At 35.5% G+C, this 144,179-nt stretch overlaps 6 protein-coding genes and 1 long non-coding RNA gene across 8 annotated transcripts; 3 read left to right on the top strand and 4 right to left on the bottom strand.

Annotated features, from left to right (window-relative positions):
- Window positions 1-24,725: 24,725 nt before the first annotated feature.
- Window positions 24,726-26,261, bottom strand: LOC137388195 (serine/threonine-protein phosphatase 6 regulatory ankyrin repeat subunit A-like). Its single transcript, XM_068074700.1, has 2 exons — window positions 25,648-26,261; window positions 24,726-25,371 (listed from the first exon to the last, which is right to left on the bottom strand). The coding sequence occupies exons 1-2, from the start codon at window positions 26,259-26,261 to the stop codon at window positions 24,726-24,728; spliced, it is 1,260 nt and encodes a 419-aa protein (XP_067930801.1).
- Window positions 26,262-52,859: 26,598 nt separating this feature from the next.
- LOC137387614 (galactoside alpha-(1,2)-fucosyltransferase 2-like) lies at window positions 52,860-56,904 on the bottom strand. Its single transcript, XM_068074085.1, has 2 exons — window positions 56,784-56,904; window positions 52,860-54,399 (listed from the first exon to the last, which is right to left on the bottom strand). The coding sequence occupies exon 2, from the start codon at window positions 54,392-54,394 to the stop codon at window positions 53,102-53,104; it is 1,293 nt and encodes a 430-aa protein (XP_067930186.1). The 5' UTR covers window positions 54,395-54,399; window positions 56,784-56,904; the 3' UTR covers window positions 52,860-53,101.
- Window positions 56,905-60,814: 3,910 nt separating this feature from the next.
- LOC137386743 (coiled-coil domain-containing protein 42 homolog) lies at window positions 60,815-82,404 on the top strand. The gene is made up of 9 exons (XM_068072867.1): window positions 60,815-60,962; window positions 61,930-62,035; window positions 63,273-63,377; window positions 68,167-68,252; window positions 70,552-70,723; window positions 76,199-76,309; window positions 78,201-78,322; window positions 79,798-79,888; window positions 81,352-82,404. Exons 1-9 carry the CDS (start codon window positions 60,907-60,909, stop codon window positions 81,445-81,447), a joined length of 945 nt encoding a protein of 314 aa, XP_067928968.1. The 5' UTR covers window positions 60,815-60,906; the 3' UTR covers window positions 81,448-82,404.
- Window positions 65,252-67,778, bottom strand: LOC137388657 (uncharacterized). The gene is made up of 3 exons (XR_010977985.1): window positions 67,402-67,778; window positions 66,768-66,876; window positions 65,252-66,014 (listed from the first exon to the last, which is right to left on the bottom strand). It is a non-coding gene; the product is annotated as an uncharacterized lncRNA (long non-coding RNA).
- A 106-nt stretch (window positions 82,405-82,510) lies between the features above and the next one.
- LOC137386742 (WD repeat, SAM and U-box domain-containing protein 1-like) lies at window positions 82,511-105,539 on the bottom strand. 2 transcript variants are annotated; one of them, XM_068072865.1, is made up of 12 exons: window positions 105,458-105,539; window positions 102,142-102,269; window positions 101,238-101,372; window positions 99,653-99,819; window positions 97,842-98,050; window positions 95,476-95,571; window positions 92,795-92,922; window positions 88,859-88,899; window positions 88,495-88,601; window positions 86,395-86,649; window positions 84,791-84,949; window positions 82,511-82,974 (listed from the first exon to the last, which is right to left on the bottom strand). In XM_068072865.1, the coding sequence occupies exons 2-12, from the start codon at window positions 102,253-102,255 to the stop codon at window positions 82,826-82,828; spliced, it is 1,560 nt and encodes a 519-aa protein (XP_067928966.1). In that variant the 5' UTR covers window positions 102,256-102,269; window positions 105,458-105,539; the 3' UTR covers window positions 82,511-82,825. The 2 variants fall into 2 exon arrangements, with proteins under 2 accessions (XP_067928966.1, XP_067928967.1); XM_068072866.1 differs by having other exon boundaries at window positions 97,851-98,050.
- Window positions 105,540-105,790: 251 nt separating this feature from the next.
- On the top strand, window positions 105,791-117,543 carry LOC137387650 (glycine cleavage system H protein-like). The gene is made up of 5 exons (XM_068074131.1): window positions 105,791-105,970; window positions 112,051-112,133; window positions 112,859-112,925; window positions 114,546-114,677; window positions 117,287-117,543. Exons 1-5 carry the CDS (start codon window positions 105,859-105,861, stop codon window positions 117,379-117,381), a joined length of 489 nt encoding a protein of 162 aa, XP_067930232.1. The 5' UTR covers window positions 105,791-105,858; the 3' UTR covers window positions 117,382-117,543.
- Window positions 117,544-118,348: 805 nt separating this feature from the next.
- Window positions 118,349-133,832, top strand: LOC137387697 (uncharacterized). The gene is made up of 4 exons (XM_068074185.1): window positions 118,349-118,451; window positions 127,794-128,141; window positions 128,853-128,939; window positions 132,568-133,832. Exons 1-4 carry the CDS (start codon window positions 118,403-118,405, stop codon window positions 133,431-133,433), a joined length of 1,350 nt encoding a protein of 449 aa, XP_067930286.1. The 5' UTR covers window positions 118,349-118,402; the 3' UTR covers window positions 133,434-133,832.
- Window positions 133,833-144,179: the final 10,347 nt, after the last annotated feature.

Below are 144,179 nucleotides of genomic sequence, written 5' to 3'. Positions count from 1 at the left end.
TAATGAAGTGAATAGCAATCGAAAAATTGACTACACAACATATATGAGAGGAGTCAGCAACATGAACATCAGTTTTGCATTTCTTGGTCAAGAAGAGTGTGAGTTGTGCGCTAAAATTAAGCTGAAAGTTCATGAGAGTCAGGAGCGGAGTGTATGCCAACCTGTGAAGTCAAAAGAAAACTCCATATGGAACTTGTAGATGAAGCGAGGAGTGTATATAAGAAAGAACGTGAAACCATTACTCCTAATACCACTGTTCGTAGTGTTGACTTGCAAAAAGTTATTATGCTCCCGAGACTTCCTGGTTACAAGTCAGCTTGTTTCATGAGGCATCTAGTTGCTTTTCATTTAACCTTTGCACTAGTTGGAGAATATACAAAAAGTACCATCACAACGTCCAAGATTTGGAATGAAGGTATATCAGGAAGAAGATATAAAGATATTACGTCAGCATTTTATGCTGCACTCAGAGAAGACCGTGACGCCCAACACATTGTCTATTTTACGGATAATTGTGATGGTCAGAACAAAAATTACACTTTATATACATTTCTTATAAGAGTAGTAAATAGCAGAGAAATTGAAGCTAAGACAATTACTTTAAAATATCTGGAAGCTGGCCACACTTTCATGAGCGCTGATAGCTGTCATGCTGCTGTTGAAAGACAGATGAGAAAGAGAAAAAATGTGTTTGACTTGAAAGATTTTGAAAGTTGTGTCAGTGGGGATGAAGCAAAAGTGATCTCCCTCAAGTATTCTGATTTTTGTCAGTACGAGAGACAACAAAGTCAGTCTAAGCTAAAACGGGCTGATATACCGATGCTATCTGACATCAAAGTTGCTCAGTTTTGTCGTCACCATAAAGTAGTATTTTATAAGCTGCGACATACAGACGAAGATTTCTCTACATTTAATTACCTGAAGTCAAGACCTGACCTATCAAAGCAGGTCGCACTGAAAGCACCACGTGGCATTTCGTTAGCAAAGAAGACCGATATTGTAAAAAATTTGATCGAATTTATGCCTGAATCCCGACGAGCATTCTGGCAGGGATTACCTGTTGAATCTATTAACTATCTTATAGATAACTTTGACTAAAATTTAATTGGGACATACACAGCTAAATATAACAGCATATACAGTTTTAATTTTTTTTGCTGTTCTCTGTTTGTCATAATTATTAATTTGTGCTTAGTTTTGTGTAGAAATACCAAAATATATGTTTATCAAAATAAAGTGGTTTCGGCAACTCTTGCATAGTTTTGAAAATTTTGTCGTAAAAATATTGGTTTTTGATAATGGATATTATTAAATTTACTTTAATCAAAACGATAGATATATTTGCGAAATTCATAAATAGTTTAAGCAGCAGCCTTGCATAAATAAGATACAATCAACTGCACATAAAACTACTTAACAGCTGATAAGTAGTTTTATCTGCAGAATTCTCGCACTTTGTGCAAGCTGCAGATAAAACAGAGCGGGAGCTGCAGATAAAACTACTCATAATAGATTAACATAGGAATTAATAATCCCTCATTGATGAAATTAAATTACATAATAGTTGAAAAAATTATGTAACAAAATTTTGCTCAAACTAACTTATTAGAGCAAAATTGACCACCTGCATAGCAAAAAATCATTTTTAAAGGAGATAAGTGGTTTTAGCAGCAGAGGGCAGTCCTGTAACCTATAGTATTAATATTCCTGTCACTTATAGTATTAATACTCCTGTCACTTATAGCATTAATACTCCTGTCACTTATAGCATTAATACTCCTGTCACCTATAGCATTAATACTCCTGTCACCTGTAGCATTAATACTCCTGTCACTTATAGCATTAATACTCCTGTCACTTATAGAATTAATACTCCTGTCACCTATAGTATTAATACTCCTGTCACCTATAGTATTAATATTCCTGTCACCTATAACATTGATACTCCTGTCACCTATAGCATTAATAATCCTGTCACCTAAAACATTAATACTCCTGTCACTTATAGCATTAATACTCCTGTCACATATAGTATTAATATTCCTGTCACTTATAGCATTAATACTCCTGTCACATATAGTATTAATACTCCTGTCACTTATAGCATTAATACTCCTGTCGCCTATAGCATTAATATTCCTGTCACATATAGTATTAATATTCCTGTCACTTATAGCATTAATACTCCTGTCACCTATAATATTAATACTCCTGTCACTTATAGTATTATTACTCCTGTCACCTATAGTATTAATATTCCTGTCACTTATAGTATTAATACTCCTGTCACTTATAGCATTAATACTCCTGTCACCTATAGTATTAATATTCCTGTCACATATAGTATTAATATTCCTGTCACTTATAGCATTAATACTCCTGTCACTTATAGCATTAATACTCCTGTAACCTATAGCATTAATATTCCTGTCACCTATAACATTGATACTCCTGTCACCTATAGCATTAATAATCCTGTCACCTAAAACATTAATACTCCTGTCACTTATAGCATTAATACTCCTGTCACCTATAGTATTAATATTCCTGTCACTTATAGTATTAATACTCCTGTCACTTATAGCATTAATACTCCTGTCACCTATAGTATTAATATTCCTGTCACATATAGTATTAATATTCCTGTCACTTATAGCATTAATACTCCTGTCACTTATAGCATTAATACTCCTGTAACCTATAGTATTAATACTCCTGTCACCTATAGTATTAATATTCCTGTCACATATAGTATTAATATTCCTGTCACTTATAGCATTAATACTCCTGTCACTTATAGCATTAATACTCCTGTCACTTATAGCATTACTACTCCTGTCACCTATAGTATTAATACTCCTGTCACCTATAGTATTAATATTCCTGTCACCTATAACATTGATACTCCTGTCACCTATAGCATTAATAATCCTGTCACCTAAAACATTAATACTCCTGTCACTTATAGCATTAATACTCCTGTCACCTATAGTATTAATATTCCTGTCACTTATAGTATTAATACTCCTGTCACTTATAGCATTAATACTCCTGTCACCTATAGTATTAATATTCCTGTCACATATAGTATTAATATTCCTGTCACTTATAGCATTAATACTCCTGTCACTTATAGCATTAATACTCCTGTAACCTATAGTATTAATACTCCTGTCACCTATAGTATTAATATTCCTGTCACATATAGTATTAATATTCCTGTCACTTATAGCATTAATACTCCTGTCACTTATAGCATTAATACTCCTGTCACTTATAGCATTACTACTCCTGTCACCTATAGCATTAATACTCCTGTCATCTATAGCATTAATACTCCTGTAACTTATAGTATTAACATTCCTGTCACCTATAACATTAATACTCCTGTCACCTATAGTATTAATACTCCTGTCAACTATAGTATTATTACTCTTGTAACTTATAGTATTAATACTCCTGTCACCTATAACATTAATACTCCTGTCACTTATAGCATTAATACTCCTGTCACCTATAGTATTAATATTCCTGTCACCTATAGTATTAATACTCCTGTCACCTATAACATTAATACTCCTGTCACTTATAGCATTAATACTCCTGCCACATGGAGTATTAATACTCCTGTCACTTATAGCATTAATACTACCGTCACCTATAGTATTAATATTCCTGTCACTTATAGTATTAATACTCCTGTCACCTATAGTATTAAAACTCCTGTCACCTATAGTATTAATATTCCTGTCACATATAGTATTAATATTCCTGTCACTTATAGCATTAATATTCCTGTCACTTATAACATTAATACTCCTGTCACCTATAGTATTAATACTCCTGTCACCTATAGTATTAATACTCCTGTCACATATAGTATTAATATTCCTGTCACTTATAGTATTAATACTCCTGTCACCTATAGTATTAATACTCCTGTCACCTATAGTATTAATATTCCTGTCACATATAGTATTAATATTCCTGTCACTTATAGCATTAATATTCCTGTCACTTATAACATTAATACTCCTGTCACTTATAGCATTAATACTCCTGTCACCTGTAGCATTAATACTCCTGTCATCTATAGCATTAATACTCCTGTAACTTATAGTATTAATATTCCTGTCACTTATAGCATTAATACTCCTGTCACCTATAACATTAATACTCCTGTCACCTATAGTATTAATACTCCTGTCACTTATAGTATTAATACTCCTGTCATCTATAGTATTAATACTCCTGTCACTTATAGTATTAGTACTCCTGTCACCTATAGTATTAATACTCCTGTCACCTATAGTATTAATATTCCTGTCACATATAGTATTAATATTCCTGTCACTTATAGCATTAATATTCCTGTCACTTATAACATTAATACTCCTGTCACCTATAGTATTAATACTCCTGTCGCCTATAGCATTAATACTCCTGTCACTTATAGTATTAATACTCCTGTCACTTATAGCATTAATACTCCTGTCACTTATAGCATTAATACTCCTGTCACTTATAGTATTAATACTCCTGTCACTTATAGCATTAATACTCCTGTCACTTATAGCAATAATACTCCTGTCACTTATAGCAATAATACTCCTGTCACTTATAGTATTAATACTCCTGTCACCTATAGTAATAATATTCCTGTCACTTATAGCATTAATACTCATGTCACCTATAGTATTAATATTCCTGTCACTTATAGTATTAATACTCCTGTCACCTATAGTATTAATATTCCTGTCACTTATAGCATTAATACTCCTGTCACCTATAGTATTAATATTCCTGTCACTTATAGTATTAATACTCCTGTCACCTATAGGATTAATATTCCTGTCACATATAGTATTAATATTCCTGTCGCTTATAGTATTAATACTCCTGTCACTTATAACATTAATACTCCTGTCACTTATAGCATTAATACTCCTGTCACTTATAGCAATAATACTCCTGTCACTTATAGCAATAATACTCCTGTCACTTAAAGTATTAATACTCCTGTCACCTATAGTAATAATATTCCTGTCACTTATAGCATTAATACTCATGTCACCTATAGTATTAATATTCCTGTCACTTATAGTATTAATACTCCTGTCACCTATAGTATTAATATTCCTGTCACTTATAGCATTAATACTCTTGTCACCTATAGTATTAATATTCCTGTCACTTATAGTATTAATACTCCTGTCACCTATAGGATTAATATTCCTGTCACATATAGTATTAATATTCCTGTCGCTTATAGTATTAATACTCCTGTCACTTATAGCATTAATACTCCTGTAACCTATAGTATTAATACTCCTGTCACCTATAGTATTAATATTCCTGTCACATATAGTATTAATATTCCTGTCACTTATAGCATTAATACTCCTGTCACTTATAGCATTAATACTCCTGTCACTTATAGCATTAATACTCCTGTCACCTGTAGCATTAATACTCCTGTCACCTGTAGCATTAATACTCTTGTCACATATAGTATTAATACTCCTGTCACCTATAGCATTAATACTCTTGTCACCTATAGTATTAATACTCCTGCCACTTATAGTATTAATACTCCTGTCACCTATAGTATTAATACTCCTGTCACCTATAGTATTAATACTCCTGTCACTTATAATATTAATACTCCTGTCACCTATAGCATTAATACTCTTGTCACCTATAGTATTAATACTCCTGTCACTTATAGTATTAATACTCCTGTCACTTATAGTATTAATACTCCTGTCACCTATAGTATTAATACTCCTGTCCCTTATAACATTAATACTCCTGTCACTTATAACATTAATACTCCTGTCACTTATAGCAATAATACTCTTGTCACTTATAGTATTAATACTCCTGTCACTTATAGTATTAATACGCCTGTAACTTATAGCATTAATACTCCTGTCACCTATAGCATTAATATTCCTGTCACATATAGTATTAATATTCCTGTCACTTATGGCATTAATATTCCTGTCACTTATAACATTAATACTCCTGTCACTTATAGTATTAATATTCCTGTCACTTATGGCATTAATATTCCTGTCACTTATAACATTAATACTCCTGTCACTTATAGTATTAATATTCCTGTCCCTTATAACATTAATACGCCTGTCACTTATAGCATTAATACTCCTGTCACTTATAGCATTAATATTCCTGTCACTTATAGTATTAATATTCCTGTCACTTATAGCATTAATACTCCTGTCACCTGTAGCATTAATACTCCTGTCACTTATAGCATTAATACTCCAGTCACTTATAACATTAATACTCCTGTCACTTATAACATTCATACTCCAGTCACTTATAACATTAATACTCCTGTCATTTATAACATTAATACTCCTGTCACTTATAGCATTAATATTCCTGTCACATATAGTATTAATATTCCTGTCACTTATAGCATTAATACTCCAGTCACTTATAACATTAATACTCCTGTCACTTATAACATTCATACTCCAGTCACTTATAACATTAATACTCCTGTCATTTATAACATTAATACTCCTGTCACTTATAGTATTAATATTCCTGTCACATATAACATTAATACTCCTGTCACTTATAGCATTAATACTCCTGTAACTTATAGCATTAATACTCCTGTCACCTATAGCATTAATATTCCTGTCACATATAGTATTAATATTCCTGTCACTTATGGCATTAATATTCCTGTCACTTATAACATTAATACTCCTGTCACTTATAGCATTAATACTCCTGTAACTTATAGCATTAATACTCCTGTCACCTATAGCATTAATATTCCTGTCACATATAGTATTAATATTCCTGTCACTTATGGCATTAATATTCCTGTCACTTATAACATTAATACTCCTGTCACTTATAGTATTAATACTCCTGTCACTTATAGCATTAATACTCCTGTCACTTATAGCATTAATATTCCTGTCACTTATAGTATTAATATTCCTGTCACTTATAGCATTAATACTCCTGTCACCTGTAGCATTAATACTCCTGTCACTTATAGCATTAATACTCCAGTCACTTATAACATTAATACTCCTGTCACTTATAACATTCATACTCCAGTCACTTATAACATTAATACTCCTGTCATTTATAACATTAATACTCCTGTCACTTATAGCATTAATATTCCTGTCACCTATAACATTAATACTCCTGTCACTTATAGCATTAATACTCCAGTCACTTATAACATTAATACTCCTGTCACTTATAACATTCATACTCCTGTAACTTATAGCAATAATACTCCTGTCACTTATAGTATTAATACTCCTGTCACTTATAACATTAATACTCCTGTCACCTATAACATTAATACTCCTGTCACCTATAGTATTAATACTCCTGTCACTTATAATATTAATACTCCTGTCACTTATAACATTAATACTCCTGTCACTTATAACATTAATACTCCTGTCACTTATAACATTCATGCTCCTGTAATTTATAACATTAATACTCCTGTCACTTATAGCAATAATACTCCTGTCACTTATAGCAATAATACTCCTGTCACTTATAGTATTAATACTCCTGTCACTTATAGAATTAATACTCCTGTCACTTATAGCAATAATACTCCTGTCACTTATAGCAATAATACTCCTGTCACTTATAGTATTAATACTCCTGTCACCTATAGTATTAATATTCCTGTCACATATAGTATTAATATTCCTGTCACTTATAGCATTAATACTCCTGTAACTTATAGCATTAATACTCCTGTCACTTATAGTATTAATACTCCTGTCACTTATAGCATTAATACTCTTGTCACTTATAGTATTAATACTCCTGTAACTTATAGTATTAATATTCCTGTCGCTTATAGTATTAATATTCCTGTCACTTATAGTATTAATACTCCTGTAACTTATAGTATTAATATTCCTGTCACTTATAGTATTAATATTCCTGTAACTTATAACATTAATACTCCTGTCACTTATAGTATTAATATTCCTGTCACTTATAGTATTAATATTCCTGTCACTTATAACATTAATACTCCTGTCACTTATAGTATTAATACTCCTGTCACCTATAGCATTAATACTCCTGTCACCTATAGTATTAATACTCCTGTCACTTATAGTATTAATACTCCTGTCACTTATAGTATTAATCTTCCTGTCACCTATAGCATTAATACTCCTGTCACCTATAGCATTAATACTCCTGTCACCTATAGCATTAATACTCCTGTCACTTATAGTATTAATACTCCTGTCACTTATAGTATTAATATTCCTGTCACCTATAGCATTAATACTCCTGTCACCTATAGTATTAATACTCCTGTCACTTATAGGATTAATACTCCTGTCACTTATAGTATTAATATTCCTGTCACCTATAGCATTAATTTTCCTGTCACCTATAGCATTAATACTCCTGTCACCTATAGCATTAATACTCCTGTCACCTATAGCATTAATATTCCTGTCACTTATAGTATTAATACTTCTGTCACTTATAGTATTAATATTCCTGTCACCTATAGCATTAATACTCCTGTCACCTATAGTATTAATACTCCTGTCACTTATAGCATTAATACTCCTGTCACCTATAACATTAATACTCCTGTCACTTATAGCATTAATACTCCTGTCACCTATAGTATTAATATTCCTGTCACCTATAGTATTAATACTCCTGTCACCTATAACATTAATACTCCTGTCACTTACAGCATTAATACTCCTGCCACATGTAGTATTAATACTCCTGTCACTTATAGCAACAATACTCCTGTCACCTATAGTATTAATATTCCTGTCACTTATAGTATTAATACTCCTGTCACCTATAGTATTAATACTCCTGTCACCTATAGTATTAATATTCCTGTCACATATAGTATTAATATTCCTGTCACTTATAGTATTAATATTCCTGTCACTTATAACATTAATACTCCTGTCACTTATAGTATTAATATTCCTGTCACTTATAGTATTAATATTCCTGTCACTTATAACATTAATACTCCTGTCACTTATAGTATTAATACTCCTGTCACCTATAGCATTAATACTCCTGTCACCTATAGTATTAATACTCCTGTCACTTATAGTATTAATACTCCTGCCACTTATAGTATTAATCTTCCTGTCACCTATAGCATTAATACTCCTGTCACCTATAGCATTAATACTCCTGTTACCTATAGCATTAATACTCCTGTCACTTATAGTATTAATACTCCTGTCACTTATAGTATTAATATTCCTGTCACCTATAGCATTAATACTCCTGTCACTTATAGTATTAATACTCCTGTCGCTTATAGGATTAATACTCCTGTCACTTATAGTATTAATATTCCTGTCACCTATAGCATTAATTTTCCTGTCACCTATAGCATTAATACTCCTGTCACCTATAGCATTAATACTCCGGTCACCTATAGCATTAATATTCCTGTCACTTATAGTATTAATACTCCTGTCACTTATAGTATTAATATTCCTGTCACCTATAGCATTAATACTCCTGTCACCTATAGTATTAATACTCCTGTCACTTATAGTATTAATACTCCTGTCACTTATAGTATTAATCTTCCTGTCACCTATAGCATTAATACTCCTGTCACCTATAGCATTAATACTCCTGTCACCTATAGCATTAATACTCCTGTCACTTATAGTATTAATACTCCTGTCATTTATAGTATTAATATTCCTGTCACCTATAGCATTAATACTCCTGTCACCTATAGTATTAATATTCGTGTCACTTATAGGATTAATACTCCTGTCACTTATAGTATTAATATTCCTGTCACCTATAGCATTAATACTCCTGTCACCTATAGCATTAATACTCCTGTCACCTATAGCATTAATACTCCTGTCACTTATAGTATTAATACTCCTGTCATTTATAGTATTAATATTCCTGTCACCTATAGCATTAATACTCCTGTCACCTATAGTATTAATACTCGTGTCACTTATAGGATTAATACTCCTGTCACTTATAGCATTAATACTCCTGTCACCTATAGCATTAATACTCCGGTCACCTATAGCATTAATATTCCTGTCACTTATAGTATTAATACTCCTGTCACTTATAGTATTGATATTCCTGTCACTTATAGTATTAATATTCCTGTCACTTATAGTATTAATACTCCTGTAACTTATAGTATTAATATTCCTGTCACTTATAGTATTAATATTCCTGTCACTTATAACATTAATACTCCTATCACCTATAGTATTAATACTCCTGTCACCTATAGTATTATTATTCTTGTAACTTATAGTATTAATACTCCTGTCACCTATAACATTAATACTCCTGTCACCTATAGTATTAATACTCCTGTCACCTATAACATTAATACTCTTGTCACCTATAGCATTAATACTGCTGTCACCTATAGCAATAATACTCCTGTCACTTATAGCAATCATACTCCTGTCACTTATAGTATTAATACTCCTGTCACCTATAGTATTAATATTCCTGTCACATATAGTATTAATATTCCTGTCACTTATAGCATTAATACTCCTGTAACTTATAGCATTAATACTCCTGTCACTTATAGTATTAATACTCCTGTCACTTATAGCATTAATACTCTTGTCACTTATAGTATTAATACTCCTGTAACTTATAGTATTAATATTCCTGTCGCTTATAGTATTAATATTCCTGTCACTTATAGTATTAATACTCCTGTAACTTATAGTCTTAATATTCCTGTCACTTATAGTATTAATATTCCTGTCACTTATAACATTAATACTCCTGTCACTTATAGTATTAATATTCCTGTCACTTATAGTATTAATATTCCTGTCACTTATAACATTAATACTCCTGTCACTTATAGTATTAATACTCCTGTCACCTATAGCATTAATACTCCTGTCACCTATAGTATTAATACTGCTGTCACTTATAGTATTAATACTCCTGTCACTTATAGTATTAATCTTCCTGTCACCTATAGCATTAATACTCCTGTCACCTATAGCATTAATACTCCTGTCACCTATAGCATTAATACTCCTGTCACTTATAGTATTAATACTCCTGTCACTTATAGTATTAATATTCCTGTCACCTATAGCATTAATACTCCTGTCACCTATAGTATTAATACTCCTGTCACTTATAGGATTAATACTCCTGTCACTTATAGTATCAATATTCCTGTCACCTATAGCATTAATTTTCCTGTCACCTATAGCATTAATACTCCTGTCACCTATAGCATTAATACTCCTGTCACCTATAGCATTAATATTCCTGTCACTTATAGTATTAATACTCCTGTCACTTATAGTATTAATATTCCTGTCACCTATAGCATTAATACTCCTGTCACCTATAGTATTAATACTCCTGTCACTTATAGTATTAATACTCCTGTCACTTATAGTATTAATCTTCCTGTCACCTATAGCATTAATACTCCTGTCACCTATAGCATTAATACTCCTGTCACCTATAGCATTAATACTCCTGTCACTTATAGTATTAATACTCCTGTCACTTATAGTATTAATATTCCTGTCACCTATAGCATTAATACTCCTGTCACCTATAGTATTAATACTCCTGTCACTTATAGGATTAATACTCCTGTCACTTATAGTATTAATATTCCTGTCACCTATAGCATTAATTTTCCTGTCACCTATAGCATTAATACTCCTGTCACCTATAGCATTAATACTCCTGTCACCTATAGCATTAATACTCCTGTCACTTATAGTATTAATGCTCCTGTCACTTATAGTATTAATACTCCTGTCACTTATAGTTGTAATATTCCTGTCACTTATAGTAGTAATATTTCTGTCACTTATAGTATTAATACTCCTGTAACTTATAGTATTAATATTCCTGTCACTTATAGTATTAATATTCCTGTCACTTATAACATTAATACTCCTGTCACCTATAGTATTAATACTCCTGTCACCTATAGTATTATTACTCTTGTAACTTATAGTATTAATACTCCTGTCACCTATAACATTAATACTCCTGTCACCTATAGTATTAATACTCCTGTCACCTATAACATTAATACTCTTGTCACTTATAGCATTAATACTCCTGTCACCTATAACATTAATACTCCTGTCACTTATAGCATTAATACTCCTGCCACATGTAGTATTAATACTCCTGTCACTTATAGCATCAATACTCCTGTCACCTATAGTATTAATATTCCTGTCACTTATAGTATTAATACTCCTGTCACCTATAGTATTAATACTCTTGTCACCTATAGTATTAATATTCCTGTCACATATAGTATTAATATTCCTGTCACTTATAGTATTAATATTCCTGTCACTTATAACATTAATACTCCTGTCACTTATAGTATTAATATTCCTGTCACTTATAGTATTAATATTCCTGTCACTTATAACATTAATACTCCTGTCACTTATAGTATTAATACTCCTGTCACCTATAGCATTAATACTCCTGTCACCTATAGTATTAATACTCCTGTCACTTATAGTATTAATACTCCTGTCACTTATAGTATTAATCTTCCTGTCACCTATAGCATTAATACTCCTGTCACCTATAGCATTAATACTCCTGTCACCTATAGCATTAATACTCCTGTCACTTATAGTATTAATACTCCTGTCACTTATAGTATTAATATTCCTGTCACCTATAGCATTAATACTCCTGTCACCTATAGTATTAATACTCCTGTCGCTTATAGGATTAATACTCCTGTCACTTATAGTATTAATATTCCTGTCACCTATAGCATTAATTTTCCTGTCACCTATAGCATTAATACTCCTGTCACCTATAGCATTAATACTCCTGTCACCTATAGCATTAATATTCCTGTCACTTATAGTATTAATACTCCTGTCACTTATAGTATTAATATTCCTGTCACCTATAGCATTAATACTCCTGTCACCTATAGTATTAATACTCCTGTCACTTATAGTATTAATACTCCTGTCACTTATAGTATTAATCTTCCCGTCACCTATAGCATTAATACTCCTGTCACCTATAGCATTAATACTCCTGTCACCTATAGCATTAATACTCCTGTCACTTATAGTATTAATACTCCTGTCATTTATAGTATTAATATTCCTGTCACCTATAGCATTAATACTCCTGTCACCTATAGTACTAATACTCCTGTCACTTATAGGATTAATACTCCTGTCACTTATAGTATTAATATTCCTGTCACCTATAACATTAATACTCCTGTCACCTATAGCATTAATACTCCTGTCACCTATAGTACTAATACTCCTGTCACTTATAGGATTAATACTCCTGTCACTTATAGTATTAATATTCCTGTCACCTATAGCATTAATACTCCTGTCACCTATAGTATTAATACTCCTGTCACTTATAGTATTAATACTCCTATCACTTATAGTATTAATATTCCTGTCACTTATAGTATTAATATTCCTGTCACTTATAGTATTAATACTCCTGTAACTTATAGTATTAATATTCCTGTCACTTATAGTATTAATATTCCTGTCACTTATAACATTAATACTCCTATCACCTATAGTATTAATACTCCTGTCACCTATAGTATTATTACTCTTGTAACTTATAGTATTAATACTCCTGTCACCTATAACATTAATACTCCTGTCACCTATAGTATTAATACTCCTGTCACCTATAACATTAATACTCTTGTCACTTATAGCATTAATACTCCTGTCACCTATAACATTAATACTCCTGTCACTTATAGCATTAATACTCCTGTCACCTATAGTATTAATATTCCTGTCACCTATAGTATTAATACTCCTGTCACCTATAACATTAATACTCCTGTCACTTATAGCATTAATACTCCTGCCACATGTAGTATTAATACTCCTGTCACTTATAGCATTAAAACTCCTGTCACCTATAGTATTAATATTCCTGTCACTTATAGTATTAATACTCCTGCCACATGTAGTATTAATACTCCTGTCACTTATAGCATTAATACTCCTGTCACCTATAGTATTAATATTCCTGTCACTGATAGTATTAATACTCCTGTCACCTATAGCATTAATACTCCTGTCACCTATAGCATTAATACTCCTGTCACCTATAGCATTAATACTACTGTCACTTATAGTATTAATACTCCTGTCACTTATAGAATTAATACTCCTGTCACTTATAGTATTAATATTCCTGTCACTTATAGTATTAATATTCCTGTCACTTATAGTATTAATACTCCTGTAACTTATAGTATTAATATTCCTGTCACTTATAGTATTAATATTCCTGTCACTTATAACATTAATTCTTCTATCACCTATAGTATTAATACTCCTGTCACCTATAGTATTATTACTCTTGTAACTTATAGTATTAATACTCCTGTCACCTATAACATTAATACTCCTGTCACCTATAGTATTAATACTCCTGTCACCTATAACATTAATACTCTTGTCACTTATAGCATTAATACTCCTGTCACCTATAACATTAATACTCCTGTCACTTATAGCATTAATACTCCTGTCACCTATAGTATTAATATTCCTGTCACCTATAGTATTAATACTCTTGTCACCTATAACATTAATACTCCTGTCACTTATAGCATTAATACTCCTGCCACATGTAGTATTAATACTCCTGTCACTTATAGCATTAAAACTCCTGTCACCTATAGTATTAATATTCCTGTCACTTATAGTATTAATACTCCTGTCACCTATAGTATTAATATTCCTGTCACTTATAGTATTAATACTCCTGTCACCTATAGCATTAATACTCCTGTCACCTATAGCATTAATACTCCTGTCACCTATAGCATTAATACTACTGTCACTTATAGTATTAATACTCCTGTCACTTATAGTATTAATACTCCTGTCACTTATAGTATTAATATTCCTGTCACTTATAGTATTAATATTCCTGTCACTTATAGTATTAATACTCCTGTAACTTATAGTATTAATATTCCTGTCACTTATAGTATTAATATTCCTGTCACTTATAACATTAATTCTTCTATCACCTATAGTATTAATACTCCTGTCACCTATAGTATTATTACTCTTGTAACTTATAGTATTAATACTCCTGTCACCTATAACATTAATACTCCTGTCACCTATAGTATTAATACTCCTGTCACCTATAACATTAATACTCTTGTCACTTATAGCATTAATACTCCTGTCACCTATAACATTAATACTCCTGTCACTTATAGCATTAATACTCCTGTCACCTATAGTATTAATATTCCTGTCACCTATAGTATTAATACTCTTGTCACCTATAACATTAATACTCCTGTCACTTATAGCATTAATACTCCTGCCACATGTAGTATTAATACTCCTGTCACTTATAGCATTAAAACTCCTGTCACCTATAGTATTAATATTCCTGTCACTTATAGTATTAATACTCCTGTCACCTATAGTATTAATATTCCTGTCACCTATAGTATTAATTTCCCTGTCACATATAGTATTAATATTCCTGTCACTTATAGCATTAATATTCCTGTCACTTATAACATTAATACTCCTGTCACCTATAGTATTAATACTCCTGTCACCTATAGTATTAATACTCCTGTCACATATAGTATTAATATTCCTGTCACTTATAACATTAATTCTTCTATCACCTATAGTATTAGTACTCCTGTCACCTATAGTATTATTACTCTTGTAACTTATAGTATTAATACTCCTGTCACCTATAACATTAATACTCCTGTCACCTATAGTATTAATACTCCTGTCACCTATAACATTAATACTCTTGTCACTTATAGCATTAATACTCCTGTCACCTATAACATTAATACTCCTGTCACTTATAGCATTAATACTCCTGTCACCTATAGTATTAATATTCCTGTCACCTATAGTATTAATACTCTTGTCACCTATAACATTAATACTCCTGTCACTTATAGCATTAATACTGCTGCCACCTATAGTATTAATACTCCTGTCACTTGTAGTATTAATACTCCTGTCACTTATAGCATTAAAACTCCTGTCACCTATAGTATTAATATTCCTGTCACATATAGTATTAATATTCCTGTCACTTATAGCATTAATATTCCTGTCACTTATAACATTAATATTCCTGTCACTTATAGTATTAATACTCCTGTCACTTATAGCATTAATACTCCTGTCACCTATAACATTAATACTCCGGTCACTTATAGTGTTAATACTCCTGTCACTTATAGTATTAATACTCCTGTCACTTATAGTATTAATACTCCTGTCACCTATAGTATTAATACTCCTGTCACTTATAGTATTAATACTCCTGTCGCCTATAGTATTAATACTCCTGTCACCTATAGTATTAATATTCCTGTCACATATAGTATTCATATTCCTGTCACTTATAGCATTAATATTCCTGTCACTTATAACATTAATACTCCTGTCACCTATAGTATTAATACTCCTGTCGCCTATAGCATTAATACTCCTGTCACTTATAGTATTAATACTCCTGTCACTTATAGCATTAATACTCCTGTCACTTATAGCATTAATACTCCTGCCACATGTAGTATTAATACTCCTGTCACTTATAGCATTAAAACTCCTGTCACCTATAGTATTAATATTCCTGTCACTTATAGTATTAATACTCCTGTCACCTATAGTATTAATATTCCTGTCACCTATAGTATTAATTTCCCTGTCACATATAGTATTAATATTCCTGTCACTTATAGCATTAATATTCCTGTCACTTATAACATTAATACTCCTGTCACCTATAGTATTAATACTCCTGTCACCTATAGTATTAATACTCCTGTCACATATAGTATTAATATTCCTGTCACTTATAACATTAATTCTTCTATCACCTATAGTATTAATACTCCTGTCACCTATAGTATTATTACTCTTGTAACTTATAGTATTAATACTCCTGTCACCTATAACATTAATACTCCTGTCACCTATAGTATTAATACTCCTGTCACCTATAACATTAATACTCTTGTCACTTATAGCATTAATACTCCTGTCACCTATAACATTAATACTCCTGTCACTTATAGCATTAATACTCCTGTCACCTATAGTATTAATATTCCTGTCACCTATAGTATTAATACTCTTGTCACCTATAACATTAATACTCCTGTCACTTATAGCATTAAAACTCCTGTCACCTATAGTATTAATATTCCTGTCACATATAGTATTAATATTCCTGTCACTTATAGCATTAATATTCCTGTCACTTATAACATTAATATTCCTGTCACTTATAGTATTAATACTCCTGTCACTTATAGCATTAATACTCCTGTCACCTATAACATTAATACTCCGGTCACTTATAGTGTTAATACTCCTGTCACTTATAGTATTAATACTCCTGTCACTTATAGTATTAATACTCCTGTCACCTTTAGTATTAATACTCCTGTCACTTATAGTATTAATACTCCTGTCGCCTATAGTATTAATACTCCTGTCACCTATAGTATTAATATTCCTGTCACATATAGTATTCATATTCCTGTCACTTATAGCATTAATATTCCTGTCACTTATAACATTAATACTCCTGTCACCTATAGTATTAATACTCCTGTCGCCTATAGCATTAATACTCCTGTCACTTATAGTATTAATACTCCTGTCACTTATAGCATTAATACTCCTGTCACTTATAGCATTAATACTCCTGTCACTTATAGTATTAATACTCCTGTCACTTATAGCATTAATACTCCTGTCACTTATAGTATTAATATTCCTGTCACTTATAACATTAATACTCCTGTAACTTATAGCATTATTACTCCTGTCACTTATAGCAATAATACTCCTGTCACTTATAGCAATAATACTCCTGTCACTTATAGTATTAATACTCCTGTCACCTATAGTATTAATATTCCTGTCACTTATAGCATTAATACTCCTGTCACCTATAGTATTAATATTCCTGTCACTTATAGTATTAATACTCCTGTCACCTATAGTATTAATATTCCTGTCACTTATAGCATTAATACTCCTGTCACCTATAGTATTAATATTCCTGTCACTTATAGTATTAATACTCCTGTCACCTATAGTATTAATATTCCTGTCACATATAGTATTAATATTCCTGTCACTTATAGCATTAATACTCCTGTCACTTATAGCATTAATACTCCTGTAACCTATAGTATTAATACTCCTGTCACCTATAGTATTAATATTCCTGTCACCTATAGTATTAATATAAAATTTCTTATTTAAATTTTATTAATAAAGTTTCTACTGATACAATAGTCATTTCTAAACTTTTGAAAGTAAAACTCTAGCAGACCTGAATGGCAACTTTAAGAACTTACCAGCTGTCAGGTAGTGTAGAGTAGCAGAAGTAGCAGTTGACTGGTACATCTACTGAAGGAAAAGGGTGTTCAGCTCGTACCCTCTTTAGGTCATCTTCAAACACACCTCTTTTAATAGGATTGAAGTCTGGCAGCATAGCGAGAGGTTTCAGAGTCGTCATCTCCCAACCATGATTTGTTCTGTTACATTTAGTACCCTTGCTACCAATGAATCCTCGACAGAATGTCAGAAAGACCAACTAAAATTATACACATCAAATCAGACATAGGTTAAATTAATAAGCCTAAGATTTGGGTGCTACCCTTATTGTAAACAGGAACCCAAGGCTTTAGGCTACTTCTCTTAAACATTAATTGTCAACTAAATGTTAATTAGTTATCGTCAACATTAACATTAATGTTAACACTTCAGGGTGGTCAGCATCAGATAGAATTATATACAATAGTAACTATTTATTAATGTTGACACTTCTGGGTGGTCAGCATCAGATAGAATTATATACAATAGTAACTATTTATTAATGTTGACACTTCTGGGTGGTCAGCATCAGATAGAATTATATACAATAGTAACTATTTATTAATGTTGACACTTCTGGGTGGTCAGCATCAGATAGAATTATATACAATAGTAACTAGTCATTAATGTTGACACTTCAGGGTGGTCAGCATAAGATAGAATTATATACAATAGTAACTAGTCATTAATGTTGACACTTCTGAGTGGTCAGCATCAGATAGAATTATATACAATAGTAACTAGTCATTAATGTTGACACTTCTGGGTGATCAGCATCAGATAGAATTATATACAATAGTAACTAGTTATTAATGTTGACACTTCTGAGTGGTCAGCATCAGATAGAATTATATACAATAGTAACTAGTTATTAATGTTGACACTTCTGGATGGTCAGCATCAGATAGAATTTTATACAATAGTAACTAGTTATTAATGTTGACACTTCTGAGTGGTCAGCATCAGATAGAATTATATACAATAGTAACTAGTTATTAATGTTGACACTTCTGAGTGGTCAGCATAAGATAGAATTATATACAATAGTAACTAGTTATTAATGTTGACACTTCAGGGTGGTCAGCATAAGATAGAATTATATACAATAGTAACTAACCATTAATGTTGACACTTCAGGGTGGTCAGCATAAGATAGAATTATATACAATAGTAACTAACCATTAATGTTGACACTTTTGGGTGGCCAGCATCAAATAGAATTAGATACAATAGCAGCTGATCATTAATATTGACACTTCTGGGTGGTCAGCATCAGATAGAATTAGATACAATAGTCTTACGGCCAAACACGAGCGAACCGAGTGTTTGGGAGATTTATGATAAATGCATATGGGCACACAACTCCCGAAAAGTATTCACCAATAGCAATAGCAAACCCTTGTACCGAAATCCATTTAAAAAATTTTGAAAAAATTTAACCATTTTTCAGTGGAGTCGTTTAAGTATAATAATGATACAAAACACATATAAACCTATTTAAATATGTTACCAAGTCTTTTGAAAAGTGCAGGCAATATCTTAAAACTTACCCATCTGATCAGATAATACATAACTAGCAAGATTAATTTGGCCTAAAATCGCAATTAAAATCTGACGAGCCTTTTTTAATCAAAATTAAGACCCGCCAACAAAACATCCACAAAGCCAGATAGTAGAACCATAAAGCCGTGTGCATTTCACGAGAAAAATGTGCCCTTAGCTACAGTCTATGACAATGTCCATTTGCCGAAGGTTTCTGTAATAAACATAACACCGTACTAGTAAAAAGTACTGAAAAATGGCGTCCTTTTTGGCATTTATTTTTTGCCGATTCTAATTCTGACATTTTGGACACTTATAATGAGTACTTTGATATTCCAACTGCTATCAAATGCAGTGAAAGTAAAGGGAATGACGATGATATTTTCCTAATGATTCTTATAAGATTATTACAATATTTAATTATAAGAATAATTATTCGATTTTATAAGATTATTATAAGATTTAATTATAAGAATAATCATTCAAATTTACAAGATCAAAGTATATAGTGACCGATGGTGTGCAATATGTTACTGTTATTATTTTTCTAAAGATTTTGTTGATGATACTATGGCTGTGCCCAATATCGCGGTACTGCCAAGCCGTTTTTAATATCTGCAAAATTAAGTACATTCCTGCCAACTCTCACGCATTGGGTGTGAGACTCACGTAATCATCCCAAAGAAAAAATGAAAATGCATGAGAAATGCGTGAGATTTTTGCCCCAATTTCCACAATTTTATATATACTATCATTGATACATCAATTGCCCCAAAACCAAATCTCACGCATTGCCCCACTCTTGGGTTGGCAGGTCTGATTAAGTAATACATTTTCTTATAGATATACAGCTATTTCTATGACAACCAGCTAAAATCTGTTTAGATTTTTAAATTCAGTATTATTTTTTGGATATAAATACAGAAATCTAGATAAATATCACAACTTTGTGATATTGGTTGCTATGACGTTTTGAAATGTAAACAAAATTGTGCATTGGTTTTCATTTCTCAAACTTTAACACCAGTTTTCTCAGAACTATGTTTTCGCACTAATGGTAAACGTGCATTCAGTTTATTGACCATAAAATCTGCTGTAATTAAGTTAGAATCGAATTTTATTTGCAAATAAATTGTGGGAATTTTCTCCTTCTGTTGGTGTAGATAACTCTAAATCTCACACACCCGACTTAACCATGGTTTCTGTGATCATGACCCATTTCTTTATTTTGCTCCAGTTTGCAGAAAACTTTCAGACACAGGTGAATGCTAATGCTTGCTTTCTGTTACAGATCGCTGTCAAAATCATTCTAAATTCAACACAACCAACTTTTTAACTGTGTATATTACACAGCAACTTGCCATTTTACTTTTAATATTGCATTTCTCCTATTGCAGGGAGAGATATAAACATATAATCTTTTCTTTCATTATTGCTGTTTGTTGTACATAATAACACCCAGTACATTACAGCTACCATTGCAGTTCTCCTATTGCGCTGCAGTGCCATTTGACTGCGAATGTTGCATTTCTCAACCAGCAGTACCCTTTCTTTTCTCCATTATCACTTTGGTTGTGGGCTGTGTGACAGGGGAATTTCTAGAAATTCCCCTGGAAATAGGAAAAAATGTAAAAAAATAGGAAAAAATGTAAAAAACTAGTATTCTATTCACTACCTTGGTAAAAGACTTCAGCTCAGGTTGACATAGCGCATCTACCACTTCCTGTACAGAGCAGTGGCTTCTATCATTACCAGAGATGTTTCCCTTCTTATCTCCATGAGACATAATGACTAGAGCCACCATAGAGCCATGACCAGGTTGTTGAGAGAAATCTTTAATCTCTCTCAGCATCTCGTCTGCTGACTTGTCAAACAAACATTCAACCTAAAGACACAATTTTGTCACAATAACTTGTAGAATCTTGTGAAAATTAAAAGTAATTAGCTGGTCATCATTTTTACCTTTTTAGTGCATCCAACCAAACAAATGTAATGTGAGATAAATATCAATAGTTTAGGAAATATTGATAAATATTACCTTCTCAGTAAATTCAACCAAACAAATAAATTGGGTGATGAATATCAGTAGTACAATGAACAAGCTTTAGTGAGAGCTTCGATGAACAAACAGGAAGTGAGGTCAAATGATGAAGTATTCTGTCTTTTCAAGCTATCTAAGCTGGCTAATACAGTTTATAAAATATTGTGAAATAAACAGAAGGCATGTAACCATTTTAGAGGCTTTCATATGACATCTTACTTTCGTGAACCCACTGAGTGAGAGACAAGGAATCAGTCTTACAAACTACTGGTAATCTTTCCTTGATTACAAGTAGTTAGTAATCAAGGAAAGACAAATTGTTATATTCTACTCAGCTGTTTTTGGTCTACTTAAATTACTCTCATGCAAAAGCATTTTCAAAAGTAGTTCAATTATAGGTATTGTAATCCCACTTTGATTGGCTATGACGTCCATGGTTTGACAGCTGAATCAGCTATAAGCATGGCTAGCTGATACAATGATACATTGGTAAGACAACAGTCCAACTAGATAATTAAGGTGTGCAAAAGATTTAAGCTCTAAAACATACCTTCAACCCAAGTTGTTTTTTTTAAATTTCACAAGCGTTATCACGATCTTTTTCCCAGCCATCTCTGCCTTTTCTGTTACAAATAATTAGAGCTTTCTCCCCAGTTAGGAAAATCTCATCATCTGTAGGGTTATAAATAGATGTTCCAAAATGCTTTCCCATAGTAAAGTTGATGTTAACATACTTTGTTAGCTCATGGTTCTTCAAGAAGCCCAAGAGAGATCTGATACCAACAAATGTTTCCTTCCGAAGGTCCGAGTATCTGTAATACAAAACTCTTATAAGAATTCAAATTAATATGTTACTGCTGAGCACCCCTTGGGCCTGCGCATGAAATAGAGCTAATAGAGAGAGAAAAGTCACTACTTTTCTAGGTTCAATTAGTGTCTTAATTAAAAATGAGACCGAAATCTAAGATACTTGCATAACAGAACCTGAGTGTAGAGGCACTACAGATATGATGATGAAATCTGGCCCTGGAGGAGATGCATACTGAATCTGGTCCACCATTGGATGTATGACCACGATCACCTGTGAAAAAGAAAAACTCGTACAATATGCTACATTTTTATTTTAGTTAATGAGATGCTCTGCATGATCATGAGTCAAAAATATGTAGATAGGATAACCTTTGGTATGCTGTGGTAATCTGGAGTGTCCAGATCATAAAGTTTTCTCTGTATAGCTTGTAGAGCGATTTTCTCACCATCAAAGTAGAGAGGAGGAAGAGAATGTTGGGGTGATGAAATTTGCAGATCTGTCAAGGGATACTCATTTAATGCGTATTTGATTACCTTCCACATAATCTCCCCGTCTATTTTCAATTTTTTTGGATTTGCTAGAGGTGACAGTTTGTCAAATCCTATAAGAGTATATTAAATCTATCAAAGTACTCAACACCATCAATGCATAGAACACGCGTCATGTACTCTGCTGTACCATAGTGTTGCAGTGAAGCAAGAGACAGACAGCTTGTTTTCTTTTTGTTAGGCTTACTTAGGAGTTCTCTTCTCTCAGATAGTGGATATTTGAGAATGAGTTCAGCGAGTATGGGAGTTGACAATCTTGCAGCCAAATATATAAAAGGATTGTTGTTGAATATATCCTGTGTCATTATATCCTTCAGATCAATATCTTCTAAGTAGTCCTTAAGCACTTCATACAACTGTTCGGCATATGGTGATATGCAAGCCAGGTGAAATATAGTCTGCTGGTTTTTGTTTTTTATCAGCCAAACCTCTTTCATGTCGCAAGGCTGAAGCTCATTGCTCACTTTCTCTAGAGTGTGTTGTAGCAGTTTTTCAGATTGAAAAGCATTTACCTGCTCTACCATAGACATCAGCGCTGTATTACCTTCATTGTCAGTCATGCTGGCGTAAGCTAGTTTATCATCTGCTGTGTCAATAAGCAAGCGAGCTATCTCCACTGTTTGAGCACAGTGTAGAGCTGTTTGACCATCACTGTCAGTGAGGGTAACATATGCAGATTTATCCTCTGCTGTATCAATAAGCAAGCGAGCTATCTCCACTGTTTGAGCATAGTGTAGTGCTGTTTGACCATCGTTGTCAGTGAGGTTAACATATGCAGATTTATCTTCTGCTGTGTCAATAAGCAAGCGAGCTATCTCCACTGTTTCAGCACAACGTAGTACTGTTTGACCATCGCTGTCAGTAAGGTTAACATATGCAGATTTATCATCTGTTGTGTCAATAAGCAATCGAACTATCTCCACTGTTTGAGCACGGTGTAGAGCTGTTTGACCATCACTGTCAGTGAGGGTAACATATGCAGATTTATCATCTGCTGTGTCAATAAGCAATCGAACTATCTCCACTGTTTGAGCACAGTGTAGAGCTGTTTGACCAAGTCTGTCAGTGAGATTAACATATGTAGATTTATCCTCTGCTGTATCAATAAGGCAGCAAACTATCTCTGCTGCTTTAACACAGTGTAGAGCTGTTTGACTATATCCGTCAGTGAGGTTAAAATATGCAGATTCATCTTCTGTTGGATCAATAAGCAAGAGGGCCATCCCCACTGTTTGAGCACACTGTAGAGCTGTTTGACCATTGCTGTCAGTGAGGTTAACATATGCAGATTTATCTTCTGTTGTGTCAATAAGCAATCAAACTATCTCCACTGTTTGAGCACGGTGTAGAGCTGTTTGACCATCAATGTCAGTGAGGGTAACATATGCAGATTTATCATCTGCTGTGTCAATAAGCAATCGAACTATCTCCACTGTTTGAGCACGGTGTAGAGCTGTTTGACTATTGCTGTCAGTGAGGTTGACATATGCAGATTTATCCTCTGCTGAGTCAATAAGCAAGTGAGCCATCTCCACTGTTTGAGCACAGTATAATGCTGTTAGAGCACAGTGTAATGCTGTTTGACCATCGCTGTCAGTGAGATTAACGTATGCAGATTTATCCTCTACTGTATCAATAAGCAAGTGAGCTATCTCCATTGCTGTAGCACAATGTAATGGTGTTTGACCATTGCTGTCAGTGAAATTAACATATTCAGATTTATTGTCTGCTATATCAATAAGCAAGCGAGCTATCTCCACTGTTTTAGCACAGTGTAGAGCTGTTTGACCATCACTGTCAGCTAGGGTAACATATGCAGATGTATCCTCTACTGTGTCAATAAGCAATCGAGCTATCTCCACTGTTTTAGCACAGTGTAGAGCTGTTTGACCATCACTGTCAGCAAGGGTAACGTATGCAGATTTATCCTCTACTGTGTCAATAGCAATCGAGCTATCTCCACTGTTTTAGCACAGTGTAGAGCAGTTTGACCATCACTGTCAGCAAGGGTAACGTATGCAGATTTATCCTCTACTGTGTCAATAGCAATCGAGCTATCTCCACTGTTTTAGCACAGTGTAGAGCAGTTTGACCATCACTGTCAGCAAGGGTAACGTATGCAGATTTATCCTCTACTGTGTCAATAAGCAAGCGAGCTATCTCCACTGTTTTAGCACAGTGTAGAGCTGTTTGACTATTACTGTCAGCAAGGGTAACATATGCAGATTTATCCTCTACTGTGTCAATAGCAATCGAGCTATCTCCACTGTTTTAGCACAGTGTAGAGCAGTTTGACCATCACTGTCAGCAAGGGTAACATATGCAGATTTATCCTCTACTGTGTCAATAAGCAAGCGAGCTATCTCCACTGTTTTAGCACAGTGTAGAGCTGTTTGACTATTACTGTCAGCAAGGGTAACATATGCAGATTTATCCTCTACTGTGTCAATAAGCAATCGAGCTATCTCCACTGTTTTAGCACAGTGTAGAGCTGTTTGACCATCACTGTCAGCTAGGGTAACATATGCAGATTTATCCTCTACTGTGTCAATAAGCAATCGAGCTATCTCCACTGTTTTAGCACAGTGTAGAGCTTTTTGACCTTCGCTGTCATTGAGATTAACATATGTAGATTTATCCTCTGCTGTGTCAATTAGGAAGCAAGCTATCTCCACCGTTTGAACACAGTGTAGTGCTGTTTGACCTCTGATGTCAGTGTGGTTAACATATGCAGATTTATCCTCTGCTGTGTCAATAAGCATGTGAGCTATCTCCACTGTTTGAGCCAAGTGTAATGGATCTGGATTATAATCTTCTACGATGGAGGTCTGCGTTACGAATGATTTTAACATCTTCTACTTCTGCGATATGGAAGTAGAAATGAATCAAGTGAAGAGCAAGGGAAGATCCTCAAGTTCATTGCTACTAAACTCTCTGGTTTCATCGCAGTCATTTCCAAAAACAATCTGAGTTGGAGTCTTTAGAATGTTTAAGCAAATCTGCCATATAGGTTGTAGCAGGCAATGAAGTTGTCTATTTCTCCAAAGCTGGTATCTGCTGCAAAATATTTATGGAGTGATCAAAACTTGGCCATAATTCTCTTTCTAATACAAATACAGCTCTTACCATTTTTTATAATATTGGGTGACTGAATGGAAGTACTTCAAATAGAAACAGCTGAGTAGCATATAACAACCTGCCTTTTAGGAATCCGCTAGCATCATCAGGAAATTATTACCTGTCTTAGTTTAAGAAACTTGGATCAAGAGGAAAATTGGACAAATACAGACACGTCTTTATATTTGCGCTAATTCCACCACCACCATAAAATGAGGGACATATCACTTGTTCAGATAGTACAGTAGATATTCACAATAGCTCTCGTATAAAGGAGAAAGCTAGCAGAAGATATTACTATCATGCATATGTAGTTGTATGTACATGCGTGTTTAGGTACATTGTAAGTAAAGGCTAACAGGCTATAGACCAAAATTAGCATTATTCTTCACACTTTTGAGGGGTTGATTGCTGACACCACAATATTAGTAGTTTCAGCGGTTAAAGGTTGACTTGCAACAAAATTCACATTACAGTTATTTGGTATCAAAAGATTCACAATGTCTTACTCTGCTGTGTTGTAAGTGAAAAATATGTGGAAATGCGATCACAAGCTTTCAAAAGCTCAAAACAAACAGTTAATCGCAGCCATCACAAAAACGCCATACGTTGGAATCCCTTTCCGAAACGGCTCAAAGTTGATGTAGCTGAACACGATGGCTTCTGTTTACACTTTCATGCAACCTCATTCGTCGAAATATTTTCACAAATATGCTTCACGCATTCAATAAAACCATGTATATTGTCCTTACAAGTCTATTTCGTCATCATTTTAATGCTGTCACTTTGAGCATTGATATCTCAAAACCTACCGTAAAAATTCATTTAATTTTTTAACTTTATCTCGAAGGAGTGCATATCATCCTCTGATGAACATGAGGAGCCTGTCAGTCACTTTTGATGGTCAAAAAATATTGTAAAAATTGTTCGCCCCATTTGGCAGGAAGTATGTGGCACATGATCAGATTATGATTAGACCAACCTGAAACGAAACTGTAAAGTAGCGAGCATTTATATTTGATAGGGGATTTTTGGTGAAACCCGAAGAGTTTGTCATAAACTAGTGCTACGAAACATTTTATATTGAGCTTTTTATTGGCCTTCCAATTCACGTGATAACATCTCGTGTCAAAACAATAACCACAATGTTTGAGTACGTCATCGAAATAAAGGGATTTCATCCTATGGCGTTTTCGTGATGGCTGCGATTAACTGTTCGTTTTTGAGCTGTTAGGAGCTTGTAATCACATTTCCACATATTTTGCACCTACAACACAACAGAGTAAGACATGGTGAATCTTTTGATACCAAATAACTGTGATGTGGATTTTGTTGCAAATCAACCTTTAAGTAAAGCATAATGGTCCAACAGTATAAGACAATTCTTATTGCATTACATGCACAAGCATACACATGTATATGTATATATTTGTTAGTGCTAACCAAGAACCAATGATATACAGCCCCCCAAGGATAGCCGACGGCTGTCATATGGGCGGGGTTTAATGATGGAGCTCTGTTAGGATTATACTAGCCTGGGTTTCGGAGCTAACACAACTCTCGCGGGGCGATCGCATTGCCTTGTTATGTTTTGAAAAACACGACTCGCCGTTATCGTTTCATTAGCTCATTCAGTCAGTAGACCCGCGGTTCACAATAGCAAACATTGAATTTCTGCAATGTAGGGGTAATACCTAACTAAAATAATGTATCTATTGAAAATAAAACATTTCAAATTACCTACTTTTAGTAATTTTAAAATTAGTAAAGGTCGTAGTATATGCCTAAAGTTGAATATAATTACCCGAACAACGGCATTTTTTTTAAAGTTTTTTATTAATATTTTGCCACCCCTAATATAAAATGACAAAGTCTTTCATCGGTTTCACATTGTTTTACCTTGCCAATAAGATGGGACAGCAGGCAAAGCTGTGCATTGTAGTTTTCATACTCAAAATCTAAATGCAAAACCGAATTTGAGCCATTTTACGATTGCGACTATTTATTTCACGAATGCTTATGAATGGCAACTGACTGATCATAACGGTGACAATATTGGGATACTATATTTATTTGACAACAAAATGAATTTAACAGATAAGTAAAATAACCACTATAGTTCATAATATTCGTAAATTTACAAAGTGCTTTATTCAGCATATTTGTTTGTTCGGGTGCCGTGTTCGGGTTAATCCCAACAGAGCTTCATCATTAAACCCCGCCCATATGAGCGCCGTCGGCTATCCTTGGGGGGCTGTATATCATTGCAAGAACTCACCATCTTTTTAGTTTCAGACTTTTAATTCATCAAATCATTTAATACATTGTTAAGTCACAATAATAGATGGACAAATTCACAATTATAGAAGATGAATAAATTCTGAACTTGTAACCTACGCTATTAGCTCCTGCGGTAGAATGTCTGCGCCAAAAATTCCATTCCAAAAATAATATGCTAAATCTATAGGATCCGCATTTGCTTATTACTCTATGCGAAAAGTGCAGAAAACCAACTTCTAGAACAGAGATCTACAATAGATAACCAGTTGCTAGAGCACCCGCCTGTTGCAAAACAAGAATTGATTGAGAAGATAAAAAGCATAAGAGTTGTAGGAAATGAGAAGGCAATTACCAAATGTTAGGCATATAGACAAGAGAAAATTACTTGAGGAGACAAGGAAGATCTATAATATAGCAGAGCACTTATTAATAAATAGTATCACGTATCTGAAAGACATATTCTATGCAACGGGAGTTATTGTAACGGGAATGTTTGCAAAAGAGAAAACAGAAGAGAAGAATGAGCCAGTACGAAAATCAAGGCTGAAGAAGTAAGTAAATGAACTACAATGAGATATCAGCAGGCTAAAAGAAGCAAAGAGCATCACTTATAATGATTGAATGAGAAGGAAGATAGAAAGGAAATTTGACATGAATAATAAAGGACAAGTTATTGAAGAACTAAAGCAGAGGCTAACAACAGTTAAAATAAACAGATATGACGATTAAGTAAAGCAATATCAACAGAACAGATTGTTTACAAACAGTCAGAAGATGTTTTATGAGACTCTAGAGAAATCAGAGGAAAGAAGTGGAGAAGCACATAATGCAGAAAAAGCAAAATAATTTTGGCAGAGTATTTGGGGATGTGCCACTCAACATTATAGAAATGCACCATGGATGAACAGAGTAGGAAAGAAGTTGATAACGGAACAACAGACTAAAATAGTTTTTAAAGAGAGGATGTTGAAAAGGCGCTAGTGAAACTCCCAGTTAAAAAGCACCAGGCTCAGAAACTGCAGAAATTTTAGAGCAGAAAACTTGACCAAACTACATGATATGTTAGTGAAATATTTGAATGAGTGCGTGGAGACAGCGCAAACACCTGAATGGATGACATCTGACAGAATGGTGTTAAGACAAAACATTAAGAAAAAGAGATATGTCCCTGAAAACTATAGACCCAATACCTGCCTGCCTATAGTGTGCAAAATGCTTTCATCAATACAGTCTGCTGAAATATACAGATTATCTGAAACGTAACAAATTGATTCGAGAAAAGCAGAAAGGATGTAGGAGAGGCTACAGAGAAAGTAAAAATCATCTGATGCTGAACAAAGTGATTTCAAAGGGTTGCAGAAAAAGATAGACAAACCATAGAAGTTGATAGATTACCAAAATGCTTATGATTTAACACCACATTTGTAGGTTTTAGAAACAATGAGAATGGTGGAGTTGCCAAAGACAAAAAAAAGCTAATGAAACAATGTATGACTAAATGAAAAACGTTATTCATATTGACAGATCAAAACCTGGCCACGGTTGATATACAAAGGAATCTCCCAGAGACACTCACTGTCATGTATACTTTTTGTTGTTTGCCTGATTCCACTCTCTGTGTGACTCAGAGAGTCTAAGCAGGGATAGCCTTAGCAGATCTCAATATGATAAGATCAATCACTTGACTTATATGGATGAGCAAACAAAGAATGATGTATAATTCCTAGTGCATAGCTAGGGGGTACAAGTACCTCCTAGAAATGTTAGATAGCTTGTCAGCAGTATTGCCCTTACATGATTCAATTATTTGACATGTTAGATAGCTAGTCAGCAGTATTACCTTCACATGAACCAATCATTTGACATGTTAGATAGCTTGTCAGCAATATTACCTTCACATGATTCAATCATTTGACATGTTAGATAGCTAGTCAGCAATATTACCTTTACCCGATTCGATCATTTGACATGTTAGACAGCTAGTCAGCAGCATTACTTTCACATGATTTAATCATTTGACATGTTAGATAGCTAGGCAGCAGTATTGGCTTCACATGATTCAATTATTTGAAATGTTAGATAGCTAGTCAGCAATATTACCTTCACACGATTCGGTCATTTGACATGTTAGACAGCTAGTCAGCAGCATTACCTTCACATGATTTAATCATTTGACATGTTAGATAGCTAGTCAGCAGTATTGGCTTCACATGATTCAATGATTTGACATGTTAGATAGCTAGTCAGCAGTATTACCTTTACACGATTCAATCATTTGATATGTTAGATAGCTAGTCAGCAATATTATCTTCACACGATTCAATCATTTGACATGTTAGATAGCTAGTCAGCAATATTACCTTCACATGATTCACTCATTTGACATGTTAGATAGTTAGTCAGCAGTATTGCCTTCACATGATTCAATCATTTGACATGTTAAATAGCTAGTCAGCAGTACCGCCTTCACATGATTCAATGAATTGACATGTTAGATAGCTAGTCATTAGTATTGCTTTCACACGATTCAATCATTTGACATGTTAGATAGCTTGTCAGCAGTATTACCTTCACATGATTCAAATATCTGAAATGTTAGATAGCTAGTGAGCAGTATTACACTCACATGATTCAATCATTTGACATATTAGATAGCTAGTCAGCAGTATTGCCTTCACATAAGTCAATCATTTGACATGTTAGATAGCTAGTCAATCATTTGTTAGATAGCTAGTGAGCAGTATTACCCTCACATGATTCAATCATTTGACATATTAGATAGCTAGTCAGCAGTATTGCCTTCACATAAGTCAATCATTTGACATGTTAGATAGCTAGTCAGCAGTATTACCTTCACATAAGTCAATCATTTGACATGTTAGATAGTTAGTCAGCAGTATTACCATCACATGATTCAATCATTTGACATGTTAGCTAGCTTGTCAGCAGTATTACTTTCACATGGTTCAATGTAATTGCAGACCACCTCTTTCGGCCGGCTCATCAGTTTCAGCAATACTCTTATTGAAAATTAGTAACAATATAGTATATCAACCTTATTAACAATAGTTACCTTCAGTAATTTTAGTGTATTTAGTAATTATGATCTGCAATAAAATGGTTATTGCAATAAAATCATTTTCTCACATTTTCCTTTAACGTCATTTATCAATCTTCAGACATATGGTTAAAAGAATTAAAGTTACATATGTAGTTTTATACATACAATGAGTTAAATTCATAGTAAATATTGTGTTAAATACTAAAATACGCAATAAATTTTCACTTTCGCTTGCTTTTCACTGATCTTTGTTTCTCTCAAGCAATATTAAGCACTTAAAAAACATGACAAATGCTAAACTGAGAGAGCGCAAGCAGCATATTTCTTTCAAGCGTTGTGAGAGTTGTTTCAGTGATTATCATATCAGCTTCTTCATGATTCGGACATGTTCAGCACATCAAACCCAAAATTTGAATTTCAAGAAATATTTTGTTGATGTCGTATCGCGAAAGAAATGCAGAACAAGAAGATAAAAAATGTCGTGTTTCGCATCGTAACGCCAAAAAAAACGTAAAACAGAGACATCTTAACTCGAGGATCCACTTTACTTATAAGTGTGAGCAAGGCTTTTTCTCACTCCTGTACATGAAATACAAATATTGCTTACAATTGGATGGTGATGATGCCCTCAGAATTTCTATCACCGAAAATAACATCAAATTTCCCACTGATGCCAAACAGGTGCAGCCTCCTATTAGACTGGCTGAAATGAAGTCGAGCTAAACATGTACATGTATATCTAGAGAGAAAATGGTAAAACACTACAAGCTACAATATATGAAAGTTATATCACAGAGTTATCAATAGATAACTTAATAAATAACATGTTTGTACCTTATTACATTTGTTTGATTGTTTATAATGTATTAACTTATTAATATAATATATTTCAAAACCAAAGATATCCTTGATTAAAATAAGTTTTGTAAAGGGGTTACATGGTTTGCCGTACGACTTCCGAATCAAACTAAGCAAAAAAGTTTGAGAACCTCTGGTTTAGCTAAACTCTCCATACTACTAGTAACTATCTGTTATACTAAAAGAAGCTACTGGTAAAGATGTATAAGTTACCTGTAGAGCTTCAGCTGGTAATAATATAACTAGAAATAGGTAGTCAGGGAGTGTCAAACCTCAAATCTTACTCCTTAATCAATATGTTAGTGTGCGGCAGCAGCTCATAAACACTATCTGTGGAACACAGAATCAAGGATCTGGTGAATACCTTTTTGTGTTTGCTTAAAAGGATAAAAATAACATTCGACCAACAATAAGTTAATCAATATCTCTTTCTTAGTCTACATTTGTATAGAAAGGAATTTCAAAACACTTATTATTGGTGACAAGCTCTTTACGTGTAGAGCAGTGCTTATGGGAGTTTATAACATTAGGATTATGTTTCTAGATTGAAAGACTTAAATGAAATTTGTTTCTTTCAAATGAAAAACTATTTAGTAAAAAAACATAGACAAATAATTATTTATACCCCAAAAAGGTATTACTCAAAATTATACTAACTATCAACAATCAATACGTATTTTTACTTGAAGGTCTTTTCAGCTTAAACTTACCGTATATCCTGCATATAAGCTGATTCTAGAATGCAAAAACGCTTTGCCAAACAAGGAGTCTGGCTTATACTCGCGTATCTCTGATTGAAAGCAAAGGAAATGACATTGCGCTAACCTAATTTTAACAACTCCAACTTCAACCTTTATTAACTCAACTTTATTAATAAAAGTAAAACACAACTATAACTATTACCACTATAATTAACTCTTTCCCTACCGAATACATTTTTATGAAGACAATTAAATATTCGGGAAAACCAAATATTTGACATCGCCACATATAAGTTGTCATAACATCTGACCAAATTAATTAGAATAACATTTTACATCATGTGATGCCATTAAAAAGCTCCAAATGTGTTACAGAATGAGCTCAGACACTTTTTGGCCTCTTCATACTACCAGGTTGACAAGTTAAGCATGTTCCGAGTCAGACGAGTTACCACTATTACCATTATTATTGTTAAAAATATATACTCGCTGTCACTACTATTACTCAATAAATAATCATCAGATGTCGCTAGATCTACAATTTGTAAAACCTGTTATCCATCTGATCATCGAGAAGAAAACATACATGTAGCTATAAAAATGTCCTTTTGCAAAGCGAAACTAAGTTCAGCATGAGATGCAAACATCTATTCCTTTGGCTCAACGCAAACACATGGTTGTTTATTGTTGTCAATAGTATGCGGCTACAGTCATCTACTTGTAAAAATTGAAAGAGCTTGAAGCCAAAATCACTGCTTTAAAGGTTGACTTGCAACAAAATTCACATTACAGTTAATTGGTATCAAAAGATTCACTATGTCTTACTCTGTTGTGTTGTAGGTGCCAAATATGTGGAAATGTGATTACAAGCTCTTAAAAGCTCAAAAACAAAAAGCCGCCATAGATTGAAATCTGTTTATTTCTCTGACGTAGCCATGAAATTTATGTATTGTCTTGTCATGTGATGTTCTCAAGTGAATTGAAAGGCCAATAAAAAGCTCAATATAAAACTTATCGTAGCATTAGTTTATGACAAACACTTCGGGTTTTACCGAAGACCCCGTATCAAATATAGATGCTCGCTACTTTACAGTTTCGTTTCGGCATTATTCAATCGTCAAGTCGTAATCTGATCATGTGACCCAATACTACACAAATAATTGTTGCAGCACTTTTTAATTATCACAGGTGACCAACAGGCTTGTCATGATTATCAGACAATGATATGTACTCCTTCGAGGTAAGGTTAGAAAATTAAACGAATTTTTACGGTAAGTTATAAGATATCACTGCTAAAAATGACAGCATTACAATGACGATAAAACAGACGCGTAAGAACAATAGACATGGTTTTATTAAATGCGTGAAGTATATTTGTGAAAATATTTTGACAAATAAGGTTGCATGAAAGTGTAAACAGAAACCACCTCTCACAACCATGAGGTAAACAGAACACTATTTTCTCATGAAAACCTCAATAAAAAATATTCACAAACAAACAAACTACGTCACATTTGAGCCGTTTTGGAAAGAGAATCCAAACTATGGCGGTCTCGTGTGGCTGCGATTAACTGTTCGTTTTTGAGATTTTAAGAGCTTGTAATCACATTTCCACATATTTTGCACCTACAACACAACAGAGTAAAACATGGTGAATCTTTTGATACCAAATAACTGTAATGTGAGTTTTGTTGCAAGTCAACCTTTAACATTTCAACTCACTGATATAAATAAGTAAATCAGACATATGCCGATGTTTGCACTACACAAGAAGAACCTCCGAATCAGAACACTCACATACAACCATTCGCACTCCAATATTCCCTAATCAACAGAAATACTCATACCAATAGGTATCCTATAATAAACTCTACAACTGTCTATGCTACTACTACACCGTCAACAGAAACAATGGTAGTCAACTCAAATCAAGTAAAAACCTACAGTATTTAAACTTGAAAATAGGATGTCACAGGCAGCAGATTGTCACAGGCAGCAAGGATGAAAACATCAACAAAAATCAATTTAAGCACAGTAAACAATCATGCCTTTTATAATAGACATGGTCAACAGATACAAATTTCATTCATCAAATCTGAGATTTATCATACAACTCGAATCTGTACAGACAGCAGCTAGGATCGCCAGAGACTGGAAAGCCGATAGTTTTGATGGCTCTACTATTAGGAGTGTGTGTTAGTCTTTGGAGAGTACCAACTCCAAAGACTCATTGGAACACGTTGGTATAGTGAAAGGAGTTCCTAGAGACATACCTGACTAGGAAAGATTTGATGTCATGCAAGTGAAATAATCTGGTGCCTCATTTATTAGGCTTGTCAAAGACCAACAACTACTACTTATGCTGAAAATAAAATTCAAAGATGGACTCCAGCTAAAACAAGCTGTAAAAAATAGACTACTACTTTCCAAGTTAAACATGATCTTCAAAGTAGAACATCTCTATGCCAACACAAACCTTTAAATTAGTCAGATTACCCATTGCTCAGGTAAACATATGGAAACTTCTTAACAAAATAGATTATGTAAAATATCAAATCAATGCAATTTTAAAAGTTTTCATATTTTTGAAACACTGCTAAATAGTTCAATAGAGAGTAATTTGTTATATGTTCCTAATTATGTTAAACAGCGTAAAAATAGAATATGTAGGCGAGGTGGTGGTGTTTTCATCTGTGTTCACTCTTTTATTGACTTCATAAAAATCTCTCCACCATTATCGAAATCATTTCTTACCTCAGTTGCTTACCAGCCTCCCAATTCTCCCGTTACATGGTCAGACACATTTGAAAATTATATTGCAATTTGTAAAATCATCTGTCATGAGCTTATCATCTTAGCTGACCTTAATATAGATCTAAATACTCCCAATCTCAAATGGAGCAATATTCTAAAACAACTGAATCTGGTTTAGTTAGTCAAACAAAACACTCGAGTTCAAAAAAAATCTCAATCACTTATTGACCATAAATACACAACAAAACCAGATAACATTCATCAATCAGGTGTACATAAAAGTAGTGTGAGTGATCATTATCTCATCTTTGCATCTCGTTCCATTTGAGCCATTTTGAAAAGAGATTTCAATCTACGGCGTTTTCGTGATGGCGGCGATTAACTGTTCGTTTTTGAGATTTTAAAAGCTTTTAATCACATTTCCACATATTTGGCACCTACAACACAGCAGATTAAAACATGGTGAATCTTTTGGTACTAAATAACTGTAATGTGAATTTTGTTGCAAGTCAACCCTTAACTCATTTACTTCTAAACTAAACTCAATTATCTTGCATCACTTGAAGATCAAGACCTCAACTCTTCTCTCTGGTTGGTCAGCAAAGTTTTAAAAAGTATGGAACAGAGAAATAAACTTAAAACTCAGCAATTATGGAATGAATATAAAGCAGAGAAATTACATGACAAATAATACGTTTAAAAAAAACTTTGTATTTCTAAATTATTTTCAGAGTTGAAAGTTAAGCAAACCAAGAAGCTGTGGCAAGTTATGCGCAACTGACAAAAATAGCACTAATCCAAATGTCATTAGAAACTGAAAGCCCAGAACGCTCATTGGCTAATTTGCTTGACAGGCATTTTGCCAACATTTCGAGAAGTTGAATTATAAAAAACGAACGAAGTTGGATTCCTATTCCACAAAGCTATTCACAATCTTCAGATGCTATCTCACCTATACATACAACTGATGTAGTAAACACATTGCATCTGTGCAACAGATATTGCACAGGTACTAGCAATATCTCAATTCAAATTCTTCACGCATCACTGCCATTTATAACCATTTGGCTCACAGATAAAATCAATAGAGCTATAAAGGTAGCAACTTTTCCTGAACTACAAAAACTACTTTTTTACCCACCACACGAGGGTCATGATAAAAATCATTTATCTAATAATAAAACCATATATCTACTTCCTATACTTTCTAAAAGTTACTAAAGACATATATTTACTGCGCTTCAAATACACTTAGATAGCAACATAATATAAGCAGCTTACAGTCAGGACTTAGAAAAACCCTCTTGCATCACCCCAATTAGTCATCTCTACTTAACTTGGTCAAAAAGCTATTGACATAATCATTGACGCTTTTGACGTTAATCATAATATCATTATTTCAAAACTTGCAAACACAGGAATAACTGGTAAATTTCTTGATACCATCAGGACATAGCCGAATGGGCGGCACCAATGCGTAAAAATAAAAAATATCTGCTTAGATGCTCTTCCTATAGCTACTGGCGTTCCTCTAAGTTCAATTCTTGTAACCGCACTGTTTCAACTTTTTATAAAAGATTTACTAAAATTTCCACTCCATAGCCCACCTCATGCTTATGATGACGATAGCTCATTTTCTATATCCGAAACTGACCCTTCAATGTCTCCAATCTAAAATAAATGCAGACCTAACACTCAACCAGCGGCGGTGCATGCTAGATTTCTCTTAACATCTTAAAATCTCACAATCTTCTAGTAAATCAATCATTAAAATTCCCTCTGACAATTTCTACCCTACAGGATAAAATTATTCAATGGATTTAATAATTTGCGAGTTCACGTACAGTCATTTCCGCGAATTATGCTGGAATTATGCCATTGCATGCTATACAATGCCAGAAAATTTGTCATCAGGGTTGAAAGAGTTGAAGAAATGACAATCAAGCTCTAATAGTTCTTGAATTTACATGTACATATAATAAAAATAGTTACGGATTTGTCTTCTTTCGTCTTCATGTCCTAAGGTTTGTTGAAGTGCTGACAACTCTACATTTTAATAGCTGACTTGGTAATACATGTACATCACTAATCTCTCTCTTATCTTAATAATGGCAGTATTGAAAAGCTTTGCATCTTCTAAAAAATTATACAAAATATTTTGCTTCCGCCAGCATTTATTGAATGCAGACTACATGCTTAAAACACTAATCATAGCTCACCAGTTTTTTGTCTATAGCCTGTGTTTTGACATGGTATATACAAACAGTAATGAGGTTGTGTCGATAAAATTTATATGTATAACAGCACAGACAGTATGATGTCAAGGCAGATACAGCATTAGCACCTTACAATAATAAAACATAGCGCCAACATGATAGCCTTTTTATGAGATACAATAAGGATAACGAATGCATGAAAATATATATATATATATATACTGAAAAATATGTTAGAAAATGCTGCATGTGGTATAGCAGAATATGAAGAACATAGCATGACATAACAATAACACAATGTTAGTTCAACGCAACACTTGAGGATAGACAACATCTTTTGTTTTTCTGTCGGGTGTATGAACAAACAGTTTTCGGCTTGTGCCTACTTTTTAGCAAACGCCGTACAGCTGGTCATGGCTAAAGAAGGGTGACAGTAAGTCGATACCGGCTGCTCTCTTTCTTTTCACCATCGCCTATCGCAACTCTTGGAGTACTCGTGCAAGTTCTGTAGTAGTAAGTTACAGTAGGCCTACTCGTAGCTGGAAAAAATTAGTAACTCAGCTGCTGAAGGAAATGAACTTGTCCAACTATCACAAACAGTGGCAAATCCAACGTTATTAAGTAGATGAGGAGATTCATAGGCAATACAACATTGAATAAAACGTACTAACCTTTTCGATGTAGAAATTTACTAGGTAAAACGCAGTAGCAGTACCCGTGCAAGTTCTGTAGTTCTGTAGTACTCGTAGCTGAAAAAAGCAAAAGTAACTCAGAAGGAAATGAACATGTTTACTATTGCAAACAGTGGCAAATCCAAGGTTTTCAACCCTTTCACTGAAGTAGACTCAATTATGCGTTTTCTATAGTCGACCGCCGTAGACAAATTTTTGTGACTTTCCCAGAAATTGCTAGTAACTGAATTTTATTATAATTTTTTGATAACATAACCAACGATCTTTAGGACTTTTATGGTAGTGACAGTGTTGTCCTAAGAGTTCTCTATAAAATTAGCCTAAAGTTTAATATTTTAATCTTTGTTTGGGGATTTCCAACTTAAAAACGAACATTTTTGTGTAAGTTCATCAAAGGCGTCGACGAATTAGAAATTGAATAACTACTTATGTTGATGACATTATGGCCGATTCAGAAAGTATAGATAGCAGTACTTGTTAACATGTTGGTAAAATGAAATATATAACCAAAACAAATGTTCTAGATGGAGTTTGAAATTGAAAAAATATTGTATACCTGTTAAGCAATATCGGCAAAATGGCTGGCAGTAAGCCGATAGCTAAATTTGTACATGGACGCAAGTGAAAGGGTTATGTAGTGGAAGTGGGGCAATTCATAGACAATACAACATTGAATAAGAAATACTTACCTTTTTTTATGTAGAAATTTAGTAAGTGAGAACTGCGTTTTTCCAGTGACCGCAAGAAACCAACGTTCGCGTGACCTTCTCGGTACACGTTGGCAGTAAATATTAATCGCATGTAAATTACTATTCATTAATTTATTTTATTTAACGATTAGTACATTTGTATAGCTGTATATATAGGCACCTTTGTATAGGCTGCAGAACTCAGGACGGTGTTTTTTTAACACGGCAGCAACTTTGCTGTTTCAAACGCACCAGTGTCGTTGGGCACCGTAAAGAGGCGCGCTAACCAGAGCTGACGTGACTTTGTGTAAAAACGATGAATAGGTTATGTATAGAGGCATGTACTAACCGGAGATTCCCGTTAATGCGCCCTAGATACCTAGTAGCGGTTAATAGTCCGAAAAGTATGGTACTCTATAAGGTGGACACACACACACGCACGCACACACACACACATACACAACGATTGCGGTTTATATAGTAGATAGTTTATAGTATATATAGTATATATAGTTTATAGTATATAGTTTATAGTATATAGTTTATTGTATATAGTCTATAGTATATAGTCTATAGTATATAGTTTACAGTATTTTTTCCTTTTCATATGAATGAAGAAGAAAAAGAATTTCATAACACTCTAGCAGGCTGCTGACATTAGCTGTCGATTGCCTGTTTTAAGGAGTTGTCATAACCAAAGCATAGAAACCAAAAGCTTTGCCCGTTCTAAAAGTTAGATAAACAGAGCTCTTAAACAAACCTCTAAAGTGGGACATAATAACTTGAGGTTCCTTTAGCTGAAACTTTTAGCTACAAACTAGTTCTAAAAGTGCTTTCTCTGTCATGACATAAAACAATCAGTTTTAGGTTTTGTGTTTCATCATGGTTGTCAATTTTACAAAAATAAAATTTGCCAGACTAAATCTGTTTGTAAACACTAAACTCTGATTTATCTTTGACAGGAAGTCTCCACGACAAGATGTAAAGTCTCATTCCCTTGTCTTCTCTTTCAAACTCTCCCTCATTACAACTTCAACCGACTCCACCTTAATCGCAAGGAGCATTTTTATGCAACTCTTCCGTGATTTTGCAAATGTCACAATTTAGGACTTTAGGTCTTACCCACTAACACTACCCAAACCACCAACTATTGACACAGCGACAAACACTAGGAACAACTTGATGAACTTTTGGAGTGAGATGGCGCGATACTCAAGCCTTAACTCTGATGACCAACAAAATGACCCTGACATACATTACATACAGTTGACCAACTCTTTGGGACTAGACCTTGAAGTTATTACATTTGTGTTTTACTTCATTTCTAACCTATTTACTACACTAAATACAACCTGCTGTCTATCCTCTCGACAGGTTTTGTTTTTAACTCCTGCTCGTCTCAATATGTATACGTTTGGTTTACAAAATTTCTTGTCTTCTGTTTTTATATTTGAGCAAAAAATATTTAAAAACAATTTGTGTAAAAGCAGAACTTGAATTCTAAAGATCAAAATTCAAACGATAAGCTAACACGTAAGATAATTCATAAGATAAGCTAAATTCAAAAGATAAGCTTTGAAGTTTTTGCAAACTTTAATTTACAGAACAGGAACTTAAACTTATCTTTCAAGTTTTAAAGTGAAAGAACTTTGGTACTACCAGCTATTGTATAGAACTTTGGTACTACCAGCTATTGTATAGAACTTTGGTACTACCAGCTATTGTATAGAACTTTGGTACTACCAGCTATTGTATAGAACTTTGGTACTACCAGCTATTGTATAGAACTTTGGTACTACCAGCTATTGTATAGAACTTTGGTACTACCAGCTATTGTATAGAACTTTGGTACTACCAGCTATTGTATAGAACTTTGGTACTACCAGCTATTGTATAGAACTTTGGTACTACCAGCTATTGTATAGAACTTTGGTACTACCAGCTATTGTATAGAACTTTGGTACTACCAGCTATTGTATAGAACTTTGGTACTACCAGATATTGTATAGAACTTTGGTACTACCAGCTATTGTACAGAACTTTGGTACTACCAGCTATTGTATAGAACTTTGGTACTACCAGCTATTGTATAAAACTTTGGTAGTACCAGCTATTGTATAAAACTTTGGTACTACCAGCTATTGTATAGAACTTTGGTAGTACCAGCTATTGTACAGAACTTTGGTACTACCAGCTATTGTATAGAACTTTGGTACTACCAGCTATTGTATAGAACTTTGGTACTACCAGCTATTGTATAGAACTTTGGTACTACCAGCTATTGTATAGAACTTTGGTACTACCAGCTATTGTACAGAACTTTGGTACTACCAGCTACTTGTATAGAACTTTGGTACTACCAGCTATTGTATAGAACTTTGGTAGTACCAGCTATTGCATAGAACTTTGGTACTACCAGCTATTGTATAGAACTTTGGTACTACCAGCTATTGTATAGAACTTTGGTACTACCAGCCATTGTATAGAACTTTGGTACTACCAGCCATTGTATAGAACTTTGGTACTACCAGCCATTGTATAGAACTTTGGTACTACCAGCCATTGTATAGAACTTTGGTACTACCAGCTATTGTATAGAACTTTGGTACTACCAGCTATTGTATAGAACTTTGGTACTACCAGCTATTGTATAGAACTTTGGTAGTACCAGCTATTGTATAGAACTTTGGTACTACCAGCTATTGTATAGAACTTTGGTACTACCAGCTATTGTATAGAACTTTGGTACTACCAGCTATTGTATAGAACTTTGGTACTACCAGCTATTGTATAAAACTTTGGTACTACCAGCCATTGTATAGAACTTTGGTACTACCGGCTATTGTATAGAACTTTGGTACTACCAGCTATTGTATAGAACTTTGGTAGTACTAGCTATTGTATAGAACTTTGGTACTACCAGCTATTGTATAGAACTTTGGTACTACCAGCTATTGTATAAAACTTTGGTACTACCAGCTATTGTATAGAACTTTGGTACTACCAGCTATTGTATAGAACTTTGGTACTACCAGCTATTGTATAGAACTTTGGTACTACCAGCTATTGTATAGAACTTTGGTACTACCAGCTATTGTATAGAACTTTGGTACTACCAGCTATTGTATAGAACTTTGGTACTACCAGCTATTGTATAGAACTTTGGTACTACCAGCTATTGTATAGAACTTTGGTACTACCAGCTATTGTATAAAACTTTGGTACTACCAGCCATTGTATAGAACTTTGGTACTACCGGCTATTGTATAGAACTTTGGTACTACCAGCTATTGTATAGAACTTTGGTAGTACTAGCTATTGTATAGAACTTTGGTACTACCAGCTATTGTATAGAACTTTGGTACTACCAGCTATTGTATAAAACTTTGGTACTACCAGCCATTGTATAGAACTTTGGTACTACCGGCTATTGTATAGAACTTTGGTACTACCAGCTATTGTATAAAACTTTGGTACTACCAGCTATTGTATAGAACTTTGGTACTACCAGCTATTGTATAGAACTTTGGTACTACCAGCTATTGTATAGAACTTTGGTACTACCAGCTATTGTATAGAACTTTGGTACTACCAGCTATTGTATAGAACTTTGGTACTACCAGCTATTGTATAGAACTTTGGTACTACCAGCCATTGTATAGAACTTTGGTACTACCAGCCATTGTATAGAACTTTGGTACTACCAGCCATTGTATAGAACTTTGGTACTACCAGCTATTGTATAGAACTTTGGTACTACCAGCTATTGTATAGAACCTTGGTACTACCAGCTATTGTATAGAACTTTGGTACTACCAGCTATTGTATAGAACTTTGGTACTACCAGCTATTGTATAGAACTTTGGTAGTACCAGCTATTGTATAGAACTTTGGTACTACCAGCTATTGTATAGAACTTTGGTAGTACCAGCTATTGTATAGAACTTTGGTACTACCAGCTATTGTATAGAACTTTGGTACTACCAGCTATTGTATAAAACTTTGGTACTACCAGCCATTGTATAGAACTTTGGTACTACCGGCTATTGTATAGAACTTTGGTACTACCAGCTATTGTATAAAACTTTGGTACTACCAGCTATTGTATAGAACTTTGGTACTACCAGCTATTGTATAGAACCTTGGTACTACCAGCTATTGTATAGAACTTTGGTACTACCAGCTATTGTATAGAACTTTGGTACTACCAGCTATTGTATAGAACTTTGGTACTACCAGCTATTGTATAGAACTTTGGTACTACCAGCTATTGTATAGAACTTTGGTACTACCGGCTATTGTATAGAACTTTGGTACTACCGGCTATTGTATAGAACTTTGGTACTACCAGCTATTGTATAGAACTTTGGTACTACCAGCAAAATATTGTATGAAACTTTGGTAGTACCAGCTATTGTATAGAACTTTGGTACTACCAGCTATTGTATAGAACTTTGGTACTACCAGCTATTGTATAGAACTTTGGTACTACCAGCTATTGTATAGAACTTTGGTACTACCAGCTATTGTATAGAACTTTGGTACTACCAGCTATTGTATAGAACTTTGGTACTACCAGCTATTGTATAGAACTTTGGTACTACCAGCTATTGTATAGAACTTTGGTACTACCAGCTATTGTATAGAACTTTGGTACTACCAGCTATTGTATAGAACTTTGGTACTACCAACTATTGTATAGAACTTTGGTACTACCAGCTATTGTATAGAACTTTGGTACTACCAGCTATTGTATAGAACTTTGGTACTACCAGCTATTGTATAGAACTTTGGTACTACCAGCCATTGTATAGAACTTTGGTACTACCAGCCATTGTATAGAACTTTGGTACTACCAGCCATTGTATAGAACTTTGGTACTACCAGCCATTGTATAGAACTTTGGTACTACCAGCTATTGTATAGAACTTTGGTACTACCAGCTATTGTATAGAACTTTGGTACTACCAGCTATTGTATAGAACTTTGGTACTACCAGCTATTGTATAGAACTTTGGTACTACCAGCTATTGTATAGAACTTTGGTACTACCAACTATTGTATAGAACTTTGGTACTACCAGCTATTGTATAGAACTTTGGTACTACCAGCTATTGTATAGAACTTTGGTACTACCAGCTATTGTATAGAACTTTGGTACTACCAGCTATTGTATAGAACTTTGGTACTACCAGCTATTGTATAGAACTTTGGTACTACCAGCTATTGTATAGAACTTTGGTACTACCAGCTATTGTATAGAACTTTGGTACTACCAGCTATTGTATAGAACTTTGGTACTACCAGCTATTGTATAGAACTTTGGTACTACCAGCTATTGTATAGAACTTTGGTACTACCAGCTATTGTATAGAACTTTGGTACTACCGGCTATTGTATAGAACTTTGGTACTACCGGCTATTGTATAGAACTTTGGTACTACCGGCTATTGTATAGAACTTTGGTACTACCGGCTATTGTATAGAACTTTGGTACTACCAGCTATTGTATAGAACTTTGGTAGTACCGGCTATTGTATAGAACTTTGGTACTACCGGCTATTGTATAGAACTTTGGTACTACCGGCATTGTATAGAACTTTGGTACTACCAGCTATTGTATAGAACTTTGGTACTACCAGCTATTGTATAGAACTTTGGTACTACCAGCTATTGTATAGAACTTTGGTACTACCAGCTATTGTATAGAACTTTGGTACTACCAGCTATTGTATAGAACTTTGGTACTACCAGCTATTGTATAGAACTTTGGTACTACCAGCTATTGTATAGAACTTTGGTACTACCAGCTATTGTATAGAACTTTGGTACTACCAGCTATTGTATAGAACTTTGGTACTACCAGCTATTGTATAGAACTTTGGTACTACCAGCTATTGTATAGAACTTTGGTACTACCAGCTATTGTACAGAACTTTGGTACTACCAGCTATTGTATAGAACTTTGGTACTACCAGCTATTGTATAGAACTTTGGTACTACCAGCTATTGTATAGAACTTTGGTACTACCAGCTATTGTATAAAACTTTGGTACTACCAGCTATTGTATAGAACTTTGGTACTACCAGCTATTGTATAGAACTTTGGTACTACCAGCTATTGTATAGAACTTTGGTACTACCAGCTATTGTATAGAACTTTGGTACTACCAGCTATTGTATAGAACTTTGGTACTACCAGCTATTGTATAGAACTTTGGTACTACCAGCTATTGTATAGAACTTTGGTACTACCAGCTATTGTATAGAACTTTGGTACTACCAGCTATTGTATAGAACTTTGGTACTACCAGCTATTGTATAGAACTTTGGTACTACCAGCTATTGTATAGAACTTTGGTAGTACCAGCTATTGTATAGAACTTTGGTACTACCAGCTATTGTATAGAACTTTGGTACTACCAGCTATTGTATAGAACTTTGGTACTACCAGCTATTGTATAGAACTTTGGTACTACCGGCTATTGTATAGAACTTTGGTACTACCAGCTATTGTATAGACCTTTGGTACTACCAGCTATTGTATAAAACTTTGGTACTACCAGCTATTGTATAGAACTTTGGTACTACCAGCTATTGTATAGAACTTTGGTACTACCAGCTATTGTATAGAACTTTGGTACTACCAGCTATTGTATAGAACTTTGGTACTACCAGCTATTGTATAGAACTTTGGTACTACCAGCTATTGTATAAAACTTTGGTAGTACCAGCTATTGTATAGAACTTTGGTACTACCAGCTATTGTATAAAACTTTGGTACTACCAGCTATTGTATAGAACTTTGGTAGTACCAGCTATTGTATAGAACTTTGGTAGTACCAGCTATTGTATAGAACTTTGGTACTACCAGCTATTGTATAGAACTTTGGTACTACCAGCTATTGTATAGAACTTTGGTACTACCAGCTATTGTATAGAACTTTGGTAGTACCAGCTATTGTATAGAACTTTGGTACTACCAGCTATTGTATAGAACTTTGGTACTACCAGCTATTGTATAGAACTTTGGTAGTACCAGCTATTGTATAGAACTTTGGTACTACCAGCTATTGTATAGAACTTTGGTACTACCAGCTATTGTATAGAACTTTGGTACTACCAGCTATTGTATAGAACTTTGGTACTACCGGCTATTGTATAGAACTTTGGTACTACCAGCTATTGTATAGACCTTTGGTACTACCAGCTATTGTATAAAACTTTGGTACTACCAGCTATTGTATAGAACTTTGGTACTACCAGCTATTGTATAGAACTTTGGTACTACCAGCTATTGTATAGAACTTTGGTACTACCAGCTATTGTATAGAACTTTGGTACTACCAGCTATTGTATAGAACTTTGGTACTACCAGCTATTGTATAAAACTTTGGTAGTACCAGCTATTGTATAGAACTTTGGTACTACCAGCTATTGTATAAAACTTTGGTACTACCAGCTATTGTATAGAACTTTGGTAGTACCAGCTATTGTATAGAACTTTGGTAGTACCAGCTATTGTATAGAACTTTGGTACTACCAGCTATTGTATAGAACTTTGGTACTACCAGCTATTGTATAGAACTTTGGTACTACCAGCTATTGTATAGAACTTTGGTAGTACCAGCTATTGTATAGAACTTTGGTACTACCAGCTATTGTATAGAACTTTGGTACTACCAGCTATTGTATAGAACTTTGGTACTACCAGCTATTGTATAGAACTTTGGTAGTACCAGCTATTGTATAGAACTTTGGTACTACCAGCTATTGTATAGAACTTTGGTACTACCAGCTATTGTATAAAACTTTGGTAGTACCAGCTATTGTATAGAACTTTGGTACTACCAGCTATTGTATAGAACTTTGGTACTACCAGCTATTGTATAAAACTTTGGTACTACCAGCTATTGTATAGAACTTTGGTACTACCAGCTATTGTATAGAACTTTGGTACTACCAGCTATTGTATAGAACTTTGGTACTACCAGCCATTGTATAGAACTTTGGTACTACCAGCTATTGTATAGAACTTTGGTACTACCAGCTATTGTATAGAACTTTGGTACTACCAGCTATTGTATAGAACTTTGGTACTACCAGCCATTGTATAGAACTTTGGTACTACCAGCTATTGTATAGAACTTTGGTACTACCAGCTATTGTATAGAACTTTGGTAGTACCAGCTATTGTATAGAACTTTGGTACTACCAGCTATTGTATAGAACTTTGGTACTACCAGCTATTGTATAAAACTTTGGTAGTACCAGCTATTGTATAGAACTTTGGTACTACCAGCTATTGTATAGAACTTTGGTACTACCAGCCATTGTATAGAACTTTGGTACTACCAGCTATTGTATAGAACTTTGGTACTACCAGCTATTGTATAGAACTTTGGTACTACCAGCTATTGTATAGAACTTTGGTACTACCAGCTATTGTATAGAACTTTGGTACTACCAGCTATTGTATAGAACTTTGGTACTACCAGCTATTGTATAGAACTTTGGTACTACCAGCTATTGTATAGAACTTTGGTACTACCAGCTATTGTATAGAACTTTGGTACTACCAGCTATTGTATAGAACTTTGGTACTACCAGCTATTGTATAGAACTTTGGTACTACCAGCTATTGTATAGAACTTTGGTACTACCAGCTATTGTATAGAACTTTGGTACTACCAGCTATTGTATAGAACTTTGGTACTACCAGCTATTGTATAGAACTTTGGTACTACCAGCTATTGTATAGAACTTTGGTAGTACCAGCTATTGTATAGAACTTTGGTACTACCAGCTATTGTATAGAACTTTGGTACTACCAGCTATTGTATAAAACTTTGGTACTACCAGCTATTGTATAGAACTTTGGTACTACCAGCTATTGTATAGAACTTTGGTACTACCAGCTATTGTATAAAACTTTGGTACTACCAGCTATTGTATAGAACTTTGGTACTACCAGCTATTGTATAGAACTATGGTACTACCAGCTATTGTATAGAACTTTGGTACTACCAGCTATTGTATAGAACTTTGGTACTACCAGCTATTGTATAGAACTTTGGTACTACCAGCTATTGTATAGAACTTTGGTACTACCAGCTATTGTATAGAACTTTGGTAGTACCAGCTATTGTATAGAACTTTGGTAGTACCAGCTATTGTATAGAACTTTGGTACTACCAGCTATTGTATAGAACTTTGGTACTACCAGCTATTGTATAGAACTTTGGTACTACCAGCTATTGTATAGAACTTTGGTACTACCAGCTATTGTATAGAACTTTGGTAGTACCAGCTATTGTATAAAACTTTGGTAGTACCAGCTATTGTATAGAACTTTGGTACTACCAGCCATTGTATAGAACTTTGGTACTACCAGCTATTGTATAGAACTTTGGTACTACCAGCTTCCTACTGCCAATAACTTAACGATATTTTCAACCTGAGTATGCAGCTTCAAAAACTTTTTTGATGAAGGTGAGACAACTCCGGTTTAAATGTAAATGTGTTTCAAGTAAAGAATCACTTTGTATAGCCTCCGTAAAGAAAGTTATTAATATTGTCTGCTGATTAGTGCAATACTGGTAGATTCCATCATCATATCCAGACCTGACTGGGGTGATACATGATCCATGGTTAATGTCACAAAATCTTGGTTGAGACTTTTTATGGAGGAGACAGCGATGTCGCTGGAATAAGACTAAGATCCAAATACTGATATGTAGAAGTTGGGAGTCAAAGAAACCTCATAGGCTAATTAGTACCAACTGTCATGAAGTTAAAGCTGACCCAGCTGCCATCCTATAAATGTTGACTTGGCTGCCTTAGACCGAACTCTGGCTGATGAACATTTTAAGGCCAACACTAGCCTCTTGCTCTTTTAAAGTGAACAAGTAGTTATCTGTACTGCAAGGCCTGTTCACCTCTGGGTATCATTGAGTACTTACTAATGCACAATTATGATCTTTTCGAAATGATTAAAAGCCTGGCTCGTACAGCAGAAGCCATGCTCACCGCTCACTGCGTGCAAAAGATTATCGACTGATTCTCAAACATCTGTACAGCGGTACGCATGCATACCCACACGCAAGTGGTGGGCACATATTTATGCATGTTCAGATTTCTCATAAGTGGCAGGCGTCTTCTAAGAAAGACCCATTTCCTTTGCAGAGCTACAAATGTAATACACTTGAAATGTATCTGCGATTGCTGCGGGACATTAATTAAACATCAGTAACACATCAGTGGTGTTATTTTTGTCGATGATTATGGTGAATGGTAAGGAAATTGGTTTCACTGGGCAGAACTTGGTGGTGTTCCTTTGATCTTTACCATAGATATAGTAAACCCTAGATTGGCGAATAACTATAATTACAATGGAGCAAAAGTGAGGCACATAATTGGCTTTTGTTTTCACAACGTTGCATCGCAGTGATATGCATCACAGCATCAGAGCCTTCAATTGAGCATTGAGTTTAGCAGTGGAAGCATGCTTGTCATGCTAGTTTTTAAGTCATAAACATAACAATAAGACCAAATTATTAGTGAAATATTCTCAGAGGAGACTACAACACCCCAGGTATATCCTCAATTGCCCATAACAAGACAGAACTTCAACTCAAAACAAGAAGTTCTCAACAATATCCTAAGCTATCTATCTCAATTAAAGACACTAAGCTGAAAGCTGCTAGTGAAAAATAATAGGAAAACCTTGATCATTGGTTTTGAGTCAGCAACCAAATCTGTGCATGGCATTGCTCAATATCTTTTCAGCAACTACCCTTACATCAACTACTTTCTAACCTTTAAGATCAACCAGAATCACATTGAGACTCTGTTTTCCAAGATATGATCTAAGGGTGGCTATAACAATAACTCAGATGTGCAGTGCTTTATATCTGCACTTCGAGCACTGCTCATAAAAGCAGATATCGCACCAAGTCCTAATGCTAATTTTATTGATCTGGATGTAATCGTTATATTAAAATCAGAATACACTATGCCGCTTCAAAGCAGGAATCTAGTTCAACCAACGTTAGACCAAAGCTATCTCGTCTAGTTATTTTCAGTCATGTCTAATGGGTGTTTAATACAGTGGTCCAGCTTAACTGCTTCTAAATATCATTTGATTCATCAGTTTGTTATTAGTTTAATTTCTATTTGGTCACTCTTTGTATTATCAATGATATAGAAGCTTCTAAATCATTGGTATTATTCATTACCATGTGTGTAAGATTCTTGCCTTTCTCATCCAAAATCATTATATAAGTTTTATATATTTTCAATAAAATGTGCAGTCTCAAATGCACAAACTATGAAAAATTTTTGCAGTTTTTAGCGTTAAGTCAATAGGAGTTCATAGATCAGCTGATTCACTTTACACATCACCATGGCGTTACATCATGCTATTTATAGGCCTCACTTGTTTTGATTATTTGCATGTCTAGGGTTTACTATATCTATGATCTTTACATGGCATATGAGTTAGTAAAGTTCTGTGAAAAATAGTTTGTTAATTGTTCATTGGTTTATCATCCAGTTTTATACCTAGTTGAAATAGAAGAAAACTTTTCGCATTGACTTTGTGCTACGTTAAGCAAAACTTTTATATGCTAACTTTTTTCATTCTTGCCTCATCACTGATGCCATGATAATTTAATCCCAAGCATCAATATCTGCCCTCATACCTCTAACGACAGGGTACCTAGAGTTTTGACAAAATATGTTATTAGACAATATAATACGTTAGAAAATGATATGATAAAATGCAATACAATATAATAAATAATATAATACAGACAATCTTTACTATAATGAGAGCCGTGTTTGAGAACTAGAAAAAAATCAATTGCACCATACAGGGATCACACCTGGATATCTGGATTGGAAGCCAAGCGTGCTATTGCACCGCCATGTATCCGCCTTGTTACATTTCGGAACACTTGTGCAGATAGTCATCATACATCATGATCTCTCACGGTGCACGGTACTGGCAGCATACTAATGCTATATAATATAACATACTATGGTATATTATATCAACCCGTTTAATAAAATATAATAAAATACTTATTTTTGCATTTACGTTTAGTTTTATTAATCAATGACTTAGAAATAAGTCATTCTACAAGATCTCTATGTAAGACACGAGCTTCAAATAACTAGCTATAGTGTACACATAGTCACCCATACTGTGCTTTTACAGAATCTATAATCTCTAGCCAACAGGGATATTTCTGTAAGTAAACTGCTAGCTACACTACACAGTGCTAGGAAGTCTCATTTCAAGTTATGTAATAATGAGGCTTTATGACTCAGAGTTGCAGAATCATTTGACACGGGTTTAATATTTCAGGAAGGAAGGGTGAAACCTCTGAATCACACAATGACTCTGCTTTTAGCTTCATGGGCAGGAGGAATATATTAACTAGTCTCAAAAAGGTTTGTCACTTTGTTATAAGATATGACAGTTGAAACAGTAATTGTAAGAAAATGCCCAAAATGTGTCTGGTGACAAATTTATGATGAATGACTTCTCCATTAATGACAGGTTTTCACAAATTGGAAGAGATAGATCATTTGGTGGTTAAAACACAATGCCCCTCCCTACATGAATATCTGAGTCGAATACTGACTTTAGACTGAGGTGAGCTACAGTTGATATACCTGCTTCCTGATAAACCTGCAGTTGATAAACCTGCTTCTTGTTGAAACAAGCTTGAAAATTTGTTTACAGTTTAACTCTAATAGTTTCATTACTGTTTCTCATTGTGTTTGTTTGTGTTCTTTTCTGTGCTGGCTACTTGATTACGAGGGCACCTAACTTGCAAACAACAGGTTAGAGTTCAAATCCCACAAAAGGTCACTGGTATAACAGAAATGAAATCCAATCTTAAATTGCTCTCTGAAACTGGGCATGTCTCTAGTCATTGATGTTCCCTTGTCACTGGACCCGGAGATTTCCAGTAAGCTAAATAGACACCACACTTACTCTCCAAGGGATTGCACAAACACACTGGAACTATTGTGGAAGCCAAGTTTTTGGGTAAGGTTTTTAAGAGGTCAAGGCCATTTTATTTTTGAGTAAAAGGAGATACATGTAACTTATAATCCCTTTCCCTCTCTTACTGAAAATAACTTATAAATCAAGTTCGAGTATAATCAGATCATAACAATTACAACTGAGTTGAACAGAAATTAGCTGACCCTTTTCTACATGATGCCACATAAATATTGGTAATGTGTTCCTGTTCAAGTTGCTCAAAAACTTCTCATGACAAGAACCTTAATCCAACAGAAAGATAAAATTTCAGTAAAAACCTATCCAATTAGGAGGGTAATAGTCTTCATGCCTATGATTGGCTGCATGATTAGAATGAGGTATTGGAAACCCTTTAAAATACACGACATCTCCCCTTCCCAGCCATGCACTCCACCAACCGAAAGATCCTACGCTAACTATATGATGGTCACAAGCTATCAGTGTTATAAAATCTTCTACTGCGGTTTTGTTCGGAGCAAAGATAGCCCGAGCACCATTAAAATCAATTTCTTGTTCACACCAAGACCTGTCATCAGAGCCGACTATAAATAGAACATTTTTTCCATACTTTTTAGTAAAGTATGATGTTGCTTGACTGAAGAACTGTTTAGGTGCGACAGCATAGCCCCACTTTTGGTGAGATGAGGTTAAAAAATCCCCTCTTCGGACATGCATCCCAATAATATAACTAGGTTTATAGTTGTTTCGCAATTCACTCATGTATGCCTGAATTTTGTCCTCAAGGTAACCGGTTAATGAAAATTCTCGTCGAACCAATTCTTCAATTGAACTAAAATATTTAAAACTTTGACTGTATACCCAAGTGAGGCTAACATTTAAATTTAGAGGAAGTGCGAAAAAATTGCCATCAAATATACCCCAATGCTTTTCTCTAATCGAAATAAAGCTATTAAGAGAGACATTGAGTTCAGACTGGAGAGGGGCCGTTATTCTAAACACTGATATCATCTCTCTGACTAGCTCGGTGTCTGGCAGAACAAGTTGCATGTCATTGGCTAAAGCGATGCCTAAGGCAGCAGCGTATCTAAAACAGAAGTTGCCCAATCTTCCAACGCTGCCATCGAGTGGGTTTATTGTCAAGTAGCGTGTCACGTTTTCTTTACGGTCCTCTGGATAGACTTCACGTGATGTGACATTAAATGACAGGTGGCTGTTACTACTTGACACATTATCACTGTAAGATACAGTTTTAGAAATGAAACTCTGAACTGGGTATTCGGTGTTTCCTCTGACAACTCTGTTAGCACCATCGCTGGTATCTCTAGTAGTAGTTGATCTACTAGCAGGTGGTTTACTAGCTCCTGAACCCACTCGCTGTTTGGTCTTTCTGTCTGACCAAGAAACTCTCAAAATACTGTCTAGTGTTGAAGTCGCAGCGATCGAACTGTTGTCTTCAGAATTACGCAAAAAATATTTATATGAAAATGGAGTGACCTTCCCTTGCTTGTAGGAAAGCCAATCTTGGTGTCGTATGAATGCAACAGACCAAAGGATAAATACTGAGACCAGTGCTGGGAAGCGGAGCCTTGATGTGTTCATTCCGTCTGCAACACAGAGTGACAAATTCAGATTCAATTATCAGATTGCAGCCGATTATCAGGCCTTTTTATTAAATTTCCATGCAGCGATAGTGTAGTGGCACCTGGGTGGGCCAGTGCTAAAGTGCTACATTAGGCTGAAAAGCGGAACATGTTTTCATTGGGCGCTATAGTAGAGCAATGGTTGTGTGATGCCTTATGTCTGCATATGAAGCACCAGGAAAACATGACCTAGATATGCACACAAAAAGGCAAAGACGTTGGTAGCCTAGGCTGTTCTCAGGGTACAAAGATGGTGCATCACGTGGTTGTTTCGATTCCAAACAACGTCACTGAATCACGAGAGAATGAGAGTGACAACTCTTTCTATGATGTCATCGCAGCACTATAAGGGGATGTGTCATTATGCTATCGCTGTATGAAAACTTACTATATGTCTAAAATGTGAGAATCCCACCCAGTGAGGAAAAAAAGCTATTTAGACTAAGAAAAGTTGAATGTGTGTTTACTATGAGAGTGAGGGACGGCGGTGTCCACGCACCACAAACAAGAAAAATTATAGAGAGTTCTTCCACAAATATGGCTCAACAATCACCTGCTCAAAACAGTTGAATATCGTTTTTCTTTGAAAACTTGCAAAAAACCTCTGACCTTATTAAGATGTCAATTTAATAAAACTCGTCATACATCTCAAATATTTAGAATCAGTTTTACAACACTAGATGCCTACTTTCAATGCTCCGCGTGTGGTTAAAATGGGTTCACATTCCCAGCATGTATATATCTGTGCATCATGACTCCACGATAGTGACAAAGCAGGATACGAGCATCATGAAATATTTGTACTCAATATGGCAGTTTTTACAATAGTATAAGAATAATGGTAATTTTTCTCTAGGAAAATATGCGAACGTGCGTTGTAAAGGCTCTATTGACTGTGAAAATATGCATGCCTCTTTGACACATTATAGCAAAAGATAGCCTTGAGCTTTTTATTAATATATAATGTCCAGCATTACATGGATAATAAAAAGTTTTTTGCGTAGAAAGTTCATTTTTATACGACATTTACCATTCTAACTTTTAAATGAAGATACATGTATTTGTTTATTTTTGTCTCAGTCTGGTCAATGCGTACCTCGAATCTTCTAAAGCTCGAGTGTAGCTAAAACAGAATGTTGATAAACATTTTTTACTTCTTATGCTACACATTCACTCAAGATTTAAAATAGCTTATTGACAGTGACAGGTCATGTAGTTGCCCTTGACTAAGTTTAATCACCCAATGAATTTGAGTAACTTAAGCTAGCAACTTGAGCTAATATCGTGGTTTTTACTATAATAAGAGTCGTGTCTATACTCACTGTTTGTTATCCTCTTTACAGAGATAAGAATCTCTCCCTTCTTTTTAATATGAACTTTATCCGATATAATTAAAGATCTTTGAAATGACCCAATACAAGTTTTAAAGATTGAATGATGTAGTGGGCTAAAACGATTACTTTAATTTTTTTTCCTTAGCATACTGGCCATTTTAACTTTGCTTTTAAGTTTTACACATTTTACATTGAACTATCCTGGCAGTCCAGCATGGCGTGAGGGATCATCAGATGTAATCACTCCGTGTACAATAACTCCATAATGCTGGAATGTGATTGACTGGTGCAAATGTTAGAGTGTTGGTCGAGCAAGCCGACTGCTGCTAGGGCTGATTCTGTATGATGCAATTTTTTCTCGCCAATTTTTTACTCGCCAACCATGGTTTCGGACAGACGAACAAACAAACACGGTAGTATGATTATTAGTTGTTAAAGAAAAAATGAGTGCATATTTTAGAGTGAACAGAGAGCAACAATCAGGAAAGACGGCAGCTTACACTATTTTGAGTATGCCTACTGCACTATCAGATGCCTGCACTACCAGATACCTATTATACTACCAGATACCTACACTACCAGATACCTACACTACCAGATACCCACACTACCTGATACCTACACTACCAGGTACCTACACTACCAGATACCTACACTACCAGATACCCACACTACCTGATGCCTGCACTACCAGATACCTACACCACCAGATACCTACACTACCATGCATTACAGAATAAAACAAATTTGATTTCAAAATTGTTATACATGCCATGATCGATAAGAACGGTTGATTACTTTAATTTGCTGAGACCTACTGCTGCTGCAATGCAACACAAGTATATTTTGTAGAGATTAAATATAGATAACCAAACAGCCTAGTTAAACCCGATAATGAACTTGAAAGTTTTTTTCAACTCCATGTTACAAAGATGCACAAAAACCTTTATGAATCTAATAAAACTCACATAAACCTACTGAACATGACTAAACACCATGTAGCCACAGACCTACCTGCTTTGTGATGAACTTCTGAGATAGTTCTCCGAAGACCCGACTAAAACATGCTAGTTGACTAGAGATGAAGATGATCGTTGCGGCTGTTAACTTATACTTAATGGATTGTTGTTTGCTGATAGTCTAATCGTTGGATATGCCAACAGCTCAAGCACTCAAGTCGGTTAGAGGCAGAAAATATGATTTGCAATTCAACCTCACCAAAGCATCTCTGCCCACGTGTTTGTCCATTTAAACGCCTGCTTCACTGCTCTCAATGTGTCTATTCTTTCTTGAGCTGAATAGCATTCATTACATAATCTGATTGGTAAATCAATGAATATGTTTGCATACATGTGATGTCAGAGTGTCAGCAAACAAAGACAAACATCAGTTGTTTAAATTCTATACCATGGGCTGCTTTCTCTATATGTATGCACTCTGTATTACAGCAGCTTGTTAGAGTGTATCTTGTCTTCTCGGCTTCTCCTTGCTAGCTAAAATAGTTATTGCTGTTAGTGTTCCACAGTCTAGGAGTTATAAAATGTTAGCGAGGGGAAAAAGATTGGAGATAGGAGAGAGGTTTGAAACAAAACCTGTCAATCTCTCAGTCAGTAAACTGGCAAGGCAGTCAGTCAGCTGACCAGGCAGTCAGTCAGCTGACCAGGCAGTCAGTCAGCTGACCAGGCAGTCAGTCAGCTGACCAGGCAGTCAGTCAGCTGACCAGGCAGTCAGTCAGCTGACCAGGCAGTCAGTCAGCTGACCAGGCAGTCAGTCAGCTGACCAGGCAGTCAGTCAGCTGACCAGGCAGTCAGTCAGCTGACCAGGCAGTCAGCCAGTATAACCCCTGATAATGTACTAATTTTAGCATCTCAATTTTTCAGCCTCAAGTTCTATCTTACGATCTTACGATAATACATTCCCAAGCATCGATGTCTGCCCTCAATTCGCAAATGAAATGATATCCAGATTTTCAACAAAACATGTTCCAAAGCAATATGGTATGATAGACAATTATATAATAAAAAACAGTATAGCATATTATATATACTAGATGTCTACTAGATGACATAATACAACACAATATATTATATCATAACCTAATAAAATATAATATAAACACATATTATGAGATGATGTGATGTGACACAATTTGGTGTGTTATGACTCTCCCTAGAATAAGGAGTGACAATAGCTAGCTAAGGTCTAGATAATTAGTAGGTAAGACCTAACGACAGTAAGGATAGGTTATTTGTTTACCTATTTATTACCTGTTTCTTAAAACTGGCTCACACAGAGAAATGACAGCAACATTTCTTAAGTTAACTACTTAGCCCAAGGATAGGTACTTATCTATCCCTAGTACCTAGTAAGACTAACTACCAGGTTAACAGAGAAATGACAACGTCTGTACGCCACATACAAAGTGCGCTCTTGTATGTAACAAACATGTAATGGCCTGAATCATGGTTTGAGAAGTTTATAATAATTTTAGTTGAACTTTAGTGTTTACTTGTTTAGAAGTTTCCTTAGAGTTGCGACCTCTGTGTGACCTCTGTGTTACCTCTGTGCGATCACAAAGAAATCTCTTTAAAGTTGCTGTGACCACTGCCTGATCACAGAGATTCCACAGAGATCACAAGGTCACACAGAGGTTCCAAGGCCACACAGATGTCACAGCAAGTCTCCTTAGAGTCTGTGTGATCAAAGGGAAGTCTCCTTAATGTATGCATGGTTTCCTAGGTAATACGCATGTTGTACTTGCCATTAAAATAAAAATTGAGCTGATATTTTAAAAATCATATTCTAAAACCTCGATCATAAATTTAACAAATAAATTAAACAAAATCTATCTTAATCTAACTAACAGTTATCTTAAAAATGTTGAAAGCCAGTACAGGGTCGCTTTAGCAATATAAAAAGGGTTTTTGTTCAGGGTTGGTCCGGTAGAATAGTAACCCGAGCTTAAACATTTTTACATTTCATTTTGAAATCCTATTTTGATATTTTACTATGCCAGCTTTGAGGTTTTTCTTCATAGTATTTATTTATGTTTATTTTATATACTTTTTATTTGTGTTTTACTGTTAATCTCTTGAAACAACTGATTGAGCAGTCGAGATTACTTCCTGCAGTCTGACAAAAAATCTTTTGAGATCAATGGTATACTATCAGAAGCAAAGAAGATACGTGCCTAGCGTAAACATTTTTGATTTTAATACGGTAAACAGCGCTAGACTAGAACCAGAAAATAACTCGTGATACTAAAGGAATGTGTTTTACTCATAGATATATATACCTTATAGGTTTATATATCTATGGTTTTACTGTAACTTAGCAGTAGCTGATAGAGAAAGTCTAGCAGTTGTCATACTTTTAAATGTAGAAAATGGTCTCAGTTTATGTAAAACAACGCGTGTGATAATTAGGTAATAAGTCGAAATAGATAAAATCGGTTATTGTTTAGTAGCAAACATGCTTCTGTTTACATGTAAAAAGAAAAATGTAACCAACTTCCGAAGCATTGAATTTATTAGCTTCACCATGTAAATATGTTTTTCAAAAGAAATGTTGTAGTGACTGTACCAAAATGATGCAGATATTTACTCATTTGATTAGTTTCTCTTGCTTTTAAGGAACAAAGGCTACCTAGAGTATGGTGTCTCAGATGGTTAGAGTAACATAAATAATTAGCAATGTTATTAGGTTTCACTGGGCTCAGCAGTGAAAGCAGTACAGATTTACAATTTCTGCTGACAATTTGTTTAGATCTTTATGCTTTGATCTTGATAAAAACAAACATTATAACCATTACTATTATAAGAGCCGTATTCATCTGTCTGTCGGAAGCCATTCAAAGAGCGTTAGGAAAAAGATTGCCTTGCATGAGAATCAAACCCGGACTTCAAATTCTCAAGCAAGCATGTTACGGCTATACCGCTCTCCCAACTTGCTGGGTAAAAAATAATTCTAGATATAGTGATTACACATGACGATCTGTCATGGTACACAAGACAGCTAGTGTACTAGTATATATGATAAGCGTATATAAGGTATATACTAAGGGTGTCTCAACATTCCACAAACCAGGAGGCAATCCTTTCCCAATCCATGTAGCCATTCAGCTTGATTAACACTTTTCAGATGAAAAGACAACTCCAACTTATAGCGCAGCTTAGCTAGAATCTGCAGCATGGGATGCAGTTCGGGTACGTATGTCTGGTTTGTGATTACAACAACTTATAAATCTGACTACTGTTTTTGAAGAATGCATGAATCAGTAGTTTTCTCCCAGCAAGAATGGGCAACTCCAACTTGAAGCCTAGTATTACAGAGAACGCATAAAAACATATACATGTATGTAGATGCAGTTTTTGTATCTTGTAAACTTGAAGTCGCTGCTTGAGTATGAGGCAAAAGCATTTGCTCTACAAAATGCATATCAAACACTTAGAAGGTAGAGTTTGGCACTGTGAAGTGCATCAGGGGATCAGTGCTTTATATGAAACCAGCAATCAAAGTAGAGGAACAAAATGATGCTTGAATGACTTTTGATCTTATTATTTTCACCGTGCTTAGCTTGGTGACCTCAACAAAGTACATGTGCAACCCCTATGCAATCAAGAAGATCTCTACTGAATGTTATTATTACATTGATTAAACACCCAGTTTTAATAGTAAACAATAAGTGAAGCTAATGAGTTTGGGGTCACGTTTTCCTGAAAGAAAAAAATTGAAATCAGATAACTAGTAAAAGAGGCAATCAACTTCCAAGGAACGACGTACAGCATGTACGCTTAAACAAGTGTAAGATAGGATAACTCCTTAATAGTTGAATCGCTTAGATTTCAATTTAAAAGAATAGTAAAGTTTACGATGTTTTTTTACTTGTATTAATTTAATTTATAAATAAAAAACTTATTGTATTCTAAAATAGCAGTCCCAAAATAGTCACTCTATTATGAAGCAATCGTACAGGTTGCTACGGAGATGATATCTTCATCCGGTTTTATGAAGGTTGTTCTTTAGAGCGCTCGCAATCGGCATTGGAAGCGCCATCGCGGAAAATTATATTGCTACAATATTTTAGGCTGGTGCTTGACGCTCATTTACATACAGTTGAAGCTTGCAAACGTTCAACATGGCGCTTAATTTGGAAGATTACTTTAAAACCACTTTCGAAGATAAGCTGTTGGTGTAAGTTAATTTTGTAATATTACTGATAGTGCCTTGTTTTTAGATGGCGATGAACACAATAATGCCATTGAATGCATCAATCTTAGCGACAATTAAAAATAATTTGCAAACATGTCTTGGATAACAATCAGCTAACTGTTATATATAGCAAAATGCGAGTTAGAAGCGAAAAAACTCATTAGCTGCACAAAAATTGTGGTGGAATTGTTACATTTTGGAGAATCTACTGTTGCTGTAAAGTGCTTATTCATTTGAGTAAAAGTATATTAGACTATATGGTTTAGCTATGAAACTGAACTCTTCTAGCTTCAATTATTTTAAATAAATGTAAAAACAATCATACATTATCCTGTTGGGTGTAGTGTCTCGTTAAATAAACAATAAACAGCCCTGCTATTAGAATGTGTATCTTGAAAGTGCTGTCCTCAACCAAAGTGAGGTGTTTTATTACGCAAACCATAAGTTGCGATAATAAGTTATTTTCATTCGACTTATTCCTTATCAAACGTGGACACGTGAAATTAATTTAAAAATATTTGATGATGGAAGCACTGAAAAAAATCCACTTTTTGTTTTCGAATCAAACTTGTTTACAAAGCTTTGACAAAGACATTATGTGATTTACTATATTCCGTCACCACATGCATAGCCATGCCTTTGCAATATTTCTGAATATGTAGGAACAAGAGCCAAAAGCAATCAAAGCTAGCTGATCATAGCAATCAGCTTAAATAAACTTAAATCATATGCTTGCTACTGGACAACAATATATTCAAGGCTGAACTGGTTAAAAACGAGGTTTTAGATGCCTATGAAAGTTAAATTTGTATATTCTAAGGTACCCAGTGCTGTTTTGTAGCATTTGTTTCTACATACCTGGAATTTAAGTTGAGCCAAATTAGCACTACATATATACTTGATTCATTGTATGACAGCTGGCATTTGTATGCTTTCAAACGATTTCCAGTAAGATGCCAGAAAGAGAAGATGACCATCTTACGCCAGCCACAAGGTTATTGGAGAAGCGGAGAGAGATGCAGGAAGTAGAACAAGCTCTGGCTGCCCAGAAAGAAGTAATTATAATACTAGCTTGTGTTCTTATTTTGTAAAACCTCAACAGTAGTAGTTGGTCTAAACTGGTTGGCAATGACCTGTTGTTCATAGTAGTAGTAGTAATAATGATGCATACAAAGGCTGGTTGGGAATCAAGGTTCTGGCACAGTTTAGTCCTGGCACGAAAAAGTTCAAATAATTCAAGTCATGATTTATTTTTGCAAAATTTACATGTTTTAGAATTTTTTTCTTTGCAAAAAACCAGTGTCTTGACAAACAATTTTTAATGTGTAACAATTTTGTTAACACTCTTTTGTAATGAATTACCAAGTGTGATGGAGACCATTGACTGCATGTTTAGTACAATGTTACAGAAGGACCTTTGAAGTTAGTAACTTATTTAGTAAACCTCGAAGCAGGATTGAACTATGGAAAAATTCATTAGATCAAAAAAATCGATGTAATTAAAAATTCAATTTTTTTCAACTCTTATACAGCTCTGTGTAAGCACTGAGTTGAGGAGAGTTTTGGTTAGTATTATTATCATTATTATTTCACTAGTTCATACTCTGGTTGAGTTCCATAGTTCAGTAGTAGACATTGAATTGACTGGAAATGGTAACACTCAAATGTGTTTATTCTCAATCTATAACATTGGTAATAATACTCAACTGACTCTGTACATTATTTTTATTTAAAATTCATGTTTATTGATTATAAATATATAAATACGTAGCTTTATTGAATACTTTTATAGTTACTTGAAGGAATGCAGTTATATGCATAAAGCTTCAAATAGCACAGATAGAGATCAAATATATTACATATTTTATTTGCACTGCCCTATTCATATGTAGAGCTGTATTCGTATGTAGAGCCCTATTCGTATGTAGAGCCCTATTCGTATGTAGAGCCCTATTCGTATGTAGAGCCCTATTCGTATGTAGAGCCCTATTCGTATGTAGAGCACATTCTTACATGTGTTACCATGTCGGGTGTAAGTGACCGAAAGGCCATGCTGAGTACCTCATTGAAAATAACAATACAATATCATATTTACTCACATTTAGTTTCAGACAATAATTTTCGCATACAAAAGTGCTGATGCTTGTGGTTAATGACTGCCATATAAGCCTATCATATCATTGCTGCTGTTACAGACAATTTAATTGGACAGGCTTTATTTAATTATGTCAGGACAAGTTTTACTGAGCAATTCAACAATTTCATTATGCGATGGTAATTATTCTCTTTCAGGAGTTCCAAATGAAAATGGAGAGCCTCCAGCAGAGGAGAGAGGAGCTGGAAAGGAAGGAATATTCCCTCAAAGAACATCTCCTCAAATTTGATCATTTTTTGAAGGTATATTTTCCATTCCCAGCACAGCAATACAATTGGTGTCAGCATGGCAATATGTACTGGAGTCAGCGCAACAGAACCAGCTGCAATAGACATGTTAGCGTGACCTGCTACAACAGGTCACGCTAGCAGTATGTACTCGTTTTAGCACTACTGTTTGCATGGTGTCAGCGTAAGAATACCTTTGGGGCAGCCACCTCTAGTGGGATTATAAATTTATAAGTATAGCAGCTTGCTAGGACTGTTTTCAGTGTTACCAGTTAATTACTAGTCTATTGTTCAGCTGTGAAACATTTTCAACAGGTTCTATGATTGGCCTATTGAGAAATGTGCATCCCCCTTCCTTCTGGCCAGTTGGTTTAATGTCAATCGATGAAAGTAGTGCTGACACTCTCCTTAAATCCTTGCTGAGTGACAAACAAGTTTTATTTATTCTTAGATTATGAATACCGTAAGTCCTCATGCTCAAGCCGCGCGGCTTACGCTCACAAACAGACGACTCACGAAGGAAAAAATAATCCTCCAACAAGCCGTCGGTGGTATCTAGCCGCCCTTACCAACAAGCCGTATATGCCCACAGACCGCGGCTAACGACTGAGGTTTTGTTGTCCTTGACCCCTTCGGGATCAAGAGTGTTGAGACAGGTTTCGCTATACCCCCGTTCTCTTGAATAAGAAAAACTGTTTTGCACTCAGTTTGGTCCATAGTTTCTGCTTCGATGTCAGCAGGTATTAACACGCTCACAACCACTTGTCTCTCACTCGTGTGTCACGAATTTATCTTGACTTATAGCGATAAATTCTTCTTTAGTCTAAAGTATTCCATAAACATGACCTTGAAAATAACCGAGTAGGTCGCTAAAAACCCCGTAAATAAAAGTGTATCATGAATGCGATTCTATGGTTATAGCGCTGGAGCTGAGCAGAAACCGCATTTATCGAGAAGCCGCCTTGATAGTCTAGGAGCAGAGTAACTCAATTGTGAGTTGTTATTATTTTTTTCAACTTATGCAATATGATGCGTGCAAAAGATTCTTCAGTATTTATATATTGCCTGTTTAAACGTTGCACTCTGTAACCTCGTTGCTTATATACTTTCATGTTTAAATTACATCTCATCAAATGGCGGAGGCGTAATAAACAAGTCGATCATTGTTGCCATTGTGACAAGGAATTTCACAGACTGCGATTGGATGATTGGAACAAAACGTCATAATCCGCCAGAATGCTTAGTAATAGCGGCCAAACTAGTAGCATGAGTTGCGTACACTGCGTGCCTGAGCTACTAACCTCAAGTGATTTAGTAGTTTTATCACCTCAACAGATAAAAACGGTAACTGAACGCGCTGACCATTATAGGTTCAACCATTTGGAACCATTTACAACTATTGCTAGGTAAACAGAACTAATTAATTTCATGATCAAACCGAAGACATGGTTCGTTCACCGCGATAGCCATTAATTCATTGTCATTGAATATTAAGAACGATGTCCATATGAATATGATGATTCAATTACTATTGACTGATACTAAGTTCAAAGCAACTAACAGATCATATCACAGACCAGATTTTACATGTGATGTGGTTAAATATTCCATTGTATCTTGCTGTTTTGTTCGTTTGAATTTGATGAGCATGATGATCTATCAATCAAGGCCAATCTACATGATTTGAGCTGAAGACCTAACATTTTTGTTTGGGGGGCCACAGAACATTTTTGTGTCAACAAGTAGAAGATGAGTTTTATGGTAGCTTAATATTTCTAGCATATTTGTGACCTAGTCATTATTAATCCAGTCTCCTACTAATTATGCTGCCTGATCCCACAAATCATGGCTGGAGTAAAGACGATTAAGAATTCTGTGCAGTGGTTTCCTGATGGATACAGAGCGATTCCCAGGCAGTTTGTCCATTGAACTAGTTGCTCATGCAAAAAAGAGTAGATGTGAAAGCCGATGATAATGCAAAACTGCATCTTTAGTTTGCACAAGTCTATGTGTCTGTGTAGACTGCAGCAATGAAATGAACGACGAGGTTGAAGATGGTAATCATATGGACAGTGATGATGAGCTTTAAGATTTTATTGAATGGTTTTATTGAATACTTTGCAAAATGCTTTCTAGAATCGATTGAGAGTTTTCGATGTATCATGATAAACAGACTGTGTACCTTGGTAAGCATGCTATATAATATAATTATCATACAATGTATCAAAATACACATACAAAGTCCTATGTTATTAATTAATCATCCATAAAGTTAGTTGTCATCGAACATACTGCACCAATATTGTTTTAGCACACTACTCGTACAATAAATCTAAAACTAAGCAAGAGATTTCATATATGTCAGTTAAATAAAAAAGAAATAACATGTACATACGAAAAGCACTAAGAGAAGCATAATAAATACTTTATGCTTGTCACGTGTTGCTCAGCAATATAATAATTTCATTTAAAATATTAAACATTAAATTCGTTAGTCTGCGTCACAACCAGTGTGTTTATGAGGTATACAGCATAGCCTGTCAATCAGTAGTTGTACAGGTCCCATTGCAAAGAGTATGAAGAGGTTCCTGGCAGACCAGTGGATAAGATGATGATGAGAAATGTCTGTCATATTGAGTCCTTGGCGGCTGACTACAAAGTAAAAAATCACATCCATTACATACAATGAGTTCAAAATACAAAATTATCATAAAGACATATAAGAGCTTACATTTATGGTGCAATATTTATCTATCATAACCTATCAGAAAAAGACGATCTATCAAAGCATGTAGGTATAAATTTAAAACTTAAAAATAGGAAGAGGTACAGGACTGATTTTCATGTGTAGTCAATGTGCATAGCCCTACATGAAAGGAATAGATGTACACCCTTCAGCTCTTGCCACAACAATATTTAATTAACTCATACATCGCATACTTCTGTAAGGTAATAAAATTTTGATATGTGAGCACTATAATAATAAAATATAACTCAATAGATTAAAATACAATGAAATATGTATTAATATATAGTGTCACACAACATAATGCGACACATAAATCCTATAAAACAATTTACTGCAACGCAGTTCAATACAACATAATACAGTTATTGTAATATAATACACCAGAATATAATGTAATAATACAGTATAAGATCTGCATGACACTATATAAAATTTTAAAACTAACCAAAATATCAGTTACATAATAATCATACAGCTGCATGAAGGTCATCAAAAGGCAACATCAGTTTGTAATGTGGCTGCAGAATGAACTCCAGTGTGATCTTATTCAACATTTCAGTATTTAAACTTTGATAGTTTTCAGTGAGAAAGTTGGTAGAGACAGGCAGTCGAGAAGTTACAACGCTGTGTCTCACACAACAAGTCATTAAACTTACTGGTTGTTCAGGATGTGCCCTCTTCAAGTTTCTTCTATGGGTGAACTTAATGTAACAATTTTGATGCGCTTGAAGCACATCACCTCTGTCCATCAAATCTCTGAGTGCTCTATAAAACATTTCAGTTGTAGAGCCCACCTTTTTTTGGCTATGCCAAATACAAACTAGGGTCAGGGCTGGAGATGTGGCGAGTTATGGTTGGTGTCAATAACATAATATAATATCAAATCTGATTCATATAATAATTCACTGGGATCTAGTAGGCAGATCACACAACAAGAAAGGAGTAAAAAATTAATAGCTTATTATTGAGTTGAATCTGAGCGTTTCCTCATGTTAGGTTTTCAGCTCAAATCATGTAAGGTAGATTGGCCTTGATTGACAGATCATCATGATCCTCAAATTCAAACGAATAAAACAACAAGATACAATGGAATATTTAACCACACCACATGTAAAATATGGTCCGTGATGACATTTGTTAGCTGCTTAGAATTTATTGTCAGTCAATAGTGATTTAATCATCATATTAATATGCACATCGTTCTTGATATTCAATAACAATGAATTAATGGCTATCGCGGTGAACGAACGAGGTCTTTGTTTGATAATGAAATTAATTAGTTCTGCTTACCTAGCAATAGTTGAAAATGGTTCCAAAACGTTGAACTTATAGTGGTCAACACGTTCGGGTACCGTTTTTATCTGTTGAGATGATAGAATTACTAAATCACTTGAGGTTAGTAGCATGGGCACACAATGTACGCAGCACATTGTACTAGTTTGAGCCGCCATTTCTAAGGAATCCGGCGGATTATGACGTTTTGTTCCAATCATCCAATCGCAGTCTGTGAAATTCCTTGTCACAATGGCAACAATGATCGACTTGTTTATTACGCCTCCGCCATTTGATGAGATCTAATTTAAACATGAAAGTATATAAGCAACGAGGTTACAGAGTGCAACGTTCAAACAGGCAATATATAAATACTGAAGAATCTTTTGCACGCATTATATTGCATAAGTTGAGAAAAATAATAGAAATTATTTTTATGACAGATAGGGTTGTCCTGCTCTCTGACTATGAGCCCCACGTAAGTTTTAAAAGAATGGCCTTAAGTCGTGGTCTATGACCTTGAACCAGAAACCGAGCCCAACGGCAAGCCGCACGGCTTGAGCATGAGGACTTACGGTAGACCTACTACAGCATATCACTGTGGACTTTATTAATTTGCAGCACTTTTTATTATAAGCTGATCTCTTGTTGTTTTATCCGTAACCCATGTGGTAGTTAGTACATGTTTTTGCAAGCATTGCAATTTTGGCGATTCAACATTTAACAAAGTTTAAAGCCGTGAGGCTAGATGCAGTGTATGTATTCTGGGTGCTTGTGTCCCAGGAAAATGATGCCAAACGGACGAGAGCTATGAAGAAAGCAAGCGAAGAGAATGATTTGAAAAAGGTGAAAGAGAGAGAAATTTACAGGTATGTTTTTTGACCTGTTTACCCTCGGTAGAATTCATATGTATAACTCAGTCGAGAATTGCAGTGTTTAACACATAAGTAAGTCAGGCAACCATTGACAGTGCCATTGTACTCCCCAAGTCTGTAGAATTTTCATCTACATGTACAACTACTTGTCATCAATCTATAAATTTCTCTTGGAGTGTTTGACTTGCCAAGCAAAAATAATATATCTCTGAAAGGCTACTGACTCGAGTCATTTACTGCTCAAGGCTTAGTGTCAAGGTTACAGCTAGCATGAGAACCTAGGTGGTTGCGTTGTTTGATGTTTTGTATTGTAATAATCTATATATATATATATAGATATATATATATATATATCTAAGTGCTTGTTTGTTGATCTGTTGTATGTCCAGTTATATCAATAAATTGTGCACACTTGCATTGCTTGTTAGCGTTAAGGACGAGAAACCACTTTGCACTGGAATTGAATTTGGAGATATCAGTTTTGCATACAGTCACGCTTACTATTACGCTTGAAGGCTACCTCGCTATACTATGGAATAACTGTAGACATACTTATTACACCTGCCAATCTTTAATGGCACACGGGACTTCCAGTGTATTACCGTAGAAGAGAAATAAGTGCCCAGACTTCCCCAAAGTGCTATTGATATATATATAAATATATATATTTATATATATATGCATGTATATTTATATATATATATTTTTATATATATATTTATATATATTTATATATATATATATATATATATTTTGCATAAACCTAATTAAACTTATAGCGCATACAGAAATAAAAAATCACCTTCATTTAAAAGTTAGAATGGTAAATGTCTTATATGTTGGTTATAAATAAATTTCCTGAGTAAAAGCTTTTTTTATTACTCCTGCAGTGCCGCATTTAGCTTGTGCTCTAGTAAAAAGGTTAGCTGACAGCCCATGTAAATGCAGGCCATTGCTAGCGGATAACCATAAAATATTGAGGTTTAATAATACTTTTTGTGTTATTTTGAGTTAATAGTGTATTTACCATTATTTACAAATCAAGCAGAAGCAGCAATAATGTTATAAAATGTGAGTCGGAAATAGCTAGTCTTAGATAATTATTCTCTAGTAAAAATATAAACTGATGACCTATATTGATGACTTGTTTTGTTGATTTGTATTGATGACCTATATTGTGGTATTTTACTAACACTGTTCTTTTTCTGCTAATACTCTGGTAGTCTAGTGTACTGTGAGAGATCATCATGTGTGCCCATAACGCACAGAGTAACAGTGTAGCTCTAAAACATGGAAGGTGAATGATTGGGGCAGGTGGTAGCACAACGGATGGTGAAGCTTATTATTACATGTTCAAATCTCAGTAGAAACACTCTGTGCGGTTTTGCAGTAACAAGTGGTCGTAGATTTAATTTGTGATTTATTTACATCATAAATATGCTCATAGCACAAGTATAAGACACAAGCATAGCTACTCCTGTTTGTAGTCGAGCATCGCTTTATATATGCGCTTCATTGCGAAGCTCCGCCCATTTGGTTCCGTGGCTGGTTGATGTGAAGTTGATGCACGTTTTTGTGTGAAGCGAGTCTGTGTGACTGAAGCTGTTAAAATCTAGTTTTTAGCAAATCTCACTCCATAAGGTAAGAAGAGTGGCTGCCGTTATCTCATAGCTCCTTACAATAGTAACAGCAACACTGATAGATTTCAAGTTTTCTGTATATAATTTATGCAAAGCGAAACATTGTACGTAAACTATATGCAGCATTTTTTTAATATAGCAGTGTACATATGTTGTTAAACATAATGTGTCATGGCGTGGACAGAGTTTGCAACTATTATTATATTGGTTGGTACAGCCAATATCTGTGCGACAGAAGTTACCTCAACAGTAACAATTCACTTGAGGCCTGTTTAAACATGTCAGCTACATTTGCGCAAGCGACCCACACCTTGAAAATCCAAGGTTTGAAATGAAGTACATGTATATTCAAATCAAGTTATACCATACAAATTTGCGGTTACTCGCAAACACTGTTAGTATGCAATAGAATTATCAATCTCAAAGTGTGAATGTAATATTAATTTGATAACATTCTAGATAATTATACTCTCTAGCAACAATGACCACTGATTGATTAGTTATGTTATACCAAATGTGAAATGGAAATATGAGTTCCATTTGAGAGAAATAGTGAGGAATAGTTATAGTGAATCTGGTGAGAAATAGTGAGGCCTTCAGTAGTTGCTGTGGTTTGTCGTCTCAAGCGTCGGCAGCAGTCTCATCTGATTTAGATTGAAGGACGAGTCAGATGCATACCTTGTGGCCCGGGAGGACGTGAGAGCAAAACTTGATAAGTTAGTCGTATATCAAAAGTACTTAGAAAAGGTGATAGAGTCAGCCGAGGAATTCCATGAAATCCGTGAGATTCTGTCTCGCCATGACACCCTCACCTCCACCTATCAAGTAAGTTAGATTTGCGACTATTTGTACTTTCTGATTTTTTGGGACGACAAATGAATAGTAACTGTGATACCGTTGACATGAGGCTTCACTATAACTGGTTGTGTTAACATGCCTAATGCAGCAGGTTATATTAACATGCCTAAGTCAGCAGGTTATGTTAACATATCTATTACAGCAGTTCGTGTTAACATGGCTACTGCAACAGATCTTGTTAACATGGCTACTGCAACAGATCTTCTTAACATGGCTATTGCAACAGATCTTGTTAATATGGCTACTGCAACATATCTTGTTAACATAGCTACTGCAGCAGATCTTGTTAACACATGTCAACAGCAGTTTGTGAACAAAAGTAGAGACATTGGAGTCATATATATGATAGCTCGCTGTCTAATGCTCACTCTTCTTGCAATATTAGATGTTATGACAGTTGAATGATTTGCTGAAGACCTCTGTGTTGGTGTTATTATTCTAGAACATTCAGTCTCTTTGGTAACGCTATGCTTATGCTTGTTTGATTTACTGTTTATCTTGCTCCCTGTCGCCTTGATACAGACAGCTCTGCCATAGAAATATCATTCACTCTTTGTTCACTTTAATGTTAACAGTACGGGAAAGCATTCCTGGTTATGACGTCAATTATGGTGACCTTACAATATCCTTCATCTGTTGATATTTGTTTTCCTGATCTACAAAACCGAACAAACAAAACTCACTCACAACTCTGTGATGGTGAGTGACTCTGTGATGGTGAGTGACTCTGTGATGGTAAGTGACTCTGTGATGGTAAGTGACTCTGTGATGGTGAGTGACTCTGTGATGGTAAGTGACTCTGTGATGGTGAGTGACTCTGTGATGGTGAGTGACTCTGTGATGGTGAGTGACTCTGTGATGGTGAGTGACTCTGTGATGGTAAGTGACTCTGTGATGGTGAGTGACTCTGTGATGGTAAGTGACTCTGTGATGGTGAGTGACTCTGTGATGGTGAGTGACTCTGTGATGGTGAGTGACTCTGTGATGGTGAGTGACTCTGTGGTGGTAAGTGACTCTGTGATGGTGAGTGACTCTGTGATGGTAAGTGACTCTGTGATGGTAAGTGACTCTGTGATGGTAAGTGACTCTGTGATGGTAAGTGACTCTGTGATGGTGAGTGACTCTGTGATGGTGAGTGACTCTGTGATGGTGAGTGACTCTGTGATGGTGAGTGACTCTGTGGTGGTAAGTGACTCTGTGATGGTGAGTGACTCTGTGATGGTAAGTGACTCTGTGATGGTAAGTGACTCTGTGATGGTAAGTGAATCTGTGGTGGTAAGTGACTCTGTGATGGTGAGTGACTCTGTGATGGTAAGTGACTCTGTGATGGTAAGTGACTCTGTGATGGTAAGTGACTCTGTGATGGTAAGTGACTCTGTGATGGTAAGTGACATCAAGGAAGACCTGGACTCTGTTATAAAGATATAGCTAAGAGGAATTTTAAAGTGGAAGCAGATAAGTACAAACTCATAGCAGACGACTGTTTGTAATCGAGCTGATTGGAGATCTGCTATCATATATAAGCTATAACTATAGACAGTCTTGGTCACCTCGGCTGACTGCAAGAGAAAGAGAGACAAACCAAGATTTATTCTAGATAACTATAAAGTACCTTAGTGGCAGCGGAAACTATAAAGTACCTTAGCGACAGTGGAAACTATAAAGTACCTTAGCGACAGTGGAAACTATAAAGTACCTTAGCGACAGTGGAAACTATAAAGTACCTTAGCGACAGTGGAAACTATAAAGTACCTTAGCGACAGTGGAAACTATAAAGTACCTTAGCGACAGTGGAAACTATAAAGTACCTTAGCGACAGTGGAAACTATAAAGTACCTTAGCGACAGTGGAAACTATAAAGTACCTTAGCGACAGTGGAAACTATAAAGTACCTTAGCGACAGTGGAAACTATAAAGTACCTTAGCGACAGTGGAAACTATAAAGTACCTTAGCGACAGTGGAAACTATAAAGTACCTTAGCGACAGTGGAAACTATAACGTACCTTAGCGACAGTGGAAACTATAAAGTACCTTAGCGACAGTGGAAACTATAAAGTACCTTAGCGACAGTGGAAACTATAAAGTTCCTTAGCGACAGTGGAAACTATAAAGTACCTTAGCGACAGTGGAAACTATAAAGTACCTTAGCGACAGTGGAAACTATAAAGTACCTTAGCGACAGTGGAAACTATAACGTACCTTAGCGACAGTGGAAACTATAAAGTACCTTAGCGACAGTGGAAACTATAAAGTACCTTAGCGACAGTGGAAACTATAAAGTACCTTAGCGACAGTGGAAACTATAAAGTACCTTAGCGACAGTGGAAACTATAAAGTACCTTAGCGACAGTGGAAACTATAAAGTACCTTAGCGACAGTGGAAACTATAAAGTACCTTAGCGACAGTGGAAACTATAAAGTACCTTAGCGACAGTGGAAACTATAAAGTACCTTAGCGACAGTGGAAACTATAAAGTACCTTAGCGACAGTGGAAACTATAAAGTACCTTAGCGACAGTGGAAACTATAAAGTACCTTAGCGACAGTGGAAACTATAAAGTACCTTAGCGACAGTGGAAACTATAAAGTACCTTAGCGACAGTGGAAACTATAAAGTACCTTAGCGACAGTGGAAACTATAAAGTACCTTAGCGACAGTGGAAACTATAAAGTACCTTAGCGACAGTGGAAACTATAAAGTACCTTAGCGACAGTGGAAACTATAAAGTACCTTAGCGACAGTGGAAACTATAAAGTACCTTAGCGACAGTGGAAACTATAAAGTACCTTAGCGACAGTGGAAACTATAAAGTACCTTAGCGACAGTGGAAACTATAAAGTACCTTAGCGACAGTGGAAACTATAAAGTACCTTAGCGACAGTGGAAACTATAAAGTACCTTAGCGACAGTGGAAACTATAAAGTACCTTAGCGACAGTGGAAACTATAAAGTACCTTAGCGACAGTGGAAACTATAAAGTACCTTAGCGACAGTGGAAACTATAAAGTACCTTAGCGACAGTGGAAACTATAAAGTACCTTAGCGACAGTGGAAACTATAAAGTACCTTAGCGACAGTGGAAACTATAAAGTACCTTAGCGACAGTGGAAACTATAAAGTACCTTAGCGACAGTGGAAACTATAAAGTACCTTAGCGACAGTGGAAACTATAAAGTACCTTAGCGACAGTGGAAACTATAAAGTACCTTAGCGACAGTGGAAACTATAAAGTACCTTAGCGACAGTGGAAACTATAAAGTACCTTAGCGACAGTGGAAACTATAAAGTACCTTAGCGACAGCGGAAACTATAAAGTACCTTAGCGACAGCGGAAACTATAAAGTACCTTAGCGACAGCGGAAACTATAAAGTACCTTAGCGACAGCGGAAACTATAAAGTACCTTAGCGACAGCGGAAACTATAAAGTACCTTAGCGACAGCGGAAACTATAAAGTACCTTAGCGACAGCGGAAACTATAAAGTACCTTAGCGACAGCGGAAACTATAAAGTACCTTAGCGACAGCGGAAACTATAAAGTACCTTAGCGACAGCGGAAACTATAAAGTACCTTAGCGACAGCGGAAACTATAAAGTACCTTAGCGACAGCGGAAACTATAAAGTACCTTAGCGACAGCGGAAACTATAAAGTACCTTAGCGACAGTGGAAACTATAAAGTACCTTAGCGACAGTGGAAACTATAAAGTACCTTAGCGACAGTGGAAACTATAAAGTACCTTAGCGACAGTGGAAACTATAAAGTACCTTAGCGACAGTGGAAACTATAAAGTACCTTAGCGACAGTGGAAACTATAAAGTACCTTAGCGACAGTGGAAACTATAAAGTACCTTAGCGACAGTGGAAACTATAAAGTACCTTAGCGACAGTGGAAACTATAAAGTACCTTAGCGACAGTGGAAACTATAAAGTACCTTAGCGACAGTGGAAACTATAAAGTACCTTAGCGACAGTGGAAACTATAAAGTACCTTAGCGACAGTGGAAACTATAAAGTACCTTAGCGACAGTGGAAACTATAAAGTACCTTAGCGACAGTGGAAACTATAAAGTACCTTAGCGACAGTGGAAACTATAAAGTACCTTAGCGACAGTGGAAACTATAAAGTACCTTAGCGACAGTGGAAACTATAAAGTACCTTAGCGACAGTGGAAACTATAAAGTACCTTAGCGACAGTGGAAACTATAAAGTACCTTAGCGACAGTGGAAACTATAAAGTACCTTAGCGACAGTGGAAACTATAAAGTACCTTAGCGACAGTGGAAACTATAAAGTACCTTAGCGACAGTGGAAACTATAAAGTACCTTAGCGACAGTGGAAACTATAAAGTACCTTAGCGACAGTGGAAACTATAAAGTACCTTAGCGACAGTGGAAACTATAAAGTACCTTAGCGACAGTGGAAACTATAAAGTACCTTAGCGACAGTGGAAACTATAAAGTACCTTAGCGACAGTGGAAACTATAAAGTACCTTAGCGACAGTGGAAACTATAAAGTACCTTAGCGACAGTGGAAACTATAAAGTACCTTAGCGACAGTGGAAACTATAAAGTACCTTAGCGACAGTGGAAACTATAAAGTACCTTAGCGACAGTGGAAACTATAAAGTACCTTAGCGACAGTGGAAACTATAAAGTACCTTAGCGACAGTGGAAACTATAAAGTACCTTAGCGACAGTGGAAACTATAAAGTACCTTAGCGACAGTGGAAACTATAAAGTACCTTAGCGACAGTGGAAACTATAAAGTACCTTAGCGACAGTGGAAACTATAAAGTACCTTAGCGACAGTGGAAACTATAAAGTACCTTAGCGACAGTGGAAACTATAAAGTACCTTAGCGACAGTGGAAACTATAAAGTACCTTAGCGACAGTGGAAACTATAAAGTACCTTAGCGACAGTGGAAACTATAAAGTACCTTAGCGACAGTGGAAACTATAAAGTACCTTAGCGACAGTGGAAACTATAAAGTACCTTAGCGACAGTGGAAACTATAAAGTACCTTAGCGACAGTGGAAACTATAAAGTACCTTAGCGACAGTGGAAACTATAAAGTACCTTAGCGACAGTGGAAACTATAAAGTACCTTAGCGACAGTGGAAACTATAAAGTACCTTAGCGACAGTGGAAACTATAAAGTACCTTAGCGACAGTGGAAACTATAAAGTACCTTAGCGACAGTGGAAACTATAAAGTACCTTAGCGACAGTGGAAACTATAAAGTACCTTAGCGACAGTGGAAACTATAAAGTACCTTAGCGACAGTGGAAACTATAAAGTACCTTAGCGACAGTGGAAACTATAAAGTACCTTAGCGACAGTGGAAACTGTAAAGTACCTTAGCGACAGTGGAAACTGTGGTTGGCTAACGATAAAATTATTGTTGTTGATCAACTTCAAACCTTGAATTTTTAAGGACCTCCTCGACCGTGATCACTTAAATCAAGAAAAAGTAGAGAAAGAGAAGTCCCGGCTCTCCAAATACACTGAAGATAAAAACAATGAGATCTTAGGCTACAACAACCAGGTGTGTAACCATCTTACTCATACGTATTCTGTACACCTGTTAAGTTTAGCAATTGTTTCTCTAGGTTAGATGTATCGAATTTACTAGCTGAAACTTGATAAAAAAAGTTGAGAATGTGTCACCAGGATTACAGTCAGCGCTGCAAATCGACTAGTTTTTATGTCAGCTGTTCATAATTACAGTCTCACAAGATGGTCGGGTATTCATGGTAGTTGTCATCTCTTGGCTCAATTATCAAACTTGGCAATAATCCAGACCAAGTAATTATCAAACAATAGCAGCTAATGTATCATCAATTTAGTAAAGATTTGATATCGGTAAGTCAGCGTACTACCATTTTCAAACCGATGTTAAATAGATTTACTGTAATTTAAAGTCATGTTCTCTTGGAGTAACATTTCACTATTTGGTCTGTTTGTGCCCTAGAATAGGTCATTCATCATCATTACTATGTAGCCAACTGTCTACTCTAGTGATTTTCATTATTTTTTGAGCCATGGCACATTTTTTATGTTTATAAAGTCCTGAGGCATACCACTGAACAAAATAGCACTCTGATTTAGTAATGCATATACATAGTAAATAAGTTTTTTAATGTACAGTATTTATACACTTACTCAGTATAAAACCTAGGACTTTTTGATGAGTGCAACATACCTAGATATTCCTGCAGGTTTGGTGAAAAGACACACAAATCTCTTGGCCACCTTCTAAAGCTTCAGAATAATTGTATCTTTCTTAGAAAAAAATGGCTTTGCATGAGCATCGAACCTGTAATATTACACTTAGTAGAATGATGCTTTAACCAACTATGTTAATCAGCCACCTTTTTTCCCCAAAAAGTATTTGTGCAAATACTTTTTCTCTTTAACCCAAAAAAGCTAACTGACTGACCACAGCCAATGATAACAACGAAGAAGTTTGAAAAAGAGGCCTTTTATTGTTAACTAGTACCCTGGCAACTAGTACCCTGGCAGTTATGAGAGATCATCAGATGTAGTAGCTATGTGTACAATTATTCTTCACTTTGGCAAGGTGGTTGAGTAGCGCAGTTGGTGCTGGAAAATGAAACTTTTGAGATCAAGTCTTGTGTGAAGCAATCTTTTTGTTCTTAACACGGCTCTTATTATAGTAAAATATTCCCACGGTACGCATGATAGTTTCTCACAGCAGTCTAGTGTGCTGTGTCACTCTGGTTGTATATCACTGGTTTACTTAACTAATTGAATGGTGACTATAGATTAGTAATATGTCCCCTTTTATAATCAAAGTTTTTGCACATAAAAAATAGGTAATGGGAAATAATTTGCTTTTAAAAAATTAAAAAAAGATATGCAAAAGGTAATATCTATATATATATTTCTCAAAGTATGTCCGTATGTCTGTCTGCATTCCGACTATTAGCTATTGTTAGAATAACTGTAGCTGGGTAATACAGCAATGCTGATGCAACTAGCTTACTGAAATTACTAGCTTAGAATTAGTAAGCTTACTAGCTTACTTGGTTTACAAACTTATTTTTAACACCTGGGCAACGCCGGGAGGCACAGCTAGTTAATTAATAAAAGTGCACATTTAGCGTGTGCAGTCATGAAAAGACTATACACTATGTAGTAAGAGCTAAGGGTATGATAAGAACGGCTTAGCCTTGTGGTTACACACGCTTGTTAGTAGGCTTGTGATTTGAATGTCGTGAGTTTAAATCCAGTCAGAGGGTGATTCTTCATTGCTAATACTTTACTGCTGTAACTAGACAGACAAACATTAAGATTTATATATACAGAATAGATGTTAAAAATTTGATTTTCACTTATCATTATTGTATTATTGTTTGTTCCCTTTTTCTATTTATTTCCTTTATTATAGATATTTTTATGCTTGTATCTTACAGCTGTCAGGGCTACAGACGAGATTCGATAAAGCACAGAGCAAAGCTGCCTTCTGGGAGTCGAAATGGACTCACATAAAAAACACAGCAGCTTCAAAGACCCTCGAGCTGGGGAAAATTAAGATGTAGGTGAACATGTCTTTATGCAGTTGTGTAGGAAATAAACTTGACCCTTTTGATGAAAACTGAAATTCACATTTACAATATTGCTACTCATTGTGAATTTAGTCAATAGTCATAAATTATATATTAAATTAGACAGTATTTTGTCCTGATTTCAAATGTAAACCAAACAACTGTAAAACTATGTTTCTTAATGATTATATAGGCTAAATTCTGCAAATTTCATTTCTCAATAATTGAGGATAACAATCTGTGCAAAAATGATCACACCACATACATTTTTAGTTGCATATTTCAAGTTGTATAGTTTGTACAATTTTCTGAACAGCGTTATGCGGCCCTGAAAAGGTTCATTGGTATGGTATGACCTTAAACTCTTGCTTACTATTTGGTTGGCCAACCATTGTTTTTGAGAACAGGTTGGCACCTTCTGGGCGTGCAACAAGTATTTTAAGCTCTTCTGCGGTGATTAAGTTCGGTAGAATGCTGCTTTCTGAGCCTTCATTGTAGCCAAGCATCCAGCGTGTCTGCGTATGCTGCTCTTTTATACATGTAGTTCAACCATGATAGAGAATTTGGTTACTGGCAAACACGATAACGTAAAGTTACGCTGAACTCGCTGACTGTTTGAACTATAGTGCTGCCAGTGACCTCTGAAGGTTTTATTTTCTTATTCTCAACCTGAACCATTTGAAGTATTAGATTATTGCGATGTTGGCAGACCTTGACTAGCTGTGCAGGTGGCTGTGCCAATAGCAATGCTGTTGGTCAACTTTTTTTGTGTAGCATTCTGAATACAGTCATATCTTAACATACGAGTGTCCTAACATAGTAGAAAGTTGAGATACGAGGAAAATTCTGAATAAATTTTTGCCTTGAGATATGAGACAAATTGAGATGCAAGCATACGAGACAGTTGTCAATGTGACAACTAGGTAGGTATTTTTTACTTTGTGAGCGTAGGAGGTGAATTAAAGGGCAATTACAGCACATTTTTATATTATAATATCCTGTTTAAAGGTGTTTTTTTCAGACAGTGTGAACGGATTAGGTAATTTGTATTTAGTTACTTTCTATAGGAAAATTTGATTTGAGATACAAGGGAATTGACACGAAGCTCCTACAAGAACACATTTAGTTTGTGTGTCTCGGTATTTTGTACATGCAAAATGGCATATTTTTTGCCAGTTTTCTTCTCTTTCTAATAAATATTAAGCTGAATTAATACCTTTCTTGTTAATGAGATTATTCACCTTGTGATTTACAACTCCATAGACATGCATACAAAAATAATTTTTAGTCTGGCTACCAAAGAAAGAGCCTACAAAAGGATGTCCATAACTGGTAAAGGTGGGAAAGGAAAACCCTTTGTGGAATTCAAACTTCCTGAGGATTTCTTTTCATTTTACTGCTTTGTAGCATAAGTTGTCAGAATCGTCAGTCATGAGGTTTCACAATTTCTCTGTATATCTGGCAGGGCAACACATAATCTCTACCTGCTGGTGATGAACAGGCAGCGGGGAGGAGTTGGTGAGACAGTAGAGGAGACCGCTGACCAGTTAGACAAGGTGAGGATGAGTCATATATGCACCTATTACATAGGCAGAGGTGGAGCAATGCTTTTGCAGCATTGTTAAAGATTTACTTGCAACAAAATTCACATTACAGTTATTTGGTATCAAAAAATTCACTATGTCTTACTCTGCTGTGTTGTATGTTCAAAATATGTGGAAATGTGATTACAAGCCCTTAAAAGCTAACAAACGAACAGTTAATCGCCGCCATTACGAGGCTGTCATAGTTTGGAATCTCTTTTCAAAACAGCTCAAATGGAACGTAGTTGTACAAGATGGCTTCTGTTTAAATTTTCACGCAGCCTCAAATATTTTCACAAATATACTTCACGCATTTAATAAAACCATGTCTATTGTTCTTACGCATCTATTTTATCGTCATTGTAATGCTGTCACTTTCAGCACTGTTATCCTGTAACCTACCATAAAAATTCGTTTATATTTTCAATCTTAGCTCAAAGGAGTACATATCATTGTTTGATGAACATGACGAGCCTGTTGGTCACCTGTGATAATCGAAAAGTGTTGCAGAAATTATTTGCGAAGTATTGGGTCACATGATCAGATTATGAATAGACGATTAGACCAAGTCGAAACGAAACTGTAAAGTAGCGAGCATCTATATTTGATACGGGGTCTTCAGTAAAACCTGAAGTGTTGGTCATGAACTAGTGCTACAAGAAGTTTTATATTGAGCCTTTCATTGGCCTTTCAATTCGCATGAGAACATCACTTGACAAGACAATAACCAAATTTCATGACTACGTCAGAGAAATAAACTTATTCTAATCTGCAGCGGCTGTTCGTTTTTGAGCTTTTAAGAGGTTGTAATCACATTTCCACATATTTTGCACCTACAACACAGCAGAGTGAGACATGGTGAATCTTTTGATACCAAATAACTGTAATGTGAATTTTGTTGCAAGTCAACCTTTAAACTCTTCATGATTACAATGTCAAGTATCTCTGTTGTTTAACTACCTCTATGAATTTAATCGATTGATATTGAGTATCTCTATTGCTTAACTACATCTAGCTATTTAATATTGAGTATTTCTATTGTTTATCAACACATTGCAATTTAATATTTAGTTTGTTTGGTTGAGAAATAAATGCTCAACATTTAATTACGATGACAAAACATTAGCTGAGATTATCTCAGCATGCTGTAGCTTTTTAATGGAAACATTGTTAATTTGTACTCCGCATTGTTTACATTTTTACTGCTGCCACTAAATCTTAAGTTACCCTCTTCATTTGGCTATGCTGCCTGATCTATGGCAGCGCTAAGCCTTTGTACCCAATGGTTTTTCTAAAGTTAAACATGCAGTTCTTTTTATATGCATTTGAGTGTACAATAGCAAAGTGGCTGCGCATTTGTTATAATATTGGTTATCTTGATAAGGAATTATCATTCCTTAAATGATTATTTCACGAAATTTTGTGTATGTTGTCAGATCCAAGTGTTCATCCAGGATTTGAACAAGATAACAGAGGAGATAAAGAGGTCTGATGTTGCAACAACTAGCCTGGCAGCTACCTCAAGCCACTAGCTATTCATGAGATGATAACCGTGCCTTTTTAGTTGTCTGAAACAACTAAATTAAATCTATTTATTTATACAGAGTACATTTAATTGCTCAAAAATGTAAATGTTATGTAATATAAATGTTATTATTATAACTTGTTTTGAAACTATTATTAAATAAATTAATATAGTGTAAATGGTCAACATTACTACCTACCAGGAGTGATCATTCCTTTACTGCACTCCTTATTGAGTGCAGTCTATACGAAAGGCTCGGAAAAACTGGCAACTTTAACATGGGTTTTAAATACAAGTTTATTTAGCCTTTTGACTTACAGGTCGCTGGTAACTTACAGGTCGCTGGTAACTTCAGGTCGCTAGTGACTGACAGGTCGCTGGTAACTTCAGGTCACTGCTGACTTATTTAAACATATACCAACATTCTGTAACGTCTGCATTGGACCATATAACCATATACCAACATACTGTAACATGTCTACATTGGACCATATAAACGTATACCAACATTCTGTAACATGTCTACATTGGACCATCTAAACATATACCAACATGCTGTAACATGTCTACATTGGACCATATAAACATATACCAGCATACTGTAACATGTCTACATTGGACCATATAAACATATACCAACATACTGCAACATGTCTACATTGGACCATATAAACATATAGCAGCATACTGTAACATGTCTACATTGGACCATATAAACATATACCAGCATACTGTAACATGTCTACATTGGACCATATAAACATATACCAACATACTGTAACATGTCTGCGTCGGATCATTTAAACATATACCAACATTCTGTAATATCTGCATTGGACCATATAAACATATAGCAGCATACCGTAACATGTCTGCATCGGATCATTTAAACATGTACCAACATACTGTAACATGTCTACATTGGACCATATAAATATATACCAACATACTGTAACATGTCTACATTGGACCCCCCAAACTCAAACATACACCGACGTAGTGTACGATGACCGTGCTAAATCACAATTTTGAGTTGACAGACAACATTAGGTATCTTGGAAGTAGCCATGTTGGAGCCAGCATATGTTCTCTTATGAATGGGTAATGCGATGGTACCATAAAACTCAAAAAGGAAATCAGTAGTTTCAATTGTTCATATAAAATATAAATTTATCTGTTTCAGAAAATATAAATATAAATAAATACATTACATCTATGGAAATGAGCAATCACTTGATAACAAGGGTAAGCATCACATTTGTTTAATTTTCTTGAAACAAACAGAAAACAACAATATAGTGGCTGACAACGTATGGTTCAATTTTCTCTATAGCTGTGTTGACTATGTTTATAGGGGATACCAACTCTCTCTATTGCAGCTGCTCCTACCCTTGCACTTTCTTCTGAATAAGAATTTTGAGCACAGTGTTGGGTAGGAGAGTGTGAGATGGTAGCTCCGCATTGGTCATCGGGCTTGTCAACTTGCCGGCAGCGAGCCATGCCTCAATAGCCTGTCGCTCATATGAATAACCATCTGGAAAAGACCAAAGCTAATGAACTAGACAGCAGTGGCAAAGAGGGAGTAGGTTGAATTATAAGCAAAGTAGATAAGAGTCAGCTTTGAAAATTAAGGTATATGTTATGGTAGGAACGAGTCAATATTTTGAATTTATCATCAATATGCACATACTCTGCATGTCTGTGCAGCAATATTTATCCAAAAATGTAAAGAAAACAAAAATTGCAAGTAACAGTATAAGGTGGTTTTTAGTGTGTTAGAATTGGAAGTGACACCTTATGAACCATTTTCTTTCTGTAGCATCCCATAAACTAAAATCATTGAATTTTAAAAGCCCTTTTATTCATGAGCTGAGGCAAACATACAGATGAAAATGAAAGTGTAAGGATATCAAGTACATTTTAATGGCTTTTATATCTGCACAACTACTAATATATTGATATTTATTATTTCTGACAGAATTTTGATTCTTAGTGTGTGTACAATCAGGCTTGGGGCCACTAGTGAGCATTGAGCGCACTGCACTATTTGCTGGCTAGACGACAGTAAGGTGCACTAGGCACTGCACTAGCACTAGTGCATGGCATAGTAATAATATAAAATGCACTAGGCACTGCACTAGCAGAAATTCTTGTGCACTAGTGCATCGAAAAGTGAAGTCAAAAATGCACTAGGCAAAGTTTCATTTTAGTTCAAAGATGCCTACATTTATTATATAATCATACCATCTCTGGATTGGTCTCATTTTGCTTGTGAATATGTACATAAGCATATGTAATTGGTACTTAAATACATGTATTTAAAAAACATAAGTTTACAAGAAACTTATTGAAAGTTGAAATTTAGTCAATAAGTTACTTCCACTCTATCAAAGATAGATTTAAACTGAAATCCTACATATACATGTACATCCACAAATACTGACATGGAGACAAATAGACAAGACAATAGACAAATGGTAAATAAATAAAGTTGGCTTGATTGTAGTTCTAGGGATTCATAGAAACTCCAAACACATGCTCATTTGAGTAGTTAACAACATTGCAAAGAAATATCAACGTTCCATATTCAATACCAATATTAAAGTAAAACGTAATGCCATCTCCATCAAAGGAAAATAATAATATTTAATCTGCACTTGGCACTGCACTAGTGCATACTATGTCGCACTAGGCACTGCACTTGCACTAGTGCATTTATGAAAAAGTTTCCAATCCGCACTAGGCATTGCACTAGAGCATTTTATGTTGCACTGTGCACTGCACTTGCACTAGTGCGTTTATGGGAATTTTCTAATCCGCACTAGGCACCGCTCTAGTACATACCATGTCACACTAAGCACTGCACTTGCACTAGTGCACCCAGGGACTCATGTCAAATTTGCACTAGCATTGCACTAGACATTTCTATTTTAAAGTGCACTGCACTATGCACTGCACTAGTGCATAGTGCAGTGCACTAGTGCAGTGCACTAGTGCAGTGCGCACTGCTAGTGGCCCCAAGCCTGTGTACAATGCATGCACTGTGAGAGTGCACACACACACGCACACACAGAGTGGGAGTTGACTACTTCCTTGAGTAGAGTGAGAGTAGACTATTTTCTTAAATAGAGTGGTAGTTGACTACTTCCTTGAATACTAGATATAAAATCCTTTATTATAGGAACTGTAGAATGGTGGTTTAACAATTGGTCAATTCGAGTAAAAGCAAACGAATGAACACAGAGCATAGAGAAGACAATAATGTACATAGATGAGTGAAAAAGCACTGAAGAAGGCAAACAAGGCTGATGTATTACAACAAGACATAGCCAGTTTTAGGAGATACGCACCTGATGCAACCACTGGGTCAGCCATCACCTGATGTGTGATTGGACAAACAAACTCATCAAGTTCTTGTACAGACGTAATAGCAGCGGTGTCACCTTTGTCTTTAGCTGAGAGAAGTTGCTCAATTCCCCGCACCAACTTGTTTCTTGAGCCAAAGGCGCCTGCAACAGGAAACAAAAACCATGCCAACCATACAACATGACAAGAAGGAAGAGTCTAAGGTAGTAAAAATATGAAAAACATTGATGAATGTACCGGAGTTCTTCTTAATAATAATCACTGCTAACACCTCCAAGAAACAATTTGTGATTTGATTTACATGTATGAGCTTTCATTGATTCTAATCGCTAGGGTATGACGACTCCCATATTGGACTTACCATGGAGTATTCTAACAACTAGAGTATGACAACTCCTATATTAGACATACATTGAGCCTGATTGTCAAAGTAATTGTGACGAGGAATTACAAAAACGTAACTTACATGTTGAGTACTGTTACTAACTTACATGTTGAGTACTGTTACTAACTTACATGTTGAGTACTGTTACTAACTTACATGTTGAGTACTGTTACTAACTTACATGTTGAGTACTGTTACTAACTTACATGTTGAGTACTGTTACTACCTTACATGTTGAGTACTGTTACTACCTTACATGTTGAGTACTGTTACTACGTTACATGTTGAGTACTGTTACTAACTTACATGTTGAGTACTGTTACTACCTTACATGTTGAGTACTGTTACTACCTTACATGTTGAGTACTGTTACTAACTTACATGTTGAGTACTGTTACTACCTTACATGTTGAGTACTGTTACTAACTTACATGTTGAGTACTGTTACTAACTTACATGTTGAGTACTGTTACTACCTTACATGTTGAGTACTGTTACTAACTTACATGTTGAGTACTGTTACTACCCGCAACTGCTTATCACACATTTTAATGCTTACACAAAACATTCAACACCTTATCATAATTTCAACTGAATACTACTCTGTAACCAGGACATCATAGCTTACAACATCAGGTTGGAATACTAAGTTATTACAACTTGATGACAATAATAGAACTGCCCGTGATCCTTCCTTTAAGTGAGTCTAGTGAGTATCTTAACACTGTGTTTGCACCAGGTGGCGAGACTGACACAGAATTTAATATTTTAAAGGTTATGTAATTTATTTCTTTTAATAAGACTATCGAACACAATTAGAGATTTTTTGAATTTCTGATTACAGCTGGGAAGTTTCCAGCAAACAAAAGATGAATTTACTGAGCACTGATTTACTGAGTCACTTCGACTGGTTAGTGGTGCTGGTGGTTTTGTATCGATGTCACCAGCTCCTTATTATTCATTCTAAACGAGCTTTAGAGTACATGTATACTAATAAACAGCTTTTCCCGTTAACAAACACCATACTGTAAGGAAACTTCGATACAGTTAATCTTCTATTCCAAGCACATGACCTTAGCCTGAAGTGGATATTACAGTTAAAGCCTAAGTAATACAGATGAGCGTATATTACAGTTAAAGCCTAGGTAATACAGATGAGCGTATATTACAGTTAAAGCCTAGGTAATACAGATGAACACATACTTATGTGAAGTTCTCTTTCAAGGAGCTGACTGTCAAGGCGCAAGAGCTCGTAACCGTCAATATCATTTTCCCGAAATGTCTGTGAGTACTTGCTTAGTCCAAGACTGTTTAGCCAATGACAAACATCCTCCACCGACCAGTTATTTGGCTTAGCCCTACGGCTTGAAGTTTCAGTTAGGAGGATGGAACTAGACTGCGGACTCTCCGCGCACACTTCAGTAGGACCGAGGTCAATAAGAGGGGCTGATGGCACATCTAAAGAAACAATTTGACTGAAGAAACAGTCCAATCAAACCGCATCCATAGTTGATATACAAGTATTTTTATGTAACCACTAAAATAGCGGTGCTCTACAGGTTAGTAGTGTAGTTAGTAACAAATGAACGGCTAGGTACAAAGGCTAGGTAAAGAGGTGTTGAACTTTAGTATTTACTTGTTATAAAAGTTTTGAATCATAGTTAAAGTTGTTCAAAGTATTATTAAAAGTTCCATTAACTTGTTGAGCTCTTTATTTTTAGTCAATTGAGTGTAATTTTTATAGTAACTTATCTGTCATATACATGTATAGGAAAGAAAAGTCAGTATACAAAAAATATAAATATGCTACAATATATAGTAACATTATAATACATATAATATCATAATAATATCATAATATATTTATATCTATTTCTCCAAGTCCGTCTGTTTTCCGGCTATAGCTATTATTAGAACAGCTGAGCTGGACAACAATGCAGACTCAAAGTCATGGCTTACCATCATTGGAAGCCTAACCTTATTAAATAGCTTAGTGGAATTTTCTATTGGCAATATGCCAGGCTACAGGCTTGAAACCTACTCTTCTATTACATGGGCAACGCCGGGTGGCACAGCTAGTATGTATATATAATTAAGACGATGTTTGACTAAAGTTCCCTGTGGCAGCTACAGGAAAATTTTAGTCAAAAAATGTCTACCTTTAATATACGCGACTCACAAAATTCAGAGTTCTCTTTTCAACTTTATTTCTTTGAAACGACATACTGGTGTATTTCCTATATCTATATATATATATTTCTCAGTGTTTGTCTGTTTGTTGTCTGTCTGTCCAGTTATAGCGATAAAATTAGAGCAACAAAAATCATTTTCATACTGGATAACTCCCAACATTCAAATTATAAGTCTACTCACAAGCGCGTGTAACCACAAGACTAATGCGTTCTTATCATATCTATCGCACTTACCATATACTGTATACCCTTTTCTCGATTGCACACGCTAAATGTGCACTATTTATTAATAATTAATATTACCTTTTTCAATTTTTTGTAAAAAGCACATTTTTTACTGTTATCCTTTTTTAATTTGTAATTTTCAAATGTGCCGTTTCAATTTCAAATGTGCCATTACGCTATTATTTTTGGTTTTTCTTAAGGTTCAATTGCTAAATCCGTAAAGGCTAAATACTTTTCACGTGGAAAATTGTATTGTCGAGTAGGAATTGCATTCTTTCTCTGTTTGGTCAGACAAAGCAAGTCCTATATTCCATTTTTAGGTTTGCACCAGTATGGACCAAATTCCATTCTACGGCGGTTTTGTGATGGCGGCGATTAACTGCTCGTTTTTGAGCTTTCAAGAGCTTGTAATTACATTTCCACATATTTTGCACCTATAACACAGCAGAGTAAAACATGGTGAATCTTTTGATACCAAATAACTGCAACGTAAATTTTGTTGTAAGTCAACCTTTAAATAATTTAACATTACAATACTGTACAAAAATGTATTCAGATTCAGCGAATCTATTCAATGATATATAGCATGCACTACTCCATGGTTGATACATAAACTTTGAAATCATTGCTTAGGAAATTGGCATCTTGGGATTGAAAAAACTTTTCAACCACACTCAGACATCTATAGCTGCTCACAACAATTAGTACAACCCAGTAATACTCATGTCTCATTACACCCTTTCATACTAACATGCTAATGCTGTGAAGTGAGAACTAATAAGTTGCAAAAACCAAGGTAGGACAACTAACCATCATAAAGACAGACATGACAAGTGCTAATAGGTATTATGGAGTTAAAAGGGAGCCGAAAGGAGAGAGAGTTTACCGGAAAGGCTGTACGTGTCTGTGATGCTCCAGACCTTGACCGTTCTATCACAAGAGCCAGTATAAATGAGTGTGTCATCTCCACTGAAAGCGAGGCTATTGATGAAGCTACAAAGAAAGGATGGAAAAAAAAACTCCATTTACTACAAAGAAAAGAGCGAGCAAACAACTTCACTGACCAGTAACTTCAGGTAAACTTCAGCTGCACCCACAGATTCCAAAAACAGAGCTTAAGCTGTTCAGCATGTTCTAACAACAATGATCTCATACATTCATATCAGTTTAGACAAAACAGTCTTTTTGTTATGAATTGACAGACACTATGAACCCTGACAAAAACTAGCTGACAAGAAGATTAAACTCACCTTGTGTGAGCAGCTAGGTGGACATACAGGCATTCCCCTTCCTTCAAGTTAAAATAAAAAGTCAAATTTTAGTTATAAATGCTTTAAAGATGGTAAATACTAACAACCTAATACAATATGATAATAATTATGAAAAATACAATAATGCTAAGAAGAATGATACTACAGAGTCACATAATATAGCTACTACGCTCTACACTCAAAGCCTATTAGTCAGATGGGCTATAGCTAAGGGTTGGAAAAAACCACGATTTTTATGAAAAAAAAACGAAAAAACCACGTTTTTTGGTTTAAACCGATTTTTATGGTTTAAACCGGTTTTTATAATTTTACCAAGGTTTTTACAATTTTAAGTCGAATTAACATCACTTACTATAGCTGCATGATTGAGTATTGAACATACATATGTGGAATCATCTGTTAAAGATAGTACTGTGGGAGTTGCTATGGGGAAAAAAGAGAGAAAAAATATGGAAATTTCAGAATGAGTCTTAAATCAAACATGATCGATGAAATACAGAGCAGAAATCTTATCACATAAAATGAATATTTTACATATAGCTCTATGTATAAGTAGAAACTTTAATTCCAGTGATTAGTCGTGCGGTAGTGTAGAGCAGAGCATAATGCAGATGCATTGCTAGTGTTTGGAGCTGTGGCAGATGACTCAACTTCTAACACTTGAATATTAGCATCACCGTCTAAATTGGTGTTTTCAGTTTGACAATTTGCTACGTGAGCTTTAAGCCTATCTGCGTGACCTCGCGTTACGACAGCACACCTATTACATTTTGCCTTAAAACCTTTGCTTTAAAACCTTTGACTTTCAAAACTCGTCAAAACACAACAAACTTGATAAACTGAATTGTAACAAACCAACTACTTTGGCTTGTGCGCAATAAATAAAATATTAGTTTGCAAACTAGAAGCTTTTGTCCAAAAGGATTTTATTGTTTTAATTTTAAATTATAAGTAATCCTTTCTCACTCCCCAGACTTGAGAAAGTATTTATTCATTATTAGAGATGATGATTGGATTAGTATATTTCACATGGTTTTTATATTTCATCAGTAAAGAGATCATCATATCACTTGATGAAACCAATTGAAAATGAAATTCACTAATTCATTGTTGTGCTAGGATTTCATGTAGTTTCAACTTGAGCTCTGCCATCAATTTACTACTGTGTCCTAAATAAACTTCCACAGCTGATAATTATATAAAATTGCATTTCTACCGCACATGAACCACTAGGAGCTTAAAATATTGTTTTTCACAAAAAATAATGAAAAAACAATAAAAACGGTTTTTTCGGACTGGTTTAAACCACTCGGTTAAAACCACTCGGTTTAAACCAGTCGGTTTAAACCATTGGTTTAAACCAATGGGTTGTTTAAACCAGTTGTTTAAACCAGTCGGTTTAAACCATTGGTTTAAACCGAGGCAACCCTGCTATAGCTTCCTCACAAGTATTGTTGACAATCACTGTTTCCATGACACGCATGATGCGGATTTAGGGCTTGATGCATGATGCGATTAGCGCTGGCGCTTTGTTAAAAAAGTGAAGAAGCGACACAATCTTGTCAGCAATCAGAACTGCTCAAATCGAACTTGACACGAGTGAGTGTGAACAGGTTTAGAGTGGAATAGCCTGCTCAGCATTTTCATGTGCATCGTTAGCAAGTGCCAGTTCCATCATTACGATGAAAACTCGCGAGTAACCAAACTTACTTGATTTGCAGATTTTTCCGAAAATCTATATCTGGATGACTCGCAGATTGATGCAAACATGGATCATGGAAACAACAAATATTTGTTAGCTTTATCAGATAATACCTCTTCACATTAGCTTTATAATGTAATCCCTCCTGGTGTTAGCTGTATTATGTAATCCCTAACAGTGGGGCAAGCTTTATTGTATAACCTTTACCAGATCAGTACAGTATGCGTATGTAAGTCCTTTGCGATAAGTTTGCTAATTGATGCTTCTCCAGTTGTATGAAATACAAACACAAACAAACAAGCATCTAGCATTGTTGGTGAGCACTGAGAGGGGCTGACTGCAATATTACTATGATCACTACTAATGGCTGGTTCAAATATGAAGAAATCTTTGGAATACGTCGTTTGATGAATGCAAACTCGTAATCTCCTTAGTGATTAAAACTAATTGACCATCTTTCAGATTTTGTCACCAGGTCACTAAGGTCGATCTGTTGTTTGAATATAAGTAAATATATTTACATACAGTGTCTCAGTATACTAATGGTGCGTTTACACTGGCCGATTTTGTCACCGATTTTGTTGTGCACAGACAAATTTGATGAGTCGGTGTCGGTAGGTGTGAACAGAAAGATCGGTGTCGGCACCGATCTGAAAGTCGGTGTCGGAGAAACCCAGCAGTGCCCGGTTGCACCGACAAATCGGACGTTCATCAGAAGCTAGGAGCCTCTGATTAAATGAGCCTAGGCTTTAATGACAGTGCTAAGTTTATGAAACGAAAGGGCTAGGTTTAATGAGAGGCTAAGGAGACTGTCATTAAACTTTCCCTCATTCTCTTTTTAATAGTGAACCAGCATGGCTAGCAACGATGTGAACGCGAGAGTACCAAAAAATCAAGTTAGTTCTTTAATTTAAATTAATTAAAAGTGAATAGCCAGTTGTACGACTACTACTAGTACTACTACTAGTTCTACTACTAGTACTACTGTAAAGGAATTTGCAGGCCCTTACTTGGCACGATCTAGATTATGTCATACAGAAATAAAGTGCGTGTGATTTCATTCAATGTTTTATTAGCGAAGGAAATTCACTAGCCGAGGAGCGTACGGCCATTTGCTCTGTCTACTAAGTGAGCGTTGCTCCCTTATATACAATAAAATTGCCCGTTCCGGCTAACGGGACCGAGTGAGAACACCGGCTAGCAATGTTTAAATGGCCAATAATTAGGCCCGCTAGTGCGTTGATATGACAACATAAACAACGACAATTAATAGCATAACGAGTAACAAGGCCAACAATAAAAAGGGAATAAAAAGGACAACCCATATAATAAAATATTTACAGACATAAAATATATACAAACAAATAATTACAAGAAGTGTAAAGTATTGGCCCGGTGTCCACCACACTACTTCTACCACAAATATACATTCACCATTCAATCTTCTTCATTATTCATTTTATTTATTATAATTACTCGGACGAAAGAACTGTACGTACAGTTCTTTGCTCGGATTTTCATTGCCTCATCATTCATTCATTGCTTGGCATTCAGTAGTTGCTTCTAGCGGTAGTAGTAGGAGCAGTAGTAGTGTAGTACTAGCATATAATTTTCCACATCAAGCGCGTTGACTTTTATGTGTACTCGTCTTCGCGTGGTCGGGTGAAGGTCAGAACGGCGAAACGCTGTGATTGGCTGTTGGTACCGACAAAAATCGTTTGATCGTTGCAATGTAAAGAGGGAGTCGGTGTCGGCACCCATACGTGAAATGTCTGAGGTACCTGTCTGAGTCGGGGTATTGGCACCTAATCGGAGTCGGTGTCGGCCAGTGTAAACGCACCATAAGTAACCTGATTGAATAACTTCTGAGATATAATTTATTCTTATTACAGAGCTCTGCCTGCTTATAAACATAAACTAAACTTCTAGAAAATTCCTGAATGGACATACACAATGCAGAGCAATCGCGCAAGCATGAGGAATATATGATGAGTCTTGCAGTGGTCATGCGCATCATATAACCAAATGCAGTAGTCACAGTAAACCATGCTGTATGTACACAAACCACACAAAGTGCTTGCCACATGTAATAAATTTATTGAAAACAAAAGCTAAGGAGAGTAATAATAAAACACAAGCCTCTATGTAACAGCCACGCACAACTGAGCCAAGAGATCATGACTGATCTTTAGTTTAATATAAATGAGACTTACGAGATTCCAGAGCCTCACAGTAAAATCACCTCCGCAACTAGCCAAGGAGTCACCACTGTGGTTAAACTTCACAGAGTACACTGGACCAGTGTGGCCGACAAACGTGGACAACTTCGCGAGGCGAGGAACTGCAATACAAGAACTAAACAGTAAAATGGAGAGCATGCAAATAATTAATCGATGACATTCAGTTAGCGGGTATGACCATGTGCACTAAACCATATCAGTTACGCATAAGGAAAACTTGAAGTGTGCTTTATGTGCGTCAAACAAGGTAGTATCTGGTGAATCTTTATTAATACATAGCAAAGGCCATGTTTAGTACAGGGTATAGTTTTCGGCCATCAAATAAGCTTCTCCTTTATGTGTATTAGCTACTATCAAATCAGCTTTATACCTGAACATGAGTTATTCAAGTTGTTTAAACCTTATGGCCAAGTCCGCTATCTGTGCTGACAGTGAAGTGAGAGTTTCATTTATGGTCACAAATGGTCAAATATTCTACCATTCTACTAACACATGGCTTATAAAGCAAACCTTGTAGCAAGAGTTGCCGTTAAACAAACTACCTACAGGATTTAGCCAGTGATAATAACAGTTTATTTATGGTTGACAAAAAACTTTCTCCTTGTCGAGGACACAACTCCAAAATTAAACTCATCAAAGGTTGATTAAGGTTACTTGTTGAATGCCATCTATTGAAAAGCAAATTACTTTTAGAAATTTCATGGCTGCTTATTCAAAACACATTACTGTATAGTAAACTAAACAAAATACATCACTGTATAGTAACTAAACAAAATACATCACTGTATAGTAACTAAACAAAATACATTACTGTATAGTAACTAAACAAAATACATCACTGTATAGTAACTAAACAAAATACATTACTGTATAGTAAACTAAACAAAATACATCACTGTATAGTAACTAAACAAAATACATTACTGTATAGTAACTAAACAAAATACATTACTGTATAGTAAACTATTCAAAATACATTACTGTATAGTAAACTAAACAAAATACATTACTGTATAGTAACTAAACAAAATACATTACTGTATAGTAACTAAACAAAATACATCACTGTATAGTAACTAAACAAAATGCATTACTGTATAGTAACTAAACAAAATACATCACTGTATAGTAACTAAACAAAATACATTACTGTATAGTAACTAAACAAAATACATTACTGTATAGTAACTAAACAAAATACATTACTGTATAGTAAACTAAACAAAATACATTACTGTATAGTAACTAAACAAAATACATTACTGTATAGTAACTAAACAAAATACATCACTGTATAGTAACTAAACAAAATACATTACTGTATAGTAACTAAACAAAATACATCACTGTATAGTAACTAAACAAAATACATTACTGTATAGTAACTAAACAAAATACATTACTGTATAGTAAACTAAACAAAATACATTACTGTATAGTAACTAAACAAAATACATTTTACAAGTTGACCATGTTGCTTTCCTATTAGAAAAGATAATTTTCAATGTTTGTTTATAAGAATTTCGAGACTAATGTACCACGATCCTCCTTATATTAGCAATCATAAGAGAAAAGTATATAAGTAACAATTTTTAAGTGCTGGTTACACAAAAACAACTTATCAGAATATTCAGTTGGGAGAGATGGTCAGAGTAATCAAAGCACAAAAGCTTCCAACCAAATGACTTCAATCATGTTCAGCTTATGTCATGGTCGGCTTATGTTATGTTCACCTTATGTCATGGTCGGCTTATGTTATGGTCGGCTTTTGTTATGGTCGGCTTATGTTATGGTCGGCTTTTGTTATGGTCGGCTTATGTTTTGGTCGGCTTATGTTATGGTCGGCTTATGTTATGGTCGGCTTTTGTTATGGTCGGCTTATGTTATGGTCAGCTTATGTTATGGTCGGCTTGTGTTATGGTCGGCTTATGTTATGGTCGGCTCATGTTATAGTAAGCCAATGTTATGGTAAGTTCATGTTATGGTAAGCTCATGTTATGGTCAGCTTATGTTATGGTCAGCTCATGTTATGGTTAGCTCATGTATTGGTCAGCTCATGGTTGGCTTATGTCATGGTCGGCTTATGTCATGGTCGGCTTATGTCATGGTCGGCTTATGTCATGGTCGGCTTATGTCATGGTCGGCTTATGTCATGGTCGGCTTATGTCATGGTCGGCTTATGTCATGGTCGGCTTATGTCATGGTCGGCTTATGTCATGGTCGGCTTATGTCATGGTCGACTTATGTTATGGTCGCCTTATGTTATGGTGGGCTAACGTCATGCTCCAGTCATTTCTTCGCAAGTGGTTATTTCAATTGTGATTTCGAATAAACGAAAGCATGTCGTATAAGCACAAAAAATGATTAAAGCGACGCCAACTTTTTTAGAATAGTTGAACCTTGTAGCCCGTCCTTTCAAAATTTTGTTGAGATATGTGTACTTGGGAAAGTTTCGTTCTGCTGCCATGCGTGCCTTGAGTGTCATATTTTCTGGTAACTTCCCTTTTGTCTAAATTATGTCATCCCACCTCCTTAATAGTAGATAGTAAAGCACTTCTGAATAACCAAAGAATGAGATGAAGAATTTATGAATTTGATTTCATGTCAAAGACAGAAATGTAAAAATAACAACATCATTCTAAGAAGATGCTAACCGGTAACTATGCCCTCGTCATCATAGGATATGCTCCAGAGAACCACCAGACAATCAGCTCCTCCGGAGACAAAGATTATGCCCTTGCTGCTCTCTCCTGTTAAGTAGAGAGACATAATTTCAATTCAAAGATATTCGTCCCACAAGCTAAGATAGTATAAGCAAACTATAGATTGTTTTAGATAAGTAGATCTGTAGATGGAATACAGACAATGAAGCCATTGTCAAAGGAAAGGGTAATGCACTGGATATGCATGTAGCAGTCAAGTTCAGCGACCTAATGATTGTAGGATGTCACTACTCTCAGTGAGCTGACAATGACAGCTATTATTTTCTGAGAGATACATGGTTGTTCCGTGAAAGGTCTTCTCTCTATGCTGAGCATAGTTGTGAATAACCTTGAAAAGATGCCATTCAGCCATACAGATACAGGAAGCATTTATAATTTTTATAAATCTGACAAAATTCACAAACTTTGCTGCAGCGGAAAATCCAAGAAATATCCAGCATAAAATGATCGAAGTTGTGAAAACGCTGTAGTTTTGTAGGTCAAAGCAAAAAGGCTGACAAAAATAAAAGATCCTTATGAAAAATATAAAAATAACACACAAAGCATAAAGTATCGTGGAAGGTATCGTGAAAATATAAACCTTTTTGTAATTCTTCCATTATTACTTTAATCTTCATATCTCTCTTCTAACACATTATGATTGCTATTCGTAGTTACCCGCAGTATTTATTAAGGTTTTTTGGGCTGTGAAAATGGATTACGGTGTAATCGTCTAGGAACATTTACTCCACCATAAATCATGAGAATTGTCAATTTGTATGTAGAAGTTGCACTGTACAGAGTGGCAAGACAATAGGGAATGACCATTATTCACGACACCTTCCAACAGGTGTCAGCTGTGATACTTAAAGGTTGACTTGCAACAAAATTCACATTACAGTTATTTGGTATCAAAAGATTTACCATGTCTTACTCTGTTGTGTTGTAAGTGCAAAATATGTGGGAATGTGTTTACAAGCTCTTAAAAGCTCAAAAACGAACAGTTAATCGCAGCCATCACAAAACCGCTGTAGATTGGAATCTCTTTCCAAAACGGCTCAAATGGGACGTAGTTGTACAATATATGATGGCTTCTGTTTCCACTTTCATGCAACCTCATTCGTCGAAATATTTTCACAAATATATTTCATGCATTCAATAAAACCATGTCTATAATTGTTCTTACGCGTCTATTTTAGCGTCATTGTAATGCTGTCCATTTTAGCACTGATATCTTATAACTTACCGTAAAAAATCGTTTAATTTTTTAACCTTAGCTCGAAGGAGTACATATCATTGTCTGATAATGCTGACGAGTCTGTTGGTCACTTGTGATCATCGAAAAGTGCTGCAGAAATTATTTGCTAAGTATTGGGTCAAACGATCAGATTACGACTAGACGATTAGACCAAGTCCAAACAAAACTGTAAAGTAGTGAGCATCTATATTTGATACGGGGTCTTTGGTAGAACCCGAAGTGTTTGTCATAAACTAGTACTACGATAAGTTTTATATTGAGCTTTTTATTGGCCTTTCAGTTCACGTGAGAACATCACGTGTCAAAACAATAACCGAATGTAGTGACAACGTCAGAGAAATAAACTGATTCCAATCTACGGCGGCTCTTCGTTTTTGAGCTTTTAAGAGCTTGTAATCACATTTCCACATATTTTGCACCTACAACACAGCAGAGTAAGACATGGTGAATCTTTTGATACCAAATAACTGTAATATGAATTCTGCTGCAAGTCAACCTTTAAGTATCACAGCTGACACCTGTTGGAAGGTGTTCAATGGACTTTGGGTAATGTTTTATTGAACAATAACACTACTGAGAGTAATTATATTATTTTGGCAATAATAATAAAGCGGTAAGCTGTTATAATATTTGTGAATAGTCCGACTCTCAATAGTCGGACACGGTAGTAGCGCAAATAGCCGAAAAAGTACCCAAGCTCATTCTGCAACACAATTGTGGCATTTTAATGACATCAGCTGATGTAAAATTTTCTGTTTATTAACTTGGTATCTAATAGTTCTTATAGACCGTGTAGTTTCATAGTTATGACAGTTTATATGCACACTTGTCAAATATTAGGTTTTACTGAATATGAAATTATGCTTTGGTAAAAAAAATTATTTTGGTGGAGAAATATTTAATTAGTAATAACATTGTAATAATTCCTACTAATCCATAATACAGTACAATATAATAGCTAGACTAGCTATAGGTGTCAACCACAACTTGTGGCTCGCAAGACGAACACCTTATAACGTGTCATTCATCAAAGAAAAGCTCGAGGCAATACCAGACTTACCTGGTTTACCTGTGTACTTGGGAGAGACCTGGAGACAGTGGGTGCCAAGCTCATGCGCTGTCAGCTGGCAGGCGACAGGTTTGGTTGATAGATACTGCGAATTGAAGACCCTGATGTCTCCCGTCACACTGTGGCCTGACAGCAGCCAGCGAGTGTCTGGGGTGAAAGAAAGAGCGAGGATGGACTCATCATCATTCACACTCATTACCCTGTAAGCATTCGCTACGCATAAGAAATGTACATAACAACTATATCTTCGGAGGAGACATAACATAAATACAAGACAAAGATATAAGTTTATAGTTGTATCGACATGTACTGGAGACATTTTAAACTGATTAGCAAGTTCATGAAACAAAGAGTGACGTCCAAGAGTGTCAGCTACCTGCCTATCGTGGCAACAAGCACTGCCTACCACAGCAGCCTACAAATAATGTCAAGTGTTCCTAAAAGCATTACCATGGATAGGATAAGGCTTTTAGCTGTTGATGAAAAGTACAAATAAGTACAAGCAGAAAGATTAGGATTGCTTATGAAATAACATCAGATGGAAGACAAATACAAATATGAGGTTTTTCGTTCACAACTGTAGAAAGAATATTTAACAGAGTTCAAGGCATCTCTATGACTCACTTGAGTGGTGACTACACTAGAGTATTTCTATGACTCACTTGAGTGGTGACTACACCAGAGTATCTCTATGACTAGCTTGAGTTGTGACTACACTAGAGTATCTCTATGACTCACTTGAGTTGTGACTACACCAGAGTATCTCTATGACTCACTTGAGTTGTGACTACACTAGAGTATCTCTATGACTAACTTGAGTTGTGACTACACTAGAGTATCTCTATGACTAACTTGAGTTGTGACTACACTAGAGTATTTCTATGACTCACTTGAGTGGTGACTACACTAGAGTATCTCTATGACTAGCTTGAGTTGTGACTACCCTAGAGTATCTCTATGACTCACTTGAGTGGTGACTACACCAGAGTATCTCTATGACTCACTTGAGTTGTGACTACCCTAGAGTATCTCTATGACTCACTTGAGTTGTGACTACACTAGAGTATCTCTATGATTCACTTGAGTTGTGACTACCCTAGAGTATCTCTATGACTCACTTGAGTTGAGACTACACTAGAGTATCTCTATGACTCGCTTGAGCTGAGACTACACTAGAGTATCTCTATGACTCCCTTGAGTTATGACTGCAATGGAGTATCTCTATAACTCACTTGAGTTGTGACTACACTAGAGTATCTCTATGACTCACTTGAGTTGTGACTACACTAGAGTATCTCTATGACTCACTTGAGTTGTGACTACACTAGAGTATCTCTATGACTCACTTGAGTTGTGACTACACTAGAGTATCTCTATGACTCGCTTGAGTTGTGACTACACTAGAGTATCTCTATGACTCACTTGAGTTGTGACTACACTAGAGTATCTCTATGACTCACTTGAGTTGTGACCACACTAGAGTATCTCTATGACTCGCTTGAGTTGTGACTACACTAGAGTATCTCTATGACTCGCTTGAGTTGTGACTACACTAGAGTATCTCTATGACTCACTTGAGTTGTGACTACCCTAGAGTATCTCTATGACTAACTTGAGTTGTGACTACACTAGAGTATCTCTATGACTCACTTGAGTTGTGACTACACTAGAGTATCTCTATGACTCACTTGAGCTGAGACTACACTAGAGCATCTCTATGATTCACTTGAGTTGTGACTACCCTAGAGTATCTCTATGATTCACTTGAGTTGTGACTACCCTAGAGTATCTCTATGACTCACTTGAGACTTTTGTAGGTGTCCATCTCGACAACTCCAATAGCCCCATCACATGCACCAACAGCCAGGAGGTGGTCATTTGGAGAGAGGCAACATATTCTCATTCCAATTTCGTTCTTCTGCTGATGATATGCCAGGAGTTTACCGGTTTTTATGTCCACAATAGATGCCTATTTAAAAAAGGATACTAGGAGCACAGGCTACATGTTATGTACAATAATCATAGATATAGTACACCCTATATCTAGTATATGACAATTTAGGGTTTACTATATCTAAGACAATAATAGTAGATAATGAATGCATCCAAAGAACTCAAGGATGATAGATTCTTTTTATGTAAGACAGGAGAAAATAAATAATATTAGTAATAATACAATATTATTAGATAGCTTTGAGCGAGAAAATATGAGCCACACACTAAAAGTGAATTTCCTTAACTACCCATTTTCACTCAAATATACTCAAACTTTTACCACAGAGTGATTTGTTCTAAAATCTACTCTGTATGCTAAATCTAATATTCCTTTAAGAACGAAAACCCAGCATTATACACCCTAAACACCTTTGATAACCCCTTTATCAATATTGCTGACAGTTGAACATAGAATTAAGACAAATAAATTACATAGAAGTATGCAAAAACTAAGTTATATGATGAAACAAAGTAAATATAGTAATAATCAATAAAGAAGTTTGTATTGTCGCTCTGCCTCAAAGCCAAATAAAGAATAGTGTAAACACAGCAATGCATAGGTTCAGTAGTAGAGCTGCAGATAGAGTAATATATGCCACAGTTCCTTAACCTGGACTAGGTCAAGCGTAAACTAACTTGGCTTATATTTATCTATCACTCTTATCATTTATTCATTTCAAGATGTTTGCTCTTTAATTATTAACCAGTCTCTCTTATACAACTGCAACTGTATTTCATGCAATCTTTAAAAAAACTTCAAACGCTGAATTTCAGAAACTCTGTATGCTAAATGATTTTAGACAGAGGTTTAGCTCAATACACTAACCTGTTGAATATGATAACTGTAGCTTCAGCACAGAATTACAATGAGAGATTTGAGTATAGCCAATTTAAATAGAGATAGACAACTTAGTGTTTAGAAACCCACAAGCTTCTTGGTCTTAAACCGCCAGTTAGTTTGCTACAAACTTATAACATATCTTTGATATAAAATGGCCAAATTAGTATAGAACAATAAAACTAGAGCATAGGTCATATGTGGGTCACACGTGGGTCATATGTGGGTCACACATGGATCATACACAGGTTATACGTGGGCCATATGTGAGTTATACAGATTATACGTGGGCCATATGTGAGTTATACGGGGGGTCATATGTGAGCCATATGTGGGTTATACATGGGTTATACGTGGGCCATATGTGTATTTCACATACATAAATGTTCTTTGAGTAAAATGGTAATTCTAGGCAGTATGTAAGTCAAGCAACTAAATCCCAACAAAAAGAAATTATGTACTACGTAAAGACTGTTATCTCGCAGTACAATGAAACACCCACTAAACATACAGATGGATGTCCTTTAGACCAACAGGGTAGAGTAAGTAGTTACCTTGCCATCCATGGATGTAGAGACAAGCCGCTGGCCGTCGGAAGTAAATACACAGTGTATAACATGGTATTTGTGTAGCTTCAGGGGAGAGTAAGATTTCTCGGAGAGATCCCTTGTGTTGAACACTTGTATTAACTACATTGAATTGAATTATAGCCCATAAACTTGCCTGAGATACGTTGAGGCTGACATGATGCAACTTTAGGAAAAATAATAAGAAAAAATAAAAATCACCCCGATATAACAATGTAACTATCTGATGACAGACACTGAGTTATATTGAAGATGAGTAGAAGAAGCAGGCTTGGAGACCACATAACAGAGCAAGCAGGAGTTGTCTTATCAAAATCTGGTTTACTTAATCTATTCAATGGACAAGTAAAATTAAGCTTACATTTTCAAAAGAGCATTCAATCTAGAACAGAGAGAGAATAAAGTAAAGAAAAAGTACTTTTTCCAGCAGCTATCTAGTACTCTAAACAAGCATGACCATTCTGCAACTTCTTAGATGCTAGTATGCTAGTAAAAGAAAATAATTAACAGCATATTTTAGTTGTGCTATTTAACGTGCCATATCAGTTCTAAAAAAAACTGCAATTGCAAGTATACTGCAATTGCATAGTTATGTAATTTTAGAACAGGATGCATTTAAAATATCAGCTGAGCTGAGATCAGAAACTTTCAATTCAAATGCTGGACTTGAGATACATTTCAAGATTCACGGGAAAATGAGATCAAACCAATATTAAGACACTTGAAGCCTTATGATGCCAGCTTTTCAATTTGTCAGCGAATAACAAACATAAGTTGAAAGATAAGTCAATAAGCTGAAATGATTGAATTTGACAAGAGCCGTTTGTGTGCTGCAAAAGTACATCGCAAAACAGCTAGTAGACAAACTCACGCAGCTTGCACTGGTCGTAGCAATGGCATCATCGTGAACAGCTATGCAATGCACATCACCGGTATGTATTGGTAGCGTTCCTCGCAGTTCCATTACTACTGTAGAGTCGTACATATCAACATCTCTATCTGCAATAACGACTTGTAAACCATCGGCAGGATTATAACAGGTCAACAACAGCAGCAATAACAGTCTGTGATTGGTTAGTTATATGTGTGACCGTTTGTGTATTTACGCTAGTAGCATACAACTTCACTTCAATTTGCATTAATAGCACTGCTAGCACAGTTGAATAGTTTTACTGTTATTAATAAAAGTAAAACATAACAATAATGGTTATCAATTTCAGTAATTAGTTTCTGCAACCTTTTGATGTGATGAATACATACTCCATATTACAACTTGCAGGGTCGGCTTGTATGGGAATTTTTACAAATTCACATACAAGCCGAAATTAAACTGTGAATTTTTACAAATTCACAGTTTTAGGGCTTTTTTCTAGACTTACTTTTAAGTGAGAATATACACTAATATTCACTAATTCTGACATGCAATGGCTAATATATTTAAGCAAGAAAGATGGGCTCAAACAAATTCCGATGAAAACTGATAGAAGGGTGTAAGTTTTCAAGCAGAAATACATGTCAACAATAATTTTCCAAAAAAGTTATATGAACAAACCGAAATGGAAGCCCGTGCCAACCCTCAGAGAGCCAATTACTGCTGACTTAATGTCAATGTATTTTATGAACAAATATATATACGCAAAAACTAGGCAAAGGCAAATGTGTAAAGAGCTATGCAGCAAAAATGCTCAAACAAATGACCCTAATCCCTTTTATTTTATAAAAACAATTGTTTGGTCTTTTTATGGTTGTGTATATTACTGGGTGAAAGTATACTTAACGTATTAAAAGCATATACATATATCACAAGGATTAATTCATTGAAGATTTGACATTTTACTGTAACATTAAAAGCTCGTGGCACCAGCAGGAGTTATCTACTAAACACTATTCCTACATAGTCTATTAAAACACTCCACACGAAGGTCTTTAAGATATCATTTATTGAAGTTCGGCCAAGCTTTTTAGGACACGAAATTTAGTTTGATATTTCTGTTGAAATATCAAGGTCAAGTGAAGGCGATGTTGCTGGACATAATGCAAGCTAAAAAGGCGACTATTATGCGCAACATTGCATACAATATTTGACTGCTTGAAAAAGATAAAAATCAAACAGTAAAACCCTATATCTCATCTATATGCATTAGCATCGGACATTAAACACAATTAACAAGTTTACCATTGGTAAATTAAAACATTGTATAAAACATTGTAAACTGTAATTTGAACTCGTAGCCTGAAAGAGTTATGCAATATGAAAATGCATTTATTCTATATTTATAACATAAAAAGCCCTCAACGCTGAAGCTGAACAATAAATCTGGGCATTGATAATTCAAAGTTGACTTTTTCATAAAAGGCAAAAAGTTAAATCAATCATTATTGTCAAATACAACAGGGAGTAAGAATGAAAAATCAATTACTGTACCAATGAAAAAATGATGGTAGTGACTAGCTGTGTGCAGGAGATATCACATTGACAACAAATTGTGTAGGTCTATTTATGTAACTAAACACAAAAAGAACACAACCAAGAAATCAAGAATCAAGAAATTATAAAAACTATTAGTACATGTAGGCCCTGCTGTATTCAGCATTTATACGAGTGTACATCTTGGAAATTCAGTGACGAAGAAACACAACCAAAAACGTTACTGCAGCATTTTTGTCAACTGCTTTTACATAAGAATGCAATGTACCTTGGTAGCTACTGATGAGGTCACTAATATTATCACTAGTATGTAGTAATCAGTACCACTTCAGTTATATTGCTAAACTTCATCCCAGAAAAATCGTGAATCGTGTCAAAAAGCTTTGCAGTCTAACGAATTCACAGTGAATAACTTATGAATCTGTTCAAAAGCTTTACTATTGTTTTCTTTTCAGATGACTTAGCAAGTTACTAAGGGCTGTTGTATGGAGATACTGCAAAAACAAGATACCAATAGGGAATGTAGCCAGACCACAGGATAAGCATATAATACGTACAAGCAGCAAGACGCCCAAATACATTAAAAGATTCAATAATTAGAAAATGTCAAAAGCAAATTAGAAACTTCAAATTTGGAAAAAATCAATCATAGAAATTGCCTCAACACCAGATGGAGAATATGCCAAAGGGAAGTCGAAGCAATTAAACCTACCAACCACCATCATCAAAAAGCCACCAGAGAAACATTAGAGACAAGTCAAATGAGTCACATACAGATTTTCCAATCCTGTCAAACATGACCTAGACACCAGGAGCAAGTCACGAGCTCCACCCTACATGTCAAAATCACATGCACCAGCTGAAGACTTACGCAAAAAAGATATCTTCACACGCCTGACAGAAAGCATCGAACCTTAACGCTCAACCTACACCCAAAGGCTAACCATCCCACATGCCAGACATCTATAAAAGAGAACAGCTCCAATGACTCAGCATCTCTATCCCCCCCCATCTCTATCTCCGGCTCTAACTTGAGCTCTGGCTCTCTCTCTCTCTCTCTCTCTCTCTCTTCCCGAGGGCCTCCTTGGACGCTTTCCCATTCGTCTGCTGAGGAGCCTCTCTCTCTTTTCTCTACCGATGGAGCCTCCTTCTCCTTCATTACCTGAGCCTCTTCTACACCACTATCTCAACTGCTGACACTGTCTGCTTATGGCCTCTCACGACTCTCATTTGACTGTTGAAACTCACAGCTGTACAGGACTGATCAACAAGCATAGACAACCGTTCGAGTAAATATGTAACTTTCATTAGCTATTCTAATTGTTTTGTCATTAAGATTATTGTTTTAGAATTTTAGTCGTCTATTTTAATTGTTTGACTTATAGAATAAAGAAGTAACTTGTACTGGTAAATATCAACATTGCTTACAATAGTTTAACACCTTCATTTGTACCTTAACCAATAATAATTAAATTAGTTCCCACAAGCTAAGCAAAAATACACAAACTAAACATAGTCAAAACAGAATAATATGACAAGCAAATTCAACACTGATGTTGTGTGTGAATTCGGATTAGTTATGCATAACATAATTTCTCCACGACCGCACATAACAGGGCGAAGCACAGGCTGGGCGTCCTACTCCTACGCAAAATGAGCAGTTAAAATGATCCTACAATGTAGAAATTGCAATTAAATTCTAGAAGCTCCTACTGAAAAATGAACATCAATTTGTTTCTTATAACAAAAAATAACATACGTTTTCACTCAGAAACGAAGGTTCCAATCGTAACCTAAACCTTTGGTTCAGGTAATAAGTGTCCGTTAGGCTTAGCTATTTGACATAGAGTGCAAAGTAACACAATTTTTAAAGTAATTTCGTTTATTTAGTGGTCTATGATTTAGCCACCAGACACTCAAGTGAGCATCTAAAACTCTAGTGAGCAAGGTATTATCTGCTGATTCACAAAAAATTATTGAGAATAGCCTGAAATAACTAAGTTTTAGCGAATCACACTAAAAAGGATTTAATGTTTGGGCCCGCCCATAAAGTCTTTTTGTATAAACTTATGATCCAATCAATTTGTTCTTAGTCAGATTCGCTGATAAGTTACATTTGTCACAGGCTATCCTCAACGTTCAACCGCAACCAGTTTGAAGATGGCTCTGCTTAAATCACTCGCTTCTAGTTGCTTTAGACGATCTCTCATTATAAAACCAGTTTTTGCAAAGCTAAACGCTCGCCAATTTGGAGTTGCACCATGTTTGATGGGTAATTATCACATGTTCTAACTTGAAATTGCTGCTCAGCCGTTTCAATTTAGCGTATAAATCTATTTGGGACTTACCGGCCTATGCTGCCACAGAATACGCCTCGTTTCTATCATGTAGGCTATCATTATTAGATTGGCCTTTGGTCTTTTGCAGATGTGCAGGTTTTGCCTTCATTTATGAATTTTTGTTAGTGAAATCTGTCAGGGTAGCTTATTTTGAATTTTTCACTATATTGTACGTTCATTATTAAACTGCACTTAATATGTTACTTGTTCAAATGCTTTGGTTTACGAGTTCAAATACCTCAGTACTGGTGTTTAACAGAATACTTAGTTAGCTCAACGATTTTGTAGCATTTATACAGCAGATTATATTTACTTCTACAAAGCTGTTAGTCCTATAAATAATTGATAGAACTGTCGGGAAGCCTCCAGATTTCAAAGAATTCGTAGTGAAGTGAACTGTGTAAAGATATCGTAAGCAGTTTTAAGGCCAGCAATTGGTAGACAGCAATTACAGCTAAACAAAAGGTAGTCAGTAAAACAGGCTTGAAGATCAGCTTCTACAGGGTGACACACAGATTTGATGGTGAGCTAATGTACAGGCAGAGAGGGTGCATTAACACGCAAACTCGAGGGCGAATTGATGCACAAACTTGAGCGTGCGTTGAAACGGGGCACATACATATTTGAAAGCATCCCAATACACAAGCTTCGGGTAAGCCTATACAGAGAAGTTGGCAAAATGAATTACTTCCTTGACCTCTGTTGCCGGTTGCCTATAGTTGATTCATTAGGCCTAATATGAAAAACATGGATCACCAATGTACCCTCTGCAACTAGTTTAGTTGAAGAGAACTATTTCTTCATAGCTTAATGAATGCACCAAATATTCACTAATTGAGATGGTTATTATTAAAAAGAAGTTGCTGAGATTAATCTGTCTTTAATCGCCTAACTATTCTTCTGTTCATCTTTTTCTACCAATTTAACTCTTGCCAGTCTGTCAACTCGACACGCTTAGAAGTCATTTAGACAGTCACTAATTTTTTCACTTCCTTCCTTGAATGCCTTTGAAAACTGCCAAGTTGCTTATCAGTGTGGCGAGAGTCTGCAGTTCCTTAGCCTACCGCCTAATATATGACATCATAGATATACCAATTGTTTAACCCCTTTGAAGTGATGCTTTCTTGAGTCACTAACACACCCCTGTTGATGAATTATTATACTGTCGCTGGCGCATGTATCATGTATTTGGATCCTCATTAGTAATTCTGTAACTAATGTATACTTGTTCTAATTGCAGTATGAAAATAAATACATACATCTGAGTTTAGCTTGATACATTTTAATATGATTACTTTTTGGTATATTTGTACAATTGTGTAAAGCTGATCTTTATCATATATCACTTTTAAAAATACGTACAGTGCACCCTCGAGATACAATGTTGATCCGTTCTAAGGCTGGCATCATATGGCGAAAAAATCGTATGTTCGGGTATAGAAACCATTGTAATTATACAATGAAAACAAAGGTAAAATTCATCCAAAATTTTATAAAAATGCAGTACATTTTGAAAATTAGAAACAAAATAGTATGTTAACTTCAGTAACTATAGTTACCTACAGTAACTGCATTGTATTAAGTGCACCTAGTGATTATAATCTGCAATACTGTAAAATTGTAATCTGTGTACCAAATGCAGATCGTACGGCAAGAAGTTCTTACCTTCAAAAGGTACGCATAACATAAACTTTGATTTCACTTTAAATAAGTTTAACTTTCCAAACTCACAGTTGAAACTAAGTTTTAGTATGTATTTTGAACTATTTTACTGATTTTCAACCTTTTATCGCGAAATTTTATCCTTCATAAGTTTCGGTCTTCACTTTCATTATAAAATTTAGCATGTCTGGTTGAAACCTTTTTCAACCAGAATTCAATAAGGAAGGCCGAGCGATGCAGTTATCGAAAGCGGCCTCTCACATACCTGACCAATTAATGGCTACTGGAAGGAAAAATGAAATTTTATTTACTGTTATACAGGGCGTACATACCTTTGGAGTAACGTGACTTTAGCTGGTATATGTAGCAAATAAAGCAGAAAGGAGGCAAAAACGTATCGATGGTAATTATGTTGCTGTACACTTGAAGATTAATTTAATACGTAATGAAATGGAATTTTTAGCAGGCTAAAGAAAGTTGTCTAAACTTGTCCAATTTTTCTTCTGGTTTAACGGAAAAAAAATGCTGGTGCAATGCAGAAAACTGTTAGCTAGCTAACGCTTGTAGAAAGATCCAGAAAAGGTACTACTGTAGTTTTTCTTGTATGAAATGTGCACAAGAATCAATGTAACCACACATACAAAGTTTGTACGTATTTATACCCTTGAGTACAGGGCTTTAACAAGTTTCAGAAAGTAATGTGAATACGTCAACTATCTTGAGTAGCTAGTTATATGAGTTACATACATACGATGAATTGTATTCATTTAAGAGATAACAAGCCCACCTGCAAAGACATGGTTAAACAAGAAAATAAAACATAAAATCAAAAGGAAACAAATAAAATGAATAAAATATGAAAAACATGCCACACAAGAGATAAATAATATATATTATACGTGGATTGTTTTAATGTACCATTCCACATCAGTAAATTTAACACTTGAAATATTTCTGCCAATGTGGGGTTTTCTGTATCTTCTACTTCCTCGCCTTGCTAAATGGTTGCTCCTTTTGAATGCTGATTGCGTGCATGGCCTTCTAACTCCTTCAAATCGTCAGTCGTAAGCTCCTTTTTGTGCTTGCTTTAATGGAGTTCTTGTTTTAATAATAATAATTGCCAATGTTGATTGGTTGCGATCATATTCCTTGACAATGTTAATAATACGGGTGCCTTCTTATTTACGACATCCAACTTTGTTGACATAGAAATCATTTTTCCTTCGTTTTGTAACATTTGTATCGGTCTCAGATTCCATAGCTAACAAATTAAATGTAGATACTTGTAGTTATATACGTATGCTGACTAAAACTTGATAGTAAAAGATATTATAACGCTACAAATGAAGATTTGCTCTCGCTTGTGTATTTTACACGAAATTTTCCACGTGGAATACTGACATGAGAGAAGTTGATCATCGTGTCTCTTCTAAACGTTCTAAAAATGTTTTGGGCATACTAGATGTTGATGTCTTTTTTATTTCAACGTGCGTTATGAGCACACCGACCGCCAAATTTTAACTCGGGCGAAACTTTTCTCAAAAGCGTATAGTAAAATAAAATTCGAATAGTGAAGTGAAGATCTCACAATGTTCAACATCGTAAAGTGAAAAAATCGTATCTCGAGGTTACACTGTATATCAATAGTTTGCGGCATGAAATTTTTGTTTGTTTGAACATTGACTTGATTCTGATTGATGCTATGTAGATAAACACATGTAGCAAAGGAACTTCTCTTTCCTATCTAGAATGGCGAGATCAGGTTCGCGGTTATAAATTGGCTACTGAATATTACTTTCTACTAATTCTAAAACTTGCAAGAAGGGATGATTTGAATTACAGGAGTATAATTATTTGCAGTCACAGGCGGGTACTTGAATGCACTTGCATGTTCAATCATACACAGAAATAATAGCAGGAAATTCCCTACACCACTTTTTAATAAAGTTGTCATTAAATTTCAACCCGATGGCATTCTATGTAATATCTTCCAATTTTTTCTGAAGTCTGTCCTTTGTTAGAATAGTCGTGTATAAAAAGATTCAGGGTGCGTGTTAAAATGCAAAGTATAGTCTATGATGTGGCACATGGCAGCATTAACCTACATCTGAGTATATATCACAAAGGTCTTTGAGGTGTGGATCACTCCTCATTGTCTCAAACTACAAGTTGTGTGTGCCATCGAGATCTGTGACAAGGGTGATTCGGTCAAATATCTCGAGTGACTTCGAGGGTAACATGGCATCAGGACCGGTTGACTTCTATGCTTTTGAATAGATCATTTCTCCATAAGCTTCCTGTGATGCTGTTTAGTCTTCTTGCGACAAGCCGCAGAAGCTAGTAAAATATGGATATACCTTAGACACCCATGTCAGAAAAAGCCTTCATTCTTCAAACTCAAATAAAATCTCAACAAACATAGATCAGTGTGAATCGCAATTGTCTGCATTATAATGAGTCTGCATTATAATGACATTGTATTATTATCATAATTGTAAAGTAACAAAGATAAGGAAATCATCCTTTCCACAAGTAAATGAGAAATCACAAAAATAGGGAATTGTCTTTTCATCTCATGCCAAGAGCAAACTTCTCTCCCATTCTACTGTAGATTTCGATGATCGCAACCATAAAACTGTTTCTTCTCGAGTTGAGATGACTCTGAAATTTCAACAATCAGAGACAAGGTTGTCGACAATTCAGCCGAGAATGTAACTTTTCGAACTGTTTTGAACAAATATGCTGATACAAAAACAAGTTTTGGTATATTAATTGAATAAGATAGATGCATTTTTAAAAAATAGCCTTAATACTTTGTTAAATGTTTGGGTTAGCATAATCAGAGAAATCCTACCAATGGCGTTTAAAAATACATGTTACATGTACTATTTCGATTTATAAAAAAAATTCCGTAAAAAGAAAACAATAACACTGTCAAGGCTACGCTTCAAAAATAATTGTAAGCACTGCACGCAATGACAGAATCTCATAGTTTGTCAGGAAAGCACTTCGCCTTCAACCAAACCAATTTGTCACCTTTCAGTCTGGAATTGTTGTCGGTTTCCCTGCCGTGTCACCTTTGCGTCTAAAGTTGTCGCCTTTTCGAACCAAAAGTGTCACCCAAGTGTCTGGTCGCCCTATTGGCTGTCGCCCAAAAGTCCAGTTACCGTTATATTCGAAGCACCTTATTTGTCTAATCATCTGTACGATAATGCTTTCAATTTTAATCCAAATCTAATATCTTCTTTTACAATAGCGTACTAAGCTTGTGAAAGGAATAAATCTTATTCCTTTCACAAGTTTAGTACGCTATTGTAAAAGAAGATATTAGATTTGGATTAAAATTGAAAGCATGATCGTTTATTTATAAGGAATAAATCTTATTCCTTATAAAAAGTGATTTTTGAGGTAAGTGAACTTCTGGTGTAAACTTGTAAAGGAGGAAACTAGCGTGAAAGTAGTCGTTCATCATGGCAACTACTGCTCTACATACATGTATGTAGTCATGGATTCGTACATACCTAGTTGGTTCACAAGGTATCCGGTAGCTATGGCTAAGTGTTATAAACCATTCTGGTTCACATCATTTCCTGTTGATCCTCTCATGAAAAATAACATTTGTTTACAGAGGTTGAAAGTAAAGAGGATTTTGGCTAAATAGGCACCACGTTTTCATTTTTATAGATAACTGCTCAGCTTGCTTATGCGGAAATTAAAACGCCCTTACCTGTGAGTGGGACAAAGGAACTAAATTAACTACTCTCACAGTGCTTAACCCTTTACAGCATTACCTTTAGCTCTTTAGATTTACAAGAGGTAACTTATTTGGGTAGCTGAAGAATAATTGTTGAGAAATGCTACCCTGATATAACTACCCTGATAATGATGAGTTGATCTTATGAGACTATGGATTGCTTAGCTAGCTCCATTCTTCAAGATTTGTGGTTAAAATTGACTGTATTTCAATTATCAAGCATATAAGCGAGTTGTTGAGTTTAGTCAAGTCAGCCAGTTACAGGCTTGTACTTGCGCGTAAGTTATCCAAGTGATTTAGGTAATCTGGACAATGGTTTAGTTTCTTTTATAAGTGACCGGTGCCATCGGTTTTTATTTTTATCTATTGACTATTGGTCTCCTGCTATTCAAATCTTACTCACAAATACATTTTTATTACATCTGATATAACACGGTGAATCCTTCACTGCGTTTATCTGGTTAGATAGCAAACATGTTGGCCAATCTTTTAAAACTACCATCTGAACGAATGGAGTAAAACTATTTAACGGGGTGTCTTCAGTTTTTCGCAAAAAAGAAACTGATTTATTAGTTGTTTTATCTTATTTGTTTACAGACAAAGTTCTCTTCACAGAGAATCATGACTATTTAAATATTGCTGGGAAAACTGCTAAGCTAGGCATTACAGACCATGCACAGGTTAGTCAATTACAGTTGTTGCCAAAAGTATTGACACCCCCCCCCCCCTCCATAATTTCGTCACATCTATTGGGTTTTTGCTCTTTTACTGTCGCTCTCTACCGTCCAGACCACACAATATGCATATTAAATGTTTCACAAGAAGATGTTTGGTTCCTTGTTACATTTATCTGAAACAAAAACCGTTAAAGCAAAAAATTACTCAACACTTTGGAGAAAGTACGAGTGCTGTGATTGTGCACTTCACAAAGTGTGTTTTCTCTTGTTTGTTTAGCAATAGATGTATAACGGATCCCATGCTTGTGAAGGTGGACAATCACAGCTCTCTTAAAGTTAAAAATTTAGTGTAAAGACACCTCAACTGCACACTGAATTTACACTAGTCGAAATCTTTCTATTTATGAAATAAATCTCCTTCACTTCGGATTATTTGATGTCATTATGTATGTCTATTGTCTGACATGTCTATTGTTTGACATGTCTATTGTCTGACATGTCTATTGTCTGGCATGTCTATGGAATGCAGAATGGGGATAAAAGAGCATAGACCTATCTGATAACGCAAATCATACGGGCTGTTAATATTTTTGGCCACCGGTGTATGTCTGTGACATTGCTTCCTGGCTGTCTTTCGTTATTAGTTTTCTTATGTGAGTCCGTTGATTTGCTTAAGCATACAGAATTATCTGCTACCTGCATTACTAATGCTAGATTTGTATCTATAGAAAGAATTGGGAGATGTGGTTTATGTTGACCTGCCAGAGGCTAAAGAGCAAGCCTTAGCAAAAGGAGGTAACAATACTTTATAGAAGACTAGCTGTGCTATCGGGCGTTGCCCGGGTAGTAAAAAAAGTCTTTGGACAGAAAATTGATTTGTATTTAACATATAACAACATTTGCCATTCTAACTTTCAAACTACATATCATGAGAAAAGTGTTTTGTGTAGTTGAAATAATTTGAGAGTAAATAAAAACAACTAAAGTTTTTCAAACTTTGTCAAGCAATTGTAACTTTCAAACTTGATATCATGAGGAAAATGTATTGTGCAGGTCAAATAAATTAAAAAAGATAAAACAACTATAAAAGGGTTTAGATGTAAATGTGAAATAATTAGCAAGTAATAGCTAAATTGAGTCTGTTTTGCTACGATTAAAATAAGAGATGATTCGGTAATGATACAATCAATACAAACTGAGAAAACAAAATAAACATTCTGAATATGTTGAATTAATAATAACAATTCTTGCATAGAAGTGTGTGTATAAAAAAGTTACTGTTCCACCAACAGCTATCCATCAAAACTCTGAATATGACGATACTGGTACGACGATATGTAAAAATGAGATATTGTAGTGTCTTTGTCTGATCAAAGGTGAAATAATCTAGATTCTAGAGGCTATTCCTACTCGAGATGATACAATTGTCCGTGTGAAAAGTATTAACCTTTACGGCGATTTAGCAATTGAACCTTAAGAAAAGCGGGAAATAGAGGTTCACAAAAACGTAAAAAAGACATCGTGTTTCATAGAGTTAATAGAATTTAATCGCCAAATTCTAATATCGAGAGAGGGTATTGTCAATATCGTTTGCCGAAGACAAATTAGCCCTAATACAGTGAGAACAAAAAAGTATTGCGCTATTGCGCAAAAAAGTATTTAGCGCAAATACTGCGTATTTGAGCTAAAAAAATTCATAGAGTTGTAATTATTACATCATTTTTGTGTGAAAACGGGAAAACGATGAATAGGTTATGTATAGAGACGCACTAACCGGAGATTCCAGTTAATGCGCCCTAGCGGTGAAAGAAAAAACCACAGAATAGCCGCACCCTTATATAAGCCGCATGGCTCAAACCGTCAGAAAGAAGTAACGGCTGATAGTCCGAAAAGTACGGTGCTCATATTAATCCAGTTCTCTGCGTACGACCGAAATTCGTACGACGAAAAAGGAAAGACTACTCTATAAGGTGGACAAACACCCACACACACCCAAATATACTGACAGATTTTTTGCCGTTTATATAGTAGATGTATTCTGTTAGCAAACCAGTCTAAAAATATTTGATCAAAGAGAATAGACATTTTTTGTTTGGTTCTACTACACACACTACCTGTGAGATTTTGTAAGTCAGTGTTTTTTTCAATGCATGTTTGTTTTTGTTCAATTGCATTATGATTCTACGGCTGTATGATATAATATGCTTATCATTCCCGGATAAGTAAAACGACAAAGGTTTGGTTGTCATGTCATTCGGTTTGGCTAAAATTATTTTTATTGGGTCAAGAAACCATTTTAATGTCACTTCACTTAGAAAATTGAATGTTAGAAAATGTGGGTGTCATACATGTAGTTTAAACTTAATAATGCTTCAGTATTTCTCAATGAGCTCTAGAGTTTGAGCCTGCTTGCAGATGTTGCGTGTTCTGTGGAAAGTGTGAAGGCGGTTGCTGAGGTATACATGCCTATATCTGGCAAGGTGATGGCAGTCAACGATAAACTCAATGACTTTCCAGGCCTAGTAAATTCTTCACCCTATGATGATGGTAGGTGGTGTTGCTTAAAGGTTGACTTGCAACAAAATTCACATTATAGTTATTTAATATCAAAAGATTCACCATGTCTTACTCTGTTGTGTTGTAAGTGCTAAATATGTGGAAATGTGATTACAAGCTCTTAAAAGCTCAAAAACGAAAAGCCGCCGTAGATTAGAATCTCTTTATTTCGATGACGTAACCACGAAATTTGGTTATCATCTTGTCACGTATGTTCTCACGTGAATTGAAAGGCCAATACAAAGCTCAATATAAAACTTATCGTAGTACTAGTTTATGACAAATACTTCGGGTTTTACCGAAGACCCCGTATCAAATATAGATGCTTGCTACTTTACAGTTGTGTTTCGGCCTGGTCTAATTGGCAAGTCGTCATCTGATCATGTGACCCAATACTTCGCAAATAATTTTCGCAGCACTTTTCGATTATCACAGGTGACCAACAGGCTCGTCGTAATTATCAGACAATGATATGTACTCCTTCGAGGTAAGATTAAAATGTTTAACGAATTTTTACGGTAAGTTATAAGATATCACTGCTAAAAGTGACAGCATTACAATGACGATAAAACCGACGCGTAAGAACAATAGACATGGTTTTATTGAATGCGTGAAGTATATTTGTGAAAATATTTCGACGAATAAGATGCATGAATGTGTAAACAGAAACCATCTCCCACAACTACATCACATTTGAGCCGTTTTGGAAAGGGAATCCAAACTACGGCGGTCTCGTGTGTCTGCGATTTTCTGTTCGTCTTTTAGATTTTAAGAGCTTGTAATCACATTTCCACATAGTTTGTACCTACAACACAACAGAGTAAGACATAGTGAATCTTTTCATCAAATAACTGTAATGTGAATTTTGTTGCAAGTCAACATTTAAGTACAATTATCCGATTCCTGTCTGTACCCTACATATATATTAAAACTGTATACATATATACGTTTACAGTTAGAATCATCAATGATATACAGCCCCAAAGGATAGCCGACGGCGCTCATATGGGCGGGGTTTAATGATGAAGCTCTGTTGGGATTAACCCGAACACGGCACCCGAACAAACAAATATGCCGAATAAAGCACCTTGTAAATTTACGAATATTATGAACTATAGTGGTTATTTTACTTATCTGTTGAATTCATTTTGTTGTCAAATAAATATAGTATCCCAATATTGTCACCGTTATGATCAGTCAGTTGCCATTCACAAGCATTCGTGATATTAATAGTCACAATCGTAAAATAGCTCAAATTCGGTTTTGCATTTAGATTTTGAGTATGAAAACTACACTGCACAGCTTTGCCTGCTGTCCCATCTTATTGGCAAGGTAAAACAATGTGAAACCGATGAAAGACTTTGTCATTTTATATTAGGGGTGGCAAAATATTAATCAAAAACTAGAAAAAAAATGCCGTTGTTCGGGTAATTATATTCAACTTTAGGCATATACTACGACCTTTACTAGTTTTAAAATTACTAAAAGTAGGTAATTTGAAATGTTTTATTTTGATTAGATACATTATTTTGGTTAGGTATTACCCCTGCATTGCAGAAATTCAATGTTTGCTATTGTGACCCGCGGGGTCTACTGGCTGAATAAGCTAATGAAACGATAACAGCGATTCGTGTTTTCTAAAACCTAACTAGGCAACGCGACCGCCCCGCGAGAGTTGTGTTTGCTTTGAAACCCAGGCTAGCACAATCCTAATAGAGCTCCATAATTAAACCACGTCCATATGATAGCCGTCGGCTATCCTTTTGGGCTGTATATCATTGGAATCATGATATAGCAATGAGATGGTAAGAGTTTCTTCGATGTTGTTTGTGCACAGCTCTGACGTTAATTGTGTTTACATGGCTTGCTCAGGGTCAAACTAACTGGTGAGTGCCCTGTGGAATTCCATGTAGTAAAAAAATATAAATGTATCTGTGGAGAATGGGAAGCTGTTTTTTAATTTGTCGCAAAACCTTGGTTGGATTCTAAATAATTTTCATACCATAAACACGGAGAACTGAAAATTCTATTTTGAATGCCATTTCAAGGTAAATTGGTTGATACTATGTTGATGATGTTTCGACCATTTCTTACAAACAGTTTGGTCGATGTAAGCAATAGTTGATTGATGGCGTAATATAATAAAGTCAGTCTGCTTTTGGATAAAACTGATACAACTCGTTAAATTGTTTTAATAATATCATCATATTTCTCTCTTCGATTTGTAAGAGTTCACCCTACTCTCAAGACCTTTGCTTTTGTGTACATAATGCCATGGCAACAGCATTTATTCACCCTCTGACACGCTGACATGTTATAGTACTTCGAAGAGCTTAATCTTGGTGTATTATTGCTTCATGGAAAGCTAGTGAGTTTTAAGACAGTAAGCTAATGAATCCATTCCAAAATGCTACTAAACTTTTGTGAGTTAGACACAGAAATGTTTGCACTACCGTTTTCATGGTCCAAGTTTTACATTTACATCTCCCCCTATCGTAATATTTTAGTGTCTATTAGACAATATTTTAGACAATCTATTATTTGTTTATACTGATGCTGTTGGGTATATTATACATAAGGCTGTTCTTCTGTAACCACAGGTTGGCTGTTGGAAGTAGAGATAACAGAACCAACTGAACTGGATGGGCTGATGGATGAGAAAGCATACGAGTCATATCTCCATTCAACTGATTAGGCTCAATAACATGTTCCTGTCTTACATAATACTTTATGAATCTCCTATAAGAATTGTGAATGCAGTGTTCTGACATATATAGATCTGTTCGGATTTTGGTGCTGTTGTTGCGTTGTGTTTAAAGGTCTTTGTTGGTGTTTGAATAAACTCTCACTCATCTCATTCCCCTTTACTAATCCAAACTGGAATTTTTTAATCCGTTGCTTCCTTTATATATTTCACCACTAAACTGATTATGGAAAGTTCTAGGATGAATATAAGCTATGAAAATATGCATGGCATTACTTAATAACCTTTGCCTTGCAAAAATAATCTTATTAACCCAACTGATTTAGATCTGGTGCTATTTTTAACAGATGATTGTACTTCTTAGTCTTGTTTCAGTCACTTTGTTTCTAACGCTAGAAAGAATGCTTCAAATTTTAACCTTGAACAAAATGTACAGCTCATGCTGTGCTACAAAACCGTTGAGGCAATAATGCTGTAAGATTTTTATAATCACAGTTAATTAGATACAGGGTACACTTCAATTATCTAAATAATGGGATTTTGATTCATTGAATCCTTGTGCATAGAACATTTACTGCAAGTCTGCAACACAGCGTCAGCAAGTTTGTTGCCCTCATCATAGAGCAGCACATGTATAGAAATAAATTCATGTATAAAAACGGCGTGCAATTTTTATTCGGAGTTGTCTTCTTTATTTTGTCTCCACTACGCGCGAGCTATAAAACAGTTTCTGATAATTGATCACCGGACGTATGTTCATTATCGCCTACATATATGCTGAAGTGAATGAATCAGCCAATCCAGAGTGAAGCATGAGAAAGATTGCTGTTTTCGCAAACTCTTTTGTCAATCCATAGAACAATGATTCTATTGCTGTCTATTACATGTACCCCTAATAGTTTTATGGATGATCACATGACCAGCTGCAGAAAACCCCTCCGAACCTGCCTCTTAGGGAACTCATTCCACGTGGTTTTTGTCGATACATTTACAGCTCGTGTGAAATTAACACATGGATTCCGACTACTCTGTCGGCTCTTCTCCAGCTTTGCATCACCCAGGTATCACAACAAGTTGTACTGATGAAAACAGTGTATGGCTTTTGTACTTATCTATGTATTTACGGATTTTATGCGGTTGGTATTGTCAAATATGTATTTACGGATTTTACAATACCGACCGCATCCACTAATGAAAGTACTCAGCAGGAAGGCACCAATCCTGCTCGAACAAAGTCACACGATGAAATTATGAATTGACCAAACAACTTCATTAACATAGGGCTCAGTGTGTAGGCCAGCCCACAGCAGTGCCAACAAACAGCAGTCTTTATCACAATAGCTTTACATCAATAATTATCCGATAACTCGAAGAAATCAGCCAAACTAAAACCATGTATGTCTAAAAATTCTCCAAACTAAAAAATGTGCAGTGGCGTGCTATGCTTCTACACAAAACAGACTGAGTTTGCTAGTACTGTTCTTAATAAATGATAAATATGAATCTAGCTTTTGAAAACTGACCTAAAAAAATTTATAGGCCTACTGGAATTTATCTGAAACGCGCCTCCAACAACTTGGATAGAATAACGTGAAAAAAGGTAAAGAGTAATAAATTATTTATTTTTGCGCCTATACCAAACGAATCTTTTTGTAGATGAAGCTATGCTACTACGCATAATTGGAGTCGTAACATTTGGAATAAACACTTATAAGCCATAACGAAAAAAAAAAGAAAATCGGGTCGACGTGTATATTTGCCCTTTATAACCGATTTGTTTGCGTTAATACATGCGGTCGTGCATATACAGTGAAACTCGGATAACTCAAACTTCAAGGGACCGCGCAAAGGTGTTCGAATTATCAGAGCGTTCAAGTTATCAGAGCACTGTCACAAATCCATGTATTTACTTATTTATTAGTAGATACATGTACATATACAAACTATAATATAAATCAAAAGCACAAATGGCTTGTTTCAAATTAAATGCTTCTAATGTAAAGTTTAAAACGTTTTTATCAAAAAGTATAGAGATTTTTCTATCACTTGAGATTGGTTTGTTGTTTGCGGTGATGTTATTGCCAGGACGTTTTTTAGATTGACATTGGCAAAACTTGATTGTTGCTGAAATGCTCAAAAGAAAAGACATCTTTTTCTTTTGAGCGTTTTACCCACGATCAATTGTGCCGATTTTTCTTGAAGTTTATGCAAAGATTACCTTACTTTACCTGGGATTCGTTAAGAGCAACACTCCGAGGCAGTTCAATTAAAAGTTTTACGAGGTTTTACGGTACATTGTATATCACTCACGCTTTTTGAATGGATACTTATTGAATGTACACACGTATTCTGTGTTTAGGTCAAACGATGAATAGTTTTTTGAGCTAAGACAACGTATACGTTTAATCACAACAATTTTTAAGACGTTTTAAACATTCAACATTCCGACGTTGATTCAACACGGAATCAACGTCGGAAAACTATTCATCACAGGCTAGCCGGGTCACGCACTCAAGAATTTTCGCCACGCAAATACAAAACAAAAACATCATGCTGTTTTTGTTTTGCATGTGTGTGGCGAAAATCATTGCGCGCGTGACTCGGCTAGCCCGTGCTATTCATCGTATAGCAGTATAAATCAAATTTCACCAAACCTTTAGAAAAGTCGTTGACTAAAATTTGCCGATGGAGGTAATAACGACGCTTATGAATTACGAAAAGTTGAGGTTTACCTTTATGGCTGGGAATAAAGTGATTTTCTAAAGCGATAGCAACCGTTTCGGTAGCCGTTGGGCAAAAAACAGTTCGAATTAACAGTGTTGAGTTCGAGTTATATAGAGCCATTTATCATTGCGTGGGAACGGACCAAGCAAATCCATTCGAGTTAACCATGTGTTCGCTATATCCGAGGGCGAGTTATCCATGTATCACTGTACTTGTATTTTCAATTTAAGTTTCTTGGAAAATTTCTTTAAATTCTTTTCTTCAGTTATATAAAGTTTTGTTTCTTGCAAAGCTAGGCAAATAATGATAAAACAGTTTTCTTCTAAACATGTCAAAACAGTTTTCTTTGTATATGCTTACAAGATGTTACATTTCCAATTGTGGACATTAAACTTACTAAGCATTTCTAGAAATATTTCACTGACTTCTTTAGATGCTTTTCAATTTCTATATAGAGTTCTTCTAGATGCTATTACCATTGAAGTTTGAAAGGATTTCTCATCTCAGATTACTTCTTAACATGAGATCTAGACAATTTGCATGATTGGGCTATCTGTGAGCATCATCAGCAAACATCTAAAGATTTGATAGTAATTAGTCGCTTCTTTGTCACAAAAACGATTAGAGCATCACTCTTGTTTACAGTTGTCTTGCAAGGAAGAGGCATTTTTGTACTCGGGATAGTCATGTGAATGCTACGAGCTCAAAAGTGTTCACTAACACCAAATGAAAAAAATGTTGTGCTGCTATTATTCTCAGCCATAGGGGACAGTTTACATTTAATTTTGGTTGCTGTTGATCCACCACTGATTGCATATACAGTAGACGATCCTACAACGTAAATAATGTATTCAGAAAACATTTGCATTATAGGAATTGTTACATGTTACAGGAATATACTGAAAGCAAATCACATGTAAATCGTCTAATCCTTTCCAAAATCACATATCAACTCTTCAAATAAACAAAACTTTTTTTAATTTACTGACTGTACAGTAATTTTGTTATTATTGGTTTGTATTGACAACATAGCTCATTTCTTCGGATCACTTTCACTTGATTTAGTGAGAGTGATCCAAAGTAATGAGTTCAATACAAACCAATAATACCGTAATAATGTGAAAGTGGTTTTGTTCACATGATTATGTTATTTTTACGTTCAGGTAATGGAATCGCACACCTTTGATAAAAATAAAAATAGAATTTCTCACTTTTTGCTATACAGCAAAAAAAGAGAGGTATGTCTAAAATAAAATAGAAGAAAAATATATTTTTACTATAATAAAATCGGTGTCTATATGTACATCCGTCTGAAGCCAGGGTTAAATGTTAGGATAACACATTGCTTCCGATGAGACCCCGACACTAACACCTTTGGTATGTCTATATACAGTCCAACTCAGTTAACTTGCCCTCGGATAGCTCGAACACATGGTTAACTCGAATGGATTTATTTGGTTCGTTCCCACGCAATGATAAATTGCTTTAGATAATTCGATCTCAACTTTGTTAACTCGAACAGTTTTTCCCAACTGCTACCGAGACGGTTGTTATCGCTTTAGAATATTACTTTATTCCAATCCATAGAGATAAACCTCAAAGTCTTAGTAGTTCTTAGGCGTTGTTATTTCTATCATCGGCAAAAGATTATTGTAAATGACTTTTTTGTTTTAAAGGTTTGTATAAAATCAAGTTTTACCAAACATCCACTTAGTAATGGCCCTTCCAAGGCAAGGAAAATCGAGGTAGCCTTCAGATAAACTTGAAGAAATATTGGCAAAATTGATCTTGGTTAAAATGCTCCAAAAAATATGTCTTTTCTGAGCTTTTCAACAGCGATCAAGTTTTGCCAATTTTAATCTAAAAACAGTCTGACAGTCACATTACCTAAAACAAACCAACCAATCTCAAGTGATGGAAAAGTCTCTATACTTTCTCATAAATTTTTTTTTTAAATTTACATTAGAAACCTTTTACATTGTATATAGTTTGTATATATGTACATGTATTTATTAATAAATACATGGACTTGTGCTGATAATTCCAACACTTTCACTCCATCTTGTGAAATTCGAGTTATCCTGCATATACTTCTCAAGTTGATATGTGTGTCATTCTGGTTATATTTATTAATAATCTCAGAATAAATGATCCGATGTGCAGAAGATTTAAACTCTGACCTTTCAGTTCACCAGTCCAACGCCTTACCAGTTCAGCCACACAAGCTTGATGAATTCATTTGGTGATAAATCTACTATATAAACGGCAATCGTTGTCTGTCTGTCTATCTGTCCGCTTTATAGAGTACCGTACTTTTCGGACTATTAGCCGCTACTTTTATATAAGGGCGTGTCTATTCTGTGGTTTTTTTTACCGCTAGGGCGCATTAATGGGAATCTCCGGTTAGTACACGCCTCTATTATAATACGAAACCTACTATTCATCGTAGGGATGGACGATAAATACTGATATGCTAATAGTATGAGTTGTCTTCTCGATATATTGAGTCACCGATAACTCCCAAATATGAGCAGTATAAATAAATTATATGGCGGTCTTTTTTTTCAATTCGATCGTACGAAGCAAACTTAATTAATATGAGTAAGTAGTAAAATTAAATTAGTAGTAAATATTAGTAGTGAATTAAATAAAATTTACTACTCTTTAAATAAATTAATGAGTAGTAAATTACATCTAATTAATATTTATTGCCAACGTGTACCGGGAAGGTCATGTGAACATTTGTTTCTTGCAACCACTAGAAAAACGCTGTTCTCTATCTACTATATAAACGGCAATCGTTGTCTGTCTGTTTGATTGAGCGTCCGCCTTATTGAGCGGTCTTTCCTTTTATCGTCGTACGAATTTCGGTCGTACGAAGCGAACTGAATTAATATGTGTAGTAACAGTAAATAAATTATAGAGCGGTCTTTCTTTTTCCATTCGGTCGAACGAAGCCAACCGAACTAATATGAATACTAAATATCGTAATTTCGTAATATGGAATATTAGCCGCTACTTTTCTCTGACGATTTGAGCCAAGCGGCTTATATAAAGGTGTGGCGATTCTGTTGTTTTCTTTCACCGCTCGGGCGCATTAACCGAAATCCCCGGTTAGCACGCTTTTTAAACAGCAAATTTTCTGCCGTGTTAAAAAGCGCCTTCCTGAGTTCTGCGGCCTATACAAAGGTGTCTATACAGCTATACAAATGTACTATTTATTAAATAAAATAAATTAACGAGTAGTTATTTACATGCAATTAATATTTACTGCCAACGTGTACCGAGAAGGTCACGTAAACGTTTGTTTCTTGGAGCCACTGGAAAAATGCATTTCTCACCTACTAAATTTCCACATCAAAAAGGTAAGTGTTTCTTATACGATGTTGTATTGTATATGAATTGCCACATCTCCACTACTTAATAACGTTGGATTTGCCGCTGTTCGTGATAGTGGGTCATGTTCATTTCCTTCAGCAGCCGAGTTACTAATTTTTTTCCAGCTACGAGTAGGCCTACTGTAACTTACTATTACAGAACTTTCACGAGTACTCCGAGGGTTGCGATACGCTATTGTGAAAAGAAAGAGAGCAGCTGCTATCGACTTACTGTCACCCTGCATCAGCCATGACCAGCTATACGTCGCCTGCTCAAAAGTAGGCACACGCCGAAAACTGTTTCTTCATACGCCCGACAGAAAAACCAAAAATGTTGTCTATCCGCAAGTGTTGCGTTGAACTAAGGGAGAGAGAGAGAGAGAGGGAGGGAGAGGGGGGAGAAAGGGAGAGAGGGAGAGAGCGAGGAGGAGAGAGGGAAGAGGGAAAGGGAGAGAGAGAGAGAGGGAGGGAGAGAAGGGGAGAGAGAGGGAGAGCGAGGAGGAGAGGGGGGGAGAGAAAGAGGGAGGGAGAGAGAGAGGGAGAGGGGAAAGAGGGAGAGATGGAGAGATGGAGAGAGGGAGATGTAACTGCATATTTGGCGTTGTTTTACAGTATGAAAGCCGACTCTCAATAAACCTTATGCTGCCCGTGAATCTGTTACTGTAGGCGGGTAATGCAGCTAGTGTTGCTATATGGGAACGAATAGGCTACCGCTTTTGGTCATGAAACAAAGTTATGCCGTAATGTCATGAGAAACTGTAGCTCTTATTAGTAAGCTTACTCAAATTATCCATTGGCAATGTGACAGGCTAATAGTAAGTGGCAGGCAACTCTATCTCTTTTTGTTTATAAGCTGATTTTTAATATCCAGGCAACGCTGGGTAGCACAGCTAGTTTTTGTATAGAAGCTACTTATTTTCTGCACTTTATTGCCACATTAGAACTTCAGGGTACTAATATATATACTAGCAATACCGCTAGGCGTCGTTTTCTCTCCCAAGTGCGGCAAAAAGGAAAATGACATTTTCAAGGCTCTAAGATTCTTGTTCTTCAAATCAAATTTGAAACCTTACACCGTTTTGACACTTCATGTTATATGGAATTGTTTACGTAATACGAAGCAAAAGTTTACACAAATTAATTGCTGTCAGACAAAATGTAAAAGTTTGAAGAAAAAATCAGATGAGTTTGTTGCTTATCATTGCTATTATAGTTCTTTTTGAAATATGCTCTGGCTTTATGCATCACTGAAGGACAAATACCGTACAGGATGAATTTATTCGCGGAGTTATATTTCGCGAAAATTGTCTTTTCATGCATATTCGCGGATGAATTTATTCGCGGCTGAAAACTGCCACTCTCTAGGAAAAGTTAACTATATTACGTCTAGCAATAGAGTTAACCTTACGCATGCGCGGCTGCGCGCATTGCGCGTTTCGTTTTTTATTTAGCTTACAACTACGGGTGGATCGTACTAAGCTATAAATTCTTTGTTGCGTTCAGAGGTTTTCACGAATATTCACAGATTTGGAGGCCTTTGATGAACCAACAATTTGTGGTAAGTAATGAGTTTTTCACATTTACTAAATTAGTTGAATCTTACTTTGGTTATTCGGTAAAATGCAATATTCATGTTTTCCATCCCTACCAATTCATTATTTGTTTTAGTGTGAGAGAGAAATTTTTCATCATACACGGAAGAACAATGATTGCAAGAGTGGTGTATGTCATTTTTAGAAGATCACGAATCATTCAGGGAAGTCTGGAAATTCAGATAGAAGTGACTGCAGCTACTTACGAGGAGAATATATCTGATTTTTAAAAAAAGAGCAAAAACGCCTTTACGAGCACAAATCTTTGGCCAGCCGGCAGAACTTTGCAATAGTAAGCTACGAGGAGAGTTCTGATGATAACTTCCTTACCAGCCGTGTAGTCGCAAGAGAATCGCCTTTAACATCTACCCAAGACAGTGACAGCGATGTAGAGCTGCTATTACCGAAATAACTAGTCAGAGAGCGCCATTACACGCTAGTATTCACTTATCAAGAGTATCAGTTTAATTTTATTGCTCTAGACAACCGCCATATAGACTAAACTGTTTATATTTACTCCATTCATCGTTTGTAAAATTTTATTTGTACACTCAAGTTTGTAATAAATTATAATATATCTATACATGAAATAAAATATATAATTTAATCATGTTTGCTGCAGCGATATCAAGGAGTTGTTGTCAATGAAGGGGTCTAGGTTGACTGGTTGCTTCTCTGCCAATATTCCTGCCTTGATGAATATTACTACTTGTCTCTAGTTTTCGTAATCGGAGTAGGTTGTTTTATTCTCAATCTGCAGTAAACACAAAAAATAAGAAAATCTTAACAAGTGTCAAGGAAGTACAAAAACAATAGCTGAAGTATTTAATGAAAGCGATCAGTTTTTAAACAAAAGAATTAACTAATGCAGTTAATAATGGAAAAACGTATCTGCACTGCACATCAAATACATACCATAATGTCCAGATCAGAATCATGATCGTCCTCAACTTCGGTATTCGAGATTGATGGAGTTGCTTTCAATGTAAAAAGACTAGGAGAGCTTTTTTGCAATGATGAAGCCATGCCGAACTACTTGTAAAAACCTTGAATAATTTTGTAACGTTTGCTGCAATGGCAATAAAACTCGAAGCCCTGTGATGATTTTAAAGAAGTTTTGGAACTCGGCTACGTTTAGTACTTCTGCCTAGTGGCTATTTTCTCTATGACGCCATTCTGCCTATCTTGTGACAACCTTGAATAATTTTGTAAATAAATGTGATGCATTGGCAATGGTGTTAGCTCAAAGCCTAGGCAATGATTTTAAAAATGTTTTGGAACTCACCTACGTTTAGTAGTTATATTAAAAACTAGCCAAGCGACTAGTTTTCAATTTGATGCAGTAGTTATTCTCCCTTGTGATAAAAAATAGAACTAATTATTCACGGAATTTAATAATTCGCGGAGTTGACTGTTCGCGAAATCGCGAATTTTTATATCCATCGGATATTTTCATCCTGTACGGTACATGTTACAACACTAGCTGGAAATTCTGACAAAGAAATTTTTGCCTTTTTAAAATAGTAAAGACTGACTTGTAAGATCTTTAATTCCTTGCATAAATTTAGCCTTTAAAGCAGATTTTAAATAGCTGTATTTTAATATTTTTCATGATTCCCGCCAATGCACTTTAAATCACTCAGGAGGGCAGCCAAAATGTTCTTGGTGTCGTTCAGGGCATAATGTAATACCTATACCTCGAACTAAAAAATTACCAAATTTGTTTCAATTTTAGTACACTACCGCTTTGTAGAAACCTTTCTTGTATAAATTTACTATCACTGGTAGCTTTTCTTCCAAATGTATTACTTTCTATCATTTGTGACTCACTCATTTTGGCAGTCATTTGCAATCTGATGAAAAATGAGACGATTTTTTATGCTTTCACTGAGCTTCCTGCTTAAAATGTTTATATTTTTTATAGTTTTTCAAAATTGTGACTCAATTTGGAGTCACAATTTTGTTACTCAACAGTGCTTTTGCAAAAAGGGGTAACAAAATTCAAGGGGCTGTTTTTTATCATGTTATTTTATACTTTCACACTTTATATTCTCAAATAAAAATTGCGATCATTTCAGCTTTCTAAAGATATTTTATGTTATTCAGCTCTGAGTGCCTATATGCTAGTCATTTTTTCTGACCCACAATTCATTGTTAGAGCTTTGAGTCAGACAAATATTAACTACATGTCATAGGGACCGATATACATAGTGTTGCCATGACCCTCTCTCGTTCATTTTTGTCAGACTCTTGCTGCCTATTAGATTAAGGCATTTTACTATGATTCTTTTTGAGATTGTACCAGTCAATCAAGAGGCGCATCATGTTTGGCGGGGTTTGCAGTGTGAGCAGTCTGAAGTAACATTAAATTTTATGTGTTTGTTACAGCGATTTTCAGCTTTAAAAATATCACCAGAACCTGACGTAATGCTATAATACATCCTACTTGAAACACTTTTAACATGTAGTGATGTAGACTAATAATAACTTTCCATATTGTTTTATTTGCTAGCTAATAAGTGTGTTTCCATAAAAACCTTGATTTTTTCTGATCACCATATTGCAGTAGTGAACTAAGCCTAAAGAAGTGCATTCTCATTGTAATTTTTAATAAACTAATGTTTTTCAGATGCGCTCGTAATTTGAAAGACTTTCTATTTTCAAGGAGTGATTCAGTTTACTAATTGTTATAAATTGGCTTTCCTTCTAGAAACAGTGTGTATAAGACCGAAAAGTCTGCCGATGACGGGGTATGTACATGATTCATCCCCTATGCAATTTCTATGTTCTGGGGAACATGATAGAGTTGCAAGCGATGCAACAATGGAGGTCGGATGTACTGATGCTAGCAAATTCTTTGATGATTGCCTGGTCAACACAGATTCCCCGCAGCCAGCTGACCTGCTAAACGTTGATGCAAGCACAAGTTCGCAATGGAGTAATATCCAAAGCGATTCGTTCATTGGTAACAATTCATCAGCAGCTGCGGGCTCAAACACCACTGAGAATGTTCGAGTAAATAGCTCATTTCATGTTGCAGAGATTGTTGGTAAACAGGGTAAGTGGGAAGTTTTACAGACAATTTGTTTTATAAACTGTTTATTTAAAACTTTTTGAAAACTTTTTATACATTTCTAGATTAAAATATTGTAATTATTAGCGGTAAATGTCAAGCAACTAAATTTCTTATTCTACTTCTGAGTGGCTTCCATGAAAAGGCCTAGCTTGATATATGGCATACGTATATCATTTTATCAGTTGCACATCGGCGAGCAAGGCTACGGTAGGTATCATAGGTTCTGGGTGAGGATTATTTACCTTTAGGTGCTTCAAATGTTATTTTACCATTTCACTCTCATCTGTTAATGGCTAATAATCGCACTTCCAAATATACAAGCAATCAACAAATCTCATCATTTACACCTTTTGTATGCAAATCTTTGAAAACAATCACAAAGCAAGTTTTATCACATCAATTTAGTAAAATTCTCAGTTTAGTTCATAAATTTCCAGAAACTAGTTTGCTTTGAATACTTGTCATTTTCCTAATTAGTCTATTTAAACGGTCTTGAGTTTTTCGAAAGTTTCATCATGGATTATAAAATAGAGTGAACTGATTTGTAGGTAGACAGCGGTAGGTAGACAGCAGGTAGACACGCAAACATCAGCCTACACGCGCTTGTTACCTTTTCATATCGCATAATATCAATAACAAGTGCTGAAATTCGTGCCATCTCAACATGGAAACAAGTTTTCTCTTAATTTTCAGGAGTGAAGATTAAAAGGATCCGAGCGGGCACTAACACTTGGATCAAAACTCCAGCAAGAGGTCAAGATCCGGTCTTCATCATATCAGGTATATCATTTTACCATTGTTCAAGTGACTTAGTGATGAAATTATGCCCCGCAGTGCCCTGCTCACCAAGTTTACAAGAAATAGTTTTGCAATCTCGTGCGGAAATATTAAAATGGTTTGCTGAACTTTGTTACCCACTTAATTTTATCTTGCCGGGAAAAACCTGCATTAGATGATTAAATGTCATTGAACTTTTACTAGCACCAGATATTCAAATTATATTTCTAAATGATTCGGATAAGGGTTAAAACTGAAATGCTTGTTAGTATATAAATATTTCGCTAGTTGGCTGCGTATATGAATTCTCAGAGTTGCTTATGTGCTCTATGATGCTTAAATGTGACATTCTGTACTCTGCAAATCAAGAAGGTCACTTTATATCAAGAAGGTCTTGTTATATGTAAAATACAATCCATTGGAAATATTGACTGTATTGACGGTACACATATCACGATACACATATCACGATACACATATCACGATACACATATCTTTCAAGCAGTCTTGTTTTAAAATATGCCAACAAATCTCACTAATCATATTCAATGGACTTGCTCATCTTTTCAACTTTGGTCATCTTTTAATCTCAAAAACTCGTGTCTGAATGTATATAGACGAGTTGTTCAGACACGTTGTTCAGTTGCAACTCGTCTATATACATTCAGACAATGTATATACACGAGTTGCAAATGTTCCTACTGCTGAATAGCATTTTCCCGGTAGTAAAAAGTAGGAGTCACAGCACCGGTTGAAACACTTGTGTTCTTGCTAAACATGGAATGGTTTAATTTGTCATGCGTCGGTCGTTGTCACAATCATAAAAACATTTTATTCAACAATCCAGTCTATTTCTACCTCGTATTTTTAAAAGCTTTGTACAACTTTCTATGCTTTGTCGATTTTACAAAAAAATATTATACTTAGCAAACTCTGGCAAATCTTTAATTTATTATCAACTCCAATAGTATTTCCAAACTTTGATGCGGTTGTGCGTGATCCCTTTTGACAAGGGGGAGCAACTCATAACAATTATTTTATTTATTGTCTTATATTGTGGCCGTTTCTTTTTCTATGAGTTGCTCCTGCAGATGAGATGTTTTGCTTTTTGCTTAAAAAATTGTAATAATTAACCCATTAATGAAATGTTTGTAGACCAAACAGATTTTAAAGGCTGCATCTGCAAAACAAATATTCACAAAAAATAGTTAGTGTAGGTACGTACAGTGATATACAGGTTCAGCAAATGTCAATGTTGGGTTGTGCGAAACAAATACACAAGAATTTCGGAAAAAAATCAGACATGTAAATTGTAGCGGGTTCGTCGTAAGTTTTGCTGTTTGCTTTGATTGTTTTGGGGTAATCAAACCTAGTACCATTGAGGTGCACACATCTTCTTGAAAGCATTGTATGCCGGCTACATGAAACCGAGTGATACTGAATAAGAAACAGACTATATGTTGGCTGTCATCACTAAGACCATAGCCTGCTCCACACTCCCACAAATCTTATTTTATTAACAAGTGTTTTAAAGGTGTATGTCAGCTATATAATATGTTGATTTCTTCTTCTCAGTTAACTCGATGAAGTAGAAATGTGCTATTCCAATTTATCTGGTGAACTCATTCACACCTGACTAATTTCTAGGCGATTAGCCCCAAATACCGCTCTTTCAGAAAGTTGCCGTAATTCAAATTACTACTACTGGAGACAGACTTGAGATAATTTATTCATTCAAATTTCACAGGAACCAGCCAAGTCTCCTCTTTCAAATAATATTACATTCATATAGACACCTTGTATCCCTTTTATGTAGATCCGTGCCTCAAAGAAGGTAGTTTCAGATTTTGAAAAAATTGTTATTTGCTGAAACAAAGATAGATTTGCACCATAAATTTGTAAAATATACAAAGTTTGACTAAAATTACTTATTTATTACATACAATACATAGTTATGAATATTATTTATACATGCATGTATATATGCAATTAGTCATGAAACTCTAATTTTGAACTTTTCTTCTCGAGTATCATCCTTCAAACAAAAGCATAGCAAATCTATATGCCAATATAACTCAAATGAAAATGTTTCAAATAATAAAATTATGTTCGATAACTCTGTTCTTGACTTTTCAGATTTCATAGACAGCTCTAAGAATCAATATGATTCTATCAAAAGATTCACCATGTCTTGCTCTGTTGTGTTGTAAGTGCCAAATATGTTGAAATGTGATTACAAGCTCTTAAAAGCTCAAAAACAAAAAGCCGCCGTAGATTAGAATCTCTTTATTTCGATGACGTAACCACGAAATTTGGTTACCGTCTTGTCACGTATGTTCTCACGTAAATTGAAAGGCCAATAAAAAGCTCAATATAAAACTTATCGTAGTACTAGTTTGTGACAAACACTTCGGGTTTTACCGAATACCCCGTATCAGATATAGATGCTCGCTACTTTACAGTTTTGTTTTGGGCTGGTCTAATTGGCAAGTCGTAATCTGATCATGTGACCCAATACTTCGCAAACAATTTTTGCAGCACTTTTCGACTATCACAGGTGACCAACAGGCTCGTCATGATTATCAGACAATGATATGTACTCCTTCAAGCTAAGGCTAAAATGTTTAATGAACTTTCACGGTAAGTTATAAGATATCACTGCTAAAAGTGACAGCATTACGATGACGATAAAACTGACCCGTAAGAACAATAGACATGGTTTTATTGAATGTGTGAAGTATTTTTGTGAAAATATTTCAACAAATAAGATTGCATGAAAGTGTAAACAGAAACCATCTCTCACAACTACATCACATTTGAGCCGTTTTGGAAAGAGAATCCAAACTACGGCGGTCTCGTGGGGCTGCGGTTTTCTGTTCATTTTTTAGCTTTTATGAGCTTGTAATCACCTTTCCACACATTTTGCACCTACAACAGAGTAAGACATGGTGAATCTTTTCATATAAATAACTGTAATGTGAATTTTGTTGCAAGTAAACCTTTAAGGCATGCTTTAAAGTTTGTCTGATTAGCCAGAAATTTTTCTTTCTAATTAAACAAAAATTTCTGATTAGCCAGAAGTTCTGATTAAAAGTTTGTCTGATTAGCCAGAAATTTTTCTTTCTAATTAATCAAAAATTTTCTTTTATAATTTAAAAATAACAATGCAAGGAGTTGTTAAATTTCAAACGCGAGTTAACTTGCGTTGTAAGCCTAGCAACGCTATAAATATGCGAGTTAACTCGCGCCCGGTGCGAATGAGTTAACAGGAAATACAGCGTATATATACAGTTCTCATGTGGTGTAGCAATAGCAATCTAAAACCAATATCCTCAAACACCAGTCAGCTGTATTGAGGAAAAGGCGCAACTGCAACTACAAACTAGCGGATAATAATTTTGATAATCTTTAGAAAAGACAAGTAGGAAACAGATATTGTATAAAGTAACTCTCTCATTAAAATGTCTCACATGTGCCCCATTGTGTAAGAACTCCAGAAACACCCTATAAATTGATTCTGATGAAAGGTTATTGGCATATTAAACACCTGTAGGACTTCAAACTTGCACTTCTCTTTACTCTTCATCAGAATTGTTATGCTCTGGTATTAAGGTGATGTTTTTGTATGCAGGTCGACGTGAAGGTGTGGAACAAGCCAAATTTGAAATACTTGCCTCAAATGAGAGAGTCAGCAAAATTCGTGAGTTGAGAGGCAGAAACGTGAAGGGTGAACAACAAGTCGATGATCCTCCAGATTTGTCAACTGAAGAACACTGTATTATTGAGAATGTTAGCGTACCAACTCATGCTGTGGGATTTGTAATTGGACCCAAAGGTTCTCGTGTGCGTGAAATAGCCGATGCTACATGTACATATATCAAAACTCCATGTCGATATCGAGAACCCATTTTCGAGATCTGCGGCCATCCTTCTGATGTAAAATTAGCTCGTGAGAAAATCTTGGCACTCATCCAAAGCAAAGATGACAGTGGGTACATTCGGCAGTGCATGGCCAAGATGCCCATCCACGAACGAGGTACGCCTGTGATACCCAGAGCACTTATTCCTCAACGTTCACCGTCAGGCACACATTGCTCAGTTCCTACTACTAAATCTGCTGTTACTGATCAAGAAGATGTCATTACCAATCAGGCAGATGTTCAACAAGACGTCGACGTGCCATGTTTGAATAATTTCACACGAATCCGACCTTTCAGTCCTTGTCTCATGCCTCCTATTGTCTCTGCATTATCAAAAGGCAATCCGAATATCTTCAACGATCTTCTTTCTTGCCCGTCTCAGCTCAGTTCAACATTAGCCACTATACCAGATCCTTGTGGGAGTCATCGCTCGGGTTCTCCTACACGGGTGTATCTTTCTGGTCAAACCAATCCCCCTCAAAACATAGAAAAAGTGGGCTCAGGTAGGAATAGCCCTAAGTCTACTTGGTCATCTCGGGGCCTTCCTGCCATCAATCCTCGGTACAGCCACTTTTAGCCGTGTAGTTGTTGTTACATTTGCTTTTTTTATTTCTTTTGCCAGCTGCGGCTTAGCGGCAAATTGTATTTTTAATTCAAAAAGTTTGGTATTTTGTTTTACAAAGCTTCTCTCTATTATGTCAAAGCATGACATATCCGTTAGCTATCTTTTACTAAAACATTAGCATTTAGGTGTGACAAAAATTTATCATACCATTGCCTCTATTTTACTCGGTGCAGTAAATCTTTTATGATATTCTATTGGAGCATTGGCTTTGCGACTTCTTACATGTAGCTAATTAGAGTTCCTTCCTTATTATTTTAGTTTCAGACATTACCTGAATTATAGCATCTCATATATTCTCTATATTATTTTACACCAAGAGTAGCATGTTTTGTAATGTATATCTTTTTTATTCTCACCTATAATTTTGTATGTCATAAATACAGAATATTGAAAATAAAAGTTTTCTATTGAGAAATGTTTATAGTTGATTTTCATTACTTCTAATGGGATTTGTCACCTCATGGTTAATTGTCAAAGTTTCAGGCTGCTATTCTCAGTGCTTGCAGATATTTATATTGACTAATGCGTTTAGAATTCATCATGGTGTCCCATTATCCTTTAAATCCATCCATGGCGTCTCATTACTCTTTAAATTCATCATGGTATTTATTCCCCATGCTCGGTGAATTCATCATGGTGTTCTCAATACTCTTCAAATTTTTCGTGGTATTCCCAATGCTCCATCATGGTATTCTCAATGTTCCTTAAATTCATCATGGTATTCCCAGTGTCGTATGCTTCTGTTGGTCGCAGCAGTGTCGTATAGTTTCGCAGAGTCTCGCGACCAACAGAAGCGTATACGGGAGCTCACTCGATTCCAAACAAACAGGCCACGCCTACTATATTTATATAAGTTATAATGGAGAAGCCGCAACATTAATCAACAAAAACTACTCCCATTAGCAGTCACTTTAAAATTGATTGTTGTATTATGAACCATTTGAAAGAAAATAAAATTTCCTACAAAAAGCTGCTAATAACGTTTTTGTAAAAACGTAAAGTAAATGCAAAAAAGAGAGGTATTGACACCGAGGTATGAATATTCCATTAGAGATCAGTATGTTGATCGGGTTTGTTTGGAATCGGACGTTTTTGTTTCCGGTTTTGGTCGCAAGACTTTTTAAAGCTATATGACTCTGACAGTACAGAGCTGTATAACTTCACAGAGTTTCGCTGCTAACGGATGCGTATATCGGAGCTCGCACGGCTCCAAACAAACAAGCCACGCACACTATTGTTTTATATAAGTAATAATGGAGATGCCGCAACACTAACCAACAAAAATTACTCTCATTGGCAGTCGCTCTGAAATTGATTATTGTATTATACACCATTTGAAAGAAGACAAATTTTTCTACAAGAAATGACAAATGATTTTTTGTAATAAAATAAAGTAAATGCAAAAGAGAGATGTTGAGAGCGAGGTAAGAATATTCCATTAGAGATCAGTATGTTGATCGGGTTTGTTTGGAATCAAGCATTTTTGTTTCCGGCTTTTGGTCACGGGACACTGAAACTATACGGCTCTGGGTATTCCCAACGCTCAGTGAATTCGTATGGTGTTCCTACTGTTTCTTTAATTCATAATGGTGTTCCAATTGATTCAGGATTTTTAGCATGTTTCACTTTTGCTGACTTCATTCACTGCCTTTTTTGACCATGAGACATTTGATAGTAATATCTGTATCTATTTCAGGGTTATTAATTAAATTGTCCCAGGTTCGAGGTGTTGTGTTGCTGTGGAAAGAGTTATTGTAAGCTCGAATTTTGTCGATTTAGGTAGTCTCTAGTTTACAAAAATTTTACCTTCTGTATTCCTATCTTGTGTTTATATAGTCATTTTAATAAATAGTTTGCTGGAATCACAATAGAAAACAATTGGCTAGGCAAGATGAGTTTATATAAATACGGGTTTAAAAAATGAAATCTTAGAAAGCTATATAATTTAAGACAGTGAAAGGTTCTTCTGATAATTAAAAAATTTATTTGTGGTCAATTATGATAACAAGGCTTTCAGTGCAGTGGTTGAGATGGCTGTAAATAAAAATATATAAAAGTTTTTGCCACAAAAAGCCGCCAAAGGATTACCTTGTCACGTTTTGATTTCTCTGTTACACTTAATTTTGTTTCATCAAGGCTTGATATAGAAAGAATGTCTCTAAAATATGTACTTACATTCAAAATACACAGTGGATGCAAGACCTAACAAGCAAGTAGTCCATTATACTTCACGAATCGTGTGTGGCTCTCCACACATGCTTCTGTATATTTCTTTTTAAATGTGGTACATGTAGCATTTAGTTTAACAGCTGGCTTCTGGTTTTAAAGGAGAAAACTTTATGCGGCTTTTAGTTGCCTTGTGCCAGAACAAATAGTGTACATGTATAGGCATGTGTACATGTACACATGCCTATACTGTACACATGCCTATACATGTACATGTAGAGGCAAGTGTACATGTACACATGCCTATACATGTACATGAATAGGCATGTACATGTACATGTATAGGCAAAGGTGGTTCATTTTAAAGAAGCTGTCCAGGTTAATCATACCTGCTGCAGACTAGACTAACAGATGAAAGATCTTTGAAAAACACTTAGCTCACTAGCAAGGGTTCAACATATTGCAGCTCAAAAAGTCATTCATCAAGTTTTGTTTACTCGGGAGATGAATGATAAATTAACTTGAATAGAATTTACAGATACGTATTGCTCTAGCCTTGTCACATCTCAGCGCTCACCTTGTTATTATGCTTCAAATGGGTTAGGAGTTGTCCACTGCCAACGAATTTGCATCTTACCATTTCAATGTGGGTGCCCAGAGGTTCACTATGTAGATCCGCAAGAATAGTACTCTGACAGCGAGTGTTTTTACACTGGTTCAGCAAAGCGAAATGGTTATCGAATCTGTGCAGATTTTAGCATGCTTATAATTTGGAGTGAAAGCAACCCTAAAATCATTTGAAGCATGAAGTGAAGTGATGACATAGTGCAGTCATGGAAACGCACTGACTGTAAGCACAGATATGAGGTCAGTTGATGGCCAGCCCCAGACTATAATCAGACCAATTTTTTGTATGTTAACTCCAATAGGGTATTTAGTCAACGGTCAAGTTCAAACGATAGCCATTGATTTCGGTAATAGAAGTGGTCAGCAGGTAATGAACCTTGAGCAAAGTTGTGACACCATTTCCTTACAGATCAATCTAGTCGCAGCTGCATTTTTGGTCTCTAAAAAGGTTCAACAAAATATAGATATAGAATTACATGTAGTTCCTAGGCAAACTAGTATGGTGTAGCGCGCAGGCTAACACGATGTAGTGTACAGACTATCACGCAATAATTATTGCATGAGACAAACAAGGATGAAGCTAACGTTCACTATACTACGTGTATACGGTAAACTTTAGGTTGTTTATATCTAGACTAGGCAAATGGCCAATGTTGGGCAGGTATTAAAAAACAGCTTATAAACAGTTGCAGGTATTGTGGTTGCCTGCCATTAGTCTGGCATACTGCCATTGGCTAATTTGAGTAAGCTAGTATTCCTATAGCTAAACTTGCAATTAAGAGCCGTTAGAGCAAGCTTTACTGACGTTGTGCTGTAATGTAATGCAGAGTCACTATGAGTATTGGCCAGTATTATAACCGGCGTAGCGACTCGGTTTTCACGATATGGTTTTAACGTATTATAATGACATAACGACCATCTCGCATAGCTCAATAGGTTAGCACATTGCATGGGGAGCGAAAGTTCCGAGATAAAATCTTTTGTGATATGGATTTTTCATTTGAAGATCTTAACAGCTATAGCTGGACAAACCGAATCACAAGCACACAAACGTTGAGATTTATAGATATATATCTATATAAATTTATATAAAAAAAAATTGTTTCCTCACCCCAGTTAACTCGTATGGGTGGTAATTTCTGCTCTAACTCGGGTCTCCTACCAGAGACCTGGGAGTTTGAGCACACGCCTCAAGATCTTAGCTGATCCTAATAGCGCACTTTTCTGCAACTCACCTGAGTTGACTGCTGTTGGTATTTGAGCAAGCCACATTTTATGCGCCGGTGTTATTGCGCCCAGTGCCCCAATGACTACTGGGATTACAGTTGTTCTTACATCCCAGCATTTTTCAGTCTCTTCTCCAAGATTGAGATATTTCTCTACCTTTTCTTTTTCTTTGCTGGCTATATTGTAGTCATTGGACGAAGCGCCATTGTGAGAGCAGCCGATTGAAATTCAGCTAGCAACTTATCTGAAGTGGCCATGGAGGCTGCATAGGCTTTGATGCTTTGTTCTTCCTCTTTCACTGTCTGCTGTACACTTTTAAGTCCCCTACCGTCATCTTTTCTATCGAGATACAATCTAGTAGTATCAGATTTTGGGTAGAGTGCTCTATGCATGGTCAGCAGTTTACGAGTTGTTATATCTGTTTCCTTGATAGCTTCCTCAGTCCACTTTATTATGCCTGCTGGATATCTTATTACTGGCAGTGCGTAGGTATTTACTGCCATGACTTAGTTCTTGGCATTGAGCTGGCTCCATAGGACCTGCCGAAGGCGTTTCTTGTATTCAGAGAAGGCTTTGTGACGTATCTCGGCTTCGTGGGTGATGTCGCTTTGCATAATCCCCAAGTACTTGTACCCTTCTTCTATATCTTTGATGGTACCATTTCGCATTCTTAGGCCATCTGTGCGCATAGAATGGTCTTTCTCAAGAATTTGTAGTCAATCCAAACCATGGCAAGATTGGTATGCCTACTCTGCTGTCTTGACAGACCGTCCGATCCACCAGTAACTGATGTTTGGCTCCTCGGATGTTGCACCCAGTTCCTTTTTGAGCACTGGTCATATAGTGACTCATGTGCTCTTCCAGCTTGTCTGCAACTATTCCTGAGAGCAGTTTCCAGGTAGTGGGCAAGCACGTTATTGATCGATAGTTTTTGGGAATCGGCCCCTGCTTTGGATCTTTTATCAGAAGTACAGTTCGTCCTTTGGTCAGCCATTCTGGATGGTCACCTTGTTCTATTATGCATTCCATCTGCTTAGCCATTCTAGTGTGAAGTGATGTCAATTTCTTCAACCAGAAGGCTTGAATCAAGTCATGGCCAGGTGTTGCCCAGTTCTTCATACGCTGCACTCTGCACTTGATGTCCACTTCACTGATGGTGAGTCCTTGCTCAGCCCCAGTATATTGATGGCTCTCTTTAAGCCTCTTCAGCCAACTTGCAGTGATGTGATGAGTAGTCTCTTTCTCCCAGATGTCTTTCCAGAACTTTGAAGTGCTGAATCGGGGAGGATCTGACATTGGCCTCTGCAGTTATATATATATATATTTATATATCATACATATATACTTATATATATATTTATATATATACATATATATATATATTTATATATCATACATATATATTAATATAAATATGTTTATATATCATACATATATATTTATATATATAAATCAATAAAACAGACTATAACTTTAGATAAAACACTTGATTACTATTAGTAATCAAGTGTTTTATCTCAAGAAGAGTGTTTATCTCAAGATCTCAGTGTTTTATCACATGTTTCTATGACAAGAAGATCAAATACAGGTTCGGGATATCCACAGATGAACAATACTTCAAGGTATAGAGGTATAGAAGTTTACGAACAATAGACTTATTACATTTTTGTGGATGCACGCCTGTAAAAAAGTGGTGATTGATACACAAATAATTGCATATCAACCAGTTTTTATGGTTTTTTTGAGCTGGCGAGAAATGTCTGTAGTCTGCTCAAGGGCTGAGCCTCTCGCCTTATGCAATAACCTGTCATATGCTATGCAGAAGTTAATTTTTAAAGCAATTACTTATTATTGATTTAGTGACATGTTTTTTATCTTGTAGTGAAGTTGGTCACTTTAAATAAAACACTTGATTACTATTAGTAATCAAGTGTTTTGTCTAAAGTTATAATCTGTTTTATTGATGTTAACTTGCTCTGATTTTATCATTGAGCACTCTGTTCGGATCTTACGTTTTTACTCGTGTATATATATTCATATATCATATAAATATAGCTATATATATACATATAAATATATATATGTATTTATATATATAAATGTGAGTATCTGTCGTCGTTCGTCTAGTCAGTTATAGAAAAAACCTGTTTCACTGAGGATTTGAATTCGTAACATTCAAATCGCAAGTCAACAAACAAGGGTGCATAACTACGTACTAGGCTAAACCACTAGTATTGTTTTCAACTCTTTATCGATCTTTATCAGGATTGAAGGTTACAAACTAAATTCGTACTTTTTTATTATTAATCGATAATTCATTGTACCTTTTGCATTTGCTTTTCTTTGGAAATTTCTTTGAAAGCCATTTCAGTGTGCACTTATTTTAGCTTGTAATTTTCAATTTCAAATGTGCCGATACACCCCTTTTTTAGTTTCTTCAAAGGGCAATAGCTAAATGTACAAAGTGCAAAGACAGTGTACTCGCGTGCGATTCACTGCTATACTTTGTATCTGTATCGAGAGGTTTCGGTGTTATCAATTAAAAGTTTGAAAACAACGAACTTCTGCTGCAACAGTAACTATTTTTATACACAAACTTTTCTGTAATCATTGTTATTATTAATTCAACATATTCATGATTTTTATTATTTTTTCTCAGTTCGCATTAATTGTATTAGTATCAAATCATTTCCCTTGTATTCATTGTAGCAAAATAGACTTTATTTAGCCATTACTTGCTAATTATTTTATATTTAAACACTTTTATAGTTGTTTTATTTTTTCTCTCAATTTGGCTGAGCTTTTTTCATGATTTCAAGTTTGAAAGTTAGAATGGTAAATGATATACATGTATATATGTTAAATAAAAATAATTTGTTTGTGGAAAGATTTTTATTACCCGGGCAATGTCAGGCATTTTACTAGTCTTATTATATATTAGACACTGCTCAATAGTACAGTGGATAACATATATGATTGTAGTGCATCATACTACTGGTGTAGAATCATAAGAATATGATAGGAATTACTATAAAATTATCCTTCGTGAAGTCGTTAAACTAAATAAAAAGACAACCGATCATTTTTGTTTTAGTAGTATTTGCTGACCTGCAGCGCGAGTTAAGCATTTGTGTTTTTTAGCGTCGTTTAGGAAGAGTTACGCCACTAGAAGTTCAAATATTTTCAAAAACTTTAAACAAACTCACGTGGCCATTCAAAGTTCTGTTGCAAATTGAGGTATTGAATCAGAAATATGACAGACACAGATAAAACCACCATTTTTCTAGCCTTTTTATACACCACAAAGATTGTCAAGATTTTTTGACCGTTTTCATGTATAGCACTAGCATCTTATCTGTGGTTAGTTAGGTTTAGATCAGGCTAAAAGCAAACTTTAGTTTATCTGACAGCGTGACATTAAAGGAATTATTTCAAAAATTTTTGATGATTTTATACAAATAATTCAGTCAATGCAGATGGTAGTGAAGTATACATGGAAGCCAATTCAAGCTGGTATTCACCTATACACACAATCTGTTCTCAACATTTGAAATGACATGCTTGACAACATGGAGTTCTTACTCACCTCCGGGTTGACACAAGACTGTGTCGAGTGCCTTTTCAGCTCGGTAAGATGTAGAAATCCTGTGCTAACAGCTAGACAATTTAAATATGCTCTAAAACTGAGCGCTGTAGCAGAGTATCTCAAACCGACCAAAACGTCTAACTATGTAGAAAATGAACGAGAGTATTTTGGAGATTTATTACCATCTACCATAGAAGTACCAACTGCAGAGCCTCAGCTCATAGATATACTTCTGGCTTCACGTGAGGAAATCGGCGCAGCTGAAGAAGACTCAATATACAATGTATTACCTAGCTGGCTATTGTCTACAGAGTTTGCTAAAGTTGAAGCAAGTATGTGAAGGTTGTTGCACCAGCCTATCTAACACATCTGGTATTCCACACTGTAGGTCAGGTCTTTTGCAATTAAAAAACTTTAAAAAGAGCGCTTTGTGTGAAGTTTCTGGTGACACATTTGCTCTGTTCAGAAAGTGGAAGTGAGTTGTGAGAAGCTTTGAACCTCATCTTAAGAATAAACATAATAGGTACTTTGATAGTCTCTAAACGCATGGAAAATATTGATACGCCACATGAACTGCCCTGCCCACTTGTCATGCTATATTACAAAACTAGTGAGAAAGTTTGTGAATGTTAGACCTGATATATTATGTAAAAAACATACCTCCACCTCACAGTCAGTGCCCCTAGGTAGTAAAAGCATGGCCATGCAAACACTAGCTCAGAATATTCATCATGAAGTGTTGCTTTTTGTATTCTTACTGCACTCATTCTTGTTGGCTAGTATAATATGTATATATGTTATAAGCATAATATGTAGGTCAGCTATTGCACACAAAATACGATGGTTGCTTAGCTAGCTATAGTACTTACTACTACAGCTTAGCTCCTTTGATTTGTTTATTCGAAATTAATAATTTTTGTAACATTACTATAAAGGATTTTTTAGGTAGTATAATAAAAGTTATGCTCTTTTAGTATTCAGTTTTATTATGTAAAGTTGTTAAATTTTTATATTGCACTTATATATAATTTTTATATTGCGCTACATACTTTTGCACTTCTAGTTAAAATCATTGTTCAATAAATTCGTGGTTGTCCATTAATTTGCATAAAACAAGCCTCTTTAGCATTTTCATAACTACTAAGAACAAAAAATTGGCAATGGTATTATAAATATAATTATCGCTATGAATATATTAAATTGTTCGTTTGGAAGCCTGAAGTTGTGAAATTGCAAGTAAACACAATTTAGCCAAAACACTCTAGCACATATAGTAGGAGTTGTTTGCTATGAAGTAGCAGAAAACTTGTAAATATGGAGTTATCACTTTTATAACTGCAGTGTCAGTTGAAGCAAAACCTGAGCTTTCTTTGGTATACTTGATAGTACTTTGAGGTTACCCAAAGTAGTTTTATTGGCTGATAAACAAAAACAGGTAAGACCACCGTAATTCTATACAAAAGTACGCAGGCGTGGCCAATGTTTGTTTGGAACTTTTGATGCGTTTCTTATAGGCTACGTTGGGGGCGTAACTCTCCCTAAACGACGCTGGGTTTCTTGAAGGTAATTAGTACTCAGGCTTGGGGCCACTAGCAGTGCAGTGCGGAGTGCACTGCACTAGTGCGGTGCATAGTGCAGTGCAATTTAAAAATAGAAATGTCTAGTGCAATGCTAGTGCAAATTTGACATGAGTCCCTGGGTGCACTAGTGCAGTGCTTAGTGTGACATGGTATGTACTAGTGCAGTGCCTAGTGCGGATTAGAAAATTCCCGTAAACGCACTAGTGCAAGTGCAGTGCACAGTGCAACATAAAATGCTCTAGTGCAATGCCTAGTGCGGATTGGAAACTTTTTCATAAATGCACTAGTGCAAGTGCAGTGCCTAGCGCGACATAGTATGCACTAGTCTAAACTAGATCTAAACTGACTGACGCCAACTTTGAAAGGCTAATGTTCCTTCGGTCTAATAAACATCTTCTCTAAACAATATTGCTTATCAATTTTGCCATCAATATGACTTGCTGTTTACATGATACTGGTTTATCCAAGGGTAGATTTTCTTGTTGTACATAGTACATTTATGTAATAAGAAGTGAATTCTTCCATTCCATGCTTGCTTAGTATATTTAGTTATTGTAATTGTAATACATTGCACTATTTGATATCTGTTGTCATCTGCACTATTTAATATTGAGCATTATTGTAGGTCTATGGTTTGTTTGAAATTTTAGGTGAGGCTAGTTTATTTGACAAATACATGGCTGACATCCTTTGCACGGCTATAATTGTACTATTGCAGTGGATAGCAGTAGATATCTGTTGATTAGCAAGCAACTCTTGCAGCTGCTACAGCAAAAAAGCTCATTGGTCTAGTGCCTAGTGAAGTTTAATAGTGAAGCGCCTAGTGCATTTATGATTTTACACTGCACTAGTGCTAGTGCAATGTCTAGTGCACAAGAATTTTTGCTATTGCAGGGTCTAGTGCATTTTTGACTTCACTTTTCGATGCACTAGTGCTAGTGCAGTGCCTAGTGCACAAGAATTTCTGCTAGTGCAGTGCCTAGTGCATTTCATATTATTACTATGCCATGCACTAGTGCTAGTGCAGTGCCTAGTGCACCTTACTGTCATCTAGCCAGCAAATAGTGCAGTGCGCTCAATACTCACTAGTGGCCCCAAGCCTGTTATAGGACTTTTTGTTTAATTCAGGCTATGATTTTTCATAAGGATGAAAAATGCCACAAACACTCTAAACAGGCTCATTTCATTGAATTAAGGCTAATCAAAGCACTTTGTTCATTCGATCTGCAACATTTTCTCCATATGAATGAAAATCGACAAAATACTCTAAGCGGGCATACGTGAATTTTACTGTCCATTGGCACAAATTAAGTTGGAGCACGCCGAAGCTGGCAAACAGATAGTCATGTCTATAATTGTGCAAAACAGAGAGGGACACATTACCCGCACACAAACCAAACATGCCTGCGTGCACATGCGTGTTTGTGGTATGTATACGCATCTATTTACAGCGTTTTGGCATTGTAATATGGGAAAAAATTAGTGCTAATTGAATGAAACACCCTAATTTTA

The sequence above is a fragment of the Watersipora subatra genome, chromosome 2 (genome assembly GCF_963576615.1).
Source record: "Watersipora subatra chromosome 2, tzWatSuba1.1, whole genome shotgun sequence".
NCBI lineage: Eukaryota > Metazoa > Bryozoa > Gymnolaemata > Cheilostomatida > Watersiporidae > Watersipora > Watersipora subatra.
The sequence above is the reverse complement of the archived record's forward strand: the minus strand, read 5'-3'. Positions and strand labels throughout refer to the sequence as shown.

Excerpts from the sequence above, each read along its gene's own strand:
- LOC137386743 (XM_068072867.1), top strand. The coding sequence starts at position 60,907 with ATGGCGCTTAATTTGGAAGATTACTTTAAAACCACTTTCGAAGATAAG. Across the intron at positions 76,310-78,200 it reads TCTTAGGCTACAACAACCAG|CTGTCAGGGCTACAGACGAG; the intron begins GTGTGTAACCAT and ends TGTATCTTACAG. Across the intron at positions 79,889-81,351 it reads CCGCTGACCAGTTAGACAAG|ATCCAAGTGTTCATCCAGGA; the intron begins GTGAGGATGAGT and ends GTATGTTGTCAG.
- LOC137386742 (XM_068072865.1), bottom strand. The coding sequence starts at position 102,255 with ATGTACGACTCTACAGTAGTAATGGAACTGCGAGGAACGCTACCAATA. Across the intron at positions 99,820-101,237 it reads CTACATCCATGGATGGCAAG|GCATCTATTGTGGACATAAA; the intron begins GTAACTACTTAC and ends TTTTTTAAATAG. Across the intron at positions 88,602-88,858 it reads CACCTAGCTGCTCACACAAG|CTTCATCAATAGCCTCGCTT; the intron begins GTGAGTTTAATC and ends CTTTCTTTGTAG.
- LOC137388195 (XM_068074700.1), bottom strand. The coding sequence starts at position 26,261 with ATGTTAAAATCATTCGTAACGCAGACCTCCATCGTAGAAGATTATAAT. Across the intron at positions 25,372-25,647 it reads GCTCGATTGCTATTGACACA|TGGAGATAGCTCGATTGCTA; the intron begins GTAGAGGATAAA and ends GTGCTAAAACAG.
- LOC137387650 (XM_068074131.1), top strand. The coding sequence starts at position 105,859 with ATGGCTCTGCTTAAATCACTCGCTTCTAGTTGCTTTAGACGATCTCTC. Across the intron at positions 112,926-114,545 it reads GCAAGCCTTAGCAAAAGGAG|ATGTTGCGTGTTCTGTGGAA; the intron begins GTAACAATACTT and ends GCCTGCTTGCAG. Across the intron at positions 114,678-117,286 it reads TTCTTCACCCTATGATGATG|GTTGGCTGTTGGAAGTAGAG; the intron begins GTAGGTGGTGTT and ends CTGTAACCACAG.
- LOC137387614 (XM_068074085.1), bottom strand. The coding sequence starts at position 54,394 with ATGAACACATCAAGGCTCCGCTTCCCAGCACTGGTCTCAGTATTTATC.
- LOC137387697 (XM_068074185.1), top strand. The coding sequence starts at position 118,403 with ATGGATTCCGACTACTCTGTCGGCTCTTCTCCAGCTTTGCATCACCCA. Across the intron at positions 118,452-127,793 it reads TCCAGCTTTGCATCACCCAG|AAACAGTGTGTATAAGACCG; the intron begins GTATCACAACAA and ends CTTTCCTTCTAG. Across the intron at positions 128,940-132,567 it reads TCCGGTCTTCATCATATCAG|GTCGACGTGAAGGTGTGGAA; the intron begins GTATATCATTTT and ends TTTTGTATGCAG.